Source organism: Peromyscus californicus, unplaced genomic scaffold (genome assembly GCF_007827085.1).
Source record: "Peromyscus californicus insignis strain IS unplaced genomic scaffold, ASM782708v3 Scaffold_9__1_contigs__length_137607984, whole genome shotgun sequence".
In the NCBI taxonomy this organism is placed as follows: Eukaryota; Metazoa; Chordata; class Mammalia; order Rodentia; family Cricetidae; genus Peromyscus; species Peromyscus californicus.
The window spans coordinates 80,667,384-80,811,562 of NW_026294617.1; the positions used below are offsets into that span (position 1 = coordinate 80,667,384).

General features: G+C 45.2%; 2 protein-coding genes, 1 long non-coding RNA gene and 1 pseudogene across 3 annotated transcripts; 2 read left to right on the forward strand and 2 right to left on the reverse strand.

Annotated features, from left to right (window-relative positions):
• The first annotated feature begins 30,246 nt into the window (after nucleotides 1-30,246).
• On the forward strand, nucleotides 30,247-30,395 carry LOC128106844 (uncharacterized; annotated as a pseudogene).
• A 28,114-nt stretch (nucleotides 30,396-58,509) lies between these two features.
• Nucleotides 58,510-76,534, reverse strand: LOC128105865 (uncharacterized). The gene is made up of 3 exons (XR_008216522.1): nucleotides 75,689-76,534; nucleotides 61,304-61,350; nucleotides 58,510-60,175 (listed from the first exon to the last, which is right to left on the reverse strand). It is a non-coding gene; the product is annotated as an uncharacterized LOC128105865 (long non-coding RNA).
• Nucleotides 65,395-108,995, forward strand: Tspan2 (tetraspanin 2). The gene is made up of 8 exons (XM_052731175.1): nucleotides 65,395-65,549; nucleotides 84,503-84,605; nucleotides 92,749-92,846; nucleotides 94,435-94,509; nucleotides 95,534-95,632; nucleotides 96,793-96,864; nucleotides 103,494-103,577; nucleotides 106,648-108,995. Exons 1-8 carry the CDS (start codon nucleotides 65,481-65,483, stop codon nucleotides 106,711-106,713), a joined length of 666 nt encoding a protein of 221 aa, XP_052587135.1. The 5' UTR covers nucleotides 65,395-65,480; the 3' UTR covers nucleotides 106,714-108,995.
• A 5,862-nt stretch (nucleotides 108,996-114,857) lies between these two features.
• On the reverse strand, nucleotides 114,858-115,805 carry Tshb (thyroid stimulating hormone subunit beta). Its single transcript, XM_052732277.1, has 2 exons — nucleotides 115,574-115,805; nucleotides 114,858-115,112 (listed from the first exon to the last, which is right to left on the reverse strand). The coding sequence occupies exons 1-2, from the start codon at nucleotides 115,733-115,735 to the stop codon at nucleotides 114,858-114,860; spliced, it is 417 nt and encodes a 138-aa protein (XP_052588237.1). The 5' UTR covers nucleotides 115,736-115,805.
• Between the last annotated feature and the right edge of the window lie 28,374 nt (nucleotides 115,806-144,179).

A 144,179-nucleotide genomic window follows, 5' to 3' on the forward strand; every position in this document is an offset into this window, starting at 1 on the left:
CCACAGCAACAGAAACCAAAGTTAGACACCACTCAAGTCTGATGACCTGAGTTTAATCCCCAGAATCCACATGGTGGAAAGAGAGAACCAAATGACCTACACACACACACACACACACACACACACACACACACACACACACACACACAAATAAATAAATAAATAATAAGTAAATGAATGAATGAATGAATGAATGAATGAATAAATAAATAAATAAATAAATAAATAAATAAATAAATAAATAAATAAATAAATGTGAAAAATAAATATAGTCCTACATTTATCCTTTAAAACTTCTCCACTCAGCAATTTACTGTATGGCTAGTTAGCACAGAGGAAAGATCCTTGGACACAGACTTGGGAGAGAGAAGTCCCAGCTCCATTCCTGACAAGGTAAATGACCTCAAACTAACTTCCTTCACTCCATATGTCAAGCAAGGAGCTAAGGCAGACTCCCTCAAGCCCCTGCAACACCAACACTGCAAATGTCTGCAAACAGAGAAGGCCACGCCAGCGCTGAAGATCTTTCAAAAGAAGGAACACATTCCAGACTTTATCTGTAACCTTCTGGAGGCTTCCTATCCATTGATAGGATTCCCTGTGGGAAGGGTTTTGAAATAGTGGTCATTACTATGAAATGAAATTCTGGAGATTAATCTGCAAGTTAGGCTGAAAATTTTGAGTGATTTTTCCCAAATGTATGAGAGCTCTTTATCCAACTGGACATGGGGCAAATTCTTTTCTGAAGCATCTTGTTTGTATTCTCAGAGCTGGGCTTGAACAGGAGAAAGAGTTGAGGCCAGATAGCTTGCCACTTACTCATAAAGCTGTTAGGAAAGATAGACTGACAGCCACTGGTGAATCACGTCTAAGTCATTTCATGTCTAAGTTTCAAATTATCTGCAAGTATTACCCCACACACATCCATGCAACTTCACCACTGGTACCATGAGACAGCACAGAAGTTCAGTGAGCGCCACGAAGTGAAAGTGGGACTTTCTCCTGGCCTGCAGCATCCCCAAAGACTAATTTATTTCTCTCTCCTTCTCCTCTCTCCACCTCTCCTTCTCTCCATCTCTCCCCTGTACTCTTACTTCCCAAGTGGGAACCCGAGGCCATTTAGTCCCATCTTCTACTGTGTCAACAACTCCAGATAACCTGCAGAAGTGTCTCAACTCAGATCCACAAACTTTACATGAAAGAGAGAAGATGAAAAACAGACAAGGACACTCCCTTTGAGTCCAGACGCTGGAATTCTGATTATCCTGCCAGGCACTTGGGGACTCTGCAAAGTTTTTTTTTTTTTCATAGTATCATTACCAGTAAAAAGTAGACCACCACACTTCACAATAGTGCACGGCACAGCTTAAAGATTTCACACTTTATTTCCATCCATTCAACAAGGACATTTTTGTGGTATTCTAGATGCTGAGCTCCCTTGTGTAGCTTCTAAGCTATGAATTATCTATAATGGAATGGAGTAAATTTTTTAATAGTACTTTTCTAAAAGGAATGCAATTCATTCTGCCTCGGGGTAGGAGAGTTGAGGACAGTGAGTCTTGGGTAATGAGTAACAGTGTAAAGATAGGCATTGGCTAACCAGATGATAAGTGAAATCCAATGGATAGTCAAAGCAAAATGAACCAGAAGGGGTGTGGAAGAATGAATCTCCAAGGGGAGGACCTGGACTAGTCTAATCCACTAAAGCTGGAGTTCAAAGGTAGACACCAGGGAGTTTGGCACGGGGAGAGGCTGATGAGAGCCAACTTGTGAGGGTCTAAAATGACATCCTAGGAACTCTGGCTTTCATTCTTCAGGAAACAGATAGACATGGCCATGGTCAATTCTGAAGTCCAGACAATGCTTCTGTTGTCGCTGAAGAGAATGGATCAGGAGGGAAGGGAGACTGAGAGCGACCAATGGCCACGCATCCCATTTCACTGCCATTCTTCGTTTTCACCTCCTTTCCTAACCTTGTCCAGAAAAGTCCCTGTGGACAGTGCCATGTCTTGTACACCTTCATGTCCCAGCCCAGCCCAGAACGCCTGAGGTAGCATGGGCATAGAGCAAGTGCCATCATGCACAAATGCGTAAAGAAACTCACGGTAGGATGGCAGCATTACGACTCTCTTAGAAACAAAAGGCACATCAACAAATATTTTCTGAAGTAGATCCTAAAGGATTTAGTTTCTAACAAAGGAAAAAAATTAAAGTTTGTCTATTGGGTGGCTCAGAATGTCTTTAAGGGTTTTTGTTAATTAGAGAGCGTGAGCAGTTAGCAAAAGAAAGGCAGTGGCTGGGTGGGAACATAAGGAACTGGAGATGAGGGTCCTGGAGTCCAGACTGCACTAGAATAAGCTCCTGAGAGTTCCGTGTCTGGTTGTGCTGCTGACAACCATCCAGAAGGACAGTTGAGCATAGTCCTTCAAATTCCACCATTTTCAACACGGGCTGGAAATATCAATCCCAGTGAAAGAAGTACCCCCCCACACACACACACACACAAAGGAAATAAATAAATAAAAATGTCTTCAAAGATTGCTGCTTCATCCCTCCAGAAACAAAAGAAAAGATGGGAGGCGGAGCAGCCAGCGCTAATCCCCTGTTCTTTGATCTCCAAAGATGTCAGCTTACTGTAGAGAATAAAAACAATGCACACTCTGGCAGAAACCCCAGGAACCTGCCCTGCGTTCTTCCCACCAATGCTCCTCAGGTCTCTCAGGTAGGAAACATTTAGTTGGAGGCATAGAATGAGGCTTTACTGGGCTCACTTGGTGCCTGGAAGGAGCCCTGTATGAAGGGTCAAAAGGACTCAGTTTAGGCCTGTGGTGACTTCTCTATTACTGATTGGCCATGTGGCCATGGGAAAGTCACTGCACCCCATGACTCAGACTAGGTTCTTTGTCTGCTGGTGCATGTGTGTGCATTTTCTTAAACACTTAGCACTGATGTAATTCCACTTACATTCATCCAGATCCGGCTCCCAGTAATTCTGGGACTCCAGGTAGACCCAGATGACACCTCCATTGAAAAGGGCAGTGTTTGTAAAAACCAATGCCTTATCGCATAGGTCCTGATGGATCAGATGGGCCAACACTGAAAGATCTAGAAACCTCCACTTTCTATTGTGTCTACTGACACAAATTTGGGAGTCTGAAAATGAGATGCTGCCTGAACAAAACCTAAAATGCAGGGATAGAATTGGGACCAGTCAGTGTAGAAAACTGAATGGCTGTAAGAACTTGAAGGAAAACACAATGAAAGCCTGAACTGCATGGGTTAGATCGTTGGCGACATCAGACTCGTTGAAAGTTGCTAGTGAGTTCTCAGTGGAATTGCGGAAAGTCTTGCTGGGGTTTTGAAGAGAAGAGGCCCTCTATGTCATAGCAGAAATTCACCAACATTGTCTCCTGTAATAACACGAAAGGGAAAATATCCCTAAGGTACTGGCTGATTTACCTAAGACACTCTCCAGCAGTCTTTGATGTACCCCCTGGTTTCTTACTACTGTTTCATTAAAACTTGGATAGATGAGCTAAGAAAGACAGGGTTTGTCTGGGTTTAAGATTCTGAGACAAATAATACTAGAATAAAAAAAAAATGTTCCCAATAAATATCTTACCCAACTACCGTCAGGGCACAATGATCAAAGGATAAGCCAGGGCCAGGCCTCAAATCCTCTGTGAAGATCTCAGAAAGATGGATAAAGGACAGTTCCTCAGAGTGTGTGCACTCAGGCAAAAACCCCTCTGTTGAATTTAAAGGCCTAGGATGCTGCATCCAAAAACTAAAATAATAAGGACTCAAAAGTGCCATCACCAGACTGCCTCCATCACCAGACTACCTCCATCACCAGACTGCCTTCCTCACCAGACTACTGCCATCACCAGACTACCTCCATCACCAGACTACCTCCATCACCAGACTACCTCCATCACCAGACTGCCTCTATCACCAGACTGCCTCCATCACCAGACTACCTCCATCACCAGACTGCCTCCATCACCAGACTACTGCCAGTGGTCAGCAAATGTGACAGACACTATAAAATGAACGGAGGCCTTTAAAATGCCAAACTTGTACAAATAGAAGCAGTCTAGAAAACTGAAACCTCTCAGCTTTAGCTAACACATGCCTTCCCTAGACGAGAAAGGATGCTTGGGGGCGTGGGGGAGAACATGGGGGAATTGTCTCTGGGCTGGAGTGGGACTGACTTCTAATCAAGGGATTTATATTTGCCTGGCTGGGTTTCAAATTACTGTGAACCACTGAGTTTATACATGACTTGGTTTCATTCTTTTGACACAGAAACATCTATTTTAGTAATCATGTTTCTATGTCTCAGCTGTGTGTTAGGTGTGCAAGGGACAGGTTCCTTAGTTCCTTGGCCCACACATTGAGAAGAACTGCATTTACAGCTGTGCTTGAGAAGTGGTGACTGGGAATGTGGACCTGGTTTGAAGCAAAGATTCTGAACTATGAGCCGTTATAACGGAATGACATCTTTGAGGGCTTTGGGTTGGTACTGTGCGTGGGTATGGAATGTGAATCATTGATAACTGAAGGATTTACCATGGTACTCACATTCCAAAATGTTCCGGAATGACTCCAATTTCCTGACTTACACATCCTTGTCTAGAAACTTGCCTTACTGTTTTTAGGTCTGTCTGTGAGACAATAGGGTATGACAGACATAACAATGTGTCACTCTGGTCCTGAAATTAAGTTGCCACTGCTGTTTCTCTCTTCTCAGATCCTCCGTTCAGGAAATTCGGCTGTCATGTCTTGGGCTATCTTCCAGGCATGCCCCCGTGAGGTACAGAAGCCCCCTGCCAATGGGCACCCAGTGACCATGAAGAAAATTCCCCACCCTCAACTAAGCCATAAACTTGAATAAATAGATGCAAACAGTAAGTGGAATCTAAAAAGAAGCCAGTGTCATATGATCCATCAGTATTTTGCCAACACATCAAAGCTAGCAAGAGGAAGGGAGAATCTAACAAGTGAGACGGGAAAAGGTATCTACCATATATATGGAAAGCAAATCAACCCCGTAATTAAACTTAATTATAGGTGGGTCATATATCTAAATGTGACAGGTAAAACTATGAAGTGTCCAGAAGACAATAGAAGAAGATCTTTGCAATCTAGGCATGCGACAGATTCTTCAGCTGAGATAAAAAGAGGTAATTTTAACAGAGTTGAAAACGTATGCTCAACAACAGGCATATGAAAGCCACAGATCTAGGCTGCTCTTGGCCTTGATCAGAGCCTTACTGCTGCCATATAAAGCCAGACATGGTGATGCACATCTGTAATCCCAGAGTTGGAGGGTTGGGTGGAGACAGCTGGACTCTGGGAACTCACTGGTGATGCATGTCTATAATTCCAGAGTTGGAGGGTTGGAGTGGAGACAGGGGGATTCTGGGAACTCACTGGTGATGCATGTTTGTAATCCCAGAGTTGGAGGGTTGGGGTGGAGACAGGGGGACTCTGGGAACTCACTGGTGATGCATGTCTATAATCCCAGAGTTGGAGGGTTGGGGTGGAGACAGAGGGACTCTGGGAACTCACTGGTGATGCATGTCTGTAATCCCAGAGTTGGAGGGTTGGGGTGGAGACAAGTGGACTCTGGGAACTCACTGGTGATGCATGTCTGTAATCCCAGAGTTGGAGGGTTGGGGTGGAGACAAGTGGACTCTGGGAACTCACTGGCCAGCCAGTCTAGCTTGAAAAGCAAGGTCTATGTTCAGTAAGAGAACTTGTCTCAAAACAAATAAATAGATAGATAGATAGATAGATAGATAGATAGATAGATAGATAGATAGACAAGGTAGAGAAGATAGGTAGATAGATAGATAGATAGATAGATAGATAGATAGATAGATAGATAGATAGAGATAAGGTAGAGACGTGATCAATTAAGGAAGATATCCTAACACCAACCTCTAGCTTCCACGTGCACCATCACAGGGAAACACACAATCAATCAATCAATCAATCAATTTTTAAAGGAGGATACAGTTTATAAAATAATTAATGATACTAAAGACCTGTGTATTATTCCAACAAAACATATACAAGATGCTCACAGGGAGAAACTCATTCAATCATTTAAATAAAATGGAAAGACCCAAATAAGTGCAAGAGTAGTCCATGTTTGTGGCTGGAAAAACAAAACAGAACAAAGACACTTCAATTCTGTGTAACTGGTGTACAAATCCAACATGGCTACAATAAAAACTCAGGGGAGTTTTGATGGCACTGACTAAGACCATTATAAAACACACATGGAAACACAAGAACCCAGACAGCAAAGCCGCCTGGTGAAGCTGAAGAGGAGTCGTTTTCTCCCAGTATCAAATGCCTTAGAAAACCACAAAAATTAAGAGGGTATCTGTACGAGGAAGAAATCAGTGTTTCCAGAAACTCACATAAACAGGGACCTTGCCTTATGACAAAGAGGGAGCCCCAAAGTAGCCAGAGGGCAGAAAACAACTCTCACCTCATGCCAAACACGAAAATCAACTCCAATAAAATATCACTTTAAGACTGAGGGGAACATGTTCCAGACATTACTATAAGAACATTTTTGTGACTGCAAAGAAGGCTAAATTTCATAAGTAGGAGGCAAAAACCCACCAACCTTACAAAACACTGATGAGACACAGGACATCAAAGCCAACAAATTCTGTTCCCCAAGATGAAGAGGGCACAACGGCACATCATAACATGAGACACAATATTGGCACTTTCAAGTAACAAATTGTTTAAACTCAAAATAAATAAAGAATACCCACAAATCAACAAGAGAAAGACACAAAGTCCAACAGAGTATGGAAGCAATTTGAACAGGCGTTTATAAAGTGCACTAGCCTGAGCGTACGGGTCCTCCAAAAGTCACATTTTGAAACCAAAGACTTAAGAGGTAGGGCCTTTAGAAGCCCCCCCCCCAAAAAAAACAGTCTGACTACTCATCTAGATGCTCAAGGGAGCTAGCCAGGCCCCTTTGTCTTTCTGTCTCTCCCACCACTCGTCTCCTCTGGAGGAGACAACAGGCCACCATGGTAGAAGCAGAAACAAAGCCTGCACCAAGCACCAGGTCTACCAGGACCTTGACCTGGACTTCCGGACCTCCAGAACTGTGAAAAGTGACTTTTCTGTTATTTATAGATTGTCTGGTCTGAAGTAAAGCAGCAAGAGCTGAGCCAGACATGGGTAACCCCCAAATGGCCAATCAGTAGGAAGAAGTGTCCAACCTCATTAGTGATTAAGGAAATGAGACTATCAAACCCATGATGAAGTGGCTAGTGCCACCTCTCCTAAAAATCATGAAAAGTATTTTCAGCAACAAGCTCTCTCACATGCTGCTGATACAAACTGATGCAGCCTGTTTGGAAAACCATTTGGCATTGCATAGCATCCTATGACCCAGGGATTTAATGCAGCAGAAACACACGCATATGATCACGAAGAGGCCTACAGAGTATTCACCGTGGCTTTATATGCACAGCCACAACTGTAGACAACCCAAATGCCCATGCACTGGAAAATCTACAAATAAATACATGTGGGATACATGTGCAAGGGTACACTATGCTACCATGAAAACATGTAAACTATACTTGACAACATGAAAAAGAAAATTAATAGGAAAGAAAAAATACCATGAAATTGGTATATGGCTGAGTTAAAGGTCAAAATAAGGAAATGAAAACTATAGTATTACAAGTTTGTTGTTGTTGTTGTTGTCTTTAATAATAATAATTTAGAAAGCTTGATTTTTAAGGAAATTTACCCCTTGGAGATAGAGGAGTGGGTATGAGAGAAGATTCTGGAAAAACTGGTCTCTGCCCTCATCCAAGTGGACATTACACAGATATTCCTGAGCTATAATTAATTGATGGTATTCATTTGTGATAAACTTTTCCCTGTGTGTGTATAACATCAGTAAGTGATGGTGCCTGGCCAGGTATAAGTATTCAGAAGGGAGTGCCCACTGTCACCCCAGCACCCTCTCATTCAGAGCCCTTGAACAAGGACAAGAAACATTACAGGTTGTCACGACAGACATTGGCCTTCCTCTCCCTTCCTCCCTGAATGGAGGTGATAGACTACAGAATGGAGCAGAAGCAAAGCCCTTCATCACACCAGCAGCCTGAGAAAGGACTCTCTTCACTGCCCTTATTTTCTTAGAGGTGGAGAAGAATCTAGGCCATTGAAGAACTGAGGCTCTGCCACATGCTAACAGGATAACTGAGAATGGTTAAAACGCTCCAGCTTTTGCATATGGCGTCTCTGAAATAGAATAAGCAGGCCACCCAAAAGGGTTCAATGAGGAAACTAGAAATGTGTCTACCAACGTGCTCAGCCTCGCTTCTAAAGAAAATCAGCCTCTTACGTTCCTCTTCAATGTTTTCTGAGGGCCTCAACCTCCCCAAAGCACCCCTGAGCTGAGAATCGGGGCTCTCCTGGAAAGCTGGAGTTTCAGGTATTCTGTTGCCTTGCTGGACTATGTCCCTGACTAAGGGCCCTCTAAAAGCAAGGGCCCTTCTGATTGGAAGGCAAGTTCGTCCTATGGGAACTGCCGTTCTGGAAGATGGCTCTGTCCACTGCCAGTTTCCAAAAGGCCCCTCTCCTTTCTCCCTTATTTTCCAGGGCTCATCGGGGACAGCTTGTTGATCCCAGCTCCTATTCCTGAGGGTGAAGGAGGATCTTGCTCCCTTTAATGCTTTCTACAAAATGTTGCCTTTATGTGCCTGAAGATACATCTTCCTTACAGATACACTGTTTCCCAATAAACATATGAATCATGATTGGAAAGTAAGATGCTGGATTGCTGCTGCCACCTGTCAATGACACTTAGCCCCATGTGAAAGGCAGGAGAGAGCATGGGTCCTTATGCACCCACACTTCCTTCCTGACCTCAGGACACCTCTGGCCCATCCTACACTGACCAGTAGCTGCTAGTAATCTGTTCTCTCTAGTGGCTGACCAGTTAGTGGACTCTGGGACCATCTCCAAAACCACCTTCCCAATATCGTTCCTATTTTCCTCATCATTTGCACCGCCGACTGCCAAGCTTCTCACCACCTTATCTCCCTCCTTTTGTGCACATACATCTGCATCCTCCCAACACGTTGGCTCACTGGTCATCTCTAGCACCCAGCTTCTCCATCTCCGCCCTCACTCTTCTCCAACACTGTGCTCATGACACCCAGCCCTCGATGAGACGCTGACAGTGCCCTCCTGGGCGCCCTGACCTTCTTGTCCCTCATAGTCACCACGCAGAGACAGTTCACTGTAATTTTGTGTTCTTTCTTTTAAAAACAAACACTCTGCTAAACTGTAACACAAAGCGAATGTTGGTGCGCACAGAGGAAATCAGGAGCATGATGTCATAGGTGACCAGCCGCTGCTAAACTCGTGGCTCTTTCCAAAGCCTACACATCCTACCACAGCCTCTCTTGGTTTGCTGATGACAGGAAGCTTTGCAATTTTCACAACTTTCTGCAAAGACTATTTTTATTAAAAAACAAAGACTTTAAAGATGTCAGTCATGTGATCAATCGCTGCTGCCTCTTGTCCCTCTCGTCAGGAACTGGCTGAATTTCCTCCTGCCAAGCCCTTGGCATGCAACACCAGCTTCCTTGTCAGCCTCGGCCCTGCAGGGAGCTGGGGCAGGCAAGTCTCTTCACCTCTCTGCACAGCAGCACCAGATTCAGCACAAATACAGCAATATCCCACAGGAGGGAAGGTGAACTGGAACGTTCCTGCCTGGGCAAGAAAGTGAAGGCTCCTTGTGTGTGAGGAGGAAGAGATCCTTAGGATCTCAGTAACACTGGACAGGAATCCTTCGCTGCAGCCTCCCTGACCCTAGAATCAACACCTTTGAGGTTCTGCTGCCCTCTTCTTTAGACACAATGAGGCCTTCAGATGTTTCTGACTGACGCAGATTTTATGAATTGGTGTGACCAGTCTAGGGTACAAAGTAGTACTCTCAGGAGAGTTGATGATAAACATTCCACTTCCGGGTGTGAATCTTAGAAGTGACGTAATGGGATCCAAAGCTTACAGCGGCATCTGTAACAATAAAAATGGAAATGGGAAGGAAGCAGGAGAGGAAGGGAGAGGGGTCAAGGAGGGAAATGAAGGGACCTGGAGCAACCCAAATGTCCATCAACACAGGTATGCATTAAAAAGTGTGGTGAGGTCCTGTAAGAGGCAGTTGGGGGCCAGGGAGACAGCTCTGCTGAGGAAGTGCTTGCTGTTTGAGCGTGAGGCCTTGAAATCAGGGTAGGGTCTTGAATTCAGATCTCCAGCACCCAGGAGAAAAGCAAGGTGTGGTGGCCCACACCCGGAACTCCAGCACGGGGAGCACAGAGACAAGATCCCTGGGGCTCAGAAGCCAGCCACATCAGTGAGCTCCAGGTTCAGTGAGAAACACCGTCTCAAAAACTAAGGTGGAGAATGATGGTGGAACATACCCAAGGCTGACTTCTTGTCTCCATGCATGCGTACTCACACCCTGCCACACATATAAACATGTACATGACCAATGACCTACATACACAAAAGAAATGAACACAACCAATGAACTACATGCAACTCATTAATATGAATAAATCTCAAAAACACATAGTTAAGTCCATAGAAAACCAAGTTGCAAAAATGGGTTGCCAATTTTAAACATTTAAACATAAACATACATAGTGTGTATTGTTAATGAATGTGTGACAAAGTTATGGAAAGGTGACACACTTCAGGGGTAAAAGCTGAAGGGCTACAAGGGAGGGGGTTGGCATTAGGGGAGATGATTGTAGCTGAATTGTTAACATTTTATTTCCTTGAATAAATATTTGAACTAAATCTGGTAAAAATATTAGCACTTGGTTAAGCTTATGGCGAGAACACTGAGTATTTATTACATCATTGAGAACACTGAGTATCACATCACTCTGGACTTTTGAAGTATTTTCTCGTTTAAAAAAAATAATAGGTATAAATAATTCTCTAAATGTTTTCCAGGCTCTCGCCTCACTCACAAAAGATAAAATGTCTGTCCAGTCCAGCCAAATAGTGGAAATTTACGATAAACAAAAACTAGTAGTAGGTCACCAACTCCTCCAGTTGCTGACATTGCAGCGGTTCTGACCTCCGCAAGCAGAGCCCCCGCCCTCCCGCTCTGGCCAGGCCTGTTGGCTCTGGCTGGGACTGGCCTGTGTGAGATACAGGCGGAGACCACAAGGACAGGAAGAAAGAAGGCTTCCTCCCCGCTGGCCTTGGGACTGGAAGAAGCTTCGTCTCCTTCTCCTACGTGTGGGACTCTCCTGGGTTCTCCTGTGGCTCTCAGCCTTGTAGTGATCCCTCCCTCCTCTTGCTTCTTCAGGACTTGGGGTGCACAGGGACTTCCTTCCATTGTTGGCCCCACACAGGCTTCAACAAACCTTGTCGGGTTCCCTTCCATTTGAGCGCATCTTTATAAACGGCACCCTCTCAAACCCTCAATACCCCAGCTCAAGTGTGCCATCCACTTCCTCCTGGTGCCGGACCCATGGAGCACGTGGGATGAGCAGGAGCAGTCAGGAGAGCAAAGAAAGCTGCGAGGATAACTCTGCCTGGGCAAAGCCTGGAAAGATGAATGGAGGTCCGCCAAACGCTCCAAGGGATGTGGTGGGGAGAAAAAGGATGATAAAACAGCCAGAACGGAGAAATGGAACTCACGACCATATGAAACTGCCTGCGTGAGCTATTCTGACCTTCCAAATAAAAGCTGTTTCACATAGTCAACCAAATAATAGGATTCAGACCATGATTTCATGACCATAGGACTCATGGAGGGTTAAGGAGCAGTAAGAAGACAAGTGAATGTGTCCTTCCTGGGTGGATATTATGAAAGATAGATATAATATTTATCATCTGCAGCAAAGAGTATTTAACTTCTAGAAGGGGATAGAAATGTGACTTCCATTTTGTGTTGCTACTCCAACAAAGCCAAGGAAGAGTCCCTGAATCTGCAACCTAGTTCTTGCAGAGAGGAGACTCGCATGCAAATTTCCACAAGTTGAACTATCTAGAACGCAGACAGCTAGATGGGCCCTTAATCGTCTACCCCATCATCCGAAGATGAATCAGGCAATGTAACAAAGGAGTTAAGAATCCTGCTCACTACCACACATTTGTATGAGCTTCCAGCTGGATTTCTTATCCATGAACAACTGCCAGGAGGAATGGGTGCTGGAGGACCCCAGTGAGGTGTTTCTGTGGAAAGGGCGAAGTTTGACTCCTGGCCGAAGTGACTGGATAAAGGAAGAAGCTACCCAGAGAGAGAAGATGCAGAGAACAAGCTCGCTTGGCTGGAGGCACAAAACATTCATGAAGCAAAGGACTTCCTTTTATTAATCTCCTCATGGGACCAAAATTAATCTTTCTTTAGAATTGTTAGTCTCATGAGATTTATTATCCTGGATGACAATAAGTCTTCCCAGGTTTAGAAAGAATTTAAAAGTATATGATTTATTTGTCCTGAGATGATTCCCAGACCCATAGTGCTACTCCTCAAAACTAATATTTTGGCATTTATTAAACCAGGGAAATTGGGCCATGAACTCAACATTAATGAATTAAAAACCCTCTAAGTAATATTTAATGTTGGAGTTGTTTTGATCTTGTAATTTCTGCTGTGACACTTGAGTTCAGCACACTGTGGAACCAGACTGCCAGAAGCCTATGTTCGGGTGGGGGGAGAACAGCCTCCCTACACCCCAGTTTTGAAATTTCAGCTATTCAGATTCCAGGTACTCTATCTGATGGGCTAGTGTAGTACTGTGGGGGGGTCTTCTGAAGCACTGCTACACACATAAAAGGGACTGCAGTAAGCCACTGTAGGCTGGGAGGAGAGTGAGGTGAACTCCGACGGGAACATGAGGATGGTAGCTACGCTTTGCTCTGTGTTGGGGATCGTGCAGACATCCCTATCTTAATGGCCAGCCACAACTATTAGCATCATCCTCAGGAAGGGCAACACAGATTCTGGTCCTACAGGAAAGCATGGCTCACCACTCATCTGTCTGTCAGCTCACGTGTCCTGTGGCGTACTGTTTCCGGGACCCAAGTTTCCGAGTAGGCTGACTGAGTTGTTTATTCTCAGAATGAAGTAATCCATCATCACCCAAGCCTTTGGGGAGGGCTGGCAAGTGACCAAAGCCTGGCCAAATGATGAGTCAAATTGTCCCCCAGGAGGAACCCTGGTCTAGTTCTTAAGTCTCACCCTACAAAATCGAAGACTCAGGCTCAGAGTTGGCAAATGAGTTGCCCAAGGCCCTATAATGAGTGTAGGTGAGATTGCATTTGACTACAAGTCCATCATTGGCTAGCAGTGACTCCCAGGTCTTCCCACAGTACATGGTCTACCTCTGTAGCCTAGAATATTCTATCTTCTTTTTTTGTACAAATCTTTTTCTTCCCTATGGTCAGTTACCTTTGTATTTCCCTACAAAACAGAAATGAAACATATCTCAAATGTTATTCTACTGTGTATAACCCAGGCCACTTTTATTGCAGGCCTGTAAGTGCTAAATCTGTAAGTATATTAATCATCCAGTCAACTTTTATTAAAGTTGACTATGTAGGGGAGGTTATTTTAGCATCAGACATGGGAGAAAATCTAGAACGGAGCAGGGCATTGGGAAACTCGAATGTGGTGACATGCTGCTTATGATGTAATTTGGTCCCCAAAGAGGATTGTGGTACTGGTGATGGGTAGTGGTAATGAGCATTATAGGAAGAATGTGAGATATATTTCAGGGTAAAACTGGATGTCAGGAGAGGAAATAAATTAAAGGATGACTTTTTAAAATTCTTTTTGCCCATTTCAACTCTGAACAACAGGACAAGCTGGTGGAGGACCATCTCCCCCCATCCCTCCCCACCCCCAAGGTGATCAAATGCACAGCTGTGCCTCAGGCAGAAGGCAGAGGGCAACAGTCTGCAGAGACAGTGGCTTAAGCTGGGGAGGGAAAGCTTGCCCAGCAGCCCTCAGGAAATGAAAGGGAGCCCATCACTAACACTGCCGGGAGCTCCAGGACCCAGAGGCTGGATGGCCTAGAGACCTACGATAGAACCCAACATGACTGGAGAAGAAAAAAATGTCAAGGTAATGATGCCTGACGATATTCTGCTATACTCTTAGATTGGTGCCTAGCCCAAATGACATCAGAGAGGCTTCATCCAGCAACTGATGGAAACAGATTCAGAGACTCACAGCCAAACATCAAGCCAAGCTCAGGGAATCCTGCTGAAGAAGGGAATAAAGATTGTAGGTGCCAGAGGGGTCAAGGACATCACAAGAAAACCACAGAATCGACTAATCTGGTCTCATAGGAGCGTAAGGAGACTGAACCGACAGCCAAGGAGCCTGCATGGGACTGATCTAGGCCCTCTACATGCATGTTACAGTTGTGTAGCTTGGTCTTCTTGTGGGACGCCTAACAGTGGGAGCGGGGGTTGTTCCTAACACGTTGGCTGGCTTTCAGGAGGGACCCTACTCCTCGTACTGGGTCGCCTTGCCCAGCCTTAATACAAAGGGAGGTGCTTAATCATATTGCAACTTGATATGCCATGTTTTGTTGATACTCATGGGAGGTCTGCCCTTTTCTGAACAGAAATAGAGGAGGAGAGGATGGGGGGGGGAGGTTGGGGGAGGGAATGGAAGGAGAGGAGGGAGGAGAAACTGCAATCGGGATGGAAAATAAATTAAAAAAAAAAGATTTCCCCTCTGCTCTGGCGCACCTGAACTTGACCGCAGAGCTAGCAAAGATACAAAAACAGGAGCAAATCCTTCAACCCATACCAAGGGGTGGGGGTGGGGGGGTGAGGGGGAGTGTTGCTCTTGCCATCTTATCTACCAGCGTTTTTTTACCCAGAATTCCAAGAGCCCCTCTCCCCCAGGAAGCACCCTGAACCCCCATCTTTTATGGGATGAGAAACACTAGCTCAGAGCTTCGTTCCCTAGATCTGGGCACCTCAGTCACTGCCGTGTCTCCATCAGGGGCAGCCAGGGAAACGTGGCTAGTCCACCATTCTTTTCTCCAGCTCCCTCCAACAGCTGCCATTTTCCCAGCAGTTGCTCTCTCTCCCAGGACCCCTCCCCTCCAGTCTCCCGGAAGCTCTCCCATCTACCCATGGCCCTGACAAAAAAACTCAACAAAAGCTGAGTTTTATCAAACAAAACTTAGAAAGTCACGGAGGATGAACGTGCTTCAGTTTGGACCTTATAAACCATCTGTGTACGTTAGAGCCCCTTAAATGTGGCAGACATCTCTATTTCATAAACCTCTAACTCAATTTCGTTTCTTAAATATTTGTAGAGTTTCCACGAGCACATCCAGCAATGATCGGTGGCACTGGTGATTAAAATAGAAGCAAGGAAATTGGCTAACAACAGCGGCCCACCAAGGCCACCCACATGGGGAAGCCAAACCACAGAGGAGCTGGAAGCTCCGGGACAGAGACCTCTGGGAAAATCTTCCACTTCCTCTTTTCCAGAGCAAAACCTATGGAGTCACATGTCACGCTCCCTTTTTTTTTAATCATCAAAAAGTGCCTGGCCAAGGCTTCACTGTTACATGCACTTGCACTCCAAGAGTACTGCAGCACACTACAACCAACCACCAGTGTATGGAACCCACTATAGGCTGTCTCCTGGATTACCCAAACCTGGAGTAACTTTAATTCCATAGCTCACTCTTGGCAAGAAAGCAGTGTAGGCCTCTGGGGGAATAAAATTGAAATCTGAAATTCTCATGGCCTATGACTTTAACAGAGCTGCTCCTGAGTGCTTAGCATTTCCTGTTGGCTCCATCATACCTTCTGACTGACAGACTGACGGGAACAGTTTCAGCCATTCAAGCAACCCTGGATTAAAGCGTTCGTGAAGATAAGAGTTCCCCACAGAGCCTTCCCCACCACCACAGCTAACAATAGCAGCTCCTTGTCTAAAGCAGCCCCTCCAATAAGAGCCCAAACCAGACCCCACCACACCCAGTAATGGGAACCTCACTGACAAATGTTTCTCATCTGCGCCCAATCAGTTTATAGGGCATTATACAGAGCCATGAATGCATTCCATATGTGTTCCATGCTGGAAATCCTGAAGCCTCCTCCCCAAACCAAATCACATTACTATTATTGTTGTTGTTATTCAACATTTGTTCTTTTTTACAAGTGTGAAGTGCATCACAATCATTTATTAATGCTTTATCATCTGGAGCCCAACCCTGCACACTCAGATACCAAAAGTAAAGATGACTCAGAGGGCTGCATTAACATGGCTATAACTTTGGTGTCCTTCCTCCACCCAAGCTATGCACCCACCCCTATCTTCCAGAGAAAGAAAGAGAACAGCAGGGAACGTGGGATTTTTCTGAGAGAACTGATATGTTGCATGACAATAACAGTTAATGCAACTGAAGCAGAGGGATCCCAGCTCCTTCTGAGCATGGTGAGCATGGAGAGTGCCCACACCTTCTAAGCTCTGGGGAGAAAGAGATGGTAAGACTCTCCAGAATGCTCTTGTGAGAACTTTGCAAGTAAGGGGGAATGTGGTGGTTTGCGTGAGAATGGGCCCCATAGGTTCATATGTTTAAATACTTGGTCCCCAGTTGATGGAATACTTTGAGAAGGATTAGGAGGTGTAGCCCTGTTAGAGGAGGTGTGTCACTGGGGGTGGGCTTTGAGGTTTCAAAAGGCTCACATCATTCCCAGCGTGCTCTCTGCCTCCTGCTTGAAGATTAAGATGTAAGTTTTCAGCTGTTCCAAACAACTTGCCCACTACTTGCCCCCACACTGCCCCACCATGATGAAATCACAACCCTCTGAAACTCTAAGTCCAATTAGACAGTTTCTTTTCAGATTTTCTTTGGTCATGATGTCTCTTCACAGCAATAGAAAAGTACCTAAGACAGATGTTGGTGCCAGGGAGTGAGCTATTGCTATAACAAGCTAGACTATGCTGCTTTTTGGAGGAATGTAGAAGACTTTGGGACTTTGCACTAGAAAAATGGTCAAAAACTATAAGCACAACATAACAGGTCATCCCAGTAAGAGCCTGGGAGATAATGCTGAGAGCCATGTGGTCTATGGAGGTCCAGTTCCCTAAAGAGGTTTCAGCAGGGACCAATATTAGCAACTAAACTAGAGATTCCCCCTTGCAATATTTTAGCAAAGAATATGGCTACCTTCTGTCCCTGTCCTCAGAACTTGCTTGAGGCTAAAATAAAAAGTAATGAACTAATTTCTTTGGCCAAGGAGATTTCAAGGAATTCTAACACTGACTCTACCCATGTTTATTAGTAACCACGCTTATTCAGATCTGCAATGAAAAAGAGCAAATGGGGCAGAACACAATAAAAAATACAAAGCTTGACAGCGAGCACCAAGAAATTTAAGCTTGGAGCCAAGTGATTAGGAAACTAAGGAGAGGCTTGCCCCAAATTGGAATAAAGGCAAGGCCCCACCCTGATAGGCTCCCAATTTAAAAAAAAAAAGGCCTAAGGAATTTTCTGTTCCTAAAAAGCAACTACAAACAAAAGCTGCTAAAAATGTGATTTAAGGGAGGCCAGGCTCCATCCCAAGCAAGCAGTGTTGTCCACACAGTTCTGACTTCAGAGTTATGAAGGACACAGGAGTTAAATATTATGGGATCTTCCTCCCTGATTAAGGAAAGGCTTAGAGGACAGACATGTGACAGTGGAGTCCCTGGGGCATGGAGTCCCTGAGACGCCAGTGGGTGAAGCTGTGAAGGTGAAGCCTAGATTGCATTGGAGATCCCAGGGTGTTGGAGGGACCAGATCTACGGGATCCTTGACAAGGGAAGCTGCACACAGAGAGCACAGGGAGGTAAGCAGCCCAAGAGAGGGAAGTGTGTTGTAGGCAGCAAAGCTGGACAGGAAGAGCTATCTGAGCCATTTGACCTCAGACACGGAACTACAAGATTTGGAGTTTACTCTGCCGGGTTGCCTTCTTGCTTTGGTCAAATATTTCCTCCTTGTTCTCTGATTGCTCCCATTCAGAATGGTAATATATATTCTGTGCTGTCATATGTTGGAGGTATGCAATTTGCTTTTTATTTTACAGTGGGTTACAATTAGGAGGCTGAACTTTGAATTTTTAAACAGTGTTGAGACTGGAAAACTATAGGGACTTTTGAAGTTGGACTGAATGCATTTTGTATTGTGATATGCTCACAAGCCTATGGGGACCAGGGAGTGGAATGTGTGGTTTGGATGAGAATGGCCCCCATAGGCCCATATGTTTAAATACTTGGTCCCAGGCCCTGTTGAAAGAGGCATGTCACTGGGAGCAGGTTTTGAGGTTTCAAAAGACTTTCATCATTCCCAATGTGCTCCCTGACTCCTGCTGGTGAGATTTCAGCTGCTCCAGCCAGCATGCCTGCTACTTGTGGCTATCCTGCCCCACCATGATGGACTCTAATGCTCTGAAGCTGTAAGCCCAATTAAATGGGCCTTTATAAGTTGCCTTGGTCATGGTGATTTATCACAGCAACAAGAAAGTAATTAAGACAGGAGTAAGATGGTGTGTGAGTCTGTGTTTCTTCTAGAACTTTCCAGGAAGAGAACAATCCACTGGGTTATTCACTTGGGGCATTGCATCCCCAGCCAGGTCTAAATTGCAGGAAGATGGTGCCTTCCTTCCTATACCCTCCTCTGTCACCCTCAGGTCAAGTTCATAGGCCAGTCAGTGTACTTGGACGTTTTAGATCATTTTGACGGCAACCTAAGCATAAAGGACATAGAAGACTGATTGACTATGGGAGATGCCCAACATCACCCAGGGTTCAGAAGCTAGTTTCACACTTTGGGACAAGCCCCCCCTTGCACACACCTGCTTCCCCCATTCATGCTCAAAGTGGCTCTGAATTGACGATTCTCAGAGGCTGCTGCCGAGGAAGCATGCCTGGGGGGTACGCCGCTTAAATCAAACATCAGCAGCCTTCCCCACCGTGCACTAAAAATATGTGAACATACAGACTTTTCTCAGCTGGAGACTCTCATACATTTTTGCTCCACCTTAGTGCCTGTTAGCACTTGTCTGTTAGCCAGAACTAGCCTAACACAAAATAAATGAATGAGTAGAAACGATTAATGGGAAAACTCCAGGAGCCTGTGTCTTCTAGCAGTTGCTTTCCATGACCCAGGCTGCCAGTGTTTGTGGTTTCATGTTGCATGAAGAGACTGCAATCATGTTTGCTGGAGAACTGTTCCTTGCTCGTTTGAGGAAATTCAATAGATCATATTTGATGGCATGCTGGAAAATCGTCCTGACTTTCAAGGCATTAGCTCCCACCCTTGCCCATGTAGACACAGTGGAAGAGCACAGGATTTTAAGCTCACTGGTTGCCATCCCATTTCTTAAAGACCATTTCTTTAACTAATGTGACTACTGCAAGCCTCAGTTTCCACCTCCATATGTGCCCCAGGAAGGATGCCTGAAGATAGGGATAACTTGCCCATTAAAGGAAGGTGCTCATCAAACACGAGCTCACTATCATGAGGGCCGAGTGAGCCACATTTTAAACACACCTGGCCCAGTTTCTCACACTTCCCAGTGAACCACCCTGACCCCCACTTCTGCTATAAGCATTCTTTTTTTATATAATTAATTTAATTTTACATATCAGCCATGGATTCCCCTGTCCTCCCTCCTCCCACCCACCCCCACCTTACCCCCCCCCCTCAGTCCTCCCCCGATTCCCACCTCCTCCAAGGCAAGATATCCCCCTGGGAATTCAGCTCAGCCTGGTAGATTCAGTTGAGCAGCCCTCAGGCTCCTCCAAGCTCCTGCCCCCAGCACCCAGCTGTCAGGAGTCATGGACAGCTCCTGGCAAACTTCAAGAAGCTGAGGTTCCAGAAGTGAAGTGAGAGAGAAAAAAAAAAAATGTCTGCAAACCTTAAACCAAAGGGTCTCTCCTGCCCAGGCCTACCCCTGCTGTACTCCAGAGGAAACAGAATGGAACAGAGAGACTCTGGGGCCATTTACCTAGGCCTCAGGTTGCCTCTCACAGTTTTGCCTGGATAGGGCCCAAGAGTTTTAATCAAATGTGTGAAGAGGAAAAGGAGGAGGGTGGGGAGGAGGAGGAGGAGGAGGAGGAAGAGAAGAGGAACAAGAAGAAGAAGAAGAAGAAGAAGAAGAAGAAGAAGAAGAAGAAGAAGAAGAAGAAGAAGAAGAAGAAGAAGAAGAAGAGGAAGAAGAGGAAGAAGAGGAAGAAGAGGAAGAAGGAGAAGGTGGCGAACGCTCTTCTCACACAAAGAGCAAGCCATTGCCATCCAGCGTCCAGAGAGCTGGCCCCTGGAGAGGTGCTGTGCCACCTGATGCCTCTCATGTGATTATCAGCTGGCAGAAGAGCAAGCGTGGGAAAGGGTCTAGAAGAAGAGAGAATAGCTAGATGCGACAGTCCCCAGCCCCCTCCCCCATGTACTCCAACTGTGGCTCCCTTAAAGTGATCCTAATTGTTTAAACAAGATTAAACAAGCATGGAATTTGAGAGGGAGAAGGAAGAAATTTGAAAAACAAATAGCGAGGGAATTTTTCTTTGCAAAGACCCGAAACAAATCTAAACCGTAAGAACAGCTCTGACTTAGTAGCCTTGAAAAATCCCAGGCTGAATATGTCCAACAGAAAGTGTCCGGAGGAAGGTGACCACCCCAGAGCGAATGTTTACAGAGGAAATAGAGGGGCAGTGAACCTGGAATCACCGCTGTCACTATGCCATCCATGCACACCCACACCCACACCCACACACACACACACCCACACACACACACACACACACACACACTTAATGCACTTCTGCTCAGGACACCAACATCAGCCCCATAAAACAAGAAAATCTTACACCCAGTTTAAGTCCCAAGCATGGCACAGTAGATCACCAGAGTGCTGAGATTTAAGGACGCCAGGGACCCACAGCCTCTGGAGGATGAAGCTGGTACTCCTTAGCATGGAGGACAAAGCTCTCCAGCCTGCCGTTTCACATACACAACTTTCTAACTGGACCTTCCAACTCCTCCCTGGCCATAGATCCCCAGTCATTCATTGCCTGGCCTTGCACAGCTGCTCTTCAGCCTGTGGAAGGCCCTTGCCCAGTCCTCACTGGCTTACGAAGCCCCACTCACTCCTTAGGATTCTCTGAACAATGAATGGCCTGTTCAGAGCAGGGGAGGTGGTCAGTTGACTCAAGCCAACACCCGGGACTCATGTAAAAATGCTGGGTGTAATGGTGCACATTGGAATCCCAGGGCTGGGGAGGCGGAGGCAGGAGGAGCCCTAGGGCCCTCTGAGCAGCCTAGTCTAACGGTGCGCTGCAGGCCAATGAAAGACCCTGTCTCAAAGAAGGTGGGTAGTGTTCCTCGGGATGCCTTGTCCACTAACCTCCACATGTACACACAGGAAGCGACACGTGAACACACACACACACACACACACACACACACGCACACACACACGCGTGCACAAATGAGCTATTCGGCAAAGCTTTTCCTCAGCTACCATCACTCCCTCCTGGTGCGTATTTCTAGCCGTGCAGGGACCACTTCTTTACCGCCCTTGGCTTCCGCGGCTCCATCTCTCCGAGTTGAACTTATGTCGCTGGGCCTCTGAAATACCTGCACTTGTGGCACCAACACTGCTGCCGAACACAGGATATCCCCAGCAGCTGTTCGTGGGGCTAACCTGGTTCTGACTATATGCACAGCGACGCAGGGAGACCTCTCAATGGTTGGGGGCAGGGTGGTTTAGGATCCTAGGGTTAGCTTAGCCCCTAGAAAGAACGCTGCACCATGGGTCAGGAGCCCGCCATCTCCTTGTGCACCCCTACCTTTCACAGACTGACATCCATCTGTGGGAGCAGCAGGTAAGACACTCAGCTGGCTGGCCTGGCAACTTGCCATTTTAATGAAGCCGCAGACTTCTGAATTGAAAGGGGCTCTGGAAGGCAGCCGTGGGACCTCCTCCACAGATGCTCAGTCAAACCTAGTGGATCTCACATCGTAAAGGAGGAGTCCTGCCCTTATGAAATAAGCTTCACTGTTATGTTTTAAAGAATGGGGTATAAGTATGCAGCCTCATTCATAACGGCTCCTCATCATGGAGTTCCATGGGGCTTTGCGCTGTGAGACGACACTTACATTCCCGCGCTCAGTCTGTGTATCTCTTTCAGAGTCAGCGGGGATTGCGCCAGGGTGACCAGTTATCCAGTTATTACACCATGAGCCTCGCTTAACCCACACAACCCCAGAGTCCCCTGTGCTCCTGACTCAACAAAGTCTCATTTAAACAAGATTCTAGCAACCAAGAGTGGGAGAAAATGTGACTCAAAATGTTCTGGAATTTCTCCGATTATTAAAAGGCAATCAAATAATAAACCATAGGTATTTTACAGTCATCCCTCCCCATATGTTTTCCTTTGATCAAGTTAGAACTCCCCCCGCCCCACCCAGAACTCTCTTTTGACTGTTCCTGACCAAGCAGGCTGAAGCCGGCTCCACAGTACCCCTCCTCACCAGCCCTCCTGATACTGCTTACCGTCGGGCTTTTAATTCTTCCCTCTCCTCTCCCACTTCCCTATCTCTGCCCTACAGACAAGTCCCAGGAACTTCCTCTGGATGAAAACATGCCTCCTTTAACCCCACAGCCGTGAGGTAATGGGAATTGGCCCCCACAGTACAGGAAGACAGCATCTCTCTCCCCAGTCCCTTGCTCTCACTGACTTTCCAGTGGCACAAAGCCTGAATCCCTCCATAGTTCTATTTGATATCACCCTTGCATAATCTCTGCTGTCTCCAGAGAGAGATGCATGGTGTTGAATGCAAGAATTTAAGTGTGGGTTCATGGCACAAAGCCCTGTGGAACTCAGTGAAGAGGAGCCATTGTGAATGAGGCTGAAGAGTGCAATACTTATACAACTGTCTTTAAAAAATAATAGTGAAGCCCATTTCACAATTGGGCACCGGGCACCCAGGTATGCTGTATGAGATGCATATTGATGGATGTGTGCCCTGGAATGATAGTCAGATCTAAGCATTGCCAGGGCAACCCTGGCAATGGGGTATGATTTGAGGCCCTCTCAGGCAACCCCAACCCTCCTACCAAAAACACATGTCCACTTACATAACAAAGTAACATCCTGCGTTACTCAAAAGCATTAAAGCAACAGGAGGCTAGAACCCTCAAAAATCGTCAATAATTAATGTCCTCTGACCATTTAAACAGTTTTTGGCCAGAACTAAAGAAGTGAGAAAAGGTCTGCATTTGCTGTAGAGAAGCACTGTGTGTGTCCAGGGCAGACATGGCGTGAGAGAAGAGTAACTAGAGAAATAAAGGATGCTCTGGAGACTGACAGGGGCCCAGCAAGGAGCCAGGCCGCCAGACCCTGAGGGCCCTCTGCCAGCTCAGCTCACAGCTGGTTGTTGGGAGACTGGCTGTGAAGAGCACGGCGAGAGTGCCCTCTAGTGGACAGAAACAGAGCTTGGCTCCCCTCTGCTCTGTAGTTCAGCCTGGGTTTACATCTTCTGTAACTTCTTCATTTATTCAGTCAGTAGGCATGGGTTGAATTCCCCTTATGTGCTAAACACCAGTACGGACACCAGGGAGACATGTGACCAAGGCTTGGCCATCACTCTCGAGAGAGTTTCCACCAGGTGACAAGATTGGATAACTTGTGGTAGGGGCATGCATGTGTGTGTGTATGTGTGTGTGTGTATGCGTGTATATGTGTGGGGGTGTGCTAAGGCAGAGGTGGTAAAGCAGGAAGGTCTGCCCAACAGATGTGAACCTCAAGCTGAGATGTTTAGCAGATAAGGGAATGGAAGATAGGTGTGTCAGGCCAGACAGCCCGGACTAGAGGTGTTCTCCCACCTGGGAAGAGAGAGAATGGGAAGCCAGAGAGTAAGGTAAGCCCATGGGTGGTTTCTTATTCATTCAAACATGATAGGAAGCTAGACAAGCAGCAAGCTGCTTTACATGTTCATGAATGGCTTACTCTGATGTAAAGGGAACTGAAGCTGGTCCTCGGGAAACAAGACTGAAGGCCAACAGAAAATGAGGGTCGACATCAGAACCAGGACAAGAAGCAGGATGGAGGAAGAGATGTGGAAGAGAGCAGATCAGCAAGATGCAGCTGCAGAGTGGATGTGGAGATGGGATGGGAGTGGGAAGGTTCCAATCACTTTCTAGCTCCAGCAAGCGGGGGTTGGGGGGCTGGCTTGGTGGTGTGTTGCCCACCAGACTAGGGATCATTAGAAAATATGTAAGGAAGACGGTAAGTTCTATTTTGAATGTGGGGAATTGGATGTGCTTAAGGGGAAAATTCTGGGAGGTAATTGGTAAATTGACTGTTTAGTCTGAAGCCTGGGGAACTGATGCAGGGCTGGCAGTAGTCTGTGGCATCGGTAGGGAAACAGTCTTCCAAGGTAGCAGCCACCATGGAAAGAGAAGAGCTGGGGCAGGCTCTGAGGCAAAGCCCACTTCTTAGAGGATGGTAGGAGAAGCACAGGTACCAGGAGGGCTGAGAAAGACTGAGAACAAGCCGGGTAGGCAATTCCTTAGAGTTTAATAGTGCCTCGTGGAAGCAGGAGGGCTAAGAACCACTCACGTAACACCCTCAGCACGTGGTCGGCATCCAGAGCTAGCTAGCTCCCCTACAGCAGCAGCGTGACCAGGAAAGTCACTGTAACAGGGCACAGACCCCCACATTCCCTTAGTCTGGATCCAGGTTGACCAGCATGGCTCCTCCCACCCAAGGAAGTAGTGAGGGGTCTGAGTACCTCCAGTGTGTGATCTCCACCAAGAGATCTGCTGACTGATGTCTTGTGTGTTCACTGGAGTTCAGAAATGGATTCTGACACTCTGATCTGAGTAACCTCAATGACCCCCCTCAACAGTGCTGCAAGGTAAGGACGATTGACATTTCCTATTTACAGATAAGCACATCTGATTAGGAAACACTATGTGATGTGCCCAATAGCACATGCTCCCGCAAAAAAAGGGGGTCCCTTTTTAAAAGTGTCATCTCCAGGGTGTCCCATTTGAATAATGAGGATCAGAGAGGAACATGAACACACACACACACACACACACACACACACACACCACATACACACACACACACACACACTGTACTAGACAGCAGCCACTCTTAACCAAATCCCAGTTTGTTCTCAGTTCTACAAGGGGCTCCTCTCATCCCTAAATAAGTCCCTCACCCTGCTCAGTGCCTCAGTTTCCCATTGGGAAGTGGGAATAAAGGGTCTTATACCCCCCTTCTTCCTTCCTAAGGAGTAAACCTATTGAGGTCGTGCCTGAGGCTTTGGGAGCCGTAGGAGGAAGTGAAGGACTAGAACGGGCTGTTCAGTAGACAGGGGGAGGCTCTGTCCTCCTTCTCACTCTGAGTAGATGGGCACACTGGGAAGTTCCAGACCAGTGTGTGGATGCGGACACTCACTTATAGCGGCTTCTGAAGCTGAGGACAGTGGGAATGTTGGGGGAGTGACAGTTCTCCACAATAAACAGAAAGCAAATGAAAGCTCGATGGGCCATCAGCCGAAAAGCACGGGCTGCAGCTGAACTAAATTCTGAACTAAGCTCGACTGAATCACGGTGTCTGCTCTCTTGGTTCTGCTGCTTCTCCAGGTTCCATTTCTACATTCCAGTTCTAAACAATAAGGCCAGGACGTCTTTATCAGATTCAATGTGCAGAAATCTCTAGTTAGGATTTCTCTAAAATGTTTCACACACGTGTGCTACATAAATACACACCTCTAACTAATCTGTCATCAAGGGAAATGAACCACCCTCAAGGCATTTCGCCACCTCAGCTGCAGAAGCAACTGACCCTCGGGTGTCTGGAATGTTCTGGGACACCTTCTCCAAAAGCCTAGCCCACCCTCATCCCACTGTTCCTGGAAACCACCTCCTCTGGAAGCCCGTAGAAGAGTTCAATAAAAGTGTCGTCCTCCCTGCCCTACCTACCTCAGTCTGAATAGTGAGGTGATTCTCACAAGCTACTCTCTCGACTCAATTATTCACTCACTGTGTTTTCGTGCCTCCAAAAACGCGCTGAACTCTGGTGCATGGATGGTGTTTATTCTCTCTCGGCAAGGTTCTGAAGCCTTCTGTGGTCACTTGCATGCTGAGTGGCTCCATCAGCAGCACAGGAAGGCCAGTCCTCCAGAGGCCCCAGAAAAGTGTTAACAAGGAGTGTGTGAGCAGCAGGTGATCCCATTCAAAGCCATTTTGGAACTCCCCCATCCACTCTGCGGTGTGCTGGTGTTACTTTTGGCCCAGCTGGGGTGGGGGGTGGATTGTGAAGGGCAGTCCTCAGAAGGAGAAAGCAATGTCACCTCCTCACTTGGCACCACACTCGGTTTACAAACCTTTCTCAAACACTGCCATTTTGTCCCCACGGCTAGAAGAGAGACTGGCATTGCTACAAGCCAGCCAATGGCAGCCTTCCCATGTTCACATGAGGAAATAGACATGGAGATACCCGGGATTTGCCAAAGGTCTCCAGCAGAGTGCCAGAGAAGAGACCCTGACGGTAGATCCAGGGTCCAGGAAGGTAAGACACTACCACCACCCCCAGACACAAACACAGCCATCTAGGGACTATAATCCAAAGAGTAGGTGGTGGGTGCCAGGAAGACATGGACATGACCACATATTCAATGTGTCTAAAGAACCACAGAGGAGAAGAGCCAGCCACTCTGGAGAGTCTTGGGCAGAGAGAAGGTCAACACCCAGAAATGGGCTTCAGGGCAGGCAGGGAATTGGTCCCCTCTGGACCATTGTGTTCAGCTCTTAATCAGCATCCTGTCACTCCACCTCAGCCCCTAAGGACCAGTTATCATCCTCCAGTTAATCAGATTCTCAGTGTGTGAGGAGATAATTTGATCTCAAATGGCTCCTACCTTCCGGAGGAACATGAAATTAGCATTTCCACAACTAAGAGTTCCGCCAAGTGGATGCCACAGGAAGTCTTCCCTGATGGCCCCTGCATGTCCCCTCAAGCCTCCCCCCAACCCTTTCCCCTCCCGCCCCTCCTCCCCCCTCCTGCTTGCTCCATGCTCACAGACTCCTGTGTTGGAAATGAGTCTGAACGTGCATTTCCATGGAAAAGCACATGCACATGTGTCTGCCCCTCCCTCTTCAGGCCACCAAGGCATCAATTAGATGAATTCTGTTTGCATGAGCAAGACTGGGCAGTGTGTCCTCTTGTCGTGAGGATTTCTTGAAGGGAAGCATGGACTCAGGAACCCAGAGAAAGGCAAACCCGGGGGAGGTGGGGTGTGAGCACAGCGAGAGGTCTGACCATCTTCTACCCAGTGTTCCCCTGGTATTATGACTTCCTTCTGGGCCTTTCCCTTCTATCTTCTACAGCATGGCCCTCCAGTTCCCCAGTCTGCAGCTTCTGTCCACCTCAGCTTGGTTGTCAACTTTGATAGGACCTAGAATCTTCTCAGAGACAAAGCTGTGGGTGTATCCGTGAAGGTGTTTGTGGAGAGGTTTAAGTGGATGAGGGAGACCCACCCCTGACTGGACAGTACCATCCCATTTTGTTCCACAGTGAACAAAAAAGAACATGGAGGCCAGCAAGAAGTCCCAGCAGGTAAAGTTGCTTGCCATCAAAGCCTGTAATGTGAGTTCGAGGCCAGTGTCCACAGGATAGGAGAGAAACTGAGTCCCATGAGTGGTTCTCTGACCTCCACATGTGTACGGACGTGTGCACATAAAGAAAGAAATGTAAAGAATATTGTAAATATTTATTTATTTTATTTTGCATTTTGCCTGGATATATGTATGTACACTATATGTTAGTCCTGGTGCCCATGGAGGTTGGAAGAAGGCATCAGATCCCCTAGAACTGGACTTATGGGTGGTTGTGAGGCACCATGGAAGACTTGGGAACCAAATACAGGTACTGTACAGGAGCAACAAGGGATCATAACTGTTGAGCCACCTCCCCAGCTCCCTGTGATCATTTGTTTTTAACAGGGGAAAAGTAAGCTGAGCATTGCCCCTTCCTGGCTGCATACACCACATCAGCAGCTACCTCACGCTCTTTCCACGAGGCTTTCCCACCATGATGTACCCTCAGGAGTCAAAACCAACTGTCCTTCCTTAAGTCGCTTTAGTCAGGTGTTCCGTCCCAGCCGTGAGGAAGTTAGCTGGCACACCCGCCCACCACTCTCCCCTTCTCTCTGTGTTTTCCAGTTCCGAGCCATCAGAGGGAAACAGAGCTGGCTGGACTCATCTTTTCCCACAAGCCACACTGCTGGCGAGCCTACAGTTAGTTGAGATGCCCTCCCAATCAGGGAATGGCCTTGTAGGAAAACAAAAGCCATGTGTTTGCCAGATCCTGGAGCCATGAGGAAAATGGGGTGGAACCACAATGTCACCCACTCCCTGTGTTCAGGTGTGCCCTCCCTTTTGTCCACTGATGGCCTGAGGCCATGCCCCTCCGACTTCACACCTGGAATTCCAGGGAGCCTGTCAGATGAACCCCTGTTCCCCATACTCAGTCAGAATCTAAACTTTATTCTTGCTCTGGTATTCTCTCTCTCCCCGCTCCCTTCTGTTTGTGTGTGTCTGTCTGTCTCTCTCTGACTCTTTCTGTTCTCTGTCCCTGTCTGTCTCTGTCTCTCTGTCTCTGTCTTTGTCTCTGTCTCTCTCTCTGTCTCTGTCTCTGTCTCTCTCTCTGAATCTCTCTGTTCTCTCTCTCTGTCTCTCTCTCTCCTCTCTCTCTCTCTCATTCTCGGGTGCATTCATTTGCCCACTTCCACCGTCTTCTTAACTTAACAACTGGATTCCAGAACCTGCACAGCCAGGGATGTTCTCGCTTTCTCGGTGTGTAAGTTGCTGGACGAAACGAAGGCCAGAAGCATGAGAGAGAGGATGGAGCTAGTTCAGGGAGAAGGGTGACTGACTGGCTCCCCACCACTGTTCGACGCAGACAGACCTCCAGGCACATCGATAACACCATCAGCTGCACTAACCACGATCCTCCACCCTGCTCCTCCCTCAGAGATGCAGAAACCAGGACAGGGCCAGAGCTTATGGCTCTGCCTCCCTGAGCATCGTGACTGAGCCCTCACCTGCCCTAGAGAGCGGACTTGGAGAGTCCCAGGAAAAAGCCTTTCATACAAACAAAATGCCCTGTTAAGCCGTGTGGAAACTAGTGAAAATGGCGAGCTCCTGGTTCACTGGAAGGACACTGTCTCAAATAAACAAGGAAAAGCAGTGGAGGGAAACACCCAGCATTGACTTCTGGTCTTTGTGCATGCACCCGCTAGTACACATGTGTGTACAAGGACTCCAGCGAAACACACAGGTGTTCTAGGTCTGGTTCTGTTGCCACAGGCAGCTGTATGTCCTTCTGCCAACTCTTGTCCACTCTGGCCGTTCCTCTCCCGTCCTCACTGCCTCCCGGGGTGCTGGAAAAGTCTCAGGCAGCGGTAAATGTTAAGATGGGTGTTGTCATTGTCACTGTCCTCAATAGTAGGCAGACAGTTGGCCTGGTGCAGCTTAGAGCCTCACCGCCTCCCCCAGGGGCTCGCTGTCTAAAATAGACAGGCCCAGACCTACAGGTTGGAAACATGGACAGCGGGAAAAATGAAACAAGCCAGACAGTGCTCTGGTGTACACCCTGTGTATCCGATGAAGCCCGGCAGTTGTTGATTCTCAAACAGGCTTGTTTCCAGTGACCCTGTCATCGCGTTGGAAGAAGGGAGGAGGTGGTGACTCCAGCCAGCGCCAGCCTAGTTCCAGATGCTCTCAGGTGAGTGTGATTCACTCGGCAGCCTGCCAAGTTACTATTACTTTCCTTTCTTTCTGCAGGGAAGGAAGCGAGGTGCACGCGAGGACTGAGGCTTGCTCACACTGGTACGTCTGAAAAGTTGGCCCAGGTTCCCACGGGTGCCTCAGATCAGCCATCTCACAGACTGCCCAGGCCAACACTTGGGAGGTTGTAGAAATCCCAGCTGGGTGTCTCTGGTGACTCCTACAGCAGAGTGGATGGTACCTGGACACTAGGGACTGATAAAAAGGTTTCCCAGCTCTGAGAGGGTCCAGATCTACCCCAGTGAAGTGAGACTCTGACACTGTTCTTGACACCTTCATAGAGAGGATGCACAGCACATGAGTGTCTGGGGAAACTTTAACAACTCACTTCACATACTTACCTGGCAGGGGACACCATGATCACGAAGGTGGTTTTCCCAGGGCGAGGCTCTTCCACTACACTTCAAATGTGCTGACCCCTGCGATTTCCCCAAATGGGGGAACTTGCCTGCATTGTTTGTGGTAGTGGATACTGCATCCACACTCTCCCCTGCTTAAAAAATTTTTTAATTAAAAACAAAAAACAACTTCACAGTTGCCAGCCTATTCAGGTTCCTGGATGTCCCTGGGTTTTGAAGGATATGACCATCATCCATGCAAATGCTGAAACAGGAAATACATGGGACAGACCAAGTGACTTGTATTTCAGGGATTGACAGCCAGGGAGGCTGGGGAGCTGGGAATCAGCTCCAGTTCAAGGTTTCCATGTGTCACAATCACCCACACTCCTAATCTGTGTTTCTGGACCCTTGCAAAGATCCTAGAGACAGTGCCTGAAGAAGTCAGCCATCCTGCAGCCAGAATTCAGCCTGGAGGAAACCACAGAGAGGGAGTCCCAGACGGTGTGGGGAGAGCCAAGAAAGGAATTTCCAAGTGGCAGCCTGGAGGCAGGTAGCCATTGGCACCTCATGCCAAAGCCAAGGGACTCTAATCTAGATATGGCCCATTTTGTTCTATGTCCCTGGTAGTCACCAAGTCCCTTCTTGTAGAGATGTTTTATCCCTCAGTAGACCATCATCTGATGCTTTGCGAAAATGTGAAGAATAATGAAGATGGCTCTAATTATAGGAGTAACTTTTTCAACACACTTCCACTGAGGAACAGATGTCGGGAACCCACAGCAAAGGGTCAGAGTGGAAGCAGGTTAGGACCAGGGAAGACCAAGCTACAGAGATGGCCCATCTCCTCAAGGGAAGCCCTCAGTTCCTCCCCTTGGGTGACCCAGGCAAAGGAAGTTTCCATCAAGACAGGGCCTGACTCAACCTCTCCCAAGCAAACCAGACACCAGCCACCAAACTGCTAGCACAAGAGTTTCCATAATGAGACGCTTCCAGGAAAGCCCATAAAACCTTTACCGTAAATTCAATAAACCGGATTTTGAGCATGGGGGGTAGTGGGAGAGCCTGGAGCCATACCACCCCCTCAACTCCTCTCTCTTGTCACACACAGAAGACAAAAAGACAGCCCACCCTCCTCCCACTGCCAAGTCCTCCCTGTTCCCCACGTCATCTCAACACACTCTCCCCCACCCACCCACCAGGCCACCAGACCAAGTCTAGCCAGGCACATAGACCGTCCTGCTGATGCTCTGCCATCGCCAGCAGGGGAAGCCAAGCCCTCACACCCTTCCAGCCCACCAATGCTCAGAGATACAGTTCCCATGTGGTTAGTTCAAAGAACATTAGCCACCTGGTTCAGAAAAGAAGAAATGTACTCCCACACCATTCAGCCCAAATCAAGAAGTTTAGCCTAAGGGAGAATCGCCACAGTGCTCTCTCTGTCCTGCCCCCCGCACTGGTCTTCCTGGACCATTTACCATGATCCACACTCCAAATCCCTCACCCTTGACCCCGACATTGAGACCCTGATTTTTATACACAACACACACACACACACACACACACACACACACACACACACACACACACACACACGTACGTGTGCACGTGCCTCTCATCTGCACATTTCAATCTTTTACTCCAAACTCAGCTTCAGTCTGTAGTCCCAGGGCTGGGCCTGCCGGAATCAACAGTGCTGCCAAGTGTTCAACGTGAGCACCACCTCAGCCTGGACTGTGTGCGGAATGCTGGGAAGAGCAGGCCTTGGGCTTCCAGAATTGGCATTTGGCTGACTCCATCCAGTCAAGGTGAGTATCTGGAAAGGTCATGGCAGATTGTGTGCTGGGGAATGAGGCAGATGGCCTGTGTGGAAAGGAACAGTTTTACCAGCACAGGCTAGGAAATCAGGCTTTGATCAGCAGGTAGAGCCCTTCAAAGCTTTTGAAGCAGAAGGCACTGAGACATCAGAGCTCATCCAACTCAGCACTAGCATTGTGGGGTGAGAAACTGCTTCCTGAAGAGGTGAAGTGACTCTTCAGGGCACTCGTTCACTCTGTGGTGCCGTCAACAAGCCTGCTATGGGCCAAGCATAGCTCCGCCAAGGTGAGGGGATCACATGAGAGCATATATAAAAACTGTGTATCACACTACCCAAGGGAGGGGAGGGGGGAGAGAGAGAGGGAGGGAAGAGGGAGGGAAGGAGAGAGGGAGGGAGGGAAGGAGAGAGGGGAGAAGGAGGGGGAAGAGAAGGGGGAGGAGGAGGAGGAGGAGGAGGAGGAGGAGGAGGAGGAGGAGGAGGAGGAGGAGGGAGCTGGGAGGCCTGGGTGAGCACCTGGGATATCCAGCCAGGTGTCCTCACTTGCCCACTGCTGTACCACAAGCTTGGGAAGCAGCCTCCAGGAGGCCTAGGCTCCCAGCAGGCTCCATGTGCCTGACCCTATTGGAAGGGGCAGAAAGAAAAAAAGTGTTTTTTGCTCTTTGGGGGGTAGGGTTTCACATTCCTGCCCTGCCTCTTTGCTGGAGGACCACAGAGTCCTCAGCTGCAATGCAAGCCTGTCTAGAAGACATCCCACCCCCACTTAGACTGTGGACATTTTCCAGATCTTTTTCAAAAAACTGCTTTTTTGGGGAAACTATTTTCCTCCAGGCCTGGCCCAAGGACAAACCAGTCAGCATGCACAGTTGGGGAGCACAGGGCCAGCATGTGCAGAGTACAGAGTACATCTGCCTGCAGCCTTGAAGGGCACCAATCTGCCTGTACTTTTCCATGAAGAGGAGGGAGGGGTCAGCACGAGACTGGCTTTCCCAGGAAGGCTGCCTGGTGGCCTGGCATTCTGGGGATTTTTCCAGCCAAATCTGGGGAAGTTACTGGAACCTAACTGAGCTATGGCCAAGGTCCCTGATAGGTGTACAAGGATGGGCAGCTCTGATTATATAGTGTTCCTGAGGGCCCTGCTCCTAAAACCAGCTTCCTCTCCTTGAGGGACCTGTGCAGTAGGTCTTTATTCTGGGTAGCTGCCCATCATTTGCAGATGGTAAATATACTGAGCACTGGGCCCGGTCAGCTTCTTCTCTAGCCTGTGGTCATCCTTTGTGATGGGTCCAGCCCAGTCACAGAATCACATTGAGAAGGTAAACTTCTGCCCCAAACAGAACAGGATGTTAGCTAGCACAGGGGAGACACAGGCTTTATGAAGACAGAGCTAAACATGTGGAATTTGACATCCTCATACCGGGTGGCTCCATCACCTTCTAGTTTCTGAGCAAGCCACTCCATTTGTCCCACAGGATGGAGGGTAAGATTCATCAATATGATGCATGTACATACAAAGATGGCGGTTTACTTGATTATGAACAGCCAGAGTCACCAGGCCTCGTTCCATCTTGACTTGTGAAGGCAAAGGAGAAGATGAAGTTTCTTGAGGTGCCTAGAGCAGCACCAAAGGACCAATCCCCACCCTTGAGCTGCATGAGACAGCTGCCCTCCGACAGCCAGATGTGCAGAGAAGAGGTCCTAGCCCAGGTCTGCTCCAGGAGAACTCAGAAACTGGACACTCTCAGGACGCCACTTGGGGCTCAGAAGCAGTCTCCAAGTGACAGCCCAGACCTGTGCCCTGGACAGGATTCAACTTCCTGTCGGGCTGATCAGCTAGAGCAGCCAGCCACTTTCCACCCTCCTTCCCAACAGTGCCTGCCTCTTCCTGCAAAGCCCTGGACTAAAACCATCACATGATACAATATTTCCTTAAGTGCTGGTTGGCTGGACAGTGTGTGCCGTATAATCATTCCAAGTATGCTATTAAATATAAATATTGGTTAATGACTTCAAGGCCATATTCCCAGGTTATCAGTGATGCTTTTGAGTGTCAGAGTAGAGGAGATTAAAATAAATAAATTCTCCTTGGTGCTTTTCTGTGTTTTCCAAAAGAGCAGATACAAGTTTTGTAATCATAAAACACGATAATTTTTAAGGGCACCACTGGCCTTTTAGCACACACATTGGATCACACCCTCGCCTGATTACATATCTTCAATTGCTCCTCATGACACATAGAACAAAACTGCAACGCCTTTCAAGGTGTGGAGAAGTTCCAGACCCCCTCCCCCAGCCAGCTGCACCTCATCTTTCTGGATATCAATCACCCTCCAGCTCCGACCTCGAAGTCACCCTCTGGATGTCGAACACAGTCCCCAACACTTGCCGCTGTGTGACCTTAGGCAGGTTTCCTAACCTCTCTGTGCCTTGGTTGCCAATGCTGAAAGAAAAAGGACCTCACCACAGGAGACACTTGTGAGCACCGTGACTAGCACACTATCTTCAGCACCACTGCTCCCCCAGCTGCCGCTGCCTGCCGCAGAGCACACTTCACTCTCACCTGGTAGATTTCTTACCCATCGGGCGTCAGTTCAAGTGTCTCCTTCCCCAGAAGGGCCTTCCAGCCACCGGCTCTGCACACTCTCCAGTCCATTATTTTTCCCTTGCACCTCCCTCTCCTCTGACGCCCTTATTAGAATGTCTAACCGCTCACTGGCGTGGGGGCTGGTTTTGTTTCATGCCTGCTTCTCCGCCAGACCTGAGCTCCGTGAGGGTCAGTAGCCTGGCGGGTTTGTCCGCCTCTAAATAATCTGGGCTCAGTTAGAAAAGCCCAACAGAGAGTAGGTGCTCGACAGATGTTGACTGAAAGAATGAACAGGTGTCCTCGGCTCCCCCGATGACTCTCAAATGTTTACAGTCCTGTTGAGGGACGGGAGCGCTGCCTAGTATGGCTGTGGTACATTCTCGGTCCCTCCTGTGAGTTCCTTTTGCTTTTCGGCTTTTAGACTTACTTATTTTTATCTCATGTGTGAGTGTTTTGGCTGCATGTGTGTCTGTACACCACATTCGGGCCTGGTGCCCTCAGAGGCCAGAAGAGGGCATCTGATCCCCTAGAACTGGAGCCACAGACCATAGTGAGCTACCAAATGGGTGCTCAGAATTAAATCGAAGTCCTCCAGAAAAGCAACAAGGGTTCTTACTGCTGAACCATCTCTCCACCCCTCTGTGTGGTCTCTTAACCTCACAATCTGCGTGTGATTTTTGTTGTTGGCCTTGACTCCCGGTCCTCCTGCCTCCACTTCTCAAGTGCTGGATTCTAGGAGTGTGCCAGCATTCCCAGCATTAACCCCCGCAGGCTAGGCCAAAGAAGAAAGCTGCTAGAAGCATGTTGGGATCATGTACCCAAAGGAAGGGCAAGAGCCAAGAGTTGCTTCCTGTGTCTTTCCAGTGGCTGCTGCACTCTCCCCGACTGACCAGCTGTCTCCCTTGTGCAGTACCTGGTGGCCAAGGCCTCAGAGTGTCTCAGCTCCCAGCATTCCCAGCCACGTAGAGGATGCATCTCTTTCTTCAGTCCAGTTTGGAAATGTTTGCGAACTAGCCTAGAGGTCCAAGTTAGTCAGAAAATCCTCCCTGTGGGTAGGAGGAGGGTATCCACTGAGAGGGCCAATCAGGAAGGACAAATGAAGTTCCCAGAGACCACCCCTGCAGGTCCCAGGAAAGGAGGATGGGTCCCTTTCAAGTAAACAGTGCTCTGGCACCATCTGCTGTGACGCATTAACCTCTCCAGAGAGTCTGCTGTCTCAAAACCATTCCCAGGAAATGCTCTTACTATCTCATCAACCAAAGCTTACTTATCCTCTTCTCCTTATTTTGTGTTTTATTCTCTACTGCTTGTTTTCATACCTTATATTCTAAAAGATGGACATCTGTGAACCTGTCCAGGTGGCCATATCACACCATTCAGGGAAATCGAGTGTCTCTGTAGGTCACAATGCTCCTGGAGTTGTTGAAAATCCAGCCTGCACAGCTATCTTATGTAACTATACTTGTCCCCATCCTGGAACCAGATTGCTAATCAAAACACACCTATGCCCCTTCCCACCCAGTCCTTCTGCACCTTATAGGAGCTATTCCCTCTTAAGTACAGTTCGCATAAATAAGTAGCTGTGGTGGATTTTATTTTCAAGAAATGATCTGGATGAGCTCATCTTCAATAGTTCTGAGGGGGAAGGGGTTCTGTGTTCTCTCCCTGGGCTTTCACAGACCTTTATGACTGCCTCCCTCGGCAGAGTATGACACAATTCATGTTGTATGACTCCCAAGGCCAAGTCAAGAAGTGCACTGTAGTCTAGCGTGCTCTCCTGGGGAGCCAAGAAATGCAGCGAGCCAGCTCTGAGTTCAGTGTTTATTGTGCTGTCCTGGGGAGCCCACTCTGAAAGCAGCAGACAGCAGCAGAGCAACATGTCTGCTCAACCACACAAGTCTGTCTCACACATCTGAAGGCAGGAAATCCAAGATCAAGGTACTGATTTGCTAAGTGAAGGTCAGATTTCTTCTCAGTGGCAAACAGATGTCTTCTTCTTGTACCTCCACATGGCAGAGAGAATGCTGATACCTTCCTCTTCTTATACAAGAGGCTCCACCTTGTGGCCTCATCTAAACCTAGTTACCTCCCAAAGGCCACACCACCAAGTACCATCCTATCACACTGGGTCCTAGGGCTTCTGCGAGTGACTATGAGGGACACACATGTTAAGGCTGGAGAAATTATTATAGACTGACTCATAAGCTCTATCTTTAAGTCAGTTTAAGTAGCTGTGTCTTTTCAGGAATTCTCCCATTTCATCTCTGCTATCTAATCCGCTGGCACACAAGTATAATCTGATAATCCTTACGATCTCTTTCATTGCTGTGAAGTCTGTAGTGATGTCTCCTCTTTCATTCCAGGCTTTAGAAACATGACTCTTCCTTTCCACAGCTAAAAGAATATTTTTTAAGATCCAACTTTTAGTTCCATTCTTTTTCTTCCCCCCATTCCTTTCCTATTTGCTGTTACCCTGCCTCACCCCACCTGACCCCACCCCACCCGGGCTACTGTTATTCTTTCCTTCCTTCTAGTTCCTTTGGCTAGACTGCTCTTTCCCTACTTTCCCTAGGCAGCTCAAGTTATGGATTTGAGATCTTTATTTCTCTTAAAACTCTGTATTTACAGGTATAACTGTCACTCAGCTGTTGCTTTTGACATATCCTGTGAGGCTGGCTGTGTTGTGATTTTTTTTCTTCACTCTTTTCGTAGTATTTCTGATGTCTCTGTGGTCTTTTCTCGGACTTAGTAGTCATTTATGAATGTGTGGTTTAATTTCTCATTATTTCTAAGTTTCTCATATTTGATCCTAATATTGACTTGTAATTTAATTCCATTGTGGTCAGAAAACAGATTTTTGGATGATTTTAATCTCCTTAAGCCTATTAGAGCTTATTTCTAGCCTAAGGGCTCATTCTGGGGAATGTCCATGTGCACTTGGGAAGAGTGTAGCTCAGCTGTTGTGGGCATGTCCTGTGATGCCTGTTAGGGAGTTGGTTTATAATCACCTGCAGATCTTCCTCCCCTGGCTCTTTTATCTAGCTGTTCTGCCTGTTATTAAAAGAGTGGTACTGGGGGTTGGGCAAATGGCCCAGTGGGTAAGAAGGCTTGCTGCTCATGCATGAGAACCTGAGTTCTGATCCCAGCAGCCAAGTAAAGAGCAGGGAGAGGCTGCACCCATGCCTACCATCCTACCACTGTATAAGGCAGAAACAGTAGGATCACTGGGGCTCACTGGCTGCCAGCCAAGCCAGCCCAGTTCCAGATTCACTGAGAGATCCTGCCTCAGGAGTAAGGGAGAGGATGCTGGGGCAGGACACCTGGTGTTGTCTGTCCTCTGGCCTCTGCATGCATAGGCACAGGCACACCTGCACAGATGTGCACATACAACAACAACATTCACACAAGAAACTGTGATATTGACGTTTCCAATTATTATTGTTCAATTATTGAATTCTTCATTTAATTTTGTTGATTTTTCTTCTTATAGATACATACATGCTTATAATTATTTCTTCCCAGTGTACTGATCTTCCCATCACTATAAAATATCTTCTTCTCTAGTAATACTTTTTTTTTCCTTAACGCCTGTTTCTTCTGATGTTGACATAGCTATTCCAGCTTTCTTTTGTTTACTACATGGTAAATTCTCCGCTGTCCTTTTTCTTAGACGTTACCTATGTCATTGAATATTTGTCTGATTGTTTTTTTAGGCAGTAACTATTTGGATGTGCTATTCTCTGGTCTCTGCCTTGATTAGTGTTTTAATCCATTCCTGTCTCGTTCAGTTACTGGTATGGTAAACTTTACATGATCCCCGTCAATATCCACTGTCTTCTGTGTATCGTTCCTCTGTTCCTCCATCACTGCCATCCTCATTGTCAAGTAGACATTTTCTTTTTTAATTATGAGAGTGGGTTCCCTATACCTCACGCTGTGTTTGGTAAAGAGAATGTCTTTTTTTTTTCTTTTTTTTCAGAGCTGAGGACTGAACCCAGGGCCTTGCACTTGCTAGGCAAGCACTCTACCACTGAGCTAAATCCCCAACCCCAAGAATTTCTTTCAAACATCTTCATATACTTCAGCAGCTTGGTAGCCATTGCCTCAAGCCAAGCATGACTTGCAGGCCTGGAATCCTAGCTCTGAGGAGGCTGAAGCAGGAGAATCAGGGGTTCACACTCAGCTCCATAGTGAGTTCAAGGCCAGCCTGGGCTACAGGAGACCCTTTCTCAAAAAATAAAAATAAAATGACTATTGTTTTATAAAATTTCTTTTAAGCCGGGCGGTGGTGGTGCACGCCTTTAATCCCAGCACTTGAGAGGCAGAGGCGGGTGGATCTCAGTGAGTCCAAGGCCAGCCTGATCTACAGAGTGAGTTCCAGGACAGCCAAGACTGTTTCACAGCGAAACCCTGTCTCAGAAAAACCAATAAATAAATAAATTTTTGTTTAAAAACAGATAGGAAAAGAAAGAAGTTACAAACAGAAACCTGTGTGTGCTTGTCTTTCTCTTTTTGCCTGTCACAGGGAAGGCTTTCCTCTCCATGAGGAGTCAAGACATTGCCAGCCTCTCTTCTTTTCAGCCCGAATGAATGCTTGTTAGTATTTCTTATGGGAGAATTCGTACACTAAGTCGCTTTTCATTAATTTTTGTTTATCTTGGTGCTTTAAGTTCTTGTTAGTTTTTTAAACAAAACAAACTTCTAATATAAAGTTCTCACTTGACAGCCTAATTCTCTCAGCACTTTGTCATCTTCTGATGTCAATGATTCCTGATGTTTTTAGCCATTAATCTCAGAGAGGAACTCTCGCATGCGAAGACCTGGCTTTTGTTGCCACTTTCAATATTCTCTTTGACTTTGAAGCATTGTGATTATGATGCATGTAAATCCCTTTGAATTGACCCTACTTGGAGTTTGTAATTTCTTTTACATTCCTTTTTTTTTTTTTAAACATTTTCCTAATTCTTTCTTAATTCTCCTGTTACAGGAGTGTCTTTAAGAGTACGTTGGTATGCCTAATGAAGACAGACAAATCCCTGAGGTTCCGCTTATTATTTACTAGCTGTATTTCGGAGGCTGGGTAATTTTAACTCACCTGTCTGTCTGACTGTCTGTTTGTTTTGACACAAGATGTAGCCTCGGCTGTCCTGGAAGTCACCATGTAGACCAGGCTGGCCTAGAGATCAGCCTGCCTCTGCCTCCCAAGTGTTGGGATTAAAGGAATGTTCCTGTAAGCCTGGTCCAACTCTCCTGCCTTTGAGTCAGCTGCCTCTTCTATCTGCTCAAACCTAATGACTAGTCCACAGCAGTTACTGAACTTCCAGACTTTCTGTTTGTATCTCCTTATAACTTCTGCCTTCTCTTAAGATACTCTCGTTGGTGAGACATTGTTCCGTATTTACCCTTAATCTTGGGCCAGAGTTTTCTTTTCTTCTTTGAATGCATTTATAAAAGCCAATTTAAAGTCTTTGTCTAACAAACCGAACATACATGCTTCCCCTCCCAGGAGAGTTTATCTGAATTTTTTTCTGTGAATATAACAAAATGACACACTTGTTTGTCTTCTAACTTTTGGTTGAAAACTGAGTGTGTCTTTAAGTGGCCTTTCTCTCAGCCATGCTGCCCATGCTTACTGCACTACCATGGCTGCTGCTGCCACCACTGCCCGATGCCAGGGAGGTTTGTTTAGTGCCTTAAGTGGCTCTGTTTGCTTCCCGGGATAATCCTACGAACTCTGTAGTCTTTGTCACATGCAGTCACTGAATTTTCTGTATAAACCGACGATGGTATGGGTGAGGGGAAAATTTTTATTGTAAATATGAGAGAGAGAACAGCCAGAGGCATCTGGGAGAATCCAGAGCAGAGAGAGAAAGTAGTAGACTGAACATGGCCGGCAGACTGGACCCGGCCATGAGAGGAGTTGAGTGTGGGGTGGGGGGGTGGCATAGAGAGAAGGAGAGCACCAGAGGGGGTGGGGCAGAGAGGAAGGCGAAGAGAGATGACAAGAGGGGAAACAGCCAAAACTGCAGGGTTACAAGAAGAAGGAGCAGCTGGGAGGCCCATGAGCTGGAGGGAGTTTAGGGTAGGGAAGACGGAAGAAGACTTTGAAATGTGTACCAGATACTTGTTGTGATACTGAGGGAGCCTGGAGCCTGCATGCACTTTGGTATGCTGATAGGCACCACAGATAGTCATTTGTCCTCTCTGCCTTTTGGAATTTGGAGAAATGGAATTTCCTTTGGACCTGTCAGTTTCTACTTAGCTGGCTTAGAAGTTAGCTAATAATTAGACAGAATTCATTTTTATTTAAATATCCTATTTGTATTAATATTTTGAGAATTTCATGCATGCATACAATGTGTTTTGATCATATCCCTCCCTCTTCTCCCTAATTCCTCCCAGATCTATCCCTCGCTTCCCACCTCCTCCCAGCTTCAAATCTCCCTGTTTTGTCTTTATCTGTTTATTTTTATGTACATGGGTGTTTGCCTGAATGCACGTATGTCTGTGTACCGTGTATGTGCCTGGTGCCTGAGGAGGCTGGAGAGGTCACTGGATCCCCTGGTACTGAATTTATGGACAGTTAGTTGTGAGCTGCCATGTTGGTCCTGGGACTTGAACCCCAGGCCCTCTGGGAGAACAACCAGTGTTCTTAACCACTCAGCTATCTCTCTATCCACTTTCCTGTTTTGTTTTTTAAGATAACCTAGTTTGTACTGCTCATATACTCATGGGTGTGGGACCATCCACTGGTACTAGGTGGATCTATAAGGTGCAACATCCTTAAAGAAAACTGTCTCTCCCCCAGAAGCCATCAACTTAGACAGAAACTTCTTTAAATGCCTTGGAGTCATAGACCTCCAATCCTTTGCCATGCATGCACTCCGTGAGCTCTGGGACACGTCTTCAGTAGTCGGTAGTTTACAATTCTGTCTTTGCCTTTATTCCCTGAGGCACCACCTCAGGACCAGCTGGAGGTGAGAGGCCACGGCCTTCTTGGGGCTTTCAGGAGCATGTGCTTATCACGCGCCTGTGGCTGACCTTCTGGATCCACGAGAATAGGTATTAGCCTGGCAGAGTCCCCTATGCTTCATCTCGTTCTCAGATCTTTGCCCAGCTTCCTACCCCAGGAGAATCACTTTCTCATGCAGCTCAATGTTAAATGATTACAGTGACCTGTTTTTGGAAAATGGCCTAGGAATGGGACCTTCCTGGGTGAAATAAAGATAAATCAGGGAATAGAGAGCTTTCTCGTGGAGTCAAACAATGGCAGTGCACTGGGGTTAGGGTTTTAGAGGTACTGCCAGCCCCTCCAGTGGTTGCTGGACTGGACAGATGGCTTCCACAAGCATCAGGCTTCCCAGGATATTAGCTTCAAGGTGTGATGGTTAGTTTTAATTATCAATTTGACCCAAACTAGAATCGCTCAGGAAGAGGGTCTCAGTGAGGGGCTGTCTCCATTGGGTTGGCCTGTGGACATGTCTGGTGGACTGCCTTAATTAAGTGAGTTGATGTGGAAAGACCCAAGCCTGCTGTGAGCAGCACCATTCCCTAGGCAAGGAGTCCTGAGCTGTGCAAGACTGGAGAAACCATGCGGCACATAAGCAAACAAGTGAGTAAGTATGTACAGAGTCATGTCTCACTGCTCTTGACTGCATGTGACGTGACTAGCTGTTTCAAGGTCCTCGGCTTCCCCACTATTACAGGTTATAGCCTAGAATTATAAGCTAAAGGATTATAAATTATAAAGCCCTTTCCACTATCCTGGTTTTTACTGGGGTAATTTATCACAGCAACAGAAAAGGAACTAAAACACAAGCCACCCTGGAGTGAATGAGGACAGGGACATGGGAGTGGGCAAATGAGCACAACACAGAACTCGTTTTTTTGCCAAGATTCAGTCATTTTTCTTTAGTAAACATTTCTCAGGCTGTTCAAGTCCTTGGTTACCTTACAGAATTCTGAAAACATCAATTATGTCCATGTTTGCCAAGATTCTGATTTCTTTGAGAAAGAAATGAGTTTTCAGCTGCGTGGTGGTGGCGCACACCTTTAATCCCAGCACTCAGGAGGCAGAGGCAGGTGGATCTCTGTGAGTCTGAGGTCAACCTGGTCTACAGAGCGAAATCTAGGACAGACACCAAAACTACACAGAGAAACCCTGTCTCAAAAAAAAAAAAAAAAAAAAAAGAAATGAGTTTTCAGAGGTCTTCTTCCCCTGACATTCCTTAGTGTATCCTCCCTGTAAAAGGGTGTGAAGGGGTGTCCTCTGTAAGGGTGTGAAGGGGTGTCCCCTGTAGGGGTGTGAAGGGGTATCCTCTGTGTCTTGCAGACTCAAGTAATTTAAAGTAAAGTTTCTTAGCTGGTTTTGTGGCATAAGCCTTTAATCCCGGCACAGGAAGCTGGAGACAGATGGATCTCTGTGAGTCCCAGACCACCTAAGGTTACATAGTGAGATCTGGCTGAGGGGAGGGGAGGGATTCTTAAAATATTAAGATCATTAAAACCTTACTTCAGCCGGGCGGTGGTGGCGCACGCCTTTAATCCCAGCACTCGGGAGGCAGAGCCAGGCGGATCTCTGTGAGTTCGAGGCCAGTCTGGGCTACCAAGTGAGTTCCAGGAGAGGCGCAAAGCTACACAGAGAAACCCTGTCTCGAAAAACCAAAAAAAAAAAAAAAAAAAAAAAACCTTACTTCAAAGATCATTGTTAAGATGGTCCTTGATTGCCCGGCAGTGGTGGCGAATGCCTTTAATCCCAGCACTCGGGAGGCAGAGCCAGGCGGATCTCTGAGTTCAAGGCCAGCCTGGTCTCCAAAGCGAGTTCCAGGAAAGGCGCAAAGCTACACGGAGAAACCCTGTCTGGAAAAAAACTAAAAAAAAAATAAAAATAAAAAATTAAAAAAAAGATAGCCCTTGATTAATAGATTACAAATTAATAAATAAAAAGCCCACAAAGTTTTTAAAAAATTACACCATCTTGGGTTAAAGGTGAGAGACAATACAAAACTAAGGCAACTTTGGAACCATAACTTTACCATGCAAACAGTACGGTTGGAAAGCTACTCAACCAAAAACGAGATATTTCGTATGTAAAAAGTAGAGTCAGAGAACAAAAACAACTGTCTGAGGAAACTGAGCCCAGTCCTTGAGCACCTAAGAGCCTGGATGAATTTCAGAATAACCGGGGCCCAGTGGCTCTTGTGTCACTGCACGCCTAGGATCTGAGGGTTCTATAGCTTGGGTCTTCCCCCTGGGAAATTTGCACACTTTGCCCCCTCATTTCTGCACATCTTTGGCCAGTGTCACCTTACCGACAAGACACGCTGTGAGTGCTCCGCTTGAACTGCTCACCTTCCTAAGGCCCCCCTTCGTCCCCTTCTCTACCTTCCTTTCTCGCATGCCTTTAATTTAGATAATAACCACATGGATGGCCTACTGTCTGTCTCTCAGGAGAACGTAAGCCAGCGGAAGAATGGTGCTTTTGTCTTTCTTGGTCACTGTTATGCTCCAAGCACCTGGAAGATTATCCAGTGCCAAGGCAGGCGTAATCCGTTTCCAGGGATAGTGAGTGACTGTCTAGAGCTTCAACAGGCTGTAACTGTTACCAAGTGGACAAACACGTCAGTTCATCTCTCTCTAACTGCTTTGCTTGACCGCCTGATGGTGAGGCCAACACTTCCTCGTATTTTCTCATCCCACGTGTCCCATGTCAATTCTTTCACGTGAATTACAGGAGCTCCATATGTGTAACATGAACTGATCTTTCACAAGGAGATATACAGCCCAAATGCCTTCTCTCAGTATGCCACTCGCCTTTAAGATGTCTAATAAGCCGGTTGTGGTGGCGCACGCCTGGAGGATTTGCTGAAGGAGGCGGAGGCAGGAGGATCACGAGTTTGAGGCCAGCCTGGGCTACAGAGTAAAGTTCCAGGACAGGCGCAAAGCTACACAGAGAAACCCTGTCTCGAAAAACCAAAAAAAAAAAAAAAAAAAAAAAAAAGATGTCTAATAAACAGAAGCCTTTTTCTTTAATATGATTAGTATGTTTATAAATTTTTGCTGTGTCTCAAAAGTATTCTCCTGCTGGGGCATCAATGCTGTGGGGGTGGGGGTGGTGTCCCCCTTCTGTGAGTTATTTTCAATGGAAATATTTTAAACTTACTTTGTTGACCACAAAAGGATCAGTATATTAAATTCAAGGTATTATAAACGACCTTGGGGGCCTCTTCTGGAGAGACAAGCCCACCCACTCCCAGTCCCAGGGCCCCCTCACTTTCATGGAGTCCCTTTCCCCTCCAGCCCTCCAGCAACTGGATGAGAGATTCAATCATCAGTCACCTCTAAAGCTGTCAAGTGGGCGAGGGGTGGGGGAAGCCCAAGGGAGGGGCTGCTATTGAGAAATGCCAACAGGCAGGGAGACCCCTGCACTGTCAGGAGAATGTGAGCAAGTCCCAACAGAGGATTTGGGGGGTGGAAATCCTAGCAGAGGGGACGAGGATAATGGGGGGAGGGGAGAGGCAAGGCTGAAACAGAGAAGGTGGCATTCTGAAGGAAGGCACACTCTGAGTCCCATGAGAGCAGGGGACTAAGGTGACTTGTTCCTCTGAGAAAAGAGCATTTGCTGACACCTGTACCTCTCCATAGGCTCCCAAGAAGAGGGAGGTAGGGAAAGGGGAAAGGGACAAAAGGCATGTGAGGGGCTAGGAGCTGGCTGAAAGCACACGCTCTCTCTCTCTCTCTCTCTCTCTCTCTCTCTCTCTCTCTCTCTCTCTCTCTCCCCACCCCCACCCCACAGGCTTTCTGAGCCCACCTCAGCTTCATGACCCAAGGACATTTTTTTCCTTTATGGAAGAAAAGAGGGATTTCAAAGCATGAATGGCAGAAGGTGCCCCTGTCCATCATGCTGAGATTGGCCAGGCTATCTGCACACAGCCTGCTGTGATTTCTGAGTCCTGAGTGCCCCACCCACCCAGAAGGGAATATTTCAGTGACTCTTATTTGAAGTGTTCACACTTCCCCTCCAGGGAATAGCTGACTTTGAAACTTCCTGTCATCCTTGTCGAGAACAGAAGCTGCCCCAAGAGGTGCCTCTCATCAGCCTCCTTCCTGCTCTGGTATCCACCCTCTGCCAGAAAGGGAGCCCGCAGATGAGCACAGACTGAGAGCCAGCAGGCCTCCCTATGGTCCCGGCTCTTGCTTTAATTGGCCTCATTGTCCAGGTTGAATTCTTTACCTCTTAGCATGACCAGACGCTGCCCCTGTTCTGGGATGAAGCACAAGCCACCAGTGAGAACAGCCATCAGTCCGGAGAAGAGGGCCAGGCCTAGCCTCATCCCCTACCACACTGCAGACATGTAAGGGCGGGGGATCCCAAACCGTATCATAATGCAGATGGGGACAAAATAAGAAGTTTGCTTAGGCTGGGCAGTGGTGGCTCACTCCTTTAATCCCAGCACTCGGGAGGCAGAGGCAGGTGGATCTTTGGGAGTTTGAGGCCAGCCTGGTCTACAGAGTGAGCTCCAGGACAGCCAGGGCTACACAGAGAAACTCAGTTTAGAAAAGAAAAAAGGGGGGGCAGGGGGAGAAGAAGTTTGCTTAGAATCTACAGATGGTCAGGGCCTGGTGGCCGCTTAGGGACACAGGTCATCTGGAAAGCCCAAGGTCTGACCCATCTCTATCATCTCTGTGGGTGCTCCTAGCTGAATCCCTGTCTGGCAAGCAGAGTTTGAGGTCTTGGGGAAATGGCCCAGGGATTGGACAGCCAGATGTTTGTACTCCAGTCTAGCAGAGACAATGCACCCTGGAGACAGAGTTCCGAGCAGTACCCATGGGGGTAAGAAAGACCATGATTCACACAAACGGGGAAGAGCCCGAGGGACAGTCTGTGCTTGCAACGTGCAAAGGGTAGTGGGTGGTGATATTTGTTCTCAGGAAAGAAACTTGGGAGAGCCTATAGCTGCTGGGACTTGAAGAACGTGGGAATCCGAAAGCCCGGAGGACAGGAAGCCCGTGAGAGGGAGCCTGAACTGAAGCTGCAGGCTCCTCCTAAGAGCTGAGAGAGCCCCGTGAAGCTGGGCGACTGAGGCCCAGAACCACCCCAGGACAGTTCAGCGATGTAAACAAGGAGACAGCTTAGCCTCTGCAATCCTGAGGCCTGAACGCAGTTAGTAGCAGGCAGGAGGCTGATGAGGCCCTTCCTCTTCCTCAGCTCTGAGCATGGGACTCCGGTCCCTGGTGCTCCGTGTAAACAACCTGAGAGTGTCAGGGAACCCAAAGTGGATCCAGCTCCCACCATGATCAGAAGCACGCATGCTGGTCGGAAGATGGGAGGCGGCCTAACAATACCCATAACCACCCGTGTTCTCAGAAGTCAGAAAGCATTGTATGCTAAGCCACGTTTGAGCGCTTCATATACTGACTCCTTTAGTGTACAAACAGCAGAGTAAAGTGAGCCCTGCTGGCTCTGGGGATCTTGCAGGGACCCACTCACGTGGACAGTCAATGTTAGGGAGAGGAGATGTGAGAAATGCACTCTCAGACTGGGGTCCGGGTGCTTGAAAGACATGTGACTTGCCAAGTTCTTGCAAAGCTTTTCTCTGACAGCAGGGGGCGCCAATACCTGATAAACCCTGCCAGTGTAGAGAAAACTGCCAAAGAAACAGCCAGGAAATGATACCTTGGAGAGAACTGGAAAACAAACTGGCTGGTGATGCAGGCAGGCGCAAGCCCAGGTTTAGTGGGTGTTGCAGCCCAGATTACCGACCCCCGAGTTCAGCAAATGTCCCCTGGGGAAATCCAGGCCGGCCGTAGGATGACCCTAGCTGTCAGCCCTCTCACACTAGCCCCACCAGACAATCACAATGCATCTCCTCCTTCTTTCGGTGGTATCTGGGCTCACTCAGGTCAGGGACACCCCAAGCTCAGAAGAGGCAAAAACCTCAGGAAGGAAGGGATCGGCTGGCTTCTTCCAGTTCAGCCTTACTGCTTGCTGATAATGTACCTCCTCATATTCAAATCCCAGCCATCCGGCTTTCTCCTATTATTGCAGTATATGAAAGTGTTCTACCTGGAAGTGAGAAGCCCAGGCTATCTCTCTATGCTCCCACTTCCTCCTTTGTGAAAGGAATATAAATCCATTCGGTGACAATAAGAAACCTGGAGCATGAGAGGCATGTCTCCGGAAGGACACGCCCAGGAGGGAGGCCATGGGAACCCCGTGAGAGCACTGGCTTTGAAGTTCATGTCTCGAATTCAAGCCTGGTAAGCTGTGTGACCTTGAATACATCGCTTACCTTTCCTGGCCTGGTTTCTGCTTTGTCAAATGAGGGATGGGAGGGCGAAATGAGATGACATCATACCCAAGTGTGGCTTTTGCAAGCTCCTTCATAGTGACAAGCGCCATGCCCTATCCCCTTGCCACATTAAATAATATATTACGGCACTCCAGTAATTGGAGCGTGCCTGCATTATAATGAATTTCAAAAGTCATAAAATGATGATTGAATATTTCTTAGAATAGAACAGACACAGCTGAGAACTCTTCATGAGAGAAGACTGGGAACACAGGGCCATATCTCAGATGAGATATGACTCTTTGGAATCCATTTATTCCAGAAAATGTTTTGTACACATCAAGTGCTATGTCAGAATACAGTCACAGAGAAAACACATGGATCCCACTTCTGAGAAGCTTATCAGCCAGCAAGGCAGACAAGCAAGGATCAGATAATCCACACAGATAGACACAGTCGCCCTTCACTGTCCATGGGGCACCAGCTCCAGGATCCCTGTAGACACCAAGTCTGCAGATACTTGTCTCACCTGGAATATGGCGCAGTAACTATAGACATCCTCCAGACACTTCGAATCATCTTTAAATTAGCTGCGTTACCTAATACACTGTGACTGCTGTGTAGATGGAGGGCTGGGGGATAATGGCACAGAAAGGAAGTCTGTCTGTGCTCAGTACTGACACGGGTTGTTGTTCAAATGTTTTTGATCCATCGTTGGTTGGATCCATGTGTGTGAAAACAACGCACACAGGAGGCTGACTCTAATTACAAACTAAGTGTTATGACAGAGACGTATCAGGTGGGAACCAGGAAAGCTTCTAACCCATGAAACCTGGCCAGAAGCTGGGAACAATGCTTGAGGCCCACTCAAGGAACCCTGCAGGCACAAGGCAGCATGTGCAAAAACCCAGCAGTAAGCGTGCGACGCTCAAGGAAGGCGAAGAGGGCAAGAAGTCGGGAGACATGGAGAAGGGTGGTGGGAAGGTGGGATGGAGAGGCTGCTAGTGGCCAGACCAGTTTGGGCCTTGCAGGCTGTGGTTGGATTTTTGAGTTTTAGTCAAAATTCATATGCTGAAAATGAGTCCTCAGGGTGTTGAGAGGATCCCTTGTGAATGTGATTGGTGCCCTCATAAAGAACCTCAGAGAGGTGGCTCGTTCCTTCCATTATGTGAGGCTACAGCTAGAAAGTGCCACTATGAGACAGGAGTCTCGCCAGACACCAAACCCACTGGTGTTTAATCTTGGTCTTCCTCTAGAAGCCTCTAGAAATATGAGAAATGCCTGTCACTGTTTACAAGCTTTCCGGTTCACGGTGTTTTGTTGGGCTTCAATGTTGTTAAAGAGCCTGAGTGGAGATGAAGCCTAGAAAAGGACTGAGACAAGAGAGTTGGAGGTGGGCGGCTTATTTTGGGTTCTTTTGTTATAGCAACAGTAACGGAGTCTGGGTTGTGGTGGTATTGTGTTCCCCAAAATATTGTGCACCCTAATAAACATATGGGGGGTCAGAGACAGAACAGCCACTAGATACAAAGGCTAGAAAATGGTGGTACTCACGCATTTAATCCTAGCATTCCTGAGGCAGAAATTCATCTGGATCTCTGTGAGTTCAAGGCCACATTGGAAATGGCCAGGCATGGTGACACATGCCTTTAATCCCAGAAAGTGAGCCTTTAATCCCAGGGAGTGGTGGTGGTAGAAAGCAGAAAGGTATATAAGGCGTGAAGACCAGGCACTAGAAGCATTTGGCTGGTTAAGCTTTTAGGTTTTGAGTAGCACAGTTCAGCTGAGAGCCATTCAGATATGAGGACACAGAGGCTTCCAGTCTGAGGAAACAAGACCAGCTGAGAAGTTGGCCAGGTGAGGTTAGCTGTGGCTTGTTCTGTCTCTCTGATCTTCCAGTGTTCACCCCAGTAACTGGCCTCAGGTTTGATTTTATTAATAAGAACTTTTAAGACTCCTGCTACACTGGGTCAATTCAGTATATTGGAAGAAGACAGTTTACGTCAGTGTGCCTCACCTTGAGAAAAGCAGAGGCAAAGGCCATGCTGTAGACCCCGGGACAGCCAGGAAGGGCCTACTACAGAATGAAAGGCTCCGGTGCTCTCCAGTTCTCTGCCACTCCTCTCAAGAGTCAAGTTCTTGGGCTGGAGAGATGGCTTAGTGGTTAAGAGCACTGACTGCTCTTCCAGAGCAACCCTGGTTCAATTCCCAGCACCCACATGGCAGCTCACAACTGTCTGTAACTCCAGTTTCTGAGACCCAACACCCATGGCAAAACACCAATGTACGTGAAATTAAAATAAATAAATTTAAATTTTTTTAAAAAAAAAAGAGTCAAGTTCTCCCAGGGCAGATCTGAAGGACAGAAATTGGTTTGCCTGCCCACGTCACTGTGTCCAGACAACAATTTTAGCCTCACAGTTTCTCAATAAAACAGCTTCCAAGAGGGAAGGGTCCCCCCCCCAAGGAAAGTCATAAAAAAGCTGGGTGACATTCCCAAAGAATTTAGAAGGCATTCTAGACAAAAACTAATTCATCAGGAACTTGAAGTACAGCTCTATGGTGGAAGACTTACTTGCCTAGCATGCATGTCACTCTGACTCCCATCCCCAGCATCACAAGACATCAAATGTCTACTGCAGATTCTAAAGAAACATCTATAGGGTCATCAGGTTCAAGCTAGAGGTTCCAGGGGTCTTACTGAGGAAGTGATCTCTTTCTGTCAGCAATTTGTCAAGGGGACAGGCCGCCTGGAAGTTTGGGAGAGGAGAAGTAGAGAAAGAAGCTTCTAGATGGCACCTTGAATGAGGTCACAGATCACAAAAGCTATCCCTCAAGCTTTGTTCTCTGACTCATCTGTAGCTTTTGAAGAGACAGCAATCACATGAACCATACAAGCCACCAAACATGGTGAGAAAGCAGGACATAGCGACTAGCAATCCCAAGTCATCAAAACTACAGACATGCCCATTCATCCAAGGATGAAGACTGACCAGAAAGTGTTCCCTTTTGGGGGGAGAATGAAGGTGTCTGCTGGCTGTACTTGAGATTCTGGGTGTGCAGGACAACATGCCAGGGAAACCCAACTGTAGGGTTTACAAACAGGCCCGGAGGAAGGAGGTGCCCCAGATGAGCCAGAACCACGTCTCCCCAGAAGATCTATCCGTTGGGATAGCATGGCAATTTCCTTCCTGATTTGGCAAGCTTTGCCCAAAATGTGCAAATTCAACGTGTAATTCTCACAAGAAGAACATTTTAATGTAGATTGCAATGTCTTAAGAAATCCACAATGCTTCAAAGAAAGTAGGCATCGCAAAGGCTCTAAGATAAAGGTTGCACGAGAGCTGGGCATCTCAGTGAACCAGGGCATCTCCATTTGCCTCCTGGGCGATGCATGCCCTGAAGCACAGTTCAGGAGTCTGTGTGCGGGTCGGAGACTCCAGCTTACCAGTTTCTGAAAAATGTCCTTTTTGTTTTCATGGAGACTTCCTTTGCTGCATTTGAATGAAAACTTTTTGGTGCAGTAAGAATGTCTGATACTAAATATAGATAAAACTATGATATGTAATGTGTCAAATATTCAAAACATCACTGCCAAAATCAAGAGATGTCTGTTTTTTCAGAACGCCGGTCATTTACAAACGTGTCATTCCCATGTGAAGCAAGCTGATGAATTTCAATGAGAACCAAGCAAATGTGGGGTGGGGAGATGGCTCTGTTGGTGAGAAAGCGTGCCTGCTGTGTAAGCAGGAGGAGTCAAGTTCAAGTCTCCAGAACCCATGTAAAAATCCAGGCATACTCACACATGTCTGTAACTCCAGTGTCATTGGTCAGGGTGGGCAGAGATAGGAAGATCACTCGGCTTTGCTGGCTGCCAGCCTAGCTCCAAATTCAGTGAGAAAGCCTGTCTCAAGGGAATAAAGTGGAGTGTGATTGAGCAGGGCTCCAAACATCCTCCTCTGGTCTCCACATGTGGGTGCGTGAACCTGTACACGTGTGTTCATATCTCTCTCTCTCTCTCTCTCTCTCTCTCTCTCTCTCTCTCTCTCTCTCTCTCTCTCTCACACACACACACACACACACACACATTTAAAGGAAGAAGAACTGAATGTATGTTAAGAATAAGTGAAGGAAAGGCTGTACCAACTCCTTAAAATGAAACCTCCCACCATGGAACAGCAACTTCCTCCCCTGATGATGGCTTCTGTCTTATCTGTGTGCCATCTCTATGATTGTTTCCTGAATATTGATTGACTCAGTTATCTTAATTTTTACTTTGCCTCATCAAAAGCAACATTATCACTATTGTCCAAATATTTCCCATGTGTATTACCATAAAGAGCTCACTAATAAACTGTAACTTGACCTCCACATACTGATAAATCTTCTTGTCTCTATTCATGTCTGCAGGGTGAGGTTCCGGGACCCCTAGGTATAGCAACCAGCAGATGTGTGACTGGGAAAATGACTCAGTGGTTAAGAAGACCAAGGCTCAATTCCTGCCACCCCCATGGCAGCTCACAACCATCTGTAACTCAAGTTCCAGAGGATCCAACACCCTCTTCTAGTCTCTGAGGACACCAGGTATGCATGTGGTGCACTTACGTGCATGTAGGTAAAAACACTCATTAACATAAAATAAAAATAAATCTTAAAAATATCTGCAGGTGTTTAATAAAATGGCATAGTATTTGCATATAACCATATGCTTTAAATCATTCTCAGATTACGTATCATGCCTAATGCCATGTCAATGCTGTGTAAGTAGTTATTATAGTGTTTAGGGAAAGACAAGAAAAAAACTTTACTTATTAAATACAGATGCAACGTTTTCCCCCAACACTTTCAATCCCCAGCTGGTTGAATTTACAGATTGGAAGGCTGAATATTCCCATTTGTGGCCAGTGAAGTGGGACTGTGGTCAATGGCTCAGGCCTACCACATTCTATCCCTGCAGGTGGGTGGAAGCCACCTTACCCCCAAACACATGGCTGCCACGTCATGAAACAAGGGAAAGGACCCATGTAGACGTAGTCAGTATTCTCATGCTGCAGGTGAGTTTCCGTGTTCTGTTTAGCCCGTTACTTCCTGCGATAGTCTCTGTGCCATATACCAACCCAAGGAGGAAGCCCTTCCTCGGAGTCCCCAGAGAAAACACCGCTGGCGCGGAGTGGGGTCAGCCTGTAACAGGAGACTGCTGCCACACTGCGCATCTCAGCCCGTGTTTGGTCACTCATGTCAGCCATCCCGTTTCTAAAGTTTCTGGGCTAGCCTTGTGCATCCTGTCTCTTACATTTCTGGGCTAGCCTTGAGACTGGAATTTTCTCACAAGCAGTACTTTAGTCATGAGCCCTAGGCTACCAGCTTGTAGCTAGGGTTCTGATGTCTAGCTCTGTTTTCTGAGATTGAGAAAACAAGCGATTGCTGTCTGTTTGGATTTCCCCTTTTGTCAAGTGCTTCTTAAGGCTTTTCACTCTCTTTAATGTGAAGTTTCTTGCCTTTAATTTCTGTGTAGGAATTCTTAAAATATTTTGGAGATAGTTTTTCCTCAGTATCCAGTGTAGATTCCAGGATCCCACAACCTCCTGCAAATATCCAACTCCACACATGCACAAGTCCCCATGGGAAATGGCTCATTTGCATACAATCTACACACTTCCTCCCACATACTTGAAATCATCTCTAGACTATTTATACCACCAAACACAGATAGACGCTACACAGCAGTTGTCATGCTGTGTTCTACAAGGCTGGCATAAGACATCTATATCTGTTCAGTACCGACACCATTTTTTAAAAACTCCATTTGATCTACAGTTGGTCACAAACACAGAAGCAGACCCCATGGACACAGAGGGTCAGCTGCACTGCTTTCTGCTTAATATTTTTATCTGTTTGGGGGCCTGGCAGTGATTTCATTACCGGTAGTTGGGTAACTATAGACACCCCCTTCCCGTCTGTGAGTAGATGCTTCACTTTCTAGGTGTCTTGCGTGCATAAAGGCTTATCACCCTGGCATAGCTCTTAGAGCATGTGGACAATTTGTACAGAACCCATTTTCCTATCTAATCACTTCTCAGCCTTTTGGCCAAGATAAACTAAAGTTGTATAGACATTTTCCTGTATGACGTTCAGTAAGTTCGTTGTCGTCGCCCAACAACTCCACCCAAAAATCAGTGACTGAAAACAAAAATTCTTCTCACTTATGAGCTTAGGTCAGCATATGCAGGTTTAGCTCACCTAAGACCGGCTGGGTTCTGGGGCTAGGGGATGGCTGTGTTTGACTGGAGGAGTGTCACTGGGGATCTGTGCTCCCACACAAACACATACACACATACACACACAACAGACATATATATATATATATATAATATAATATATTTTATATATATATATATATATATATATATATATATATATATATATATATAGAGAGAGAGAGAGAGAGAGAGAGAGAGAGAGAGAGGAGTGCTCTCCTGGCTCAGCAGGCCAACCAAGACCTTGAATCTTTCATAAGCACGGGATTAGTTCTATATAGATTTCCTGCAGAAGTACACAATGACTAGGACACACAGGCATTGTTTAGAATGCAGAAGAACTTAGACACTAATTCTTTTGGTCTTGGTCTTTGAAGCTCATTGAAACTTACAGACAAGAAGAAAATCATGCTAAAACTATTCTGCATTTTTAGTCCATATTGCTTTTAGATTTATTTAATGAGAGAGAGGACGTGTGGAGGTCAGAGGACAACTCGTGGGCGTCATTTCTCTCTTCCCACCATGTGGTCCTGGGGAATCAAACTGGGGTCGTCAGGTGTGGCAGCAAGTGTCTACTTACAGAGCCGTCTCGCTGGCATGTATTCTGTCAACTTTAAAGGAGTCTTTTTAATTCACAAGGTTCCAATGGGAATCACCTATAAGGCAGGATAACTATTTAGAGTCAGTACTCAGACCTGAGTAAATTCTGTTCCTCCCCTCTCTGCCCCCTGCAAAAGTGAAAGTAAAGCAGGCCAGTTGTTTCCAAGCTGAGCCCACCAGGTCGTTCTGCTTCTGTGTGCCCTCTTCTCCTGAGTCTCTGCCCCGTCTCTTGGGCCACCTGTCCCCACAAGCTTAGAAGCAATCCTTTCTCTCAGCAGCAAATACCAGAAGCTTTAAAAAAAAAAAAAAGTGGTAAAAGGAAGCTGTTATTGCCTGAATGCCGCTGGCAAAAGATTGCAAGAGACGAGGCCAGCAACCGGTGACCATGGTGACGCTGTGTAATCAGCAAACCCAGGCCCTTGCCTTCCTTCCTTCTCTGGGCATCCATAAAATGGTTGGTCTAGAAACCCCAAGCTCACAGACTGTTTTCCAGCAACATAGCAACCAGATCCACACACGGCAAACCCGGCAGTCAAAAACTACCCATGCCCTGATTATCAAAACCAGAGTTATGACAGCAGGCACACCAGGCTTCCTTCCTTAGCAGGAGGGCACGTTGGCCATCCGAGCTACCGTCTCCATTAAATCCACAACGCCATGTGAAATACATCAACACTTCACACACACACACACACACACACACACACACACACACACACACACACACTGCTGAGCCACCACAAAAGGAAGAAAATCTACAAAGGACAAAATAAAGTGGCAGCAAGAACCCTGGGAAGCAGGCGGTGTCAAAGCCACCCCCTGCCCTGAGTTTCTGTTGACAGTTCCATGGCTTGGGGTTTGTGACATCAAGCCTAAAACCCTACTAAAATAGCCTGTTAGGATGCCTCACCCAAATCTGCCCCATCCTGGGAGCTACATTCTCAAGGTAAGAAATAAACCCCACTGTGCAAAACAGAGCAAGGAAACACCTGCATTTGGATTTGATTGTGGGTGTGAAGGAATCTTCCCTGAGCACTCAACCACAAGGCAGCCCTCCAGGGACTCTGCTGTCTGAGTTGACATGGCAGATCTGCCTTGAGATGATCTGCAGAAAGATCAGTAAATCCTCTTGAGGGGAACAAAATTCCAGCTGAGAACTCAAGACTGACTATCCCACAACTTACTAGGAAAATGAGCAACTTTACCTTATTTTCAAATTGTTTTTTTTTTTTTAATCACACAATAGGGCCAGTGCAGGTACCAAGCCTGACGATCTAACCACAGGACGCACATGGTGGAGGGGGAGCACTCACTCTTGCAAGCTGGGCTCTGCCCCACAGGTGCGTAGTGGTGTGCCCACACAGGTACAAACACACTACACAGACAGACAGACAGACAGAGGTAACAAAAATTAAAAATAATGATCAGCCACACAGTATAGGCTACAAGGCCATAGAACAATAGGCAGAAAACTCCACAGGTCACAAAAGCAGATCACCAAGGACTCCGGGGTTACATTTGGGAAACTGAGGCAATACCACCAGTCCACCTTTGCCTGTTTCCTCCGGTTTCTATGTATGAACCAGCAGTGCCCATTCTCAGCTCCTGTCTTGTTCTTCATTGGCCAGATTTCTGATTTTCTTCTTTTTCCCAAGCTCTATAAGCACCTCTTTCCCTTGCACATTAAGAAGGAAACAAACAAACAAACAAACTCCTGCCATCTTGCTCCACCACTCTCCCAGCTGAAGTTCTTGCAAGCACAATCATTGGGACTTCCTGCAGTCCATTGTGCCCTCCCCAACCCTTCTAAAAAGGCCCTAACCCAGGCTGTAGAGGCACCAGGTCACCAAACCCAGTGAACTGTTACTTACTGGCTATTCCTGAGGCATTATACAGTGTGAGTCCCCTCCTTCCAGAAAGTCTCCTGACTCGATCTCAGGGGTACTGCTTCCTTCTGAGTTTTCTCTTACGTCTTTGGTCATTTCTTCCCAGGCTCTGTAAGTGTTTATTATAGATGGTATGGATGTCACCATCTTGGTTTCTTTCCCCGTCACCAGGATAAAATGCCCTGACGAACACAACTGAAGGGTTTATTTGGGCTCTCAGTTTGGGGGTGCAGTCATCATGACTTAGAAGTAATGGCAGCAAGAGCTTGAGGCAGCTTATCTCGTCACACCCACAGTCAGGAAACAGAGTGATGATGAACTCAGTTCATTTTCTCCAATTTGTACAGTCCAGGACCCGTTCATAGGGAATGGTCCTGCCCAGGGCTAAGTAGGTTTTCTTCCATCAGTTAACCTGGGAAAGACAATCCTTCAAAGGCATGCCCAGAACCCAGAACACCCCTCCCATTAATTGTCTCCTGCATGATCCCAGATCATATCAAGTTGATGTAACAGGGATCATCACATCCCCCAAGATTCACTTGGAAAGGCTTGTTCCCCTGCTTGGTGCTATTAGGAGGTGGAGTTTATTGAGGGGTCTTCAGGTCTTCCTGGAAAGAGATAATGGCACCTCCAATGTCTTCCTTTCTATCTTTTCCTTGAGTGAAGCAGGAGATTTTGCTCCGCCATAGGCCTTCATCAAGACATGCTTCACCATAGGCCCAAAGCCCTGGGACCAATTGTTCAAGGAACATCAACACTGTTAGACAAAATAAACTTGTTTTTATTAGCTGGTTCCCTCGGGCATCTGGTGTGGTGATGGAAAGCTGACTGGAAGTGCCTCTTCTGCCCACTCAGGACGCTGTTCTTAAGTCCCTGACCTCAGCACTTGGCTCGGTCTCCACAGGCACAGCCTCCATTCTCCCGGATAAAACAGCCATCTGTCTGGGGGAATGCATATCTGGGGACTGAGGAAAACTTTCCAGAGGGAACTGCAGCATTAACAGTTCTGAGAGGCCTGACGCTAGATCCTCCATTCCCAGCTGTATCTCTCTCTATAGTTGATTGACACTGTGTCTTCGAGGAAGGGATCTTCTTTAAGGAGCTATCACCTGCTGTCCTGAACCTGACTGTGGTACATTTCCCAAGGGTATAAAACTCCCTGGACTACCAACTTGCAAAATGCTGTAGCTGTTGAGAGAGAAATAACTACAACATGAATAATAAATATTCCTGTAAGTTAAAAGGGTGACAGTCCTATGTTTTCAATAACATTGAATAATGACCAGCCAATTGAATTGATCATTAAAAATAATTTCTGTTGGTCAAGGTAGTACACACCTTTTATCCCAGCACTTGGGACGCAGAGGCGAGCATATGTGAGTTTGAGACCAGTTTGGTCTACATAGTGAGTACCAGGCCAGTCAGGACCATGTAGAGACACTCTGTCTCAAACAATAGAAAAAGGAAGAGGAGGAGGAGGAAAAAGAGGAGGAGGAAGAGGAAGAAATATAAAATAAAATAAAAGTTTTAAATAATAGATAAATCTGTGGTGAGACATTTAATTCAGAAAGAGTTTAAGGAAGCCCAGAGTGTTGCACACCTATAATTCTAGTACTCTGTGAGAGCAGGAGGTCACAAGTTCGTGGCCGACCTGAGCCACATAACAAGACCTTGTCTAAAAAAACAACAATAAAAACACTATGAAAATAATCAAGAAAATTTACTCTGAATACTGTGTTATGTGGCTAGCAATAAATAACTTCTCTTCATAAATGCATCAACTAATAAAACACTAACCCACCAATTCCATCAAAGAATGAATTTTTATAATTCCAATAATTGACAAATGGGATAAAAAGCAACTAAAAGCTTCTACACAGCAAAGAAAATGGTCACCAGAGTGAGGAGGGAGCCTGCACAGTAGGAAAATGTTTATTTCTGAATGCCAGACCTGGCATTTATAGCTAGAATTTTCACTACCTGGGGGGCCAGCCTCCAGCAGCGCAGGGCTCCAAGGGAATCCACAGAGTCAGCGCTCACTGTGACTTTTTTTTTTTCATCTGGGGGAGTGAAGGGAAAGACTCACACACTCTCTTGATGGTTTCCTTCAGACCTTTTCTTTATTCTTCTTTTGCATTCTCTATTCTTTATTTTCCTGGTGATTTCCTTCTCTCATTCTTGATGTTTTCCTTCTAACTCTATTTAACTCTATCTTTGTTCTTTCCCTTACAACTTATATACCCCAACAAAATCTTTCAGGCAATATAAAAATTACAATGTGGTTACATTCTGTTTTTCAAGGGAGTGATTACAATGAATACAAATAAAAAAAAAACAGCATGTTTTCCATATCCCTTACATGATTAAACATTTTACATATTACAGGTGAAAAACAAGTTATCCCAAGAACCAGTGTACATTCATACCCAAGCAACTTGTTATAGATTAACAATGTGTAAGCAAGAAAGATATTCTTTTACTGGCAGGCTGCATTTTGTGGTTACAAAGAAAAGAACAATCACATTATTGCTTATCTTGAAAGGTAATTTTATGAGGAATCTTAAAGGAATCATAAGTATAAACTTTTATACATGAAAAAGAATCAGTCAGCTCTACTTTAAATCTCTAGAGTACATACCCACTCATCAATAGTTTTTATATCAGGAGGTTGAAGGCAAAAGTGAGTACAAGGAATTAATCATCATCTTTGATCACCAACCAATCCTAGCAAGGAAAGTATGTCAGTTAGTAATAATTGGGCTGCTTTGTATTTGATCCCTGGCCTTATTCATCCCGAGTTCCTCATTCAACTATGTGTCTTTCTAAAACTTTAGATTATCTTTTTGGGGTTTTCACCTCAAAGCTATTTGACAAAAACATCTTAGTCTAACTTTAAGTTATTTTCAAAGCTTTGTTTCAGCTGTGATGCACTTCGAAACCTGTGAACACATCTCTCAACATTAAGGTTAGAAGAATTTAAACTAGCTGGGCTACTGGGACTCAGTTGTTTTTCTTAATCATTAATCTAAGCTACAGTCTATATTGCTCTTCAATAGAAACTCGTGTGTTCTAGCTGTGTGACACTTCCTTGTTTTATTTTTTTATTATCAAAACTCTATTTAAACTAACATTATTATTATCAATTAGACAGTACAGCTTAGGGGAAAAATTATCTTTATGATAATCCACAGGTAAAGTGCCCAATAGAAAGGGATGTTTCCATGAGATAAACACACTAAATTACAGGCAGCAGGGATCTCCCCACACCCATTCACACCACACCAGAGACCAGAGAAAGTTGGCAATAGTAAACATGTGAAGGCACAGCAGAAGCAAAGGACATTCTGGAGTCTGTGGTCTCGGGGCCTTGCCTATCGGGCATCAGGGAGTTGCCTCTGGTGGGCTGACAACTGAACTTCAGTAGCATCTGCTGCTCCTCTGACATGGCCATCAGCATAGAGTACTAGAGTACACAAAGAACTGCAAAAACTAAACAAAAAATCCAAGTCATTTAGTTAGTTAGTGAGCCAATGAACTGAATAGATAGTTAAAAAACAAACAAACAAACAAGAAACCAAATGGACAATAAATAATGGAAGGTGTTCAATATCCTTAGCCAACAAGGAAATACAAATTAAAGCTGTTTTAAGATTCCATCTCAACCCTAATCAGAGTGACTATCACCAAGGAAACACATGGCCACAAATGCCGGTGAGGATGTGTGTTGGGGAAGGGACCACTTTTGCAAGGCTGTTGGGAATGTGAACCAGACAGGTCAACATACTACAAAGACATTTGCACATTTATGTTTATTACTGCATTGTTCCCAACAGCCAAGAAATGGAAGCAGCCTAGATGTCCTTAACACATGAACGGATAAAGAAAATGTGCCTCATACGCACGTGAATCATTTGAATTTTTACAGCCATGGAGAAAAATGAAATCATGACATTTGCAGAAAAATAGATGCATCTGGAAAAACATTGTGTTAAGCAAAGTAAGCCAGATTCAGAAAGACAAATCCCATGCTCCCCTCATACGTGGAGTTTGGATTTAAGAGTATATGTATGCATATATGCAAGTATATATTTGTGTGTATATGTGTGTGTAGGTCATGAAAGTAGAAAAGGACTCATAAGAGGAGAGCAGAGAATCTAGGGGAGTGGGGAATAGGTAATGGAGCACATTAATAAGAAAGTAGAAGAAGAAAGAACCATCTGGAAGGGGGAGGGACACAGGAAGAGGACAGTGGAGGAGGGGAGAATGAGAACCAAGTAGAGTGACATATGATGTCTGAAGACATCATGTTGAAACCCACTACTAAACCAACAAAAGTGAATCTGTGTCATATCAAAATAGAGCAATTGCCAGTACCAGCTTACCTTGATGCTTAATGATTGTTCGTTTAAAACTACATGCTATTTTAGTCAACTGCACACTAAAAATAATTTGAAGAATAACTCAATCGCTGCAAAGCCAATTAACACTCGGAGTCTTACAGGTCTCAAGAGAAAAGTCATTCATTTTGACCATCATATAGCCGTTCTTGTCCAGACAAGTATAAAAAGACACTCAAGAAAAATCTTTGAAGCATAAAATGCATTATTTTAGACTTACCTGAAAATATGTGTTCAAGAAGAAAGGGGAAGCTGTAAAGTTCCACCCTGTTCAAGAAGAGCTTGTTAGTGTGTTTTCAAAAGGATGACAGTGGGTGGCAGGTCACCCTGGCACGCAGTTTCTAGTGCAAGTTTTGAAACGAGCATGGTAACAATTTTCTTTAAAATGTTTAATATTTAAGATACACCAAAAATGACATCCTTTAAAAATATCCAAACTTACAAGAAATAATTTTAGGTATCAATTTAAATGTGTGAGGCTAAGTACTGTACAATGTCAATTGTGTGAAAATCTAGAACAGACGGCAAAAGCAAGCCAGAACAAGGCTGCCTCCCAGAGATGTGGGGGCACAGATGTCCTGGGAAGGAGCACACGGAAATTCTGTGACGGTGGTGATGCTCTGTGCCCTGTGCCCTAAAATGGTTTGGATATTTGCTGAGTGCTATCAAATGGCGCACCTAAAGTCTACCATCTAGAGGTTAATTTTATTAGGGAAAAAAAAAACATAAGCAAATGTTTGGGCTCTACTGTCTCTATGCTAGAGATTGGGGTGAAACACTTGGAATGCTGAATGAGTAAGAGATTGCCCAGGGGACAGCTGTGCAGATAGTAATGAAACCAAAACAGGATGTTTACTGGGGCACCTAGGTGGTGATGATATGGTGCTTGCCGCCCAATATTTTGACTTTGCTGTACATCTGAAAAATACTCACAATAAAATATTGCGGGGAATGGGCAAGAGGAAATATTTTTCCATAGTTATTTTTAGCGCATGTCTGAGACAAGTTAAAAATGATGATTGGGGAACTTTCACCTTAACCTTTCAGCACAAACCTCCCTCCAGTATCCCAATCATATTTCCCACCAGATCCAAAATTCAGCAGATTCAAAACTGAATTTATTGTCTCCCCTCTATCAAGTGGAACCATTTCAGCTCTCAGTAACAGGCACAGAGTTCAACACAAGCATGATTTTTTTCTTATGTAACAAGAGAGATGGAAGTAGGGATATGGTGTTGCTGGTCCCACAGTTTAGGAGGGTCTTAGCAGGCAGGTCTACAGTTTTCTTGGCCACCCCTCATAGTCCCAGTATGTTAGAGCTTCAGGCACCATGTCTGGGTTCAAGAGAGAAATGACAGCACTGATGACTGGTTTAAAGGCTAATGTTGTTGTGACATTTAATGTATCCTTTACTTGGATATAATGATGCATCTTAAATGTGTCATTAGCTAAGATGCTCTCAGCCACAATGACATGTGATACACACACATACTAAAAACCAGAGTAGAGCTGGAGAAATGGCTAGTGGTTAAGAGTGCTTGCTGCATGCCCTTCCACAGGACCTTCCTAGAACCCATGTCAGGTGACTCACAACCACCTGTAACTCCAGTTTTAGGGGATATGACACTTTTTTCTGGCCTCTGAAAATACCTGCACACACACACAGAGAGAGAGAAAGAGAGAGAGAGAGAGAGAGAGAGAGAGAGAGAGAGAGAGAGAGATCTAAAAAAATAAAACTAGACTTAAAAGTGGCCTTAGAATTGACTGCCTTGATGATGGAGTAATGCAGTCTACAATCTAGATATTTTTCTCAACATTCTGCTTTGCTGTCCTCACTGTTGGATGTGTCCTCATTCTGGAACCAAGAAGGATACAGCAACTTCAAGTGAAAGATCCATATGCAGCAATGGTAAGAAGACACCAACCAGCTCTCAGGAGCTACCACCCCATCCCATTAGCTGTAACACCTGCCAGTTTATTTTCTGAGCTACAAGGGAAGTGGGGTTGCCTTATGGAGGGGAGTGGTGACTCCCCTTATCTAAGCTAGTCCTGCCAAGCAGCCTAAAACCTAACTATGTTACGATTAATTTCAATCAAAAAATTTGATGAGATCTAGAATCACCTTGGAGACAAACCTCTAGGCATGCATGTGCAGGAGTAGCTAGATTAGGTTAGTTAAGGTGAGAAGACCTGCCCACTGTGGGTGGCACCATTCCCTGGGTCGAGATCCTGGGGTAAGTCCAAGCATTCGTAACTGTCTGCTTCTTGGCTGTGAATACAATGTAGCCCACTTGCCTCAAATTCCTGCTGCTGTGACTTCCACCACGATGGGCTGTACACTCGAACTGTGACTTAAAACGAGCCCTTTCTCTTCTTCCTTTGCTTTTATCAGGCTATTTTATCACAGCAACAGGAAAAGTTACTAGATATGGGCTGAGTGTATACTGCAGATCTAAAATGTTACATTAGGCATGCAATGAAACATTTCTAATAAATGCAATAGGCTTACAGGATGGAAGAACAATAGATTTATTATATACCATAATAGGAATTCTGTTCCCAGAGACGACCAAATATATAATCTCTAAATATTAAAGACATAAAAATTCAACAGTAAATTATAACGCAACAGTATAACATCACTGTTCCCTGTTGATTTACTGAATGCCTGCTGGGTACAGAGACTACTCACTAATTTAGTTCCTTTTTCATAGCAAAACAGAGGTGACAGATGTATGATTGAAACCAAGGCTTCTCCTCTGCATACCTAATGACTTCTATCTTTGTCTCTAGTTCACTGTTACTACCAGAATCAGCACTCTCATTTTTCTTCTCATTTTCATAATAAAATTCACTAGATATTCAAAGATGGCGATATAGGCTGAGACAGTAACGTGGTAGAGCCTGAATGAATGGTTGGTGCTATCCTAGCTCCTACCTCGTATACCTCAAGCCCCTCACTGATTTGGGCACTTTACATGTATCAACTCCTTAACCTTCACAACAATTGAAGCAGATACTACAATCTCCATACTGAGATGGGAAAGAGAGGCCCAGGGATAACGGGACAGTGTGGCACATCAGTGAACTACATGCCCGCTGTGATTTGCTCTGATGACCTCCTAACTCCCCTCGCCTTGGCTATCTCTTGGACTCCTCCTGCTCCTAGGCTTGATTGTGCTTCCTCCCCTCTCTCCCCCACCTTCCTCCCCCTCCCCCACCTCCTGCTTTCTCTGCTGGGACTCTTTACAAGTCAGGATCAGTCTCACTCTTCCTAGGAAAGTCTTTCTTAGTCAAGGCAGGGACCAGGCTCTTACCCAGCACCTAGCCCACCCACCTCGCTCAGATGATTTGCTTACAGATCTGTGCCCTCCAGGAAAGATGTGATAGCAAGCCTGGCATTCTTCTGGTGTCTCTGGGGCTTGCTACTATGCCCGGCCTATAATTGGCACTTAGAGTGTTGCTAAATTAATGCACAAGCTCCCTGATTTTACACTTCCCTGTCTCCCCCGTGCTGTCTGACACCACATATTGTAGACACTTAGTCAACTGGAGTGGGTGCCGCTGGATTCTTCACCAGTAGCCTAACTTAATAAAAACAAAGCAAAACAGAACCTATCCCTTCCTCCCCATCTACACATCTCAATGTAGATCCTGAGAATCTGGAGTCCTTTCAAGGCCCCCAGTCTGTCAAACCCAGCAGGATGTGGGAAGTCTGACTCCCCTTCGCTGACCAGGCGGGCTGGGCTGGGCCGAGCGGAGAGTAGTGTCAGGGCTCCGGGCCGCCGCCTGGTGCGCCTTCTCCCAGTTCTTGCCTATTAAGGTAAGAGTCCTCTAGGAACGCAGCGTCGGGAGGGAGGGTCCCCAGCAGCGGCCTCCGGGGCCTGGGAGCTTGGAGGACTCTGATTAACCGCAGCCCTGGACCCTCTGCCTGGCGCCTGGCCACTGGGTCTACCGGCTTCAGGTTCTACTTAGCTTTACCACCTGAAGCCACCTTCCTATGTTTCCATAGCCACCGAAAATAACTTCAGCCATTACCGCGGGCCCCAAAGGAGTCTGGGCACCCGGCGCTGACTAAATGGACCCCGTGTCCCGGGTGGGCGCTGCTCGCGCACAGATGCACAGATGCTCGGATAGCTACCAGAACCCGCGCCCTTCTGCGCGGGGGAAGGTGGTACCACCTCCGAGGGGCTGGAGCTGGTGCGCGGGACCCAGACCTCCACCCTAGGGCTCCCCATCCCAGGCCAGCTGGCCGCTCGCGTCCGGGGTTCCCGCCCGCAAGCCACGCCCACAGGTCACGCCCCTCCCAACCCGCCCCGCCCCTCCCGCCGGCGCCCGCCGCTCCCGGGGCTCGGCGCGGGCCTGGGGAATCGGGAGCCCGCTGCCGGGGTCGCAGTATGGGGCGCTTTCGCGGGGGTCTGCGGTGCATCAAGTATCTGCTGCTCGGCTTCAACCTGCTGTTCTGGGTGAGACCCGAACCGGCGGGCCAGCTAGGGGGCCGGGGTCCCCAGGGAGGTGACCGCAATAGAGTTGGGCCCTGGGGGAAGGCAGGGTGTTCTAGAGGCGCTAAGCAGACAAAGAGGGAGGGGACGCGTGGAGGGGGAAAGGGCAGAGAGAAGCTTGAGCCACCAGGGCCGGTGAGAAGAGAAGACACGGTGCCGTGCTTCCCCGAGAGGAGCCATCATCCTCGGTGGCATCGCCCGGCGGGTGGTGCCAGGTGCGGGGGACCCAGCTGGCCCCCACATTCCGAGGACTGGGGCCCCCGGCGGCCGGCGTTCCCTGCAGCCTGCTGTGCATACACACACCCCCTTCGCGCGCTGCCATCTCGGGGGAGCCCGGCAGCCGGGCCTGGGCGCTGGGAGGGAAAGCCCTACCCTGCGGCTGCCTGGGGTGGCGCCCCATCCCAGGAGTGTGCGGACACACCGCCTGGCTAGGGTGGTTTGCTGGGAAAATACGAACAGGAGCGAAAATTAAGGGAGTGGGGGAGGGTCGTCCTTCTCTTGGGCATTAGGGGAGGGTACTGCTGGGTGGGCAGTGGTGGGTGCTGTTGTATGAGGGGTTGGAGAATGGAGGGGTTTGGGAAGGGCAGCAGCCTCCCCCAGGCTCCCTGCCTACCACCAGTACTTCTGAAATGATCTCATTCAACTTTGCAGGGTGGCGTAGACCTGGCAACATTCCCCAGTTAGAGATGCACCGAGGCAGCCAGAGAAAGGGCCCTGACCCCAGTCTTCTGTGTTAGCAGGGCATGGTTAGGGGTGGGCCATCCCTGGAATGCTCTCTCCCAGGCCCTGGAGAACCGCCAGAGGTCCTTTCTGCAGTCTTTATCCGCCTTCCCTTGAGAGAATTCTAGGCAGTGTAGCTGCTCAGATAGACCCTAAGGGGAGACACGAGTCTTGCTTTGGGAGAAGTGGGAAACAGCAGCGGCAGAGCTGGAGGCCATGGTTGTCCCATCTGCTCTGAGGAGGTTGTCTGGGCAATAAGTAATTAATTATTGAACGGTGGGCTCCACTTGCGTCTACCAACCCATTAGCCTGGGTGACCCCAGCAGCTCTAAGCTCTTCAGAAACCACGTGGTCATGACCAACATTGGTCAGCAAGGGACAGTTTGGAGGAGGTACTGGGGGCATCCCCTGAATTTGAAAAATACACATAGGTTTTGTACACCTGAGCATTTGCGTCTCTCACACTCCAGGAAGAAGTGTTTCTCAGTGCCCTTGTGTTGCATTTTTTTTTTAGAAGTCTGGCTCAATTTCAAAGGCTGTTGATTATAGCTGCCATGCCACACTGACACCCTTCTCCCTCACTGCTCACAAATTCCAAGTTTCATGGGAGCCTGAGAGGGAAGTCTCGGGCTGGGCTTAGCACTCATCTTGTACCAGCTTCCCAGACTTATCAAACATTTGCAGTGAGTGGGTCAGGGACAGTGCTAGGCACCTTACATCTACCTCTGCACCCCTTCCTTACTCCAGCGCTCGCGTGCAAGCGGGTCCTCCCCATTTTAAGACATGAAGACACAGAGACTCAAATAGGTCACACAGCTATCGAGTGGCAGAGACAGAACTCAAAAGCTGCCTACCCCATCTTAACCCCGTGTCAGGGAGATCCCCTTAACCAGCAGTCCCCAGAATGTGGTTCCTGGATCAACAGCATCAGTGCCCCCTGGATTTTTTTTTTCAGAAATGGACACTCTCACCTCAAGCCAGATTTACTGAATCCGACACCCTGGGGAGGGGCGGGGGGGGCAGCAAGCTATTCTAGAAGACCATCCAGGTAATCCTACCCCACAGGCATGTTTCAGAACCACTGTTAAACAATTACTAGATAGATGATGTCTATTAGCTTAAAGCACTGTTCTCAAAGCTACCACTCCAGCTGAGCCAATGAGAACAGTGCATGCTGGACAAGACCAAAGTAAGGCAGAGTGTGACCAAGCAACAAGCTTCACACCCCTGGTCATGAACACAGCGAGGAAGAGAAGCCGCCGACCAGGGAGGCTGAGTGCCTGTTGGAGCTTAGAGATGGCTTTTCCTATATGTGATCTAAATACAGAGTTCAGAGAAGGAACCCCAGTATCAGTGAGAGGCCTAAAAGCCTTCTTCTGGGAGACACTGGAGCTCAACCTCTGAAGAGCTGGGAGGATGGGGGTGGGCAAAGGCAAGCCACCAGCTGAGGAGCAGAGCAGAGAATCGCGAGACCTCTGAGCGGCAAAGCCATGAGGCCCGAGAGCAGAGATCCAAAGCGTGGTGTGCTTAGACAGAGGAGGTGTGCCTGAGCAAGCTAGTCATACTTCCAGGACTAGCTTCTGTACAATCGGAGGGATAGAGTTGTGGCAGAATTCAAAGAAAATGTGTGAAGTGCCTGATCCCACCTTCCTATGGCAGTCATACATAGTAGCGACTTAAAGTTATTTCTTATTTTTATTACTAACTGCCTGGCACACAAGAAGCATTCAATAAATAGTAACTGTCTTCCTCCTGATGCCCTTACACAGCCTGAGTGGCTTACACAGGACTCCTTTGATGGATAACTATACATTATCCTCTTAACTCATACTTGGGTATTTTCCCCCCTAAAGCTTACTACTCCCCGAGAACAGGAAAAAAATTTCCTGTTGTTTTCACAGCCATTCCCCTCAGTACCTAGAATAGTGTCCAGCACATCGGAGGTACTAACTTTCTATAGAGTGAATCAACGAATCTTCGGGTTAGACACCTGGATGTGAACAGCCTTCCTGGTTTTTAGGCATCAACGGGCAACTTTGTCGGAGAGCTGGCCTACCTCTGCCTGTTCATTGTGTAGATGTTGAACTTTCGTAGACTGAGTCCAGGAGAGAGCTGGGAGGACCCAGTGGCTCCCAGTGAGAGGGCAGGCCTTGGATGAGCAGCAGGTGCAGGCGGCCTTCTTGGGAAAGTGAAAGGGACAAACTGAAGCTGATAGCTGGTGACTTGGGGAAGTCACTTGTATGGGATAAATTATTCACATAGCTGACTTCCTGTCACTAAGGGAACCTGATTCCACAGAGACTCTGCTCTGGCTTCTAAAGTTTCTTTCCTGACCAGGAAGCTTTCCCTGGAAGGAAAGCTTTAGCTGTATCTTGAGTATATCCACACACCTATAGATGTCTTTCCTTTTGAGGTATAGGGTCTCCCCCGGCGACAATACTTCCTGTCCTGCCAGAAACTGACCTGAGACAGGCACGGAAGCTGTAGAGTGTGTTTTGTGGTCTACGATTCACAGATCCACTTGGAGCCTCGTCCAGGCAGCTGGCTTAATGTTGTCCTCAGCTGTATTTCTTGATTGCTAAACATTCAGCCAGACCTTTCAGAACCAGCACAATGCTCCCTTGCCCAGGGAACTCAGCTGTACTCACACCGAGTGATGAACGCTTTAAAACCCCAAGTAAAGCCTGGTCCCTGGCTGACTAAACTAACTTCCGATCTGATAGTTGAGTCTGCCCTGCCTTTATCAGGTCTATCTTTAGGGACTACAGTCACAGTGCTTGGTATAGTCCTGACTGTGCTGAAATCACCTTTGTTTTTCCTTCCCCCCTGTTGCATAGCAATATAAATAAAACACTACAACCCACCCAGCCTCATTCAAACATGTTGGTTTGAAGAATAGCCTGGGCACTGTTTATTCCTGCTCAGCGTTTTCCTATCATTGTGCTGCTCTGGGCTGTTCAGGGTTGTATCCAACAGGAAGAAGGCTGTTCCTGGTTGAAAGTCACATGCCATAAATGGCAAGTGGGAAGGTGGAGTCCTTTCTTCCTTATCATGATTGATGCAACTTTGGATTTTCACTTGGTGATGTCTGTAGTCAGAAGTTTCTTGGTCCCACCTGGTCCCGCCCAGGCAGCAGCCGTTTTTATAATAATCACTCAGAGGCTTAACATTAATTACAAACTGTTTGGTCTGTGGCTCAGGCTTCTTGCTAGTTAGCTCTTTCATCTTAAATTAACCCATTTCTATTAATCTATGTGTTGCCATGTGGCTTCGTGGAGTTAGTTACCTGTGTTCCCTTACATCTTGCTCCCCTTGTCTCTCTGCTTGGGTTCCCCACCTGGCTCCATTCTGTCTTGCCATAGGCCATAGCAGCTTCTTTATTAACCAATGGTAGCAACACATATTCACAGCGCACAGAAGGATCATCCCACAGCAGATGTCTACTGGCTGCTCCTGAAAAGACTGTCCCTTTGGCTGGGGCTGGGGTGAAAGCTGTTTGACTCCGACAAAGCTTATAGCTCCTGCTCTCTCCCACACATTTCAAACAGCAACTGCAGAGCAGAGCTTGTTAGAAAGGATGGTGGGGGGTGGGGAAAACTGTTGGAGTCTCCCAGACAGCCTGCTGTCTGTCTGTCTATAACCTGCACTGCTGGTTTCTGTTAAAGTAGGAAGACAGAAGCAGTGGCCAACCTCCCCTACTGTGCACCAGAGGGACCTAGGGATGCTGGGGGAACCAAAGAGTGCACCACATGGTCAGTCTGGAGAGGCTAGAGCTATAGTTCTAGTGTTGTGGTAGACCTTAGGTAGACCTGTTGTGGGTGTACACAGTTTGGCGAGTCAAATCCAGAAAGCTAAAGCCTGAAAGGTGGATTCTGGTAGCACACTGTCAGAGTTTATTCCTGGCTCTCTAGGTCTCACTACCCTGGGGACTGGGCTCAGTTGTTCAGCCTCTTTGAGTTTCCATTGTCTCAGCTGTAAAATGAACGTAGCAAAGTAGTCTGCAAGTCACCTTGTGATCTTTGTGCAGATAATACTAATACTCCCAGCACTCAGGAGGCAGAGGTAGGTGGATCTCTATGAGTTTGAGGCCAGCCTGGTCTACATAGTGAGTTACAGAGCAGTCAGAGCTACATGGTGAGACCCTGTCTCAGAAACAAACAAACAAACAAAGAAAAGCAAGTTAATATATGTAAAAGTCCTGCATGCACATAGCACATGCTCACTAGCCTGAGGTATGTTAGTGATGGTGGGATTCAAATAATAGGGGTACAGGTGGGAAGACAGGGCCCAGAATTCAGGAGCTCCTCGAGGAAAGAGGGAACATGCAGTGTCCTATATCCCACCAGTCAAGGTGGCTGGAGTCTTACAGCTTATGAAGACATCCGTTCACCCAGCAAACATGTGCTAGATGTCTGCCTGACACTCTGCCCTGTGATTCAAAGATTAAAACCCAATGCTACCCCTTTCCCTAGACTCCATGTTGTCTGAGAATAGTTCATCCCCAGTCTGGTCTTTGCACCTTAGAGGCAGGGACTGTTATGAACCTCTTCTAGTCCCTCAGCACCTGAGAGAGTCAACAGGGTCTAAATAAAAGTTCCTGTGCACTTCCCCTAGAGCAGAACTGCTAGGTGTCTGCCATGCTTCTGTGCTCCCAGGTAGAGGCCAGGGGAAGGAGATGGGTCATGCTTTGGTGGTCAGTGCAGCTCCTAGTATAATGTGAGTATCAGTACAGGAGACCTTATTCAGCTATATATTGCGACTTAGTAGTTCTGCATCGATAACAAACCCCCAGGGAAGGGGGACAATGGCGTTGGTGCCCTAAAGACACTTGGAGGGCCTTTGTTTACTCTGTGGTCTCAGAGACTCTTGTTTCTGGGTGGCAGGGTAACCCTTCCACAGGGCTTGCTTTTCGTGGTTCTTGCTTCCAGTTAGCGCTTTATCATTATTATGTTAAGGGTTCTTCTGCAGCAGTACTTGGCAGTCCCAGATTGTCATCGTGCACTGCGTCTCACAGTGTTATTCTAGATCACCCTGCCTGAAGTATCTCCACCCTCCAGCCTTCACACTGGCAGGGCCTGCACTACAGACTTGTTCTCCTTGTTAAAGCAAGTGGTTCTGCCCTGACTGAAGCAAGCTGTGGTTAGGGTCTCTAAGAGACTGAGGAAGGTGGACTTGAGATGGGAACATCCAGCATGCTGAAGCACAGGTTAAACGGAGTTACCCTGGCCTGCCTTACTTGCCATCCCCAACTTCCATTGAGAGAAAGATCAACAGTGCTAATTACCATGCATAGGAGATTTCAGTTTACAGAATGCTTCCACATACACGATCTCATCTGATAATGAATTATTAGCAACCTCTGTCTTCACAGTCTTCATATCTTTAATTTTCACAGTAATTTAATGAGCCCTGTTTTAAAGTATGGAAGCAGAAAGGCGCAGTAAAGAGAATGTCCAAGGTTTTCTCATTTCCCACCTCTTCACATTATCAGTGTATTGGAATGTGGAATACAAGGTATAAGAAAATGAGCTAGAGGACTGAGGAGATGGCTCAGTGGGGAGGAGCAGTTGCTGTGACTCTGTGGACCCAGCTCCAATCTCCAGAACCTACGTAAGAAGCTGAGCGTGGCGCTTGCCCCTGTCACCCAGCACTGTTCGGGGTGGAGACAGGAAGATCCCTGGGGCTTGTTAGCTGCTGCCCTGGCTCCAGATTCAATGAGAGGCCTTGTCTCAGGTGGGGGTGGGGATAAGACAGAAATAAGTAGGCACCAGACATACACACATGGGCATACATACACAAAAAGAAATGGAAGACGATGGGAATCAGGCACGGTGGCTCACACCTGTAACCCCAGCTGCAGAAGGCTGAGGCAGAAGGATTGTCTAGTTCAAGGCCTGTTTGCGCTACAGAACTATCTCAATAAAATTCTCTTGGCTTGGAAAAATAAAGTCTACGATCAGAGTGATCACAGCCAGTGTCAGGTTCAGCCTTGAAGCATTCTAAGGTACAAGCACAAGGAGAGGCCTAAAATACCCCCTCGTGGGGCAGAAACAGGAGCGGGATGAGGAGCACGACTGATCAGCTCAAGGCAGGTGAAAACAAGATGGAAATTGAGAAAAGCTACACAGAGAGGCAAGGCTTGTTTTTTGTTTCTTTAAGAGACCATTTAAAAAAATTAATTTCCGCACAAAGGCTTGAAGGACAATAGCCCTGCCCAAGTATAAGGCCGCCAGCGCTACTGCTTTTGTGAGCACAGCCTCATGTTAACCCCTTCAGCCCTCACCACAGCCCTGTGAAGCAGTTGCTCTTATCCCCAAGTCACACCCAAGGAAACAGAGATAGAGACTTGTCCAGGACCCGGAACTGGCCGGCGGCAGATCTGTCTCTAGCTGAGGCTCCAGCATCCTTGTCCTTAGCCTTCCTGAGTCCCCAGACTAACAGCGAGAGAAGGTGGGAGCTAAGACGAGTGTGTGACTTCCACACCTGCTCATCCAATGTGGTGGCCGTGCTCCTGAGCACATGGGGCTGTTTAGCCTTAAAATTAAATAAACGGTAATATTCTTGTCCTCACTCCCACTTACCGCATTTCAAGTACTCAGTAGCCCTCAGTGCCGAGTGGCTACCATGCAGGACAGTACAGATGTTTATATCACTGGGGCAATTTCTTGTGTATGTGTGTGTGAGAGAGAGTGTGTGCATCTCCATGTGTGTGTTCAGTTGTGAGTGTGTGTGTGTGTGTGTGTGTGTGTGTGTGTGTGTGTGTGTGTAGACAACCTCAGGTATTATTCCTCAGGTGCCATCCATGGTTTTTGTTTGTTTGTTTGTTTGTTTGTTTGTTTGTTTTGTTTTGTTTTGTTCGTTTGTTTTATACAAGGTCTCTCTCTGGCCTAGAGCTCACCAAGTAGGCTAGACTGGTTGGCCATTGAGCTCCAGGGATCACTGTCTCTGCCTCCCAAGCACTGGGATTACCAGGGCGAGCTGCCACAACTGGCCTTCTTTACATGAGTTCTGGGAATCAAACCCAGATCTCTGTCCTTGCCAAACAAGCACTTTAATATAACTAAGCATCTCCCCACCTCTCGTTGGAGAAAATTCTATTAGACAGCTCCAGCCTAAGTATACTTATTCTTTGTCTCATAACTACGTTTTCATCTTTTCTCTTTCTAGGTCTTAACTAAACTAAACTTAAGGAATTGGAGGCATCGCCTCTAAAGGGCACCAGCTTTCTGGTGTGGTTTGAGAAGCTGAGGGAAGTCCAGCTGTCAGCCAAAGCAGGAGAGTACAGTCTGTGAGAACTGAAGGGCAGAGGCAGAAAACTAAGCACCATGGGGGCGGGGGGGGGGGGTGCCTTCTTGAAGATTGAGCTTTCAGTTTGAATGGAACAGTGAATCCATCAGCATGAAAAGGCTGAGTGCCAGGCACTCCCAGCTCTAAGTGTGTGGCTCAACTCAGCAGGCACTCTCCTTACCAACCCCTGCAGACAGGTGAGCTGAGGTTAGAGAAGTTTAGCGTCTTGTCCGGGGTCTGGACAGAGTCTGACCACAGAATCCCTATTTCTACCTCCTCTACATACCCTACTATGTGTGCAGATGGATGTGTCTCTCGTCTATGGGCGACACTATTCAGTCCGAACACTCAAAAGAGGACATTTCTAGAAAAAACAGGTGTTCCTAAAGTGTGCCAAGGTCTGCCCTTTACAGTAGAAGTGAATGGAAAGAGTCAGCTTATAAATGTGAGTGTGTATGCATGTGTGTGTGTGTGTGTGTGTGTTTGTGTGTGTGTGTGTGTGTGTGGTATTGAACAGAAGGGGTAAAGCCCCAGGGGGTAGGGCAAGGGCCGTGGAGCGGGGAAGGGTTGTATCCCAAGCTGCAGGATGCATCCTTCATCCTGAAATGGACTGGTACAGCTCCTTAGTGACCTCAAAGCAGGTTCTAAGAAAATTAATATTAGGGAAAATATCTAGAGAACACCAGCCTAGGTTTTGTGCTGTCTACAATATTCCATTCCAAGGTAACTTCTTGGCAACAAAGTGTCTCAGCTTGTTCCGATCTGAATTCTACACGTAGCATTTACTTTCTGCCACCGTTTCTCACTGTAATCATTAGAAACTGGATAAAGAGCTCTGGTCCGTATCTAAGCATCCCGGTTACTGAGCAATGGCTCAAAGAGCACATGCTGCTCTTGCAGAGGACCCTTGGCTCCCAGTACCCACATTTGAAAAGTCGTGACTGCTTGTGACTCCAGCCTGCCACTCTCTTCTGGTCTCCATGGGCATCTGCACTCATGTGCACAAGGGTGTATATGTGTACCTGAGCACACCCACAAACAGACACACACAATTAAAAATAATAACATAAATCTAGAAGAAAAATGAACCCTAGTTATCCTCCCAAAGTCATCCTCTCAGCCTCCTTGAAGAATGATAGGCGAGCACATAAATGTCATTTAGCGTCTCCTCTCTGCTTATGTAAAGCTCAGTGCAGTCAAGATATGACATCAGTCACTGTGGTTGCCAAGATCAGTGTTTGTGCATGCAGAAGGCAAGACCAGAGGAGGAGACCCAGTGGGTTCTGCAGGGGGGACTCCAGGGACCTTAGCGAAGACAGCTGGGTGAGAAAAGGCAGGCAGTGAGGGGTGACTTGAACTCAAGGCTGTGGCTTGATAGATTTGGGCTTTAGTTCAGGGTCTATGTGGTCTTCATCGATAAAGCCGTCTGCTCCCTGACACTAGCCAGTGGCCCGGAACTCTGCTATGCTGCAGAGGGAAAACTACGAAGCCATCGCCTCCCTCCACGTTCTTGCTCTTCCCGAGTCCACTCTCCCCTGTACTTCTTTCAACCCAAGGCATCGTGTGCATTCCCTGAATAAACACAGCACACCCTACACTGTCCACAGACACCAGTAGGTTGTCAGCGCCCTCTTTCCCGGCCAGCTTCTTTCTCCAGGTTCTTTTCTTTCCCTGAAACTTCTGTTCCCCACAGCACTTGTAAACCGCCTCCCAGCAAGGTCAGGTGAGCCACTCGAGTTCACTTCATAACAACTTCAACAAACACAAAAGGGCGTGTTTGTCACAAATACGCAGCCAAGTGTTCTTTCCAGAGAACAGAACACTTCTGATCCTATCAAAGTCCGAGTGCAGCGTAGACAGTCAACACTGAGTCATCATGAAGTTCGCTCACGGGGCGGCTCGGTGGGTGAAGGGGCTTGCTGCTAAGCCTGCTGACCTGAGTTCCAGCCCTGGCGCTCACATGGTGGAAGATGAGAGCCAACAGATTGTCCTCTCTCCTCCACATGCAGTTCCACACGCAGTGCACACGTGCACCCTCACATGCACACGCATGCACACATAATAGGTAAATAAATAATTTGAAAACATGCTCTCACCTGAAGGAAGCACGAGCTTGCCTGTATGAAGGAAGAGGAGGGCAAATCACAAACACTGGAGTCTCAGGAGCCACCAGGCATTTTCAAACAGCCTTGTCACCATCTCCTGTCACAGCAGTCCTCTCTCCTGGTCCATACCTGGTCCTGATGTCAAGAACAGGGCAACTAGGTCCTTTGGAGGCCGTTTGGTGTGAATGTCGTATGCTATTCAGCCCTTGTATTTTTTTTTTTTTCTGGTAAAAACTCGTGCTTTTGAGACAGTGCTGAATCCTGGCCTTGCTTTCACTGACTAATACGATGAAAGTCTTGGGAGCCCGTTTCCCACTTTGAGCAAATTAGTGTCATCTTCCAAAGCAAATGTGCTTCCGACATCTGCCTGCTGCAGGGATGAGACAGCACTCCCTTCTCAGAGGCATAATGGGGCTTCAATCAGATCAGGCACCATGAGTGCTCTTTAGGACTCCATCTAGGACGCGAATTGCCGCCACCAGCAGGTCTTAGCTTGAAAGCATTTAATGGGGACTCTAAGATAGAAGCCTCATTTTCAGCTTCATATGGCTTCATCCCAAAAAAAGAGAGTAGCAGAAGAGCTGGGTTTGTGTGCACATAGCGTTCACCATGGGGAAGCAAGAACACGGGGCTGCTTTTGTTCTTCTCGCATTGAAGGGCAGCGTGTGGTGTCTGTGTTACTGTAACCGCATCAAGTGGGCAGACCTTGCCCAGGAAGAGGTGTGTGCAGGCTTATTCTCCGTGACCGTGCGTGGCTCTCAGCACACATCCCTGAAGGCTTAGGAAACCTGACAGCCAGTGCTGTGGGGGTGCTTTCTTTTTCTGTGGGCGGGTGTTTTGCTGAGTGCCTTCAACACTGTGTCTGAACTACCGGAGCCGCTGTGTTTCCCAGGTGCAGGTAGATTTGAAAATAGTACTTTAGGAAGGACCCCCTTAGCTGTGAGAGTGGTTGTTTCCGGGGATTCCTGTCAGGCTAACAGGGCCTTGGGTTCAATCCTAACCCCAGAAGAAATAAAAGGAAAGGAAAAAGGGAGGGAAGGACAGGGAGGGGAGAGAATGGAAGAGGACAGGGAAGGGGAAGAGGAAGAAATGGGTTAGGAGGAACTTGGTGGCACCTGTCGGTAATCCCCGCAGAAAGGCCCGGGGCAGAAGGCTCACAGGTTTGAGGCCAGTCTGAGCTTCATAGTTAGACCCTGTCTCCAAACATAAACAACAGCAACCAAAAAAGCCTAGAATGGGTAGCTTAGATGAGAAATTGAGCTGGGTTTGTGTACACGTGCTACCGATGCTAGAATCTGGGGTTGGGATCCAGCACTTCTGACTGTTAGTGGATTTGTCTTCTCAACTCATCCTTTCCACGGGCAGAAAGAAAACAGGCTTTCTGATATCATTTCCAATAAAATACTGCCCCACTATGAGGACCCACCCTCATAGTCTCACCTACCTCTGGTTACCAGTGCATGCGTGTGCACGTGCGCGCGCACACACAAGCACACACACACACACACACACACACACTCGCACACGCACGCACGCCAAAGGTCCTATCCCTAAGACCCTTCGTGCTGAGGGTAGCCTTCACCATGTGGGTTTGAGGAGGAGAACACAGTCCATTCCACCGCCGACCGAGTGGGGCCTCTGCCTCCCCTCCCCCACCTCAGCTCACTCTGCCAGCCTGAGAGGGGAACGCTTAGCATCCAGCAGCTGAGAGCTGTCCCTGCTCTCACAGAGCTCAGGCCTCTAAAACCCAGAAATAGTTAAACAGCAGTAGTTATGTGAGCTATGAAACAACACACATATCTAGGCCAGGACAGGCTTCCCCAAGGCGGTGACCTGAGAATCGAGAGTGAGGGGGAGTCACCCTGCTGTGGGCGGTGCAGAAGAGCATTCTGCCCCAGGAAGCAGCCAAAGCAGCTGCCCCCACGTGAGAAAAGACTGAGTCGGGTGTCTGAGGACCCTTCCATTGTTTCCCACCGGAGTATAAGCGCTTAGATAGAACTCCCCCGGGGGTGCTTTTGGCCCAGAAAGAATCCTCTCTGCTGGATTTCATCAGCAGAGAGCTTAGTGGCAGCACACATTTGCTCCTTGTCATGCAGGTGGCTTGTATTCAGGAGGAAAGCTGGGCATACTGCAGCTGGATGTACCTCCCTTGTTCTCAATTCATAACTGGGAGAAAAAAAAAGAAAGTGTCCTCAAGATGGGGCATTTCATCAGCAATCCCTGAAAGGGGGAAACAAGTGCAGAAAAATACAACTGAAATGCTCGAGTGGTCCTGTGTGAGTGGTCCTGTGTGAGCGGTCCTGTGTGAGCGGGTCCTGTGTGAGCGGATCTGTGTGAGCAGGTCCTGTGTGAGCAGATCTGTGTGAGCAGGTCCTGTGTGAGCGGATCTGTGTGAGTGGTCCTGTATGAGCGGTCCTGTGTGAGTAGGTCTGTGTGAGCGGGTCCTGTGTGAGCGGGTCCTGTGTGAGCGGATCTGTGTGAGCGGTCCTGTGTGAGCGGGTCCTGTGTGAGCGGGTCCTGTGTGAGCGGGTCCTGTGTGAGCGGATCTGTGTGAGCGGGTCCTGTGTGAGCGGGTCCTGTGTGAGGAGGTCCTGTATGAGCAGGTCTGTGTGAGCGGGTCCTGTGTGAGCGGATCTGTGTGAGCGGATCTGTGTGAGCAGGTCTGTGTGAGCAGGTCTGTGTGAGCGGTCCTGTGTGAGCAGGTCTATGTGAGCAGATCTGTGTGAGCAGGTCCTGTGTGAGCAGATCTGTGTGAGCGGGTCCAGTGTGAGCAGATCTGTGTGAGCAGGTCCTGTGTGAGTGGTCCTGTGTGAGCAGGTCTGTGTGAGCGGGTCCTGTGTGAGTGGATCTGTGTGAGCAGGTCCTGTGTGAGCGGGTCTGTGTGAGCAGGTCCTGTGTGAGCAGATCTGTGTGAGCAGTCCTGTGTGAGCGGATCTGTGTGAGCAGGTCTGTGTGAGCGGGTCCTGTGTGAGTGGTCCTGTGTGAGCAGTCCTGTGTGAGTGGATCTGTGTGAGCGGGTCCTGTGTGAGCAGGTCCTTGTGAGCAGATCTGTGTGAGCAGGTCCTGTGTGAGGAGGTCCTGTGTGAGCGGATCTGTGTGAGCAGTCCTGTGTGAGTGGATCTGTGTGAGCGGGTCCTGTGTGAGCAGGTCCTGTGTGAGCAGATCTGTGTGAACAGGTCCTGTGTGAGCAGGTCCTGTGTGAGCGGATCTGTGTGAGCAGTCCTGTGTGAGCAGGTCCTGTGTGAGCGGGTCCTGTGTGAGCCGGTCCTGTGTGAGCAGATCTGTGTGAGCAGGTCCTGTGTGAGCAGGTCCTGTGTGAGCGGATCTGTGTGAGCAGTCCTGTGTGAGTGGATCTATGTGAGCGGGTCCTGTGTGAGCGGGTCCTGTGTGAGCGGATCTGTGTGAGCGGGTCCTGTGTGAGCGGATCTGTGTGAGCAGGTCCTGTGTGAGCGGATCTGTGTGAGCAGGTCCTGTGTGAGCGGATCTGTGTGAGTGGTCCTGTATGAGCGGTCCTGTGTGAGCGGATCTGTGTGAGCGGATCTGTGTGAGCGGGTCCTGTGTGAGCGGATCTGTGTGAGCGGGTCCTGTGTGAGCGGATCTGTGTGAGCGGGTCCTGTGTGAGCGGGTCCTGTGTGAGCGGATCTGTGTGAGCGGGTCCTGTGTGAGCGGATCTGTGTGAGCGGGTCCTGTGTGGAGCGGATCTGTGTGAGCGGGTCCTGTGTGGAGCGGATCTGTGTGAGCGGGTCCTGTGTGAGCAGGTCTGTGTGAGCAGGTCCTGTGTGGAGCGGATCTGTGTGAGCGGGTCCTGTGTGGAGCGGATCTGTGTGAGCGGGTCCTGTGTGAGCGGGTCCTGTGTGGAGCGGATCTGTGTGAGCGGGTCCTGTGTGGAGCGGATCTGTGTGAGCGGGTCCTGTGTGGAGCGGATCTGTGTGAGCGGGTCCTGTGTGAGCAGGTCCTGTGTGAGCGGGTCCTGTGTGAGTGGCCCCACCTCAAGCTGAAGGACTTGTTCTTTGCAGACAGTTGATATCTGGTTTAAACTTTATCTGCTTCGCTTCAAACTACTTTCAATCTGGTCTTCCATCCTTTTTGCCCCTGAGTTTTAGAGCATAAACTGTCTTCTCTAGAGACACCTTGGCAGTTTTCTGTGTCTCTAGATCAGGGATAGCTGTTGGAAGAACTTGCCCATGACAATATCCATGGGCGTCCTGTTTGCTGACGGGTTTTTGTGGCCCTGCCTGTTCCTTGCACTGTGCTCTGGTCCCCATTCCCCCCTTCACTATGTGCATGTTTATGCAGTAGGTTCACGTGTGTTCCCCAAACCTACCCTGTCTTACAACACTGTCCTTCTTCCTTCTTTTTGGTTTTCTTGTTCCTGTTTAAGATAAAGTCTCATTATGTAGCTCTGACCGGCCCAGAACTCACTATGTAGACCAGACTGGCCTCTAACTCACGAAGGTCCTCCTTGCCTCTGCCTCATATGTGCTGAAATTAAAGGTGTGTGCCATCCCTTCTGGCTCTTTTCATTTTTTTTTTTTTTTTTTTTTTTTTTGTAGCTGTTTTGGGGACAGAGTTTTGCTATGTAGCCCAGGCTGGCCTAGTATTTGCAATGTATCCCGGGGCTGGCTAGCACTAGTTACATAACCCCGGCTAGTTACGTAACTCACAGTAATCCTCCTGCTTTAGGCTCCTAAATCCTGGAGTTACAGGTACACACTATCCCACCCAGCTTTCTCATTGAGTTTTTGGAATGCCATGTGTACAACTGACCCACAAGAAAAGAATGCCTACCATGCTCTCTTGTGAGCAGCCAGTGGCTTCTCTGTGGGACCCAGAAAACTTCAGAAGGGTTAATTTGTCCTCTCCTCTGAATCCTTGCCTCCTAGATCAAAATGGATGTTCCCTTAAGCGTTCTGTTTGTTGGCTTTTGGTTTTTAGTGTTTTCATTATTTGTTTTTAGTAGTTACCACCAGGGTTCAGCTCTCTCTGCTGCATGAAAAGTCCGTTTCTGGGCCAGTGAGGTGGCTCTGTGGGTAAGGGTGTCTGCCACCAAGCCCGACAATCTGAGTTCAATCCCTAGGACCCACGTGGTGGCAGGAGACGACGGACTTCCACAAGCTGTCCTTTGTTCTCCACACACTCGCTGTGTGACATGTGCATGCCCCCCCAATGGATGAATAATATAAAAAGGAAAAGTCCATTCCTGCAAAAAGCCACAGCGTTTCTTCTTTGTAATTCTGCTAGGTACACTGGTAATAATCCCTTCCCTAAAAGCAGAGAGGCCCTCAGCGGTGTTCCTTCACTGCTACAGTGATTCTCACTGGCCCTCGTGGGTCTCCAGACCGCTGCTTGTGGGCCCTCTGTGATCCTCAGTCACCAGAGCATTGGTCTGTGGCTGCTCACTGTGTCTGGCAGCCAAGACACACTCCCACCAAAAGCTGAGTTAAGCTTCTCTCTCCCCTCCCTCGGGGGCCCTGCAGTGGGCTTCCCAGGATGATGGCCGGCTAAGCAGCAGCCATGCCATGGCTGCCCTGCACTCCTGTGAGGATGATGCAACTGCTCCCCAGCACTGATCTCTTCCTCGGCATGGCATGGTGGTCAGGGATGGCTCTTTTCCCTATGCCGGTCCTTCTGCCTCAAGCAATCTCATCCCACGAGTTCTCTGCTACTCCAGGAAGTCCAACTCATTCTTCAAGGTGTAAATCAGAACGGGGCTGCCTGCTGCCCGCCCGTGGTGTGTGCTCTGTGCCGCCCCTTGGTAATGCGTGCTCTCACTCTTCGGCACACATCCTGCATCTTACTGCATTTCTTACTTTGTGTGATTGTCTTCCATGTCTCTGACGTGGAGCTCAGTGCCTGGCATGGACTGGACCGTGGTTGATTGTTACTAACTGTACAAGTAAGAAAAGAAAGAAGTGAATTCTCCAGGTGGGGGCAAGAAAGATATGGAGGAAGGGAGCCTCTCTCATTTCTTGCTTGTTTCAGCCTTAGCTGAATGTAGACATAGTATGTCCAAATGCCAAATGGGCTGAAATTAAAAGCAGTGTGGCATAGGAGAGGTGGGGCCCTGCTGAGTTAAAACTTAGGACTGAAGAGTCCTGGAAGCGTCCCATGAGGGTTGGGGAGAGCATCTTCTAGCTATAGGGATGCACACAGGAACAGGAACTGTGTGGCTGACAGGAAGCTTGCTTCCTTTGCTCTTGACTGGGATGGAGTTAGTGTGATTTTTTTTTTCCCTTGAACAATTTCTAGTGTGCAGTCCACCAACCTCCAGTGTAGCAAACATGGCATCTCATGAGCCTGACGGGCTGGAGCATTCAGAAGGGCCAAAGAGTTACATGGTCGCTGCTGTGCCTCCTTCCAAAGCAGAGACCATTCTGCTTCTCATGGCAGAAGCCCCGGCCAGCTCCTCACCCACACATCCCTAGCACAGCCCACAGCGTTCAGGGAGGATTCCCTGCCGCACAGTGATGACATTCAGCTAAGCCACAGTTTCCTTGACCCAAGGAGGGAAGCCATGTGTGTGGTTTTGGGGTTGGGGGTGTGGATGAGCAAGCGCAGATTTTTTCCCCATTGCCCAGTGGCTCTAAATTGCAACCTCTCTTTTCATTTTCCATTATGCCTCAGACACATCTGTGCCAGAACTCGACGAATGGATTCTGTCTGGGAGGATGATCCAGACAGCTATAAATTAGAGTTTGTGTTCAGAGATTCCAAAAATGTGGCCTCGTGGTAGGGTGTCCCTGAGACTAGTCACCTCCTCCGTAGTCTGTGTGGTGGCTGCTGGTTTGGGCCCAGGGCCTCTGTCAATAGATTTTGCTTTGTGTTTGGAAACTGTCTTTCTATGAAGGCACCAGAGAGACATGAAAGCAGGGAAGCCTGTGAGGTTTGCTGGGCAGACTCATCCCAGGCAGCCGCAGACATTTCTAGGGACAGGTCTAACCAAGGACAGTGCTCCTCCTTACACATAACAGCCGGGACCCCAAGGCTGGCAGCTCCCTGAGGTAAGCACAGACCAGGAAGACTCTCCAGTTCCCATATTGGACATAAAAGCTAGTACGCAGTGCTTCTCAAAAGCTGTGTTTTTAAGCATAGGAAAGTAATGCATAATTAATGCAGAACCCTTAGAAGACAGAAGGGAAACATCACCTGTAATTCCACCCTTCAAAGATAAAGAATGTTATGCCTTAGCATGATTTCATCTCATGTTTCCATGTCAGCCTCCTCTTTTATAAACTCTTTCAAAAGTCAGTTGAGCCCAGCTGTTTTAGCTGCCCTCAAATTATCCAATTAGTGCCCTCTCTAAGGGCTGGGAAGCCTTAGTTATTCCCCATGGGAGTAGCCAGCTGGTAGAACCCGGCCTCCCACTCCCCCTCACTAAAGGCAGGCCTGCATAGTTCTGAAGAAGCCAGTCACACAGGGACTTGGCCTTGGGGAGCAGGAGAAGAAGAGGAGGAAAGCCCTCATAAATATAGCCAGGTAACCTTCCCAGCAGTCCTGCAGGAGAGAAGGAGCCTGCCTAGAAAAACCTCTGGCCTAACCCTGGCTGGATTATTCCTTCTTATGCCTCTCCTCCGAATTCCCTCCTTGGCTTCTGCTGCCAGTATCTTTGGGTGATCTCCTCTTTTCAGATAAGAGCAGATCCTCACTGTCTGGCGAAAGGCTAGGACTGCCCAACGGTAACTGGAAGAGTCGGAGAGGCACGTTGCTATTTTTACATCTCTGCTGATTTCCCATAGTGCTTCACACTCACAAGGTACCCCGTAAATAACTGTTAATTAATTGATACAGCAATATCCAAGAGTGGTGTTTGGAGAGAAAGCACTTGGCTGGAGCCTGCTGGCCTGCCGTTGGGACAGTCCTGCGATTGACATACAGGACTGCCAGCTTAGACATGGAGCCTGCAGCAGCCTTCAGCCTCAGGAGAGGAAGCCCAGTGATGATGACTCTACCAGCCGCCAGCCTGCCCAGCCGCTGCCTGTGCCAGCCACTCGGCCTCTCCATGAGCCACATAGCACACAGACCATGCCTTTTCAGAAAAATATTTTTTCCTTTCTCGCTTTCCATGGAAACTCAAAATAGCAACAACAACCAAAAAAAAAAAAAGCCCTTCTTCTCTGCCGGCAAAACCATGCCTGGGCAGGGGCAGGGCAGTGGTCACCATGTAGGAATCAAGAAGAGGGGGGTCACAGGAGTCTCTGAACAGAGCTCTAACTGGAAACTTCGTCATGAAGTGTAGGTGGGCTCACAGGTTGGTGTGGGTTTGTTTGGGTTTTTTTGGTTGTGTGTGTGTTGTTGTTTTTTGTTTTGTTTTTTCTAATTTAGAAGGTGGCTTCTCCCCAGGTCTTAGAGTTCATCTTGCTCTTGGTGACCCCCCACCCCCACCCCGAGACAACGGCCACTCATTAAGGTGTTGGTGAGGAAGTCCAGTTTACCCAGCAAGAAACAACAGGGCAAGGGGCAGATGCCTGGCAGGGAGAATGTTGTGGGAACAGCAGTTTTGACACACTTTCATTCTATGGGTACCAAATAAATCACAGGAAAGCCCAGTGGCACAGCAAACCCTGTGACTGGAATCAAGACAGGGCAGAGCTAATCAGATACTTTAGGGCCCTGAGGGGCACCAAGCCCATGTTTTTATTTTACCTCTAAACCTGGTTTCCACCCTGGTAAGACATGAAGAGTGGGCAAGATGGTCTCTACAGGGGCAGCCCCTCCAAGCCTGGGCACCCTGTGCCCACAGCCTGCTCACCAGCCTGTATGCATACTCTCCCCTCCATAGTAAACACGCTGCTGCTTATCTTTCAGCTGGCCGGATCAGCCGTCATTGCTTTTGGACTATGGTTTCGATTCGGAGGCACCATAAAGGATTTATCATCAGAGGACAAGTCCCCAGAGTATTTCTATGTAGGTGAGTGACTTCACTTTCCCTAAAGGTTGGGTCTGAGGGACAGGGCAAAGGCAGGAGCCACTGCCTGAGCCTCTCAACCTATGCGCTTCACCTGGTACTGGGGCCCCTTCCTCCTCTCTCCAGGATAGAAGAAAGCCCCAGTAAAAATGATTTGTTTACTTAACTAAGTCTCAAGGAAACATAACTAAAATTCATCTTAAGGAGTTAGGAAGCATCCTTTGTCTCTGGAGAAGTTCATCAGTCGGTTCAGGGTGTCTTGGGGGCCCTGATGGGACAGCATCTTACTCTGTGGTGTGGTGTTTTAACATAGAAACAACTCAAAATGAAGAGATGCTTCAGATTTTTGGGGTGCTGTGGTGGTTTGAAAACAAATGACCCCCATAGGCTCATAGAGAGTGGCACTAATAGGAGGTATGGCCTTGTTGGAGGAAGTGTGTCTGTCACTGGATGCAGGCTTTGAGGTCTCAGAAGCTCAAGCCAGGCCCAGTGGCTCAGTGTCTCTTCCTGATGCCTGTGGATCCAGATGTAGAACTCTCAGCTCCTTCTCCAGCACCATGTCTGCTTGCATGCCATCATGCTTCCCTCCATGACAGTAATGGACTAAACCCCTAACTGTAAGCCAGCCTCAATTAACTATTTTTCTTTACGAGAGTTGCTGTGGTCATGGTGTCTCTTCACAGCAATAGAAACCCTAAGACAGGCACTAATCTCAAAACTTCCATGAGTAGGGAGTGCTGAGAGAAGGGAAGGACCCCATAGAGTGGACAGGAGAGAGCTGGAGAAGAGGGTCTAGACAGAGGGGCCACAGCCATGCCTCCTGCCACAATAGGAAGGAGATGAGGCCCAGAGAGTGGGTGACACACAGATAAAGCCAGCGTGCTTATCAGGGGCTTTGATCCCTCTAGTACTTTAGCTCTGCCTTGCCTTCCTATGGTGATTCCAGCGTTGTGTACTCCTATGATAGAATCCAAATGAGGACAAGGAAGTTTCACTTCACGTGTCCTCTTCCAGAAGTCTCCTCTTGCAACCGATTGACCAGAATCCCATCATATACTTATGCCTAAACCAACCATGGCCCAGAAGAGGATGGCAATGGCTGTCTCTCTAATTCTTGGTTCTTAGTTCCCTTGTGGTGCCTGGTGCTGTTTCTACAAAAACCCAGTCCTCCAACTTCTGAGCACTGACCATGTGCTTGTTTACTACTGCCCACCATGGGCTAACAGCAAGGGAAGATGTGACTAAGGAGCCAAGGTGGGTAAACCCACACTCATGCCCCGCAGCACCAAGGATGGGAAGAAGGATTCCAGCTGTTTGTGGACTGTTTCTTCTCTTTTGCTCTGCTGGGTCACTCATTCATTCTCAACCCAATTAGCTTGAGAGTGCTTAGGCCAGCAAGCAGCTGGGGGGCGGGAGTGGGGGCGGGGCCTGTTGAAATGAAAGAAGCATGCTACTGGAATTAGAAGACTAGAGTTCCTGACAGCCATTTAATCATGGCAGGGAGGAGACCTGCCTGTATGTGTTACCGAAAGAAAGCTGAGGCCAGATGGCCACAGGCTGGATTCTGGTCCCATCGTTTGAGTCCTCGAGATGAGTACTAGCCTGGACTTTCAGTTATGTGTCTCACCATTTCCCATTATATTCAAGTCCACTGGAGCAGGTTTCTGTGGTTTATCATCATAGAAAGATTCCACACAAATATGACATGGAAATGCATCTCTTGTGTCTCAGGCCATGTGTGTCCCACTTGGCTTAGTGTAGAAAACAAAGCAGGAATGTTTGAGCAGAGCACGTCACCCTCCTGCCCAACACAGGAAGCTCTCAGATCGGTAACTAGCCAACCCTGATCTTTGTCACAGCGGTTAAATGACAACATAAAACAGAACCCACGTGTGCCTGGCTCTGTTTGTTCAACATTTTTGAGTTAATGGATTTTTGTAGGTTGAACCCAAAACTCTATCTGTGGAACTTTACTTACACCTCACATCTGAAGCACCAGAGATGGACTGCTCCTGGCTCACTTGTCCATCTCCAGCCCACAGGACCACCCTCCCTTCTGCCGGGCGGGATGCACCTCCTCACGCATCTGATCTGGAGAGGGGCTGGTGCTTGTTTGGTTTTACTTGGGGGCTTTTTGAGGCAGGGACGCATGTAGAGCAGGTTGGCCTGGAACTTACTCCATAGCTGACAATGTCCTCGAACTCTTGATCCTCCTGCCTCTATCTCCAGTGTCCTAGGATTACAGGTGTGGGCCCCTATGCCTAAATGCTCCGTTGTTTTCTTTAGAATATGTTTCAGAGTCATCAGCTCATACTCCTTGCCCGTTTTGCTAAACCTTGTCCTAAACAGGCTTAGCATGTCTAAGTGGTTCTTCAAGATATAAAGCCACAGCCAGGTGCCGTGGTACCTGCCTGTAGTCCCAGCTGCTTGGGAAGAGGAGGAGAGTCACAGAGAAGGAAAGGAGAAGAGGTGTCGCTCAGCCTGCATTGAGGAAATCTCCAGGAAGACACATTGCATAGCTCCCTGCTTCCGGGTCAACAGCAGGCAGACTTTGTAGGATTGCCTCCTGTGTGCAGGGATGCTCTCACTCCTCACATCCTTCTCCCTCCATGGAGTTTCTCTCTGTCCTAGTGCTCTGTACCCAATGCTCAAGCCAGACAGAGTGGCAGGCATTAACAAAGCAGGAAGACACGGTTTCGGGAAATGAGGGCAGGGAGAGAGGGTAGTCAGACCGACTGCCGCCTGCTGCCGCCCTTTAGTGTCCCTCTGGGCCAAGGCCTGGAGGCTGACCCAGGGTCTCTGTGTCCCTCAGTTGCTTAGGTGAGGAAGGAAGAGGCTGGCAGCGAGGGGCTTGGGTTACTCAGGGTTTCCTAGACCTTCTCCACTCTAGTTTCTTCCAGGGAACCCTAGGGACAAGTCCCTGCTTCCTCCCAACCTAACAAGCTGCCCATCTGATTTCCTGTGCCAGCCCCTCCCAGTGTGCTGGATGGGCAGCTGCCTCGGGGTCTTCCTTCTAGGAGCATGGGGTGGGGAGTGGTCCTCTCTGCCTCAGGAAGCTGGAGCCCGGGCTGGAGCGCATGAGCTCATGTCTGTGAGTAGAGGATGTGAGCAGGTTTCTCCATTGGGGGTGCCCACACAAACAGGAGCCACGGCCTGGCTGCATCTCTCTCTCCCTGTTGAATTCAGAGTCCCAGAGCCTGGCTTTGATTGTGGCTGGAGGTTGTGTGGAAGGAAAGTGTTCCGTTGCTAAACATTCAGGGGCTGGCTTGCCTTTATAAACACTCTGACTCATTCTGGTAATATTTTTTAACTTCATACCTGACACCAAGCCTAGCTGGATAACAGAGAGAGAGACTAACTACCATATCTGGACAGTTTCTCCAAAGCCATTCTACAAGAAACCAGAATCGATGATCATCCCAGCTCTGAGGGTCACAACCCTGAAGGAGAAGACTTACCTACAGCCAGTTTGGCAGCCTAGAATTCTAGACCCTGGCCTGTTCCTTTGGGGAAAACACCCAGGAAGACAAACTCAGGAACTTTTCTCAAGAACTCCCCTGCTGTTTATACATGGGCAGGTTTCTAGCTAAAAAATTCCCTGCTCTGAGTCTCTACTGAAAACGTAGCCTGGGGGTTTGGGGTACACACTTTAGCTCGATTCCAGTTCACCCCTTACAGTTGTACAGTTTTCATTTTCTGCATTCCTGATCCTTTAGCTGTGAACTGCGAACTTGTGTAAGTGCAGTGCTGACTTAACTAGCCGTGAGTTGTGAGTAAACACTGACTCTCGCTATTCACATACTGGGGATGCAGCAGAAAGGCCACCTGATGAGGAGGGAAGATGGGGGCAAGAGTGGAGGAGCCGTTGGGGTGGGCCTAAAGACCAGTTGATAACATGGGCTTTGTCATCAAGTAGGTTCTTGAGATGGTGTGTGCCAAGTGCATAGTATAGGTACCACCCAGAGAGGGCGGAGGCAACAGGAAGTGGTCCTTCCCACCAGTGATGTAGAGTGAGACACATAGAGCACCTAAAATAGTACTTGCTAACTGGCAGCTGCTGCAGCTGTTATTTAGAAAGCACCAAGTAGTCTTGTCTTTTCCCATGAACTCGGACTCATATATTACTCTAAACACATAGATACAGTGAACCCTTAGAATTGATGGGTTCACATCTGTTGGTTCAGCATCTAGAAATTCAAACAAACCCAGATCAAAGATTTTTTTTTTAATGCATCCCTTCTGAACATGTACAGACAGTTTCATACCATTAACCCCTAAATAATACAGACTAACAACTACAGAACATTTGTGTTGTGCTAGACATTAGAAGAAACCTAGAGATGATTTAAAGGATACAGAGGGATGTGAGGGGTTATATGCAAATACAACGCCGTTTTATGAGGGGCTTGTGCATCCACTGGTTGGTATGTGAAGGATCCTGGGACTAAGCCCCATGGAGACTGAGTGATGGCTGTAATTATGTGTATTCAAGGGAAGTTGGAAGGGAGATGTCTGCAAAGACACAAAAAAAATTTAGATGAAGAAAATGATCATTAGCAGTTGCATAACACCATCTGCTGCCAGGATCACTGGAGTTGGTGAGCATGCCAATACATCCATTTCCAACAAGGCTGTGTAAATGTGTATGCCAGTGGGCCTTTCACAGGCTCTCTTGATCCTTTGCTGGCTGAAATGGTGCTACTCACTGTACTGTGAACTCTGAGGAGGAGGGTGGAATCATCAGGGAAGATGTCCCCAGAAAAGCTGTTTCTGGTAGCATTTCACTGGCATCACAAAGCCCTGGCATTAATGACAAAAATGTGATTTCAAAGGGGTTTTCTCTTTTCAAACCAAGGAAAATGGGGCTTAGAAAACATGAGAGCTATTAAGTAGGTCACATGTCTGTCCTGTGTACTGTTGGGGAAAGAGGACTCGACGGAAGCCGTTTTGGAATTAAAATGTAGCTCTAAGCAGCTCTTTTGAAAACCATACCTTAGATAAGGCATCCTTGGAATCCACAGAAGGCCTTACATTGTGCAGAATCTTATAGCCGGATTTGGTAGGCCCAAGGGATGTGTTGTGTATGAGGTTCTCTGGGATTCTCTCCAGCTCCAGAGAGAGGCTCATTTGAAACCAGGACAGTTGGATCTTCTCTTGCTGAGAAGAGGCTTGCTGTGGAGGGGCCTCAGGAGCAGAAACTGCTAGGACGCTTAGGTTGTTCTGCCCCCAACGCGGCATTGGATACTGTTCGAGTGATCGCATCTGCTGGGAAGCTAGCTCACTGTTTCAGAAGGGCAAGGATGATTGCCAGAGAGACCAAGTGAACTGTGCCCACTGGGCCCCCTATACACTGGGCACCTGCTTCTTGCGCGGCATTACATTTCTGTTCCAGACCTTCTCAGGACATGAGGCCCCCATCTCACTTGGCTGACATTGGAGAACACAGCCCTTTGGTAGCCTGATAACGTGTTCATTGCAATGGGATCTCAGAACGTGTGTCTAAGGACAGATGCTTGGTGGGATGAGGTAGTCCATCTGGAACTTTGAATTTATTTCGCTCTATCCATGGGATAAATGTTTACTGATTGAGGTTTCTCACTTGTGCACTTGTAAGCAGGGTAAAAGAAGATATTTTTTTTAGACCTGAAATCTGCAGAGAACTGTGGGAACCCGCAAAGGTCCAGCCCACACCAGAACAGGGTGTGGTCACACCATGATGCTTTCCAGCGGCCTGAAGTGTAGGTTAGATGAGGATGTAGGGAGCTGGACCCTAACCTTAGCTTCACGTTGGATCAAAGAGCAGTTGTAGTAGCAGTGATGGGAGGCAATGACATTCTAAGTAAGAAACGAGGATGTTAAGACGGCTCTCCCCCGAGGCATGATGGGAAGGAGCGGACAGGATGTAGCTGCTGCAGCCCTTGCCCTCGCTGCTGATAATTTAGCCTGTCTCAGTAAGGAGTGTAGGGCCGGAGTCAGGGCTCCTGCCTCTGACCTCCTGTCATGTCAGGGATGTTCCCCTTCCCTAACCAGACTGCTCTGAGGAAGCGAGGAGATGGTGGAAATGAAAGCGCTCTGAGAACTGAAGACATCAAGATGATAAGGCGTTCAGGTGGTGGAGCCGACAGTACTGTAGTTTTGAAAATGGTATCCGTACTCTCGTAACCACATCCAGTCCCCGTGAAATGGTCCTCTTGGAGAAAAGGAAACCGGAGGAAGTGACAGAGCTGGGACAGCAGGAAGTGTGTGGGTCCCTCCAGACTGCAAAGCCAACCCTCTCCCCTTCGGAGCCCAGAAGTACCTTGAGGACCTCTTGGTCTTGGTCTAGGAGGTGCAGGAAGCGGTACAGCTACCTTGTAACCCCATCCAGGTCTGTTCACAGATAGGCTTGCCCACAAACCGTCTGTGAGCAACCCAGAGGAGCCCCAGGAAATGCCTGCATGCTAGACTCAGGGGTTCCCCACAGGGGTGGGACCCCAGTGCCCCTCCCCCCCACCTCCGGGTAACTAAGAATGGTTTCCAGGTGACTCATCTGACTAAAATGCAAAAGAAAAAAAAAAAAAAACAGCCAATTAGCCTTACTCACAGTGAGTCAAGTGCCAGCCAGAGCATTGTGTTCTCCCTTATCTCAGGATCAGAGAAGGAAGTCAGGAAGGCTTGGCCCAGGTCTCCCAGAACCAGCACTTCGATGTCCCTTTTCTCTGTGAGGAAACCCTCCTGGGGCTTGACTTGGGAGGTGAAATTTCTAACCACTCAAAGTAAGGCTGCTGCTGATGCTCAGGAGGCAGGATGGCCGGCCTCTGGGGGAGAATTGCAGCTTGTGACCTTGGGACAACAGCTTGACCCTCTAGGACCCAGTTCCTCTGTCTCAGAGTGGAGATAATAGTACTCAGCACTTCCCAACCATCAGGAAAGCTGCTCTAGTAACCTGTACTGGGTGCACACAACAGAGCATGACAAGAAGAGCCTGTCACACACATAGCAACTGTGTTCAAATTATCAGGGGGGGCTGTAGGAGACCAGCCCCCACATTTACCTCAGGAGCTCTTGAGGATTGAGGGATATGAGTTAGTTAGAAATAGAAGAGAAACAGAGAGAAACACAGGATAGACTCGGGAAGGCCTGGATTCTTATCCACAGGCCCAGAACTTTATTCCAAAGGGCTATTTATAACAATGCCAAGGGGTGGAGCAAAAGACCTCCCCCTTGCTAGTTACAGTCAAGTGTAGACCCTTACAAACACCTGGTACCCAGACCCGTGGTCCAATCAACCTCCCATGCAATCCTGCTGGGTACAGCCACTAGGAACCTAGTGGGCTCCAACAGGGCACAATGAGCTCTGGTTAGAACATGGTGCTGATAATAATATTGTGGGTGTCTATTACCTTATTGTCCACCCTCACTGGTTGTTTATTTTGTTGTGTTTTGTTTTGTAACATGGCCTCCCATGTGTCCATTATCTGCAGCATTGCCCTCTAAAGGAGAAAAAGTCACACAAAACTGATGACTTATTACTGTGTCCTACGCTTCTGTCCTTACCCAAGTCCCTGCTCCATTCCTTCTCCTCCCATTACTCGGCAGCTGCTGTTCCCTCCCAAACCCTTGGCCTCAAGTCTCTTGGTGATGGAGACAGCCATTAAGTCCAGAGGACAAGAGGTTCTGGGGCTCAAGAGAAGGCTTGGGCTTGTGTCCCAGCTGTGGTACCTGCTTCAGATTCCTCCCAGACTCTGTATCATTGGCCTTATGGAGATGGTGCCTTTGCACAAAGGTACGGAGCCAGAGAAGCCGTGTTTGGACTTTAGGAAGCTTATGGTGACCATTTATTGAAACAGCTCTGAGCAGTAGGTAGAGGTGGCTTCTTCCCCTCACTGGCTTTGTGCCCTCAAATGGGTTGCTTGGCTTCCTTCAGGTTCGGTTTCCTAATGGGTTCACTCGGATGGCAGTAGATAGAATGGCTTTGCTGAGTGAGCCAGCATGCATGAAATGTGGTTAATAAGCATCGCCATTACAGTTGACAGCAGAATGCTGTACAGAGAAGAAAGCCAGAGCCCGGCTGGGGTGGGAGGCAGGGCTGTCGTCTCCTGCACTGTGCTCGACTGGCCCAACCTTCGTCAGGCTCTGAATGGTCTCCTTGGCCTCTCGTCCACAGGGCTCTATGTGTTGGTTGGAGCTGGGGCCCTGATGATGGCCGTGGGGTTCTTCGGGTGCTGTGGAGCCATGCGTGAGTCACAGTGTGTGCTCGGATCAGTAAGTGGGGTTTATGAGGTGGGCATGGGGGGGGGGGTAAACTTCCCTGGAGGGAGTCAGGAGACCTGGTTTAAAGTACTAGCTCCTCTAGGACTTAAAGCTTTGGCACTGGACCCTCCTCTCTGATGTCTGTTTTCTCCATCTCCTGCATGAGAGTAGTATTATCTTTGTTCCTGCCTCATAGGGAAAATGTGAAAACAATGAGGTCATCAGTGTAAAGATGTTTGGGAAAGAGTGCTTACGAATTGATTGTTCTTTAAAAATAATATTTCACTGTGTATGCGGCAGCTTAAAGATTCCCATAGTCAGGAAAAACTGTTATCTACAAGGAAGGCATTTCTGGTTAAGATCAATAACTTAGCAAAACATCCTTCTGGTACCTTATCTTAACTAGCAGCTTCTGTTTAAACAACAACAACAACAACAAAAATAGTTTCTGTTACCTGTTACCTGCTACCAGCCTAAAGGCAGTGAGGAGCAGAGAGAAGGCTTTGTGTTTCTCAAAGGGAGTCTGAGGCAGGATGTTCTGAGGCTCCTTATGGGTTTTCCATGTCAGCCTGCCGCTTCAGATCTACAGCCGTGTGAAGTGTCTATTTCTCTTCCCCACCATTCTTTCTCCAAATAAAGCTGGAAAGCTCTGTTTTGTTTATCACAGTACTGAGTTTGATCATCAAACCTAAGACCAGGCAGCACTCTATCCATAAGGAGACCCCCACACATACACCCTGCACATACCCCCCCCACACACCCCATACATACCACACACCACACACACATACACCACACATACCCCCCACACACACACAGACATACCCACCCATACACATGCACACACGCACATAACACACACACACACACACACACACACACACTGCACATACCCCTGCACACATACCCTGCACATACCCCCCCACACCCACATATCCCCCCCCCACACATGCACATACCCCCTACACACACACCCCACACATACCCTGCACATACCCCACACACACACCCTGCACATATTACACACACACACACACACACACACACCCTGCACACACGTCTACTCTTCTTTCAGTCTCCTCAGAGAAGCCTTCTAGACCATAATGCTCACATCACACTCTCTTCCCCAAGCCCAAGCCTCACTGGCAACTTTCTGTGTCCGTCCATATTTCCTCTCTGTAGAACTTACCTGGTCATCAAGTGTTTACAGAGTATGTCACTGCCAGGTACTGTGCTAGGTGACAGGATTTCCATGTGGCTACCTAATATTCCTTTGTGCATTTTTAAAACCTTTACTCCTTCACTGCATCTTTTCTGCCCGATATAAGCTTTATGATAGCAGAGGGGTTGGGATCTTGTCTACCGTTGGATAACCAGCACAAAGGACAGTGCCTGGCACAGCACACGTGCTCAGTAAACAATTGTTCCGTGAAACAACAGACAAACCACACACAAGTGCCTGAAGGAGGCAAAGAGTAAAAGCTTCCTCACCACCTCACTCGTGGCCTTACCCAGTGCCTTGCCAGGGGAACTAGACGCAAACAGGCTAAATAAGCTGAAAAGGTATTAAATTAATGAAATTAGTACTTTCTCTCCACAGTTTTTTACCTGTCTGCTGGTGATATTTGCCGCCGAAGTAACGACTGGTGTATTTGCTTTTATCGGCAAGGACGTAGTAAGTAAAACCTAGACACGTTTGTGGTTATTAAGGTATTCTTCTTATGGAAAACAATATACAATACTCACCTCAAAATGTTATTAAGAAACAAAATAGCCCACAGAACTGTGTAAGGAGAACCTTTTACCCTAGTAGTATGCAGGGCTCAGCATGTTTATATGAGTGGTAAAATATTTAAGTCAATGCTTAAATTGCTCTGTTTTAGTTTGTTTGTTTGTTTTTAACTAGATTTCTAGTTTAAGATTGTCCCTAGTTCAAAATGAGTCAGGCATTAGGTTACAGACACAAGAATGGGGTAAGGAGGAAGATCCCACCTTCTCATCCCTGTTACCTGTCCCAAAGGCTTGGCCTAGACAGGGGCCACATCGTTGTGAGAAGCTAGCGCCTGACCTGCTACGTGCAAGTACAATCCTTAGTGCCCAGGACAGGTTCTGAGGGGAGCCCCCAGGGCACGGGGCCTTTAGAAGGGTTAGCAGGCTATGACAGAGAGGAGTGGGAAGGAAAGGAAGGACAATGGAGCCTTGAGAGGGTTGCATTTCCAGTGATCCTGTGTGCCATCCATTCTGTTTATGAACTTAAGCTTCAAAATGATAAACATGAGAATGAGTGACTGTCACCCCTCTGAAACTTTCCTAGCATGGCTGCTTGTATCCAGAGGTTACATGCTTTAGTCTAGCTCCATAGAGAGCTGAAACCTGTGGATGTTTGAATGCAGAACATCTTCCTTGGCAGTGACACCTGCCTTTCAGCTGGCAGGGAGCCATGCTTCCAGAGATCCCTCCAGCGGCTCACCAGGATCGCCTAGATGTGCCTAACTGGCTGTGAAATCCGTCAGGTTTAGAAACCCCTGCCCTAAGAGGTGGCTCTGAGCTAGGAAAGCAGTCTTGGTCAGTGTGACCTTCCATCTTCAGAGGAGTGTGTGGGAAAGCAGTGTTCCCAAAGGACGTGAAAGAGAGGATTCTTCTTGGTAAAAAGACAATGTCTGCAACTTCCCATTCACTGTGTTCTGGTATTTTTTCAGGCTATTCGGCATGTACAGACCATGTATGAGGAGGCATACAGCGATTACCTTAAAGACAGGGGAAGAGGGAATGGTACTCTCGCTACCTTCCACTCAGCAGTGAGTAACTACTTCTTCCTTGTTATCACATTTTCTACAGATCATGCATGAGCCAGGTTTTCTCTAATCGCCTAAATTAAAAATAAAAATAAATCCAATAAGTACAAGCAGCTGCCTCTTAGTTTAGCTCCGATGAGAGCCATAGTTTGTGTTTTGTAGAGACCTTTGGCTAGAATGAGGCCGACCACAGATTCACAAGAAGTCAGAGTGTGTGCCCAAAAGAGACCAAAAGCATGAGCAGGACTCTGAGAAGGCCATCCAAATGCATGTTAGTTCCTCTCAGTGGTGACATTGTAGTATGACAGAAGTAGGCATGGTGGCCTTCAAGCCAGGAGAGCTCAGCTGCAGCCCTGTGATGCCGAATGAGTTAGTTAGCCTCTGAGATCTGCTCAGCTCACTCCTGATTTATAAACCAAAGGTCGAGGGGAGACAACGATATTCCCTTCTTGAATGATGCATGGGAATGTGCTAGAGTGCAGTGCTCACAGCTGCATACAGTCAAGAAAGGCTTACGGAGGAAATGGGCCAGACCAGGGCCTTTCTGTCTTCTTAGGCAGTGCACTCCAGAGCAGTAACTGTGAACTTCTGGGCCAAGTGTTTTCAGGTACCTGGCTCTATATGACAAGAGTGTCTTCGAAGGCTCCCCAGAGACGTCCAGCAGCACACAGATCCCTTTGTCTTAAACAGCCAGCCCTGAGGCAGGCTGCCCGTTTGCCAGCCAGCACTCAGGCCTGCCCTTCTGGCCCTGGGCTTTCCTGTGGCTACTCTCCTCTCTTCTCATAGTTCCTGACTAATGAGCTCTTCCCAAAGCTCATAAAGTTTTGCTCCTCAGCAGGTTTTCAGACTTCAGGTCTGAAGGACGGCATGTGAGGCATGTGAGGTCTCTAAAGTGGCACTTCATGGAGGACACCATCAATTAGCTCCTTGCCTGACACTGCCTCGAGTCACTTCCTATCATAAAACTTACGCAGCTTTGGAGAAGTCATGTTCCTGGGTTGCTAGCACAATTCTGTGATTCTTCCTTCACTCTCCAGAAATAGCAGTGGGGCCTCAGGGCTGCTTTGCGGCCTTGGCACTGCCAGCCAGCAGTGATGCCTCGAGCCAGGGATCCGCTGTCCCACCCACCCCCATGGGTCCTAAAGCCTCTTGTCGGTTTCTAGTTTCAGTGCTGTGGGAAAGAAAGCTCCGAACAAGTCCAGCCCACCTGCCCAAAGGAGCTTCCAGACCACAAGGTAAGCTGGGTGTTCTGGGCTCCCCCCACCAGCTCCCTACTGTGAGGTTTTGGTGTTAGAGGCCGGGGCTCAGGTCCTTCCTTCTCCCAGTGGATCCTGAACCTTACTCATGCCGTGTGAGATAAACAGCAGCACCAAGTCAGGTTCCTCACACTCCAGGGAATGATGGGGGCCTGCTTGCCAGTGACTATGCCATGCGCTTAAGGTACATTAATTTATTTCACCAGAGCCAGAGGTCTGTGTCCCCCATGTCTTTCTGGGACAGTCACAGCACTGATAACTTTAACTGCTCTGTCAGCCCCTCCCTCGGTGGCTTCATGGGCTAGCCCATGGCTGTAAGTGATATGCAAAAAGTCTGTCCAGGGAACCATGGAAACACAGGCAGAGTTAGGAAAGCCTTGTGTGGAAGGATGTGAGTCTTCACAAAGGGAGGTCTTTCCAAGCCAAGAAAGCAGCCAAAAGAGAGTCATGCTGAGAAGATACTCTACTCCGGTGCTGTAGGAGAACAGGAGCCCAGAGGAATGCTGAGTGATGTTTCTGGGAGAGGCGAGCTTGACTTCACACCTGGAGGTTTTAGGAAGTCCATTGCTCTCAGCAGACTGTGAAGCAGAATCACTTCTGCCTTGAAACCGTCCTCAAACCATCTATGTTGATGAGGATGAGTAGAGGGTTGGACACTCATGGCGGAACACCACTTAGGTGGTACCCATTTCACCTGGAAGAAGATGCAGTACTAAATCAAGCTCCACACAACAGGGAAGGAGGCGTCCAGGAGGCAGATCTACAGGACAGGGAAACGTGTTAGAGGAGTCTAGAGGTGCAGGATCCCTGCCTGGGTGGATGGGCAGGCAGAGGTGCGGCTCACTGAGAGTTCAGCCCATGAAAGGAAAAGATCCTGGAGGCGGATGAAGATCAGACATTAGGGTCTGAGGATGACAGAGGGCAGAGAATCTCAGCACTTGGAAGCCACGGGAGTGAATGAGATCACCTGGGGAAAGTGATACAGAGTAAGGAAGAAAAGTAACAATGTGAAGAGAGAGTCAGAGTCCAGAGTGGAAGCCCAGGGAGGGAGGAAGTGGTTTGTCCAGAGTCAAGTAGGAAGTGGACGAATAAATGAAGACTGAAAATGCTTTGTTGGATTTGATGCTTACAGGACCCTTTGCAACTGCATCAGAGTTTCGGTAAAGTTGCAGAGAGCACAGTGCAGCTTGGTTATGGTAGAAATGTGAGACTATGGGTGACGGTGTTGATGCATTTAGGTGCTTGGTAGTAAAGAGATGAGAAGCAGATTTCAGCTTGTCATGATTGCCACTGAAAACATCGCATCAGGCTGACTGAAGACACCATAGGAATCTGTTAGCTTCACATGAGCTAAGTGAAGGCTACGTTAAAAGGAGCACAGCAGACTCACCAGGGGCCCAGGGAAGGCTGTGGATGTCAAGATGAATCTCAAAGGATGAACAGGAGTTCAGTAAGCAGAAGAAAGAGATGGAGACATTTCAGGCTGAGGAGACAGTGTAGACATGGAGGTGTTCTGAGGGGACAGTTGTTTGCAGATAAGTCCATCTTTGAGTGGAAACAGAAAACTCAGGATGCCTGTGAGAGATGAATTCTTCAGAGGAGGGATCCATTCTTCAAGAGCTATCATTACTTCTCCTGGGGAGTCTCTTTCTGCTCACTCAGCACAGACCAAGAAACAATCCCACCAAGTCCAGCCTAGTAAACCAATGAGTTTACTGAAGTTACTTATAGGAGCCTGGGTGAAGGGCTGCTTACAGGGCCAGTTACTTATAGGTGACCTAGGAAGCTGTATCACAAAGATGACACCTAGCCTGACTGACAGTTACTGAAAACTACATGACTAGAGTCTCCTGTGTGACTTGCAGGTGGCTACCCCGTAGAAGAGTCTCCTCTCCCTCAGAAATTGTTTGCTCCTTATAACATTGGGGAAAGGCCTGAGTGTCTTGGAACTTTCTGAGCTCCCTGAGTCTTGTAAATTTCTTGGGAGGTTTTCATGAGCCTGGTGAGCCTCCTTCCTCTCTCCAGGAGGGACTGTTTCAATGCTGAGACATAGCTAAGGGTCTTAGATACCCCTGTGAAACCAAAAGTCTAGCCTTTGTGCTGTTAGCTTAGGACGCCATGGAAGAGGTTGGATTTGTGTTTTATAGAGTTTGCTGTAACGGTAATGAGAAAGGTTGATGGGTTATGAATAACCTGGAGTTGAGGTGACCAGCTGAAGATTTCACTGCTCCTTGCCACCCACATGAGGTTAGCTGCAACAAGTTGGGTGGAATGGTAGGAATAGAGAGGAGAAGGTAACATCTTCAATATTGATGACCACACAGATATCACAGATGGGAATTCACCACTGGGTTCTGGCTTTTCCACTGGTACAAAAGATGGTATCATTCATTGAATTAATAAATAGAGGAGAAGCCGGGCGGTGGTGGCGCACGCCTTTAATCCCAGCACTCGGGAGGCAGAGCCAGGCGGATCTCTGTGAGTTCGAGGCCAGCCTGGTCTCCAAAGCGAGTTCCAGGAAAGGCGCAAAGCTACACAGAGAAACCCTGTCTCGAAAAACCAAAAAAAAAAAAAAAAAAAGAGGAAATAAATAGAGGAGAAAGAGCCAATTAGAGAGAAAAGAAACAATATAGTAGATTTTTAAAGTTTTTTTGATGTTTTATTTATGCATATATGAGAAAGAAAGATATGGATATGCACGTGGTTACCCAAGGAAGCCAGAGAAGACAGATTCCCCTGGAACTATAGTTACAGGCAGTTGTGCACCACCTAACATGGGTGCTGGGAACCAGACTCAGGTCCTCTACTCTTAACCATGGGTCATTCTTCAGCCCCTAGTTCAGTATTTTTAACACTGTGGTTTTGAAAATCTGGTGTGTGGCTTAAGAGATATGCTAGAGTATCGATGACATGTAATCTTAGAGTTATAGACATGGATTTGACTCATGAGATGTGGAAGAAAAGGAAAATGTGAATAATAGTCTAAGCAATACCACCATTTAAGGCCGGACCAAGGAGAGCAGCCAGAAGGACCCTGGGAGGAGGAGTCAGACCCCAGGGAAGTGCTGCTGAGGAGACCAGCTCACTGTTTACTGACTCTGCCTGTCAGGCACTGTGGATCCAAAGATGAGTGAGATGAGGTCCCCACCAACAAGGAACCTACTGTCTAATGGAGATTAAACACTAGAGTTGACACAGTGCACAGTGGGGTATGGACAGAGTTTGCATGGTGCTCTGAGAACTCAGGGAAGGCATGTAGAAGACACCAGATGAAGGGTAACCGAGTACAGACTGAGTGTAGATGATGACACTTCAGCTATGCCTTCCACACTGGGAGGTAATTATGCAGTTTGAGTCAAGTACAAGAAAAAAGAGTTCACAAAAGATGAACGGCAAATGACTATTAAACACATAAAAAGCATAGGCAATCAGAAGCAATCTTAAATTAACAGCAACTTTAAATGACAAGACGCCATTGTTTAATGTGTGAAATTGGCCATTTTTTTTCCTCCTATTAATAACACAGTATGGGCAAGAATGATGTGAAATGAAGGTTTCTCTTTTTTAATTGTTACAATAGTCTTAGAGATTAGTACAGTCATGTAGCCCAGAGTGTTACATGAACTCATGCCCTTTAGTCTAGAAACTCTACTTCTCAGAATTTATCCTAAAGAAAGGGAATTTTTTTAACGTGTGCAGAAGCTGGGAAGATGGCTTAGCTGATCAACTGCCTTCCACACAAGCACAGACCCGAGTTTAATCTGTGGTACCCCATAAAAATCCAGGTGTGTGGAACTGTCTATAGTCCCAGTGCTGGGAAGGCAGAGGCAGATGATCCCCAGGGCTCACTAGTCAGCCTATTGCAATTGGTGAACTCCAGGGCCCGTGAGAGACCCAGTCTCAAAAGATAAGCTCGACAACTCCTATGGCACACACACACAAAGAAAAAAATGGGGGTAAATGCAGGGAGAAAACTTAGTGCAGTAGGTTCATTACAAATAATACATATTGATAACCAAATACTGATCGCTTAACATGCTACAGTAGGATATTGTTTAAATTATGATCTTTTCATGGGATATGTTTTACTGCCACTAGGAATCATAATTTCAAGAAAAATTAAGCCGGGCGGTGGTGGCGCACGCCTTTAATCCCAGCACTCGGGAGGCAGAGCCAGGCGGATCTCTGTGAGTTCAAGGCCAGCCTGGGCTACCAAGTGAGTCCCAGGAAAGGCACAAAGCTACACAGAGAAACCCTGTCTCGAAAAACAAAAAAAAAAAAAAGAAAAGAAAAATTAATATAAAAAGGTATTTTTGAAGTTTCTTCATGTTAAATGTAAAAGCACACAGATTAATATAAAAATGAGCTGAGTATGTGGGTTTTTTATACACAACAATCATCAAAAGTATTAGTTATGATCTTGGTGGAGGACAGATGTTTCTTATTCTTGCTTTATTAGTATCTATTTTCCAAATTCCAATGACTACGTATTCCCTTGTGAATAAGGAAAGCCAACACATGTTTTGTAATTTGTTTTTCACACAAGAAGCTGTCTCTGAATGGAAAGAAGGGCTGTTGGCAGGGCTGGAGGAGGATGGCAGGGAGGACGGCAGGGCTGGAAGAGGACAGCAGGGAGGACGGCAGAGCTGGAGGAGGACGGCAGGGAGGACGGCAGGGCTGGAGGAGGACGGCAGGGAGGACGGCAGGGCTGGAGGAGGACAGCAGGGAGGATGGCAGAACTGGAGGAGGATGGCAGAACTGGAGGAGGATGGCAGGGAGGACAGCAGGGCTAGAGGAGGATGGCAGGGAGGACGGCAGGGCTAGAGGAAGACAGTAGGAAGGACAGTAGGGCTGGAGGAGGATGGCAGGGAGGACGGCAGGGCTGGAGGAGGACAGTAGGAAGGACAGTAGGGCTGGAGGAGGATGGCAGGGAGGACAGCAGGGCTGGAGGAGGATGGCAGGGAGGATGGCAGGGAGGACGGCAGGGCTGGAGGAGGACGGCAGGGAGGACGGCAGGGTTGGAGGAGGATGGCAGGGAGGACAGCAGGGCTAGAGGAGGACGGCAGGGCTGGAGGAGGACGGCAGGGCTGGAGGAGGACGGCAGGGAGGACGGCAGGGAGGACGGCAGGGCTGGAGGAGGACGGCAGGGCTAGAGGAGGACGGCAGGGCTGGAGGAGGACGGCAGGGAGGATGGCAGGGCTAGAGGAGGACGGCAGGGAGGACGGCAGGGCTGGAGGAGGATGGCAGGGAGGACGGCAGGGCTAGAGGAGGAAGCAGGGCTGGAGGAGGACGGTAGGTAACAGGCTGCTTTTGAAAACATTGAATGTGCTGTCACTTGGCCAATGGAAATGTTAATAGAGAGAAAGAGGCTGAATGTACAGGAAGAAAAGAGGGTGAGTGGCAGGCAGGCTCCCTGAGAGATGAGAGGGAGGGAGACCCAGAGCCAGTGAAGGGGCTGACTTTCTACAGAGAAGTGCACCTCATTAGCTCTGAGGAGAGGAAGAGAAGTTGCAGAGGAATACTTGTGCCTCTTGTGTGCGCCTTAAACAGTGCCTGACGCAGACGGAAGGCAGTGTCCCGGAGTCCAGGCGAAGGAAGGAACTCTAGCAGTGTTGCCGATTGACTCTGCTTTTCTCTGGAATGCCAGGGAGCTGCTGTCCTCAGCAGTGCTCCAGGCTTTCACCAGAGTGCATTATCGTTCTTCTGAGACTGCATCCTCCCTGCCAAACTTCCAGAGGGAGGAGGCTCTAGATTACTGCTCCACATCCGCCAATCCACTCCAGTGGCTGATCCAAGGTCTGCAGAACCATTAACTCTGCAGGGGGACATGGAAATGGTTACTGGCTCATGTAACCTGTGTGGGTATCAGAGGGTGCTAAAGATCTGTGTACCCTGAGGATGCACATGGGCTGAGAGCGCACCTCTACATGGGAGGACTCCAAACAGGAGCTTTTAGCACTAGGAAACTAATAATGGTCATAGATGGTCCCCCTACTCCCTGCCCAGTCTCCCCCACCTTTGTCTGTGAAAGTTCTTCAAACTCATCCTTCACAGATCTCTTAGGGATAGGAAGCCACAGCTCAGCTAACACTGGAGGGAATGATCTTCTAACTCCCAAGACTTGGTTTTCCTAGGTATTGACTTTCCATAATTTAATTTGACTCCATACAGACATTTTAGTTTCTAAATAGGTAATGCATGCCTTGCATAGATCAAATGTGTAAAATGCCTTTTAAACTGTAAATGACAATAGAGGTTTATTATTTAGAGAATATCTTATCTCTCTTCGCTGAAAGTAAGAAAGGACATCAAGCTTTGGAATGCCTGAAGTCCCCTATAACCAGCTTTGTGGAGCTATATTTCAGAGCTCTAAAGCAGACCACTGGTCTAAATAGGAAAATGGCACCAGAAGGGGAGCATTGCATTTACCCCAACACTACACTCTGGCTTTACAGTTGTCAGGTGGATATTACCCATGAGGGATGGTTTACACGTGAGCAGAAGCTGACATGGATGAACTTACAGACCGTCTTAGAAAATGGGAGGATTGGGTCAGGGGATGTGTCACACAATTAGTTTTTACTGCTGACTTTTTTTTTCCAAAACAGAATTGCATTGACAACATCGAAACCATAATCAGTGTTAAGCTCCAGCTCATTGGAATTGTTGGCATTGGGATTGCGGGTCTCACGGTAAGAAGGCTCTAGAATGTAATCTTTTTTTGTCTTCTAATAAGCATTAGAACCTTATATCTTATTTCTCTTTATAATGGAGACAGCAGTATCTTAAGTGAGAATTCTCAAAATGGGTAAAAACCTTCATTCACAGCACATCTCCTAAGAACAAAGCTAATTACATACATCAGTAGTAGCCCAGTAAAATGTGTTACAAATTCCAATGTCCACCTAATTATGACCTTAAGTATATCATTGCAATAACTTCCCATGTAAGCCTGCCAGTCATAACCTTGGTAAGTGATTTCAATTCATAGTAACATGATAGTCAGTTAGTCTCTTATCTAACTAACTAACAGTAAGTTAGTCTCTTATCTACACATTGAAGAGGCAGTGTAGGGCAAGCACCGGTATCACACAAGCTGGATTCACCTCCTGGCTCCATTGCTTTCTTATAAGCCCTGAGACTGAAGGAGAGTTTCTTAATTTCTCTAGGCTTCCATTTCTTTATTTGTAGAATGTGAATTTTAAACATACCAGCCTTACAAGATTAGTATGGTCAAAAGGGGTACTATCTATGACCTGTTGTCACAAATCAATCTACATAAAACCTGACTGTTTTGCATTTAGTAAGTACCATCTTTCTATGTATTTCGAATATAGGCAAATCCAGAATTCAGTCAAAGAGAATATCATAAGAAAAGGAATGAAGCATGCTGTATCCGGCATCTGTTGGTGGCTCAGTCCTTTCAAAGCATAAGTGTTTGTAGAGGAGGGGCTGGGGATGTAGCCTTGCTGTACAAGTGCTTTCCTAGCATACACAAAGCCCTGCATTCCATCCCCAGGGCTGCATACTCCTGTGGCCCTGTCACTCAGGAGATGAGGACATAAGGATCAGAGATTTAAGGTCATCTCCTGCTACACAATGAGTTTGAGATATGCGTGGGCTGACTACAGGAGGCCTTGTTTTGTTTTGTTTTGAAGTGTATATGGGAAGAAGTGGTAGTCCTGGACAGGAGTAATGAGAGAGGCAAGGAGGGCCTTCAGGCCCACATAACTGAAGGTTTTGTGTACAATTCTGAGAGGCTGGGCTTCAGGGGCCTTCCAGGCCAGAAGAACCTATGGTGCAGAATGGATGAGGAAGGACTGGAGAGAGAGGTAAGAGAAGAGTCAGAACTCAGTAAAGAGGTGTTCCCATTGTCCAGAATTTAGGCAATGGTAGCTAATATTAAAATAGAATTTACTTACTTGTCTATGTGTAGATTAACTCATGGCCTACACAAAGGCAGGCTTACAAGGATGTTGAAGAAATCCATGAATTGGTAATTCTTAGGGGATACCCAAGCATTTTTTTCCCTTCTCTGTATCCAGAACACAGGGTGGGACGGTTTCTAAAAATGCTATGCTGAGGCCCTCCAAATCTGGGGACAGCTCACAGGCCCTCCCCACATGCCATGGGGCTAACCTCATTGCAACTCTGGAGCTCCCCGGTGAGGGTCCTGAACAAGTGTCTTAGAGTACTATTGCTGTGACAAAACACCATGACTAAAGCAACTTGGGGAAGAAAGGGTTTCTTTGGCTTACACTTCCACATCACCTGATTCATCACTGAAGGAAGTCAGGACAGGAACTCAAACAGGGGAGGAACCTGGAGGCAGGAGCTGATGCAGAAGTCAAGGAGGGGTGCTGCTTACTGGCTTGCTCTCATGGCTTGCTCAGCTGTTTTCTTATAGAACCCAGGACCACCAGCCCAGGGGTAGCACTACGCACAATGGACTGGGCACTCACCCGCCAATCACTAATTAAGAAATGCCCTACAGGATCTTATGGAGGCATGTTCTCAATTGAGGTTCCCTCCTTTCAGATATCTCTAGCTTGGGTCAAGCCAGCACAAGCAGTGTGAAAACATTCCACCTAATGGAGGTATTAAGTAGACTGTTCTAACAATTAGGCAGTCTCAACAGAAGTAGACAGCCCAGACTCGTGACTTCCATAAGCAGAGTAAAGGAATCTCTCAGAGGGCACCCCTCAGATTATAACCAGGATGAGGTGGCAGTCACATCCAATCTTGTAGCCATGAAAAAGGGGGAAGTGCCCTTGCTTGTCTGTATTGAATCAGCACCCCAGTTCTTCCTGAGTTCTTCCTCCATGGGGAAGCACTGCACAGTATAATCACTTAACCAAATGCCCATTAGGTGTCTCCCCAGCCACACACTGGCACTGGGTCCTGCCAGCCACAGACCTAACACCTTTGCTGGCTGAGCCCTTAGCTCTGTCTGCCATCGCCCTCCTAGAACAACTCCTCACTCCTGCCTTGATGTATTGACCATTCACAGATCCTAGTCTGTCTTAGGATGGGGTTGAGGAGAGAACCAGAGTCATGGCACCAAATTTTAAAAAATGAACATTACCAGTCACTTAGAGGCACCCACTGGCTGTGGACTAGTAAGGGTAATGAGTGAGGACAAAAAGCACCTTTTGGTATTCTTCTCTTCAAACCAGAGGGAAAAATAGTTCTGTCCAGGTATTTGGCTTCTCGGAGAACTATCCAGGAGACAGAAGAAATCAGGAATATTATAGTTTACCTACTTCCATTTATGTTTTTGGTAGAACTACTGAATTAAACAGTCATGTATCATTTGCATAGAAACAGACCAAGAATGAAGAGAAGCCCCACTGTTTAACAAGGCTTTACTACTGTAGGAACTAAAGCTTTTCTGACAGTTAGACCATAAGCATTTTACTTAAGAAATTAAGAATGTGGTTTTCTGAATGAATAAAATAAATGTGAGATTCCCCTGAAGTATAACATTCAAAAACCAGAAATGTACCAATCTTTCATAACTCTTAAGAACTATAAGCCAGAAACAGAGCCCTTTCTTCAAATAGACTGGTCTGTTAAGAAAGGTAACAGCACTTCAGCAAGGCTGACACAGAAGTCTTACAGCCATCCTTAAAGAACATAGGAAGATGCCATTTACAGCCAGTGTCCTTGGCTGTGCTTAGTCACATGAGCTAGACACTGCCACAGTTTGTTGATCTTTATGTCAAACCCGCATGTGACAGAGAGTGTTTCTTTCTGTTGCAGATCTTTGGCATGATATTCAGCATGGTGCTTTGCTGTGCAATACGACACTCACGAGATGTGATCTGAAGACACTTCATCATGAAAATTGTCATCCAGAGTCTTCGTGCTAAATGTCACAAGAGCTGTCTCAGCTCATTTTTAATATTCAGGATATTAGAAGCTAAAATAATTGGATGTTAACTGTATATTTGCACATGTATGTATGTCTGACTCATTACTGATTTGCCCCTTGAATGAATGTCACATGTGGTCTGTGTGTTTCTAGTATATGCATTACATATACTGGTATCTGTTTCCTGGGAATCCCTAGTTCTTGTATGCAGGGAGAATAACTTATTGAAGTACCAGAAAAAAAAAAATGATCAAGCTTTAAAAGAGTTATAAAACCTGGCTATTCAGGAAATGTGATAATGGGTCCATTCCTCAGATTTCAGCCATGAAAGTTAGATACATAAAGAGAGTGCAGGATTTCTAGTTAATGGAAGCAATAAGCTATGAGAATTGAGGAGTCACAGATCAATGTCAAGATTGACTGTGTGTGAGTTGAGTGTAAAGTTTTCTTATATATTCATCTTCTCCCCAAAATACAGTAAACCACAGTTTCAGAACTAAACACATCTGTAAAAGTAAATAGAGCAAGGAAAATCTAATTTGAAAGCATCATGCTTTCTTAGTATTTAAAAGCAGGAACCCTCTCTCTGGAAAAAAAAAAGTTACATAGACAAGCGTGTGCCCCATAAAAGTGAGAAGGGGAAAAAGTTGCTGTAGGAAGGCATGTAGCTGTTGCTGTAGCCCTCTTCTTTCCTGACTCTGCTTTGAATGGCTGGAAGCCTCCTCACCTTTCCAAAAGCTTTTATCTCACCCTCCTCAGAGCTTCTCCAGATGGAGTGACAGACAGCAAGAGCTCCGCAGTGCGAGGGCGGGAGAACCCTCCCCGGCACAGCACCTTCGGAATACCTCAGAACTTGAGTTTACATAGCTTCCGATGTTTTTTGCATTTTTCTAATTTATCCATGTAGAGAATTCTTTATAGATTAAGAGTACAGTTTTCATCCTTTAAAAATAAATAAACCCCCCATAACTCAGATATTATGTTATGAGTACCATGGCCAAACCAAGATAAACACCTCCAAGATGTGCACATACAACAAAGGCAGGTTAGTGAATCAAAAACACTTTTTTTACATACAGCCACAGCACATATATATCCTTTCTCAGCAAATCCCTGTGGAAATCAATGCTCAGGTTCTTCGGGGGCCTGAGCGGTTGATTAAGTGGGAAAATCCAGCCACTCCTCAGCCTTTTGGCTGCAAGTACAAGTGGGAAAACCCACAGTCGGATCTGAATTGGCACGTTTGTCATGATTTAACAGCTCATTAAAGGATATAACGGATGAATTTTTAGCATTGTATTTGGCCACACAAAAGTGAAGGTGTGAGGGGTTTTGGAAACCCTAAGAGAAGCGTCTGTGCCTGCTAGGAACATACGACTTTGAGCATGTGTTAAAGTGCTATGCTTCAAGAAATGTTCACAGGATTTTGCTGAAAACACACACTGCTGGGATGGTCTCACCACAGAGCACCACCTACTTTTCTCTTTTAGCCATTCTTGCTACTGCTACTACGTTTAGAGAAAAAAAAATGTGAGAGAGTTAAAAGCTTAACTGTGTGTGACTACTTTACTGAAGCAAAAGATTATTTTTTAAATAATATTAGATATTAGGCCCCAGAAGTTAACAAATGCAACCTTTTAAGCAAACAAAGAGGTCAATCTTTCTTCTATTTTTAGTTTATATGTCTGCCTGAAGACATAAAACAGGCTGAAGTGTGTGCTCAGGCTACTCCAACTTAGAATTATTTCCCGTTCAGAAGTAAGTTTCATTCTCTGAGTGAACAACTTTAAAGAAAACCACAGTAACTATAAGCCGAAGAATAGAAATAATTTTTTACCATGAATAAGTGGAATAAGTCTAGAATTCTGTGTCATGTGTGATTAGTGTACCTCTTTGTGGGTTAAACTCTCCAAAGAATGTGCTGAGTAAAATTAGAGAATTCCATCTCTGAGTAAAGATGGATATATATCTTTATGTGAATAGATAAAGCTATATCTATAGAGATATATAATCCCTATGTCTTGAATCTATACATATCTTAAATACATATCTCTTGAGGATTTATACATATGTAATTTTAATACATGTGTACCTGTATGAAATTATGGAGATAAATGTTTGTATGTATACACATGCACATGTGTATACATTTTCAGTTGTTTCTGTATACCTGAACTAATTTGAAATCAAACCCAAACGTTTTAAGTTATTTCAAATTAAATTTTCTATGTATTTACTTGCTTGAGTTATCTTAAAATTGTAGTGTACCTTCTTATACACCTTCACATCACTTATTAGCTACCCAATTTACCCAAACAAAACAGATTGGTAATCCTTCCAGCCTGCCATTATGAGGTAGGCACAAGAGTAGCAGCACCCCAATGATTCTAATTACAGTGTGTTTCAACTAACCCCAGTTCACCCAAATTGTTCCTCTTTACTCCAGAAAAAAACATGGTTATCTGTGGCGTGGCCTGTCAAGTTAATCCTGGGTCCAATATGGTCCTCCTGCAGCAATAGCCATCCTTTCTCTGTGAGGAATCTAACAGAGATGTGGGGAGATGATAATAATCTCAATACTAATCAGTAAAGAACATAGCATTTTCTCCCTTCTGAAATAAGTTTACCAAATATTCAATGAGTTGCTCTCTTGCTTCTGACTCGGCCGCCAGAAGAGTGATGTACAGGAGGCAAGCAGATGGTAACAGTGTGAGAGGAAATAACTACAGGGTACTCGGAGAAAGGATGAGGCTGGGCGCTCAGGAGACTAAGGCACTTTGCCACCAAGCCTGAAGACCTGAGTTCAATCCCAAGGTCCCACATGATGGAAGGAGAGAATAGACTGCCACAAGTTGTCCTCTGACCTCCACAAATACACCATGGTACACAAGGGCATGTGCACGCACGCACACACATGCACACATACACACACACACACACACACACACACACACACATTTAAAAAGAGGAAAAATAAACTGACTTTGGATGTATGACACTAAAGCTCAGAAAAGAACTCTAAAATTGCTATAAAGGAATCTCTATATAAAAGTGATAGTGTCCAGCTTCAAATAAGATAAGCCACCGCTCACAATTAAATCTCCAGGGAGAGGGGCTAGAGTTTCAGTGGTAAAAAGTGCTTGCTGCTCTTGCAGAAGACCTGGGTCTTAGTGTTCCTATCAAGTGGTTCACAGCTGCCTATAATTCAGTGAGCAGCTGCATGCTTATGTTTATGTGTGCACATAAACTCATGCAGGCACACACACACACACACACACACACACACACACACACACACAGAGAAATAATAAATATTGTTTAACCCTCAATGAGAAAGTGAAATTTGTGAAATAAGAATACTTGTTGCTCCTCCAGAGGACTCAGGTTTGATTCCCAGCATCAACAGTATGGCTCACAACCACCACAACCAGAGGATCCAATGCTTTCTTCTGACCTCTATGGGCACCTGGCATATACATGGTGCACATACATACATGAAGGCAAAGAATTTATTCCCATAAAATAAATCTAAAAAAATTTTAATTAGAGAGCCCTATGCTAGTAAGTTAGAAATCCTTCAACAGTTATTTATTCCCCACATATTCCTTAGCCTCCGACTCACAAATTCTCTCTGAGCTGCCCATGTTCCTTCAGTAGCTGACATCTGACATGTAACCACACCTCCAGTTAAACAGAAAAGGAAAGCTATGGTTCCTTTAAGGGGAAAGCTAGCTTCAGGTCACTGAAGTAGGTACTTCCTTAGGATATCCAAGGACAAATTTCTTATATGCTCCTCATTTATCAGTGTCCAAGGGACCAACAGGACACATGAGATTACTATAGATCTAGACTTTCCTTCGAAATTTAGAATCTTCATACCTATAGCAGCATCAAGCAAAATCATCCCCAAATACAGTTCAGATCTACATTACCAGCTAATAAATATAACATAGATTTGGGTCATCTTTGAGAAGGAAGATTAAAAAGAAAAATGCATTTTTAAAAATAGGTGAAGTATTGTGGTCCACACCTGCAATCTCAGCCCTTGGGAGGCAAAGGCAAGAGGACCACAGGCTTGAAGCCAGTTAGGCTATATAAAAGTTCAAGGCCAGCCTCGGCTGAGACTTAGTCTCAAAGAAAAATGAGAAAAGGTTCGTTTCACCCTCATTAGGACTAATTATCAACGCTGTAGCTCTATAGCATTATGAATGCAGGTATGCGTCCTTCACCGGGCCCTCTGGAAGCCAAGGGGTCAAGAGCTGTATTGGATCACTAGCTAGCCACTGTCACCTTACTGAAACGCTTCAAAGGAGAATAGGAGAAGCAACCAAGTTGTAGTTGACTGAGAGGAGAATGAGAAGGAAGGAAGTGTGTGGCTACTATGGTGGACTTTTTTAAAGCCCTAGAATAAGAACTCATGGAGGAAGTAACTAGAACACTGCACGGGGCTGTAGACTTTTTCTTTTCTTTTCTGGTGGGGGTGGGGGAAATCACAGATGCTTCCCACCAAGAAGAGTCAAGAAAGAGGAAAAGGGCCGGGCGGTGGTGGCGCACGCCTTTAATCCCAGCACTCGGGAGGCAGAGCCAGGCGGATCTCTGTGAGTTCGAGGCCAGCCTGGTCTCCAAAGCGAGTTCCAGGAAAGGCGCAAAGCTACACAGAGAAACCCTGTCTCAAAAAAACAAAAAACAAAAACAAAAACAAAAAAAAAGAAAGAGGAAAAGAAACATGAGAAACAGCAAGGGAAGATGCACACCTGAGGGATGGTCTCAGGAATGTCTGAAACTAAAGCTGCTGCATCAAGTGCAAGGCGAGACAGGGTTTCTCTGTGTAGCTTTGGAGCCTGTCCTGGATCTCACTCTGTAGACCAGGTTGGCCTCGAACTCACAGAGATCCACCTGGTTCTGCCTCTCGAGTGCTGGGATTAAAGGTGTGCACCACCACCACCTGGCTAAGTGCAAGGCTTTTCAAGTGCAAGTGTCAAAAAGAGGAAGTAGGCCTTTCTTTAAGGTTGAGGCTCCAGATTACACTCAAATGTAATTAAGAGGTCTGTCTCTCCTCCTTGGGCTTTCTTATTCCCCTCTGGCTCGGTTCTTTGGTCTCAGGCTGTCTGTTTCTAAGAGACGTCAAGGATGGCCATCAGTAGCTCCAAGCTCCTGTTCCAGCAACCCCCAAACCAAGCACTCCTTTTCAACAGGTGAAATCAAGTTCCAGGAATGAGTCCTACTGAGAGGTGTTGCAGTCAACTCCATGGCCAGCTCATAACTTGAATACCAGGCCCACCTCCATCAGTCCCACTCAACCCACCTGACTGAAAATGTGAGTCCTGAAAGCACCCAGGGGAGAAGCAGCATACAGCCACCAGAGGAGGGACGTGTACACTGAGCAGCTGTGACAGTGGATAAAGGAGAGCTGAAGAAGAGAAACTGACACCAAACTGTCTTAAAAGACTGAAAAGAAATTAACTACAGCAGACAAGAAAGAAACAGCATTGAAAAATAGGCTAGAGAGGAAGTTACCTCAGTAAGAGAATTTTTGTGTTTAGCTCAGACTTGAGACTCTTGAATTTTCAGGACAGTTTTGTTCTATAAAGGAGACTTTCTATTATTAGAATTTCCTATTACCAGGAAGTACCATGCTATGCTGTTAACTTGCAATCTATCCATTCTGGTACAGTCCACTTATTCTCAGTGAATTTGACCATTAAAGACTGCTGCAGCAGTGACCCCAAATCCTTGAGTTATGAAAGAGCTCTTTATATTCCACTCAAATGAGAAAGATTTTTTTTTCTTGGAGCATTGAGTTCCTCTGGTGAGAAGTGACTCCTTCAAACTTTACAGGGGATTTAATGATCAGTCCCAAGGATGCTCCAGTGTTTGCCTGTCTCCCACATTATAAGTAATGAATCTTCATCTTCCCATTTCTTTTTTAAATAATTTATTTTTATGTACATTGGTGTTTTGCCTACATGTATGTCTGAGGGTGCCAGATCCCCTGGAATTGGATTTATAGACAGTTGTGAGTTGCCGTGTGGGTGCTAGAAATTGAATCCAAGTCCTCTGGAAGGACAGCCAGTACTCTAACCTCTGAACTATCTCTCCAGGCCCTCACCTTCCCATTTCTGAGCCTCTCTATCCATTCTCCTTGTGTTAAACCAAAAGGACACCAAGGGCCCTCAAAACAGGGTTACCAGACCCCTAAGCACATGAACCCAGCTAAGATAAGTTGGTGGACACCTCAATCCCTGAGCTCCATCCTAAGGGTCTCTGTGCTTTGGACAGTTTAATAAAGTTCACGTGTGCATGCACCCACTCCAGGCTTTTATGCCAATGGTAGTGCTGGCCGGTTAGACCTATGTTCTGAGCTGCCCCCCCATCCCTGCAGACTCAGGAAATTTATTAAAATAATTAAAAAATAAAATCTGTCAAAGCTCAGCTGTCTATAAGCAGCCTCTGTATACAACTGGTCCTTTCTGGAGTCCAAATCTTTTTGACAAAAATCACTTTCAGGATGCTTGAGAATCAATTGTGGCTAATTCCAGATAGGTTTGAACTTTACACATTTTATGCATCCATCAAAGATCTATATTTGATAAACAATCTTAAATGATTATGTGCTCATTATCAGTTGGCATGAGAACTCAAAGTCCCAGCTTAAGGTTTAGTCATGCAAATGTCAACTTTAGATATTAAGGTGAAAGCACTGTAGGTTTCCGACTCTTGTATGGAAGTGCAAAGTTATTCCCTCATCCTTGGCAAAGCATGAGTTTTGTACCACTCCGTCTGCACCATCTCCCCCTCCTTGGCCTCCCTGTCAGCATGCAGGCATTCACAAGACACCCAGCTGAGCCTCACCAGTGGCTGTGCGACACATCCATTCTCCATGGCTCTACTGACAAGTAGTTTTCTACTTCACGGTGACAATTAATGGATGAATAAAAGACAGTCTTTTTAAGGTTGAGTCCACAGAACATCACTTAAAGTTCAACTCCTAAGAAGGAGCATCTAGCTGGGCAGTGGTGGCACATGCCTTTAATCCCAGCACTCAGGAGGCAGAGCCAGGCAGATCTTTGTGAGTTCGAGGCCAGCCTGGTCTACAGAGCGAAATCCAGGGAAGGCGCAAAGCTACACAGAGAAACCCTGTCTCGAAAAACCAAAAAACCAAAAAAAAAAAAAAAAAAAAAAAAAAAAAAAAAAAAAAAGAAGGAGGAGGAGGAGGAGGAGATCTAAGGAAGGAAAAGAAAAATAGCCCCCTACTAAGCCTATTCACCCAAAGCAATGCCTCCCTATGAATGAAAGCTAGGGTTAAAACAACACAATCCACTCCATTGACTCTCTTAGCCCTCTCTCCCCAACCCTAAAACTTGTGGTGGTTGTACTAGTGTTTTATGATAGCCAAAGCCCCAAAGCACAAGTTGCTTGTGGTATAAATGCTGGAAAGTATCTCTTGTTACTTGAGGGACTATGAAGGATTTAGGCTCCCACATGTAAAATGATCGTGGCCTCTTTTCTAGGCTTTATAAGCTGACCTTCTGGGGTATACTTTTCATAGGTCAGCTGGCCCACCAGAGTAATTAAATTAAAGAGGATGGTGCCCACACTCTTGGCTGAGTTTTGGTGGAGTTTTATTCAGAGCACTCGAATGACCAGGATGAGGTTTTCTGTGCCAGATTTCACACCCGTGTCACCACTTGCACTCCAGCCCTGCTGCTAGCCTTTGAAGGGACAATGTTCCTAGTGCCCTGAGGCCATCTATTCCTCCAACTTCTAATGACAGTCCTTTCTTCCTAGAACTCTGCAGTAGCTTCACATTTTCTTTTAGGTCAAGATAGACACCCTGTTGTCTGTAAGAAACATCTCCTGGGGCTGACTTTCAGCAGCAGCTCATGTTCCTGCTCTTAATTTCCCTCCACTCTGCTCTGTATGGAAACCATGACAGCCTCTTCCATGCACCTCTTCTTCTAAAGCTTCTTAAGCTCTCTAATGCCTGTGAGGCTGTGCCTATGGATTAAAAGGCAGGCAAAAAGTATCAATGGTATTTTATTGGTTCTATTCCAGGTAAACACATTTAACCAGATTGCAAGTGGCAATGCTGTTCAAGTTAGACTGAAAATCCCCCCAGATAGAATGTCTGTGGCTTGGTGCAATAGTTGGTCTTGACAGCCTCGTGTATACAGTCACTATAGTCAGTATTACACTTGCCGCACTTGCAGCTTATGGCAACAGGGTAGGAGAAATAAGGAGCAACATGATGTGGGCATCCTGGTATTTCCACAGTTCTGTAGATGAAGTCTCTGTATGTACAAACATCCTGGGAGAGCACAGATTTGGGAAGAAACAGCTTGCCATTGATATCCTATGGAAAGAAAAGGGATCATAACATGATAAATTTCATACTACTTTAGATAGTACAATAGAAAGACCATAATTTACTGATACTACCTTTATTTCAGTGATGACCTACAGAGGACTCTTGAGCTCTGTTATGCAATACTAGCTTAACACATCTACACTTAGCCCCTCAGAGACCTCCCCCCCCCCAAAAAAGACACTTTATTCTTATTTACCTTTGATCATGAGGACAAAATAAGGTTTAAATCAGTTGGGGTAGACTGTTACAAATGTATGTGTACTTCTTTTTCTGAACAGGGTCACATTATTATAATTCTGAAAACAATGCTCTTGGCTTCCCAAAGAGACAGCACCATTGGATTTGGAAAATGATACTATGATTTATCTCACTGACTTTATAAATATCAACAGACCAGTTTAGGCCTATATAATTTACAGCTAAAAGAAGTACAGTGGACAACATACCCGTGTCATACAATACCCGGCACAGATGGTGGTGTTGATGGTTAAGCAATAGGCACACTCTCTCCTATCCACGAACATTGTATATTCAGTTGGAATACAAAAAGATGCTGCTTGCCCATATGCAAGAGCGAAAAGCACGGAGAGCAGGATGATAGCATTCATGCTGAATCAAAGATAAAAATTACAGAACTCATTACATGTATCCTTTCTGTACATTCAGAGGCATATCTGTGGAAAGTTTATGCACATATATATGTATGTGTGTATGTGTGTATACATATATAATAATGAGAACAGCTAAAATATATTGAATGGTTACTTATCTCTGAGCCCTACATAAGGTGTTTTTACATATCCAATCTTCTCAAACCTTCTCATATACACTCAGATGCAGCTATGACCCTGTACACCCATAGTACAGAAGCTAATATCTTAAAGGTCTTGGCTACAAGTACCACTGAGCTCCCCTGGGAAGTGACATGGAAGCTTATGATATCACAACTGAAAACTGACAGCTTTCTGTTAACTAAGTGTGAAATAATTCATTCCATGGAGCTGTAATAAAATGCCTGTCATTATAAAAAGTTAATTAATAAATATTCTTTAGGAAGGGGCTTTCCCAGAATTATAAGTTTCTAAAAATGTTGGTTCAAAAGTTTAAAGGGTTCTTATAACTAGAGATGGAAAGAAACCAAGAATAATCATAACCAAACTTTAGTACCACCCAGTATATGTAATCTTGCCTATAATTCTACCATTGCTAGTCAAGGAAGCAGGAGGTCCTGGAAAGTTCAGCTAAAATTATGACTGGTGTTAAGTAATAATACCAGTTATAAGGCCCCTTCTGAATTCTTAAGGTATTTTTTTAGGGTTGAAAAAAAAATTGAAGTTGAAATAAAAGATCATTTTATATAGAAGTTGTATGACACTCATTATTTAAAAGTATATAGAGAGCCAAAAAACATAGTTTGACACATTTAGACTAACCCAGTCAAGAAAGCAGGTTCATTAGCAGTTTGGGCTGTATAGGAGGCAGCAAAGGGGCCACTGAGCACAACATGCATCTCAGTGAGCCTGTCTAAAGAAGAAGTTGTTCAGTATCAGTGGACATTGTAATGATCTGGGGAATGCTATGACTTATAATTATTTTGGTTCTGCTACTGAAAGAGGGTAATCAAATTTCAGACTTTCAGATGTAGGTTGATCACCTCTAAGATTAAGAAGACTTTTTATTTCCTTTTACTAATATTGTTCAACTAGCTAGGTATGTTTGGATTTTTTTCTTCTCAATTATCGTTGTTAGTAAATATATATGTGTGTGTGTGTGTGTGTGTGTGTGTGTGTGTGTGTGTGTGTGTGTGTGTGTATACATATACATAGTCCTCACTGAATGTTCACTGACTGCTGAGATGGCTCGGAGGCAAAAGCATTTGCTTCTCAAGCCTGACAACCTGAGTTCAGTCCCTGGAACACACATGGTGGACTGAGCGAATAGACTCCTTCCTGGAAGTTGTCCTCTGACCTCTATGTGCATGCTGCAGAGCTTCCTAGCACCACCACCCCACAATAAATAGCTGTAAAAACATTAAAAGAAAATTATTTGCTAAACATTTTATTTAATCATTAAGAAAGAATCAAGATTTTCTCAAATCTGTCAATTGTGTCAACAACAATTTTAAGCTGCATACTTTAAAATCTCTACTTACTGAACCTTGTACATCAGTCTCAGGTAACCAGAATTTTGTCTTCAATAAATATATAAGACGAAAATTAAAGTATTAATATAAGTTACTAAGGAGTAATTCTAAATGTCAACTTCTACAGTCATTTCAACAATCTCCTACTCCTAGCATAGGAATTGCCGAAATTGGATATACATACATATACTGAGCATCTGGACTATGCGTTGAGAGATGCATTGACACAGTCCTTGACCCAAAGCACCAACCGTTCAGGAAGAACTAAGTATGAGCACAAATGTAAAAATATAGTTTGTTCTAAGTTCTCTGAGAAAGTCCATGTTATGACTCTGATGCTCCACCCCCCCGCCCCATTTATCAGATTTCCTTACGTTTACTACACTTATGGATAGATAAGTAAGTGAAATAACCTTTTAGGAAAGTGTTTGGTGGTAAATTCTGTTAAACAAGGTATTATATATGTGAGCATCCCTTGCAGTATTTTTTAAATGTTTGCATTAGGGAGTAGATCATAAGAACTCTTGGTTTGATGCACTCTGATGTTGGACCCAAGCCTCACACATACTGAACCTCACATCCAGCTCTACAGTTAAAATACTATCCCAGTTGAAACCATAAGAATTCCTTTCCCAGGGAATCTGATTTTGCCAAGTTTTTCATAAAAATACAAGCTCCCTCTATAGTATTCAGTTAGTTCTATTATATTAGTGGTACAGATCTAGAGGATTCTCCAAGGGGTCTTGAAAACAGCAACCAGGAAAGTGCAATACAATACTCGCCCTTGCTGCTCACATCTTCCCCCACCATCTTCACAGTTCTCCAATGGGTTTCACCACAGAAACGACTTCTAGCTCTATAGTTCTATATGAAATAGCATGTGTAGTAACTTATAATCAGAATACTGGCTCAGAACTTAAAGAGCAGAAATTTCCCATGGGTCTGTAAGAAACTGATGAAAATATTTAATCTTACTTATTCATCTGCTAGATAAAAACAGAGGAACACACCTGACCCTTCCAAAAATTGTAAGATAGGGTTGCAAAGACTCAGTGGCTAAGATCAAGTACTTCTCTTGTAGAGGACCTGAGTGCAGCTCTCAACACCCACATCAGGCAACTCCCAATCCCTTGTAACTCCAGCTCCAGGAGATCGATGTTTCTGGTCTACACAGTCACCCTCATACACAATACACACATGCACACATAATTTTAAAAGTAATAAATTTCTTCTAAAATTTTTAAGATAAAAAAATAGTATTATAACTTTCCCCTATTGCTATCCTATTCAAGAGTGACACTGTTTTAAGATTCCCTTTTGAGTTTTTTGGTTTTTGAGAAAGAATTTCTCTGCATAGCCCTGGTTGTCCTGGAACCAGCTCTGTAGACCAGGCTGATCTTGAACTCACAGAAATCCACCTGCCTCTGTTCCTGAGTGTTGGGATTAAAGCACGCGCCACCATTGTCCAGCAAAACTCCCTTTTATAAATATAGAAGTTTAAGCTAACAAAAGCAAAGTATTTAAAAAGGCCCGGATCACCAGTCACAGTGCTTATATAATGCTGTGAAGATAAAGAATATGAATGATTCTTTCTATTTTACTTCTTTATTATAAATAAATACTCTGTCAGTCTCCTGATGAAGAATGAATAGTGTGCACGACTTTCTCCTACTTACATTTCGACTTAAATGTTTTTATTACTTGAATAATCTGTGTATTTAATCCTCACAATTACTAATGGCCATCTTTGATAAAAAATATATTTTGGGAGAGTTTTAGAGTAATCAGTTTTGATTGTATACAGGGGTACCAGTGTTTTCATTACTGACCACATAACTTTCCTGTACCTCAATTTCCTCATCTATAAAAGGAAAATTAAACATCGAAAGATTACCAGGAAAGTCTTCACAGCACAAATAATCTGTGATTCTATGTTAAATTAGAATTAGTAATCTACAATGCTACTCTTACAAAAAATAATTCATATGAATCATACATAAGAAAATTTCCTTAGCTACATAACACTACAAAAACCAGTATTATTTGTGCTCCATATTTTCTTTCTGCTCTTAATATTCTCATTATTAAACACATTTCTCTCTGCTCTGCTAATACCTGTTATCTCTCTTTTCTACTTGAAGTCATTACTGCACAATGGAAAGAATCAATTTCTCTACTTCTGAGCAAACCCAGCATTTCACTAAAGCAAAATACTTTTCCAGAAAGAAAAATGTATTATATTAATAAGATATATGTATTGGATACTATCCAAGAGAGTTTCACTATTAAATAACTAAAAATATCTTCTAACATGGAATGTCCCTGATAGTAATGAAAACACTGGTACCCCTGTATACACTCAAAATTGAATTTACTCTAAAACTCTCCCAGAATATATTTTTATCAAAGATGGCCATTAGTAATTGTGAGGATTAAATACACAGATTATTCAAGTGATAAAAACATTTAAGTCGAAATGTAAGTAGGAGAAAGTCGTGCACACTATTCATTCTTCATCAGGAGACTGACAGACTGTTTCCATCCTTTAAGTCAATGGAATCTCACCTCATCTGCCAATATGTGGTTCACTCTTCTTCATTCACTACTGCATGATTTGGAGCAATAATCAAAAACTTTAGTTCTGTCTCAGCATTTGCAATTTTAAGTAAATACTCCAACTGTTAAAATAAAATGAAATGATAAAGCATTTCGTTTACAGGTCCTGCTCAGGGTAGACACCTACCTTACTTTGCATTGGTGAGTTGATGCTATGATGACCCAGACTCTGTTCATTTTATACCCTTCAGGATATTTTCCCTCTAATCCTCTTGTTTATATAATTGCATTTGAATTGCTGCTTTCTTATCTGAAAAGCATCTATTGAAAATTCATACTGAACCCCAAATAAAACTTGTTTATACAAACAGGTTCACAATATCTTCTCCCTGGAAACTCTGACATTATTATAGCATGCATCTTCCTCTCTCTTATTTCAAATATATCCTTTATTAATATCTATTCATGTTAATAACTGATATTATTATCTGTTAATATTAATAAAGAATAGACCATAGAATTGGGAGCAGTGGTGAAAAAAGTCCTGAGAGTGCAAATTTATTTGGGGCTTGAGGACTCCAAATGTCACTTATTTATGTAGAAATACATACATAAAATTATTCATCTATAAAGCAAAGGTAACTTCTTTCCGGAAATTTAGGCCAATTGGTCAAAGTGTTTTGCTTTGTTTTTTTTTCTTGGATTTTACAGGATGTTAATATAATTTACAGTGTGAAATGTTTCTTTGAGTAGCATGGTTAAATCTGGCAGGATGTAAAACTGACTTGAGATCAAATTCTGGCTTGGTCATAAACTAGCAATATCATTGTCATTCATGAGTTCTGCTTATTTCAGTTTCCTTACCTAGCAAAAAGTACATATGTGTGTGTTTGTCATCCTAGAACTCAGGAAGCAGAGGAATGGAGTTCAAGGCCTGAATGGAGTATGTAGCATCATCCTGTCTCAGAAAATAATTAATATCAATGTTTATATCAGTGACACATAAGGACTCCATAAGAAATAGTTAATTTATAATAACACAGAAATATTTGTTTGATAAATATTTAGCCAATATATTCATTGATGTGTAAGTGGCTGGGCAAGTGTGTAGGTGATTACTTAACATTTGGAACTAATCTATACTTTTTCTCAATCTCTATACCAATGTATTAATTTTACTCATTTAATCTACTTTTTCCATATTGTAACTTAAGTACCATGCCCCAAACTTGCACTGGGCACTTCCAAATTGCCTTCAGGAAACAAAGTCCAGACTTTTTAAAGCCCCTCATGGTCTATTCTGGCTCCCTGGTTTTATCCTGCTCATCTATCTCCCAATCCTCCCTATATATCCAAGCCACACCTTTTCTCTGCTTCCTGTCGTTTTAGACAAGCTGAGCTGAGTTAGTTATATTTTCCCTTTCCATTTGGGAATATTCTGTTCCCTCTGTTGGAACACCTGCCCAAGGCTTCATCCCATGCCTCATCTCAGATAACTCCTGTTCATCTTTCACGGCTTATCTGAGAAACACCACTTTTGCAAAACCTTCTCTGATTCTCCAAAGCTTTTCTAATGATTAGGGGTTTTAAGAGAATTAAATATATAGAATCCCTGGCATATGATAGATGCTGAATGAAATCCTAGATATTCTTAGAGGTTATTGAAAATCCCATTTGTCTTCACTTACTTTAACCTTTATTATTAATGTAAGTTACAGACAAAATATGATTTCTGGCATAGGTGAGTCTCCCCAAAGGGTGATGGCAAAGTCAAGACACAGTTAAGGAAAAACTTTAGGGAAAAATACATTTAACAGAGTTTAACTGAACAAAGAAAGACTCACAGATCAGACAGGGCTCTGAAAAGAAAAGGCTAGAAGAGTTCAGCAACACAATAAGCCAGGCAGCATCTGCGGACAGAAAGCAGAGGGAGGCAGAGGAATAGTCTGGCTGGATACTGTTCAAGGTGTGGCTTACATGAGTATGTTCTGATCAGCTGGTTGCTCATGACTGATAAGGTGACTGCTATGATTGACTAAGATAGCTATTTGCCACAAGTGTACTAATTGGATCTGCAGCTAGTTTACATACTAAATTTGGTTGCAGTTCACTAAGTAGGGACTCAGTCTCGAGGTGTTCCCAAACAACATAGAGTTTAACAGATATAAAACCAGAACAGGGACTACACATCTTCTAAATACAAGCTACTATCATCATAATCTCTAAACCACGCCTTGTACTAGAAATCTAACAAACTACTCAGTACTAGAAAATTCATGATTATTGGAGAAGAGTCTATAACCATTAAATTACTAAACCATCATAATCCCTAACAACAATCTAAACATTTGTCCTCATACCCACCGGTAAGTGTAGTCTTCACCCCTCATCAAGGAAACTTCTCTTTGCAACAGACAGAAAACCACATCCAATCAAAATGCAGAGTTGTGTAGCCCAGTCCCAACAGATATATCTACAAAACACTCTCTTACCTAAGGCTCAGGGAACATTGTGGAAGAGGTGACAGAAAGACTGTAAGATCCAGAGGATCAGGGAGTTTGCCATGACTGGTGGCAAAGGGAAGGGGAGCAAAACATCTCAATTTTACTCCATGAAGACAGTGTCTTGGTGATAGTACAGGGAAAGACAATAAGTCAGAGGAAAAAGTACTTCTAGATTGATAAGGTAGGCCTGAGTCCATGGAACCCAACACATCGTGGGTTCACACAGAAGAATACTAGAAAGAACAGAGATGCAGAGAATTCTGGAGCATGTCAGAGGATCTTTTTGCACTCAGATGAAAACTGATTGATGTACATATTTGAAAAAACTAGTTGAGGCTGAAGGGCAGGGGAGAATCCAGAGAAGATGAAAGAGAACCATCTAGGCTGAGGCATGGCACCCTTTCCAACCTGCACCAGTGGCAATCTCCTAATTTATGGGGAATGAGGTCGGGTACTCAGAGGGTTTGCTTCAATTATGAGAGAGATGAGTCTTTAACTAAATGCTGTTCTGACCTTTTCTAACAACTCCTACAGGGATCAACTATTTCCAAAAAGCACAACTTACAGAACAAAGGTGAAGAATATTGATAGGAATGCAGAAATATCTAGCGCCCAACAAGGTATAATCTATAATATGTAGCATTCATTTTTAAATAAAACTCTAGGCATGCAAAGAAGCAGAAAAGTACAATTCATAATGAAGAAGAAACTGATTAATTGAAATCAAGCCAGAACTGGTATATATAACAGAATTAATATATATATAACAACAACAAACTAGGCATTATATTCTAACCAATTTCCATAAATTCAAGTAATTAGGGGAAAGGCTAAGTAGAGTCATAAAGACAAAACTTAACTTCTAAAGATGAAAGCAACAATATTTTCATGAAAAAAATGCTGTAATGGATAGATTTTATGTAACAGATTAGATATATCAAAGGAAAAGATTAATGAAGCTGAAGATATTTAATATAAGTAATTCTAAATGAAATACACAGTGAAAACAATTTGAAAAGATGACTAAGATTTGACAAATTCAGAAAAATACCATGATTCTAAGCATAAGAAAGCAATCTTCAAAGGAGAGGAACACAGAAAAAAATTGAAGATGCAATGATTTAAAGGTTTACAGATGGGCCAGGTGGCGGTGGCGCACACCTTTAATCCCAACACTCCAGAGGCAGAGCCAGGCAGATCTCTGTGAGTTCGAGGCCAGCCTGGTCTACAGAATGAGTTCCAGGACAGGCATCAAAACTACACAGAGAAATCTTGTCTTGAAAAACCAAAAGAAAAAGAAAAAAAAGGTTTACAGACCTTATAAAAATAATAAGTCAGAACCAAAGACCCCAATGACTCAAGTATAAAATTATAAAGAAATCCAAACTAAAACATGTCATCACCAACATCAATGATAAAGAAAAAAGCCTTAAGAACAGACAGAAAGTTACACATAATGTAGAAAACATAAGGAGCTAATTTCTAATAAGAATGATAAATCCTGAAGATTGTGGATCATCTATGCTGAAGGAAAAAATTCTGTCAACGCAGAATTCTTCAAAGAAAATCATCTTTCAAAACTGAAGGAAAAGTGAAAGAATTTACTGCCAGCAGGCTGGTCCAGGAGGGAATTATACTAGATCATAAATCAAGATCCATACTGAGGATTGAAATGCACTGGAAATGGTAATCATGCATGTAACTATAAGTAAGATATTCACACTATTACTAAAACACCTTTAAAAAAATAATTGACTATTTTGGGAAGCAGAAGGCTCCTCCAAAAGGCCAGATCACCCTAATAAAAAGGCCAGGAGTACTGCCTCCAGGACAAGCCTGTGGCCCTCACATCTCATTTCATTCATCCATCACCCACTCTAGAGTCTGAAGCTCCAGTGTTTTTGGTTGGTATCTACCATGGCATCTCTCTAGCAGGGTGACTGATACTCATAAAGGTTTGAAAATACAAAGGCAGGTCCTCCTCCTGTACAGACCTCAGTGCTGTGACTGTTTCTCATCCTTTCCTACAATTGGAAGCTAATCAATCCCTCTCCCTCAAGAACAGTAGTCACCCAGGGGTTATGATCTGTGGAGTTTCACAGAGGGTGAGGAAACCTGCCCAGCCCACAGACTGCAAAGCTAAGTATGGCCAGCAGAGGCCCCTTGTAGGCAAAGAAGAGAAGCTACTAAGTGAAGACAACTCTGGTAGATATGGACACTTATCTAACACAGGCTCAACATCTGGATAAGCAATAGCAAAGACAACCTTCTACAATTCAGCTGACCCTTCCCATTTCCATGCACATAACCAGCAGTCTACAACTTGTGAAGATCCAGAAAAAAGTTGCCTCAGCCCTTTATTAGTTCTTTTTTTTCTTTTCTTTTTTTTAGGTTAAACACACACACCATGCTTCCTTTCAATTATACATTATGACATTTTATTCCTCTTCATACATTCAAATTTTATCTTTTTTATTTTTGGACAGTGTTCATTCATTTCCTTTCACTTCTCTCTCTTCTTCCTTCATCCTTTGGAAAACGGAAGCCTTCTATGCTTGTCCTCTTCCCCTCTCCACTATATTGTCAGCATTTGCTCTTGCTGTTGTTTAAAGAAATATCATTTTATTCCCCTTTCTGTGTTTATGAGAATCATTTCTTTTTTCTCCATTATTTCTAATCTTTTGTTATATTATTTCTATAACAATCTCTCAAATCCCCTTCTTCTTTTCATTTCTTTAACCTTGCTGCATTTCCTCACTTCTCAGACTCCTTCCTTTGTTGCTTTAATTTACTATTCCTGCATCATATTTAACATGATAGCACATATACACTTACCAAATAACTCAGTCATTCCACTCCTAAGTATTGATTCAGGAGAAACATAAGCATGTGCCCATACACAGACTCGTATACAAACATTCACAAAGCCTTTGTTTGTAATGAACTAAAATTAGAAATAACCTAGTGGTCATCCACAGTGACAAATAAGTCATGGCACATTAAAAGAATAGTTGTCAATAATAAATAGAAATAAGCCATTGACACAGCAATGTCAATGAATTTCCAAAATAGTTATTGTTTATGAGAAAAGCTGGATCCAAAAGATAAGTACACACTCTCTGATTCTGATAATAATAAATACAAACAAAAAGAAAATTAATGATTGCCCAGGGTTGGAGAAAAATAGATAAGGTCTAAGGGCAAAGTTACCCTGTAAGCCCCACTGACCCAAGGACAGACCACTTTTTGGAATGCTGGAGGTTGTGTTGATTGGTAGATAACAAGCCACATGTTTTTTCTCCCCTGAACAAGTTTGCTGGCCCCAATTGCAGCAGGTGTGCTTGACTGGATGTGGGTGGAGGTATGCCAGTAGGAAGTAGGATGTAAGCTTGCCCCTGATTGGACCTGATGGGAAATACAGTGGCCTTGTGGTTTTGCCTTTTTAAGCCTCTGCAAAATGTGACTTGTTGCCATTTTCTGGGAACCTCAAAATGGTCTTGGCCAGAGTCCATCATCCTGTCCAGTATTTAATTAAAGCTTGCATCAAATTTGGCTCAAAAATCAAAAATTGGCTCAAAGGGGAAAAGATTACCAACAGGGCAGAGGACCATTAGAAATGAAAAAATATGTTACCTTGATTTAAGATGACTCACAGTATACATCTCATCAAATGTGCACTTTAAATACATGCAATGTTTGAGGTTATGTAACTCCACAATTCTCCTGTGAAATTCTAACTTCTAGTATATTAGATTGCAATAAAGACTAAGTCATTTTGGAATATAACAGGCCCCTTTCAATATGTTTGGGGGGAAATTTAGACACAAATACATGAACTGGAGAATACCATGTGAAGATTAGAGTAAAAAGTCTACAAACTAAAGACAGCCAGGAGTAGGAAAGAGAAAACAAGCATAGGAAGTTTACTGTTCAATAATACCTAACAAAGCTGTCCTAAAGTCCAGTAGTACAAATGACCTACTTACTGCTCGGTTCCCCACACACGGACCCACGCACCTGAACACCGTTTGACTCACCATAGTCCACTAAGCATGCCAGACTTGTTCTTGCAACAGGGCTTTTACTCACTATTTGTTCCTTATGAAGAGCCCTTTCATCATATTTTAGAATGACTTCCTCTTTATCATCTCAGCTTAATGAAAGCCTTCTTAGCCACCACATCTAACAGGGCACATTTTCTGCCATTTTTATCCCCTCATCTCATAACATGTATAATTTCCTGATATTAATTTGTTTACTATTTACTAATGTGTATTCTTTGTCCTCCCCTGCAAAATTGAATGTAAGCACCTTAAGAGGGAAGGGCTTTGTCTCATTCACTCACATTGTAGTCTCAGAATTCAAATCAGCAAAAGCCACACATTAGGTGTTCAATAGATACTTGTTGGTTGTATAAGTAAATGAAAACACTAGAGTACATAATTAAATTTATCCTCAAATTACTAAACACTCAGATATTCTACAGATGGCTTTAGGGAAAGCCGAGCTTAAAACAAGCTTTTTGACATCTTTTATATTACATTAACAGATTAATTCATTTTTGAAGGGAAAAAAGTACCCACCCATCCTAAGTAGCTAAATCGGAGTATCATTATAATATGAAACAGATTTGTTATCACCCTCCCTTCCCCAGAGAATAGATGTTTTTCTAGTTTCTAATATGATCTATTTCCATAAAACTCTAATCTGGAGGCAGCAGATTTTCTTTCACATCAATAGTTCCCTGTGAGAGTCACATTAGAATGACCTGCCATTTAAAACAAAGCCATTTGCTTACCTAACTTCTTCTACTGTTTGCTTCACAGTCAATGCATACAACTCAAGTAGAGCTGGCCCTAATGTGATTGATCATTTTCTCCTCTAAAGCTCCTAAGTGGATGACAAATTTGATTTAAATATGGAACAAGTCAATTTGCTTCTCTCTTTTGGTAACAGATGAAAGTCCCTAATACACCAAATTTATATGAATTTACACGAGCTCTCTAAACTCTATTCAAAAACATTTTTTAAATTAAGGTCATATATAAATGTTAATAAGAATTGTTAACATTTCCTGTAATAAAATTCAGTGTTATAAAGATGAGCATCAGTGCTTCCTGTGGATCACCCAGTTCCTCTATTCCTTAGTATAATATTTTTCATTTCTACTTATATTACTTTATATAACCCCTCTGTAATTAGATATTTCTCTGGGTGAATAATATGAGCAGAATTAATTGTACTCATAATAACAGGTGTAACTACTTCTCAGCAGCTAACCAACAGTATGCTATTGATCTTACTAAAATTACCTTTTTCTTATCTTTGTTCTGTATATTTTTACTTTTAAAAGATGTTAGCAGCATTGTTATTTTCAAAAATCAATAAAAGATTCAGCTAGAAAATTAATCAGTAGTAACCAAGGAATAATCGGCTCATAATGCAATCAACTTTCCTCACTATATGTGTGTGAATTTTTCCCAGTGTTTAAAATTACCTTTAGTTGAGGATGATGGATATTCAGGAATCTATTAACTCATTTGTTCAGTAAGTCCCACATAATGGCAAAGCTACCCTCAAGATGTTCGTTCTCACCAGTCACCCACCAGCCCCACTGTAGTGGTTCATGTTGATGGTCGTCTGATGATCAAAATCATGCAGGGGAAGAACAAACTCTGAGCACATCTGTGAGGGAGTTTCTACACTGAGTTCACTGAGTGGTGAAGACTCATTATAAATATGGTAGCACCATCCCTTTGGCTGAAGTTCCAAATTGGATAAAAAGGAGAAAGGAGCAGAGTACCAACATGCATCTCTCTCTGCTTCCTGACTACAGATGCAATGGGATCCACTGTCGCATGTCCTGCCATCATGCCTTCTCCACCATGATGGAATTTACCCTCAAACTGTAAGCCAAAATAAGCTCTTCCTTCCTTAAGTTGCTTTTGTTCAGTATTTTGTCACAGCAATGAGAAAAGTAACCAATACACCCACTATCCTCACATATCTAAGCTAACAGCCCAGAACACTTTTGAGCCTCAGCCTCATATATCGAACTGCCTATATTAGGCATCTCTACCTAGATATTAAACAGGAACCTCAAATGTCATGTGCTCACCAACTGCCCCAGCTGGGCTGTATGTCTTCTTCTTGGGTCAGCATATTACCTTCTGGGCTTGCTTCTAGGAAAAGGCAGGAGAACAAAACAAAGCCAGCCATTTTTGCCCCAAATCAATCAGGTTTAGTGAGCTTTCCCACATGTGAAATAAAAGGAGGAACTATTCCTCAATAAAACCAAAAAAACACAAAAGACTTTCCATGCCTCGCACAAGAGGAAGTCTCTCAGTCTTTAGCCCATTAACAATTATTCTTATTATTTACTATCCACACTAGCCAACTCTTCCCCAAAGCCCTACATACCTTTTTTTTTTCTTCCAGCCATCATACATTAAAATCCAGAACTGCATTCTTACTTCAAGGAATTAGGAAAAAGAATAAAGTATATGAAACAACTGTTCAGATATTGGACAACAGATACAAGGCTGATACAGAAAGAATAAGAAACATAACTTAAGCCCTGTGATTTTCCTTGCTTGCTGCCTAGAGGCAGTTTCTAGGCCACAGCACAGAGAGCAGAAACCAGACAGAGATGGGCAGTCTTGTTGAGTTTAAAAGACAAGTATAAAAGTTAAAAGAAGTTGAGTAACTAGAATTTTTAGGACAGAGTAATAATAGTTATAGTTAAGGCTGTTCTGAACAAAAACAAGACAACTTTCAAAAAGATTAAGTTACCCAGGAGTGATAAAAAAGTGTGTAAGAGCCAACTCCAGCATTCTGTAAGAAAATGCAACAAAATCCAACATACAAATTTGAATACATTAAAATGTAAAATCTACAATATTTGTCACACAATAAAAATTACTACATATGCAAAAATAGCAGTATATGACACATAAAATCAATATATAGAAGACACAGAAATAGTGCAGTACACAGACAAAAACTGTTTTCTTTTTTTTTGCTTGTTTCCTCTCCCCCAGCTCCCCCCAGATCCTCCCCACTTTCCAACCCACCCAACTCCACACCCTTTCTTTCTTTAGAAAATAGGCCCCCAAAAAAAGGAAAAAAAGAAAAAACACAAGAAACACAGAGAGACACATTCACATATCACATACACAAAAACCCACAAAAAACATAAACTCAGAAACCATAATATACATGTGAAAGACCAGTAAGACAAAAAATTCCCAAAGCAATAGAAGATAAAGTCTATAAAAATAATATTGAGTTTGTTTTGCATTGACTATCTACTGCTGGACATGAGGTTAAGTGTGGTTAATATACTCAGTGAGACTCCAATGGAGAAAACTATTTTTTTCTTTGCAAGTAGCTTCTTGGTTAGGGATAGGAGCTTGTGTCCACTTCCCACTCTCAACATGAGGATCCTGTCTGGCTTGATCCTGTGTAGGCCCTATGCATGCTGCCACAATCTGTGAGTTCATATGTTCATCAGTCCTGTTGTGTCTAGAGAACACTATTTCCTTGGTGTTATCCATCACTTCTGGCCCTTACAATCTTTCTGCCTTCTCTTCCACATAGCTCCGAGTCTTGAAGGGAGAAGTATGATGAAGACATCCCATCTAGAGTTGAGTTGTTCCAAAATCTCTCACTCTCTGCACACTGTCCATTTGTGTATGTCTCTGTGTTAGTTCCCATGTATTCCAAGAGGAAGCTTCTCTGACGGCTGAGTGAGGTGCTAATCTGTGGGTCTAGCAGAATGTCATTAGGAGTCATTTTATTGCTGTGTTCCTTTAGCAGACCAATAGTATTTGGTTTTCCCTTAGGCCCATGGCCTATCTAGTCTCAGGTTCTTGGCCATCCGAGCAGTGTCAGGCATGGGTTCTATCTTGTGGAGTGGGCCTTAAATTTAATCAGAGTGGTTGGTTACTCCCACCACATTTGTGCCACTACTGCACCAGCATGTCCTGCAGGCAGATCATCATTGTAGATCACAGGGTTTGTAGTCAGATTGGTGATTACCTTTCTCCTGCAGTAACATGCAGAGTACCTTCCAATATGATGTAGTGGTGAAGGCTCCAGTTAGGTACCATCTCAATTTCTCCACATTCAATACGATATGTAAGTGTTGTCTTCAGCAACAGAGCCTTACAATCAGTTTGTGGAGAACAACCAATAGACTGTGACATTTTTGGAGTTTCCATGGATCCCTTTGGCCAATGACTAAACTAGATGTAACCCATTCTTGACACTGGACATTTCACTTGGTGGCAAAATATGACAGACAAAAACTTTAAAATATCTTTTATAGGAGCCAGTGAGATGGCTCAGCATGTAAACGTGCCTGTCACCAACCTTAACAAACCTACATGGTGAAACAAGAGAAGTAATTTCCTTCAAGATGTCCTCTGACCTCCACAAATGTGCCATGGCATACACTGTTGAATAGCTTTTGACAATTGATAGCTGCCAAGAGGGAAAAGGTCAGTTTTCTTTAGGGGTGTGGCCCCTGATATGTGCTCCCAAAGGATAGTCCTGCACCTTTTCATATATGGGCAGCATTAATTGAACTCAGTGAATTATATTAAAGAGAGATGAAGTTGGGAGATGGGGAGAATATATTCATTACTTTCCTGCTTCTATGGTAGAATAACCTGACAAAAATCAATTTGGTGAGAAGAGTTTGTTTTGCCTTATAGTTCCATAGGGATAAAGTCTACCATGGCAGGGAAACAAACCATGGTAACAGACAAGAAAGGAAAGGTAATTAAGAGCAGGAAGCTGGCTGAACACATTTTATCCACACACAGGAAGCAAGAATGAGAAAAGGAAGCCCAGACTTTCTACTGTCAAAGCATGTGACAAACTTTTAGCAAGGCTTCACCTACTAAAGGTTCCATAACCTTCCCAACAGGGTCACTAATTAGGGAACAAGTATTCAAATTCACAAGCCTAAGGGGATATTTCTCATTCAAATAACCACAGGGGAAATCCAGGGGGGGAAAAGGAGAAAGTGGGAGAATGTGATAAAAATACACTCTATGCATGTATGAAATTCTAAAGAAATAATTTTTCTTAAAAGAAAGAAAAATGGCCACTGGAGTAATCAAGCAAGTAATATGGGTACTGCTGATATTGAGAGTACTTCCAAGATAGTAAAGAGGTGTCTGAAGACAGAAAAGTACATAAAATGAATCTGGAACTAGGGAACTCATAAACACCAGTCATCATCTGAAGTCTCACCTATACTAAAAGTTAGGTGTCATGACGAATGACTGTAACCCCAGCAATCAGAAAGCTGAGGAATAAAACCACTAAAAATTTGAGGACAGTCTGGTTTACAAAGCAAGACCTTCCAGCTCTCTTCCATTAAAATGTATAATGTTTCATCTCATCTAGTTTTTAATTGTAGCACTCTGAAGCATACAGGTGGCCAGGCCTCTCCCCTGAGGAATTTCAAACTGCTAGTTCTACCCACAGAACACTCTAAACAGTCCTAATGGCCAGCCCCAGCCCCAACCCTGCAGAGTAAAAAGCCCAAGCTCAGGTTTTGGAGTCCCACAAATCCATGGGCTTACCCCAAGCTCTGGATTTGAAATCTCACCAATCCCCACCATGGAAATCCACCCCAGAAATCCCATATAAACCCTGTCTTCTGCTCAGTTCTCTGCTGCTTCTTGCCCAAGCAGAGGCAGCCACTGTCGTGGATTCTTCCCTCCCAATAAATCTCTTGTGTGAGGTTTCTTGTGTGGTATGACTTTGTGGTATTCCTTGGCTCCTGACTGCCAGGATACATTTCCACCCAGAGCTGTAATACAATTAAAATATCACTCCAATAAGCTTATTAGGAATTGAAAGGCAGAGTTAGGGACAGTTAATCAAACTCCACACTAGTAACACATTTATGTCACCTATAGTCTGAACTGAAATAGTTCCTCTAATTAAATATAATCCAATAAAGTGTATTGGTTTTTAGTGAGGAATTAATATAAAAAAATCTCAGATACAATTATAAGGGACAAAGAACTTTTTAATGTAATAGTTATTTAGCAAGGAGTAGAAAGATTCAGCAATGTAAATAATATTGTTGGTGAAAAGAAACTCTACTTTTTGAAACTGTATGTCATTTACATACTATTGACTTTATGAGAAGTAATTGGGGGAAAGTGATTCTTTTTCCAAGTCATAGCCCAAACATAGACTTCTTTTAACTACATAAAAAGCTATACCAGGCCGGGCGGTGGTGGCGCACGCCTTTAATCCCAGCACTCGGGAGGCAGAGCCAGGTGGATCTCTGTGAGTTCGAGGCCAGCCTGGGCTACCAAGTGAGTTCCAGGAAAGGCGCAAAGCTACACAGAGAAACCCTGTCTCGAAAAACAAAAAACAAAAAAACAAAAAAAAAGCTATACCAAGCAAATAACTTTTTTTTTTAATTAAACAGTAATTGGAAATTGACAGAATGACAATTTGCTCTATGGATTTTACTGATTTGTTAGTTTTTGGGGTTGTTTTGTTTTGGGTCTTGGTTTTATTTGTTTTTTGGTTTTTTTGAGACAGGGTTTCTCTGTGTAACTGTCTTGGCTGTCCTGGAACTCCCTCTGTCAACTACGCTGGCCTCAAACTCAGAGATCCACCTGCCTCTGCCTCCCAAGAGCTGGGATTCAAGGCATGTGCCACCACCATCTGGCTTAAATTTGCTAATTTTATGAAACATGCTCGTTAACAAAATATATTTAGTCAAAGAATATATTTTCAACTTCTATTTGTTATTGATTATATGGTAATATTTATGTACTATGTAAATTATGCATATGCCTACATAGGTTAAAGGTAATATTTTACAACTATTCCCTAACTTTAATTGTTTTTACAGTCCTCAAGTTAAAGATATGTTAAAATTAAATGATCTTTTTGGTTCTTTTAGTTCTAAACCCTGATTTCATAACTGAAATGCTGTTAAGCCTTACCTTTCTTTTCTGCCATTTTCTGTTTGAAACCCACAGCTGACCCGTCACTGATGTTCTTAATGTACTACTACAGTTTGAATTCAGGTTGCCTAAATTATGAATAATATATCTCTAACCTTTGTATCAACCAAAGCAACTTGCTCTTTGACATCATTAAATTATATTTATATGAAGTAGACGACATTTTATTACCAGCTAGAGTGATGAAGTTATGGATATTTGTCTTAGCACAGGCATTAGGCCTAATCCAAAAGCCTGGAACTTAAATTTCCAATCTAAGAATTTTTCAACTTTTACAGAACTACTTTGATGACTACAATAGCCTTATCCTGCTTGTTATCCTTTGTGATCTTCCTAAAACAAGTCCTTTACTCTACTGAGAAGATAAATGGCAGGATTAGAAGACCTTATACTTCATAATCTTTGAAAATTTAAATTTCAAAAAATGGTATCTTAAACAATAGTCTTTCTTTGCTCAAACCCTATTCCATTTTCTAAATCAAAACTTCAACACAACAGTTGACACTTACAGTCCTACAAAAATAAACCAAGATTGATTTTCCTAACTAGCTGCTCAGGTGCAGGCCACACCAACCAGAAGATCAGAGACCCCCTGTTGCACTGAAGGCTAAGCTAACCACCAGAAAGCCAACTCACAACTTGGACAGAGACTCCCTACTAGATCAGAGGTCATGCCAGCTGTCAGAAATCCAGGCCACAAAGACTAGAAAACCAAAGACAAAAGAGAAACGAAGGAAGAAAACAACCATCCAACAAAGAAAACGCAGAAATCAGTGACTAAAACTAATCATTCCAAACCCAGATGCCTAAACGCCAGTGTGAAAATATAATCAACAACAGCCAGGGCAATAGGGCACCACCAGAACCCAGCTATCCTACAACAGCAGGACCTGTATATTCCAACACAGCTGATCACAAGAAAATGATCTTAAAAACAACTTTATAAAGAGGAAATGAAAACCTCCCTTAAAGGAATCAAAGAAACGAAGAAGACGAAGAAGACGAAGAAGACGAAGAAGACGAAGACGAAGAAGACGAAGACGAAGAAGAAGAAGAAGAAGAAGAAGAAGAAGAAGAAGAAGAAGAAGAAGAAGAAGAAGAAGAAGAAGAAGAAGAAATCAACAAATCCCTTAAAGAAAGCCAAGAAAAAAACTGGTGAAAGAAACTATTCATGGCATGAAAATCAAAATAGAAGCAATAAAGAAAACACAAACTAAGGGATTCAGGGAATGGAAAATCTGGGTAAAGAAACAGGAACTACAGATTCAAGCATCACCAACACAATACAAGAGATGGAAGAAAGAATCTCAAGCACTGAAGGTATACTAGAAGAAACAGATTCGTCAGTCAAAGAAAATGTTAAATCTAAAAAACTCCTAACACAAAACATCCAGGAAATCTGGGACATCATGAAAATACCAAACCTAAAAATAATAGGAATAGAAAAAGGAGAAGAATCCCAGCTCAAAAACCCAGAATATAATCTAAAAAAATCATAGAAGAAAATTTCCCTAACCTAAAGAAGGATTTGCCTATAAAGATACAAGAAGCTTACAGAATACCAAATAGATTGAATCAGAAAAGAAAGTGTCCCTGCCACATAATAATCAAAACACTAAACATATAGAACAAAGAAAAAATATTAAAAGCAGCAAGGGGGAAAAAATCAAGTAATATATAAAGGCAAATCTATAAGGACTACACCCAACTTCTCAACAAACTCTAAAATCCACAAGGACCTGGACAGATAAGTGTCTTTCAGACTCTTAAGAGATCACAGATGCCAACCCAGACTAATATACCCAACAAAACATTCAATCACTATAGATGGAGAAAACAAGATATTCCATGATGAAGTCAAATTCAAGCATTATTTATCCACAAATCCAGCCCTAATGAAGAAAAACTCCAACCCAAGGAAGTTAACACCCATGAAAACACAGGCAATAGATAATCTCACACCAGCACAATTCAAAGAAGGGAAAACACACACACACACACACACACACACACACACACACACACACACACACACACACACGCACCAACAACCACATAACAATAGAAATAAACAATCAGTGGTCATTAATCTCTCTCAATAACAATGGACTCAATTTGCCAATAAAAAGAAATATGCTAACAGAATGGATACGAAAACACATTCATCTTAAACACACCTCAACATCTAAGATAGACATTACCTCAGAGTAAAGAGCTGCAAAAAGATTTTCCATTCAAATAGACCTAACAAGCAAGCTGGTATAACTATCCTAGTATCTAACAAAATAGAATTCAAACCAAAATGAATCAAAAGAGATGGGGAAGGACATTTCATACTCATTAAAGGAAAAAAATTCACCATGATGACATCTCAATTCTGAACATCTATGCCCCAAACACAAGGGCACCCACATTCGCAAAAGAAACATTACTAAAGCTTAAATCACACAACAAACCCCATACATTAAGAGTGGGAGATTTCAACACCCCACTCTCATCAATGGACAGGTCATCCAGACAGAAACTAAACAGAGAAATAATGGAACTAACAAACATTATGACTCAAATGGACCAAAAAGGTATCTACAGAACATTTACCCAAACACAAAAGAATATATCTTCTTCTCAGCACCTCATGGAACCTTCTCCAAAACTGACCATATACTCATTCACAAAGCAAGTCTCAAAAGATACAAGAAAATTGAAGTAACCCTTTGTATCCTATCACCATGGATTCAAGTTGGATCTCAACAATAGAAAACCTATATGAACTCATGGAAACTAAACAACTCTCTACTTAATTATCACTGGGTCAAAGAAGAAATAAATTAAAGACGTCTTAGAATTCAATGAAAATGAAATGTACAACATACCCAATCTTATGAGACACAATAAAAGCAGTACTAAGAGGGAAGTTCACAGCACTAAAAGAAATAAGAGAATTCTCATACTAATGACTTAACAGCACACTTGAAAGCTCTAGAGCAAAAAATAAGCAGATACACCCAAGAGAAGTAGACCACAGGAAATAAACTCAGGGCTGAAATCAGTAAAATTGAAACAAAAAGAGTCCAATACAAAAAAAAATTAATGAAACAAAGAGTTAGTTCTTTGAGAAAATCAACAAAGTAGACAAACCCTTATCCAAACTAACTAAAAGGCAGAGAGAAAATATCCAAACTAACAAACTCAGAAACGAAAAGAGGGACATAACAGATACTGAGAAAATGCAAAGAATTAGGTCATTTTTCAAAACCTATACTCCACAAAATTGGAAAATCTAAAAGAAACATACAATTTTCTCTACAGATACCACTTACCAAAGTTAAATCAAGATCAGATAAACAATTTAAATAGATCTACAATCCTTAAGGAAATAGAAGCAGTCATTAAAAGTCTCCCAACCAAAAAAAGGCCAGGGCCAGATGGTTTTACCTCAGAATTCTATCAGACCTTCAAAGAGTTAATACCAATACTCCTCAAATTATTCCACAAAATAGAGAAGGAACACTGCCAAATTCATTTTATGTGGTCACAGTCACCCTGATATTCAAATCACACAAAGAGTCAACAAAAAAAAGAGAATTACAGACCAATTTCCCTCATGAACATAGATGCAAAAGTACTCAATAAAATACCCACAAACCAAACACACCAAAAAAGATCATCCACCACAATCAAGTGGGTTTCATCACAGAGATGCAGGGATGATTTAACATACAAAAATCTTTCAATGTAATCCACCATTTAAACAAAGTATAAGAAAAAAAACACTGCAGAGCCATCTACTAGATACTGAAAAAGCCTTTGACAAAATCCAACATCCCTTCATGATAAAAGTCTTGGAGAGATACAAGGGTCATGCCTAAACATCATAAAGGCAATATACATTGAGCAGATAGCCAACATCAAATTAAATGGAGAGAAATTTAGAGTGATTTCATTAAAATCAGGGAGAAGATAAAGTTGCCCACTCTCCCCATATCTATTCAATAGTACTTAGAGTTCTAGCTAGATCAATAAGGAGATCAAGGGGATACAAACCAGAAAGGAAAAAGTCAAAGTGTCACTATTTGTAGATGATATGATAGTATACATAAGCAACCCAAAAAAATCACCCGAGAACTTCTACAGCTGATAAAACACCTTCAGCAAAGTGGCTGGACATAAAATTAACTAAAAAAAAAAATCAGTAGCCCTCCTATATACAAACAATAAACAGACTGAGAAAAATATCAGGGAAACAACACCCTTTACAATAGCCACAAATAATATATAATATCTTAGTGTAACTCTAACCAAGCAAGTGAAAGACCTGTATGACAAGAACTTCAAATCTTTGAAGAAAGAAATTGGAGAAGATATCAGAAAGATCTCCCATGCTCATGGATCAGTAGGAATAACATAGTATAAAATGGCCATCTTACCCAAAGCAATCTACAGATTCAACACAATCCCCATCAAGATCCCAACACAATTCTTTCCAGACTTTGAAAGAACAATACTCAACTTGATGTGGAAAAACAAAAAACCCAGGATAGCTAAAACAACCCTGCACAATAAAAGAACTTCTGTACGTATCACCATCCCCGATTTCACACTGTACTACAGAGCAATAGTAATAAAATGGTATTGGCATAAAAACAGACAGGACGATCAATGGAATCCAACTGAAGACCCAGAAGTAAAGCCACACACCTATGGACATGATTTCTGACAAGGAAGCTAAAATTATACAATGGAAAAAAGAAAGCATCTTCAACAAATGGTATTTATCAAACTGGATGTCGGCATGTAGAAGAATGAAAATAGATCCATGTCTATCACCCTGCACAAAACTCAAGTCCAGGTGGATCAAAGACCTCAACATAAAACCAGATACACTGAACCTGAAAGAAGTGAAAGAGGGGAATAAAGCCTGAATGCACTGGCACAGGAGACAACTTCCTGAACAGAACACCAATCATGAAGGTTCTAAGACTGACAATTACCAAATAGGACTTCATGAAACGGAAAGACTTCTGTAAGGCAAAGGACAGTGTCAAAAGGACAAAATGGCAGCCCACAGAATGGAAAAAGATCTTCACCAAACCCACACCTGACAGAGAGCTAATATCCAGAACAGATAAAGAACTCAAGAAACGAGACATCAAAAAACAATCCAATTAAAAAAGGTACACATCTAAACAGAATTCTCAACAGAGGAATCCCAAATGGCCAAGAATCACTTAAAGAAATGTTCAACATCATTAGCCATCAGGGAAATGGAAATTAAAAGGACACTGAGATCCATCTTACACCTGTCAGAATGGCTAAAATCAAAAACACAAGTGACAGCTCATGCTGGCAAGGATATGAACCAAGGGGAACATTCATCCACTGCTGGTGGAGTGCAAACTTGTACAGCCACGTGGGAAATCAATATAGCAGTTTCTCAGAAAACTAGGAATCAATCCACCTCAAGACTCAGAGCTTTACCACTCCTGTGCATATACCCAAAAGATGCTCCACCATACCACAAGGACACTTGCTCAAATATGTTCATAGCAGCTTTATTCGTAATAGCCAGAAACTGGAAACCACCTAGATGTCCTTAACTAAAGACTGGACGAAGAAAATGTAGTACATTTACACAATGGAGTATAACTCAGCTGTTAAAAACAATGACAGGAAATTTTCAGGCAAATGAATGAAACTAGAAAAGATCATCCTGAGTGAGGTGACCCAGAAAGATAAACATGGTATGTACTCACTCCTAAGTGGATATTAGCAGTTAAGTAAAAGATAATCATGCTACAATCCACAGACCCAGAGAAGCTAAGTAACAAGGAGGGCTCAAGGAGGGTGAGATGCATGACTCTCACTGTGAATGGGAAATAGAATAGACATCATAGGTGGAGAGGGGTGGAGGGGGAGGTCTGGATGGGGGATGGGTATGGAACAGGTGGGATCAGGTTGGGAGAGGATGGAAGGAGAGAGTACTAGGAGAGATGACTGGAATCTGGGGCCATCTCTCAGAAGAGCTAGAAACCTAAAGCAATGGAAACTCCCAAGAATTTATGAAAATGACCCTATCTAAAACTCCTAGCTATAGGGCATACAGAGCCTGGACAGACTGGTCATCTCCCATAACCAGGCAAGACTTCCAGTGGAGGGAGTGGGACACCAATCCAGCCACAAAACCTTCAACCTACAAATTTGTCCTGCCTCTAAGATGTTCTGGGGTAAAGATGGTGCAGAAAAGTCAATGAAACAAAATGATTCCTAATGATATTCTGCTATACTCATAGATTGGTGCCTTGCCCAACAACTGCCATCAGCGAGGCTTCAGCTAGCAACTGATAGAAACAGATGCAGAGACCCATAGCCAGACATTAGGTGGAGCTCAAGGAATCCTGTGGAAGCGAGGGAGAAATGATTGTAGGAGCCAGTGGGGCTAGGGCATCCTAAGAAAACTCACAGAACCAACTAACCTGGGTTCATAGGGGCTGACAGAGACTGGACCAACAACCAGAAAGCCTACTTGGGACTGACCTAGGCCCTCTGCATATATGTTACAATTGTATAACTTTGTCTTCTTGTAAGACTCATAACAGGGGCTGTCTCTGACTCTGCTGCCTGCTTTTTGAACCCTTTCCTTCTACCAGGTTGCTTTATCCAGCCTTAATAGAAGAGGAGGTGCCTAGTCTTACTGCAATTTGATATAACATGGCTCACTTGATATCCATGGGAGGCCCACCTATATCCGAAGAAAAACAGAAGAGAGTTAGATAGGAAGGGACATGGTAGCAGAGAGGAACTGGAAGAAGAGGAGGGGAGAAACTTTGGTTGGGATGTAAAAACAAAAAATAAACTTTAAAAAATTGAGAGGAAGGGCAACAATGAAATTTGATGTGGTGATGAGAATTATCTGTGTCTTCCTGGGTGTAGTTATACAAATGAATAAGATTGTTTAGGTGTGTTTAAATTAGAAGTAAATTCTGAGCCGGGCGGTGGTGGTGGTGGTGCACACCTTTAATCTCAGCACTCGGGAGGCAAAAGCAGGTGGATCTCTGTGAGTTTGAGGCCAGCCTGGGCTACAGAGCAAGTTCCAGGACAGGCTCCAAAGCTACACAGAGAAACCCTGTCTCGGGAAAAAAAAAAAAGTAAATTCTGTGTTTCAAAAAAGGGGGGAGGTGAATACTCCCTTGAATCACTTTGTTCCTAGGTTTCCATAATTCCTTACTCTCCTTAGGCTTTTCAAAACTTCCTCTACTAGCCTCTCTTTCTTAGGCAATCCCCCTTTCAGATGTTCTTGCTTCAAGTTCTAGTATTAACCCCTTTCTAGTCTATAATTACATATTCATTATATGTAGAAAGTGTGTTTCTAGTTCAAGACTTGAATTTTTTAAGATTTTTTTGTTTTATTCTGCCTGTCTCTGTGTTTCATCTGTCTCTCTACTCTGTCTCTGTGTGTCTATGTGTGTGTATGTTTTCGAAAGCCCATAGAGACCAGAAGAGGGCAGCAGATCCCCTCAAACTGGAGTTCGAGGCAGTGTAAGCCTCCTGATGTTGATGCCAGAAACAAAACTGGGGTCTTCTGGAAAAGCATCAGGCACTGCTAACCTCTGAATCCTCTCTCAAACCCTAGCCAATGGCACTTTAAATGGTACCTATATGCCAGTAATTACTAAATACTGACCCTTCTGGAGTATTCAAGATTTGTCTAATATTTCCACTAGATAGCTCTGATGTTTCTAACATTATACATGACCAACAGTACTTCAAATTCAGTTTCTTCAGGATGGAGACTTAGTGGTAGACTGACTAGCATGTATCAAATCTTGAGTTCTGTCCCTGTATTAGTTACTTTTCTATTGCAGTGATAAAACACCAAGACTAAGGCAACCTACAGAAGGAAAATGTTACCTGGGCTTACAGTTCCAGAGGGATAAGAATACAACATGGCCAGGAAGTGGAAAGCATGGTGGCTAGGCAGCAAGCTGAGAGCTCACATCTTGAAGAGAATGTAAACTAGAAATGGTGCAAGTCTTTAAACTTCCAAAGCCCGTCTCCAATGGCACACTTCTTCCAGTAAGACCACACCTTTTAAGCTTCCCCAGTGCCACCAACTTGGAAGCAAGCATTCAAATGCCCCAGAGCATGGAGGATATGTCTCATTCAAACTGTCACAACCCCCAAAACAGAGAAAGAAATCAAAATTCACATTCTCCTCTTATTCTTATCTCCAGCAAGTCCTTTTTTGGCGTCTGTGACTCTTCAGAAGTCTGTGGCCTATAAGCAATATTAAGGATACTCATATTTGCTTCAAAGCTGATATAATATCCACTAAAATCAGTAATCTATAAAAGCAATAAATTCTGGGCCAGCAAGATAGTTCAACGAGGAAAGGCATTTGCCACCAAGCCTGACAACCAAAGTTCAATCTTTGTGCCCCAAATGATAGAACCAACTTCCACACATGTGCAGTGGTACATGTACACACATACACATACACACACACACACACACACACACACACACAATAAATAAATGAATGAATGAATGTAATAAAGTTTAAGACAAAATCAGTAACTCCTGTAGATATAAGGCTACTACAGGCTTCAATGACTTAACAAGGGAAAATTCTTATAAGGCTATTGTCAGATACTGCCACCAGAGCCACATCAGGGGTTCAATAGTAGTATCAGATTTAGTTCCATTAAAGGCTAATGTATTTCCTTCACAAAGTAGCCACTGTATTTATCAAAATACTTGGATTTTCTAATAGTCTTCTAAATTAACTTTATCCTCTCACAACAGAATCACTTTTCTAGCTACCTTGTAAAAGTCACAGCATGGGACAGAGCATGAAGACACAGCAAGAAGCTCCATGCCCAAAGAGACATAGAAAAACAAGTATCCCCTAAGCCCAACTCATTCTAAACTCTTAATCAAATGAAATCAATCCTTTAATAGTAATCAAGACAAAAGGAGTTTTCAACCAGCCAAAAATAGAAGCTTCTTCCTAAGATAATCTCTAACATACTCTTAATTTCTTAAATTGCTGATTAATAATATAGTTCCCTTATAAAAATTTCAAAATTAAGTAATCAAATTTAAAATGATCTCATTTTCTTATATTCCGCCCAGCCCTTCTTCCCCACTGCAAATCTCCTTTATCTGCCCTGTGATCCCATTATCTTGTGTCTCCAGCCAACTCTCCTCCCTCCCATGCAGCTATTCATTTCTACTACAGTTCAGGAGGGCTTTGTAGCAGGCCAACACTGTCCCCTACTGTTCACACCCTTTACTATTTCTCTCCCCGCCCCCTCTGGTTTTTCCTTCTTTTTCTTCCTTTCTCTTTTCTCATACCTACTCCACTATTGTTATCATCTCCAGAAACCCAGAGACAGACCTGGTTTATGATTTCCAGGTACATTTCTCTACCTCCTCTTTATAGTCTACCATTAACCAAAACTCCTACATCTACACCTCATTTTTTCTTTGCCTCAATTATTCCCACCCTTATGTATGTCCCTCTCCTCTACCTCATATCCACCAATCTAATATTTATCACCAGCCTCACATGATTGTTTACCTCTTCTTTTCCATTGCATTCATTCTAAAGCATTAATATAAACAGTACCATCAGGGTCCCTTTATTCCCTAATCAATACTTTTATAGTCACCTGCTACTCTACTATCAGAGTGGGTTAACTACTAGATAGTGGCTGTTGCTACAGAACCCACAGGGGCAGACTGAATTAGAACCTGGTGACTGTCTAACAGACAAAAACATCACCCAAACTATACTACAACCTGGTCTCTCCTGAAAACTGCAAACATGTACACTCTGAAAGAAGAGGGACAACCTAAATTAAAAAACAAAAACAGGTCAGGCGGTGGTGGTGCACGCCTTTAATCCCAGCACTTGGGAGGCAGAGGCAGGCAGATCTTTGTGAGTTCGAGGTCAGCCTGGTCTACAGAGCGAGATCCAGGAAAGGTGCAAAGCTACAGAGAAACCCTGTCTCGAAAAAAAATAAAAAATCTTAATCAGTGACCTAACCGCAGCGAGGCAAAACCCCAGCTTGACCCAAAGAGTACATAAACAGCTAAATAGGGAGTCAATCCACATTATATGAAAATATAATAAAGATAAATACTGATGAAAACCCATTTTTGATGATAGAAACAAAAAAATACAATAGGTTAATGTTATCAGGCATTTTCTTTTGAGCTACCAACCAGCTCCCAAATAATGACATGGAGACTTCTTATTAGTTATAAATGCCTGGCCTAGCTTAGGCTCATTACTGGCTAGCTCTTTTAACTTAACCTATTTCTCTTATCTACCTTTTGCCTCAAGGCTTTTTACTTTTCTTTATTTTTATATATCTTACTTTCACTGCTTCTCATGTCTGTCTGTCTGTCTGGTGGCTGCCTGGCTTCTTTCTTGCCCCAGGAGTATCTATCTCTCTCTTTCTTCCTCATTCTCTTCTCCTTCTTGTCCTCTCATTCTCTTATTCTCTCTGCCCTCCAGCCCTGCCTATCCCTCTCCTGCCTAGCTATTGGCTGTTCAGCTTTTTATACACCAATCAGGTGCCTTAGATAGGCAAGGTGAAACAAATGCAACACATCTTTACAGAATTAAGCAAATGCAGCAGAAACAAATGTAACACATCATTACATTGTTAACAAAGGCAACACAAATGAATATAACACACCTTTACATAGTTAAATATTCCACAGCATAAACAAATGTATATCTTTGCCTAGTTAAAATAATATTCCACAACAGGTTAAACAAAAACCCTACTCATAGAATAGATCTGTACAAGATAGAAGATATGGATGTAAAGAC

Bases quoted from the DNA above. Each gene is read 5' to 3' on its own strand.
- Tspan2 (XM_052731175.1), top strand. From the start codon at position 65,481: ATGGGGCGCTTTCGCGGGGGTCTGCGGTGCATCAAGTATCTGCTGCTC. The intron at 92,847-94,434 runs GTAAGTGGGGTT...TTCTCTCCACAG, and splicing joins CACAGTGTGTGCTCGGATCA to TTTTTTACCTGTCTGCTGGT. The intron at 94,510-95,533 runs GTAAGTAAAACC...GTATTTTTTCAG, and splicing joins CTTTTATCGGCAAGGACGTA to GCTATTCGGCATGTACAGAC.
- Tshb (XM_052732277.1), bottom strand. From the start codon at position 115,735: ATGAATGCTATCATCCTGCTCTCCGTGCTTTTCGCTCTTGCATATGGG. The intron at 115,113-115,573 runs GTATGTTGTCCA...TTCTTTCCATAG, and splicing joins CCGGGTATTGTATGACACGG to GATATCAATGGCAAGCTGTT.